The sequence below is a fragment of the Chionomys nivalis genome, chromosome 10, assembly GCF_950005125.1.
Source record: "Chionomys nivalis chromosome 10, mChiNiv1.1, whole genome shotgun sequence".
NCBI lineage: Eukaryota > Metazoa > Chordata > Mammalia > Rodentia > Cricetidae > Chionomys > Chionomys nivalis.
In genome coordinates, this window is record NC_080095.1 from 20,858,340 (window position 1) to 21,002,518 (window position 144,179).

Below are 144,179 nucleotides of genomic sequence, written 5' to 3' on the forward strand. Positions count from 1 at the left end.
CTTGTAGAGAGGAGGGGTGGATGTGGGGAGATGCCAGCACAGCGATCTTGACTTTATTCTCTCACACACCTCCAGAACCTGGATCAGTGCCCAGCACACAGTTGGCACCCAGTAGATGTTTTTGGTTGAGTATGCAAGTGATCACCTTTTCCATTTAAATAATTTTAAGAAGCAATGTCCATGAGTATAGATGGGGACTAGTCCCCCTAAGGCAGTGTGGGAAAGAGTTCCTTGGAAGGCAAACAAACAGCAGAATCCCAAATAATCAACCAACCAAACAGGTAGGAAATTATATTTTTCTCTTTAAACTTTCTAAGTGTAGTTGGTACCATGGCTGAACACCCCCTGGAAAATGCCAGTTAATCATCGGGTCCCTTGAGTCTTTATGCCCATACTTACCAGTGTGTCAATAACTGCGGTGATTATGAAGTTGGTCCCTTAGAACCAACCATCACATCTGCATTTGTAGTGAAAAGAAAGAGACTATAGGGGGATTGTCACAACTGGCCCTGTATCAAGAGCCAGCACCTTCCTCAGTCATTTCTAGCAGTGAGAAGTAACTGCCTGCCATTCCCTGATGGAGGAGGATCATTTGTCTATCTGTTGCTTTCATTGGTTAATTAATAAAGAAACTGCTTGGCCTTTGACGGCACATAAAATTAGATAGGCAGAGTAGACAGAACAGAATGCTGAGAAGAAGGGAAGTGAGGCAGTAGCCATGACTCTCCTCTCCGAGACAGACGCAGGTTAAGATCTTTCCTGGTAAGCTACCACCTCGTGGTGCTATACAGATTATTAGAAATGTGTTAATCAAGATGTGAAAGTTAACCAATAAGAGGATAGAGATAATGGGCCAAGGAGTGTTTAAAAGAATACAATTTGTGTGTTCTTATTTCAGGTGTAAAGCTAGCCAGGAGCCAGGGTGGAGGAATGCAGCCCCCGACTCCTCACCTACTACAGTTCCCATAGCATCAGAGACACACAGTATGTGTAGCATGTAACTGGCTGTGCTATCCCTAAGTTCTAGGCTACAGTCTTATCAGAAGTGACACACTGGGGAGGGGTGCCCAAAATTACAGAGATTTCAGGGTGAAGCCCTTTGTGACGGTTATTCTTGGCTTGATTGGATCTTGACTGGATCAACTAAGAAACATGCATCTGAATGGGCTTGTGACAGTACTTCCTGGGAGCACTGTCTGAGAAAGAAGATGCTCCTCCAAAACAAACAGCACATGCTGGAGGCAGTCCAGATGGCAAAAATCCTGCTTTTGAAGGCCGGCCTCTGCTCTTTGCTGGTTAGGGCATCTACTCTGCTGTTGCTGCTACTGCTACTATATCCTTTGCTGGCAACAGATACCCGTTCCTGTGGCCTTTCCTTGTAAACTGGGGATCAGCAGCCCACAGGAATAGTGAGGCCTCAGCCCCATGCTGGCACTGCAGAGGCGTTCAGCTGCATGGACCGAACAGCGACGATGCTCACCTTCTCCAGTGGGTAGATGGCAGGGGACAGAGGTTGTAGGATTACACATTCCCCATCGTGTAAGCCAATCAGAAATTTCTCCTTACATATGTTCTCATTCTCCTGATTCTGTTCCTCTGGAGAACTCTGACTGACCCGAATCCAAAGCCTACAGGATACCAAGGATCAGTTGTAATCTCATAAAGGTGTCACTCTAAGCTACAGAGTGATGGACTGCGCCATTTCATCACTTACCACCATTTTGTGGCTTCTCTTTGCCACTGTGAGTTACAGCCACGGGCATCTGTGCAACCAACAACCTTCAAATCTCAGCAAGATGCAACAGGTACAAGTTTAACTTCTGGCTGTGCATGCACATCAGTGGGAAGCTAACCTGGTCTGGATGGAGCTTGTTTCTCTATCTGAGAGAATTACGTGGGTGGTGAGGGCGGAGTTCAGCTTGGTGTAGCTCTGCTTCATGGGTCTCTAGCCATCCTTTGGGAGTCAGAAATTGCTCCAGGCTTTGCTTTCCTGAGTAACAGCAAAGAGAAGCTCAAGGAAGCCTGTCCTCTCTGTTTATGTCTTACCCGCTGACCAGCCGCTAGACAAACAATAACGTTGGCAAATCCACCACCAGGAAGTGGAGGAGTGCCCCCCATGCTTGTGGGCACAGGGCACAGAGACAGGGAGGGTAAGTGATTAGGAACACATACTACCACAATCCTGGTCCCCCCTCCCCCTGCCCACACAGGTAAGCACAATACAGGTGGAAAGTCAAAGACTGAAATTCCTAAGTGAAGAGATGTAGAGATGAGTCCAATGCTGGCCAAGAAGAAAAGTGGTTCGTACCTTGACAAGATCTATCCTCATCCGCTCCCCTTCTGCTTATTGAGGTATTTAGGCTAAATAATCTTTAACAATCAAAGGTGGTGTTTGACATTGAAAGTAATTAAAAAATAGCTCAAAAGCTTATTCTGGAGTAAATCAGATTGTGTCTATCAAGATAAGTGCTCAATGAATAGACTACAAAGTGACATTATGAAATTTTAATAATGCAGCCCACCACCAGTCCCGAGAGTCACCTCTTCCTCTAGGCAGGACACCATGCATAAAGTTAAGTTGGGGACTGAAGAGGTGACTTGGTGTGGCAGGCATGAGGACCTGAGTTCAAATCCCAAGGTCCCACTTAAACGTCAGATGTGATGGTAGCCTGTATCTATAACCCATGTTGTGGGGGACCAGTCTAAGCAGGAGGGGCAGGCCGATCACTGGGCTTCCTGATTAGACAGTCTAGCCTGAACAGTGAATTCCAAGTTCAGGGAGAGATTGTGTAATAAGGGGGAAAAGGGGGGTGAAGCATGACTGAGGAAGTTATCTAAATGTAAACCTCTGTCTTACGCAGGATGTTAGAAAGGGGAGAGCACACCTGTATACATACATTCACACAGGCACACGTGCACATGCCTGCACACACACACACGTGGCGCATGCATGATAGCTCCTATGTCCTTCAGCAGCGGTAGAGGCTTAGAAGACAAATAACTGAGGAAAGTGAGCATGAGAGTCGATGTCCAGTTCGGACTGAAGGCTCCACTCTTTCTCATCCCAGTCTGTGACTTGAGTGGATGCCGCAGAGTCAGTGCTTAAGAAGGAAAGAAGAAAGAGGAGGGAAAGGAAAGAGGAGCATTGGGCTGGGCTTCTTAGAAAGAATTGGGCTACAGAACCTTAGCTACCTACAGTCCAGAGATCCATTTTCTGTATCCTTGACTTGGCTACTCACGGACCGTTTGCTCCAGATGCTATGGTTGAGTGAATGTCCAGTTCACTCAGCTAATTTTCCCACCATTTGGTAGTTTGTTTTTTCTAAACACATTCTGTAATCATTTGAGTACTAGGAAGGGCAGCAGCGATGCTATGGTGTTTGCAGCTTGCAATGCTTTCCTTGAGTGTGCTTTAGGACAGGCCTCTCAGAGCTGGGACTAAGGGAACTCTTGACTTAGAGAGAGAAAAACTGGGTCTGAAAAAGAGCATGCCTGTTGAAGTTTGGGCAAGCCTGAGCTCGGTGGTAGCTACACTTCTTGACATGCGTGCTTACAGGTAGCAGACATGTTTCCATATTGTTCGTCCTCTAATCTTCACAACGGACTTGAAGCTGGCTCAGACCACCTCACATCTGTACAGATGAAAATGCAAGATTCAGAGAAGCTCCTCTTCCAGTCCATGTCAAAGCCCAAACCTACAGGCATAAGAGTGCATAAAGGATGCTTGTGCCCTGGTATTTCTTCCACTTGTTTTCCTGCTTGTCTTCTGTCTGCCTATCTTTCTCTCACACCCTCGCATCTATCTATTATGTATTTGTTTAGCTATCGGTCTGTGCATGGATTTAGCTATTACCTATTTATCAATTAATCTATCTATGTCTCTATATATCTATCTTCTTTCTAATTGCATACTATCTATCATCTATTTAACTATCTATCTGTCTATCTATCATCTATCTAACATCTTACCTATCTCAATCCATCCAGCTTTGACTCATTCATTAACCAATATTTCTCAGGTTCTATGTTCACAGTTCTTAGGGTTCAGAAGTATCTGAAGTACAGAGCTTTCTTTGCTGCCTATAGATCTCATTAAAATAGAGGATACAAGTAACCAGGTTCAATCACATATACGATAGCAGCGAGTACTAAGAAAAAATTAAGCAGGGAACAAAGGAGGAACAAAGCATAAACACATACACATTAAGTGAAAACGTCATTAAAAACTCCATATAAAACATCCCCATTGCCTCAGTGTGTGGGTGCACCCCTCGCAGTCCTGAGTTCCTTGCTCGTGCTCACTCTCCTTCTGCTCCTCCTTTGGATCGTGAGACTTCAGTCCAGTGCTCCAATGTTGGTCTCTGTCTCTGTCTTCTTTCATCGCCTGATGAAGGTTAATATTCAGGGGGATGCTTATATGTTTTTCTTTGGGTTCACCTCCAAGGCCAGCTGGCCGGGGACTGAAAAAGCATGGGACAAAACCGGTCTCGCTGAACATAATGGACAATGAGGACTACTGAGAACTGAAGAACAATGGCAATGGGTTCTTGATCCTATTGCACGTAATGGCTTTGTGGGAGCCCAGGTAGTTTGGATGCTCACCTTAATAGACCTGGATGGAGGTGGGTGGTCCTTGGACCTCCCACAGGGCAGAGAAACCTGCTTGCTCTTTGGGCTGAGGAGGAAGGAAGACTTGATTGGGGGAGGGGGAGGGAATGGGAGGTGGTGGTGGGGAAGAGGCAGAAATCTTTAATAATTAAATAAATTAATTAATAAAAAAAAGAATAAAATAAATTTAAAAAAACTCCATATAAAGCACTATACTCAGCTGGGGCTATAACTGAGTAGTAGAGTACTTGTTCAGCATACATAAAGTACTATAAAATAATAGAAGTTCTTTTAACTGTATCTATTATCTATAAATCTATATATCTATCTACTCATCTATCATCTATCTATCTATCTATCTATCTATCTATCTATCTATCTATCTATCTGTTATCCCTAGCACTACAAATATAGTAGACATGTTGCCAAACTTACCTACCAAGCCAGTTATCCATTAGGTATTTCTTTATACATCTGTCCATCAGACCTATCAGTGCATCCAGCCATTCTTCCATTTGCCCACCCATTCTGCAAAAGTGTACACATTCAATATTTTATTTACCTACACTCTGGGCTTAGGCTCATTTAATCCCTCATTTATTCTTCAGTTTATTCTTTCATTTCCACTCAATTTCTGCATTTATTTGGTCAAACACTCATTCATAACAAACACTGACTAATTTTTTTTCATTATGGTCCAATGCAGAGAAGGGAAAAATGAGGTAGGAATGAGATCATCGGGAAGGAAATGTCCAGGCTGTCCCCTGATTGAAATTTCCAGATGTGTTCTGGTCAGGTGCTTGCACCAAGCTCCTGGGACTTCAGAGAACAGAGCAGCTGTGTTGGGGCCTTGTCACAGCCTAGCCCTGCTTAACAGCTGCTGCCAGGACAACCCGCCACCTTGAGCCAGTGGTGAGTGATGAATACACTTCATAGTTAATATTTATGCAAACCACTCCCTCTGTATTGGTTAAAGAAAGGCCCAGTTTCTCTACGGCTCCAGCAGCTCTGGGGCAGCAGTGAGGATCATATGGATGAATGCAGGGCAATACGGTGGTGAGAATTCACCTCTCGCAGCTGAGCTGGTACCACTGGGTTTTAAAGCATGTAAAGGTAGATGTATGTAAAAGAGAAAATAGAAATCCATGTGGTAGTGGAGAGTAAAATGATCCCTCACACTAAATGGAAACTCAATGTACAAATGAAGCCCTTGCCACAGGCTTCTGGGGTCTGGAATCCAGCAGCCAATGAGGGGGCCTCACATCCTAATGGATAATATTTTTCTTTAAGCTAATATAGCCACAATATAATCATTTGGACATGTAATCAATATAAAGCCTCACGGATGAAGTCATTCATATCTTTTCCTTTTATACCACATCTCGTAGCTCCCATGGGGGTGTTGTGACATTCATATCACAGCTCAGTTTTGACAGAACATGTTCAAAGCTTGGTTGGCTACATAGTCACTACTGAACTTGGACATAACAGGTAGTGGGGTGTTAGAAAGATTGGACTAAGGAGAGTGTGGCAGCAAAGAACGGAATGCATGCCTATTGCTTAGAATAAGGAACACTGTTCTTTAACATAGGATTTGTCCTTCCCTCAACCTTTAAAGCAGGTCTGTTTTTCCTTTTGCTCCTGAAATACCCTCTAATTAGCCCAGGCTGGCATTAATGCACTGCATCCATGGCAAAGGATGACCTTGAACTGCTGACTTTCCCATCTCCACTTCCTAGGTACTAGGGTCACTCTCATGCACCAGCTTTTGCAGTGCTAGGGATCAAGCCCTATGTCTTCCAGACAAACACTCTGTCTACTGAACTATATCTCCAGCCCCCACGGCAGGTAATTCTTTCAAATCTCTTCGGTAAGTCAGCTTCAGGACTTGATCAACCTCAGAAGTGGCTTGGGATGTTGAAAGCCAGGGTCCTGCCAGGGCACCTGGAACAGCATGACGATACACACGCCTACAGCACTTGTCCCAAAGTGATTCCCCCCTCTAATGACTTCCTGAATGGTCTGCTGGCATAAACATTTCCCTGGCATATTGCTCTGCCTTAGCACAAATAACAGCGGTGTCTTCGCCTCTACTCACCTTTGTGTCCCTGAATCCTGGGCTCCAGGAGCTATGAGCTTGGCATCTTCAGTCCTCTGACTCCTCCCCCTGGAGCCCTGGATGGAGGGGGCACCGCTCCTGCAATATTTATTGCACATGACAGACAAATGGACCCTTAGAGCTGCCACCAGACAACCAAGACCCAGACATTAAAATGAATTACGAAAAAGTACCCTGTCATTTTCCTTGTTTGCTTCATCAACTCTTCAGTAAATAACCAGAAAGCTCTTAACAAGGGTGCGGGCTGAGTGTAAATAATCATACCGCTCTATCACTGACAAAGCTCGGAGAGGGGCTCAGAAGTCGCTGAGGAGTCAGGACGTAAGCTTGAAGCCTGCAGTGCCTCTGCCCAGCTTCCCCTCACCTGCTCCTCCCATGCTAACCTCAACCCTCCCCAAACCCCGGCCCCTCCTCTGCAAGTGGGGCCGAGTCTTCCTGCAGATTGCATACGGAGCCAATGCAGCAGTTTCAGTGAAGCAAATGGCTTCGTGCACATATTATTTCCTTTATTCATTTGCTCATCAGAAAAGCTTCTCTCAGTCCCTGGCAATGGGTCAGGCATCCCGCTACACCCTGAGTGCTAGTTGCCAGGGACCTCAATTTGTTGTCTCTAGGTCATGAAGATTGTGGGAGTAGGACCTTGTCATCTTGACCCTTCAGAGTTGAATCACGAACGGTCCCCCTCAAAGTTCATGTACTAAGGACCTGATCTCCACATTCTGTAGAAGCGGTGTGGCCCTGTGAGGGGTCTTCAGGTAACAAGGAGGATGTTCTTGAAGGGGTCTGTGGGGTTGCTCATTTTCCTCATTCTTTTTTTCACTTGTGACCTTGATCGGCATGACTTTTCTTTACCTAGATATGCAGCCTTACTTGAAAACATCAAGAACGATGGTCACAGAATGGAACCTTGGAAACTGTAAGCTAAAATCTATTCTTTTTTTATTTTAAATTTTTCCTAGGGTTTGTATTACAGGAACTGCAAGCTAGCTAGCACAGGTGCCTACCACAACAGGCTCTGGATGCTTACCAAAAACCTTTAAGAGAACAATATCCCAAGTCGAAATTGTCCATACATCAAATGGGAAGATGATAAAATCAAAAGATGGGAAAGAGAGGTGTGGAGAGAGGAGAGATTAAAGTTCTAATGGGGCCATAAGCAAGGGAACCAAATTCAGATTTGGGGTGCCAGACAGCAACCATGGAGAACTAGAATGCTTGAGAATAGGTGTGACCAGGTGCAAAGGGAAGTGGGGAGAGTTCCAGGAAGGTAGAAACAGGGAGAATGGGCAGCTAGTGGCTCACAGGGCTCAGCCTCGGTGGAATTGAGGTTCTGTCTATGATCAGTGGTCTCAACACAGACAATTACAAAATAGAAAAGGAGGATGTTGGGGTGTACACCGGCCTATCCATGTGCATCTCTATAGACCATTAGGTTCAGTGCTCTTGCAAATCTTACCACCACTTCACTGAACTCAGATTTTCCCATAAAGCATTGAAGAATCCACACCAGGGCTGAGGGGATGACTTGGGGTAAAATCACTTGCTGCACAGTGTAAGAATATAAGTGTGGATACCCAGAGCCCATGCACGCACCTGTAAATCCAGAATTCCTGCAGAAAGATGGGAGCAAAGGCAGAAAAAGCCTTAAATGTTTGCCAGCCAGTCCTCCTGGCACACATGTCAGAAAACAGCAGCTATCATGTCCCAAGATGAGGACAGACAACAGACACATGTCCTCTGATCACCTTTCTCTGTATCGTGTGTCCTCATACTGACACACGATAATTCGCATGCACACACACAAACACACAAAGGATCCACACTGCTGAAGGGGTTCTGTTTTTGAGATAAAGGGTATATGCTTTGGAATAATGCCCTTGTAGAATGTAAAAGATTTGTCCCTTGTATTGGTTTAATAAAACACTGATTGTTCAGTAGCCAGGCAGGAAGTATAGGTGGGGTGACCAGACTAGGAGAATTCTGGGAAGAGGAAAAGATCCGTCTGTAGTCACCACCTAGAAGCAGAGGAAGCAAGATGAAAATGCTGCACTGAGGAAAGGTACCAAGCCACATGGCTAAACATAGATAAGAAGTATGGGTTAATTTAAGTTGTAAGAGCTAGTTAATAATAAACGTGAGTTAATAGGCCAAACCGGTTATAGTTAATATAAACCTGTGTGTTTGGGGGGACTGAATGGCTGTAGGACCGGGCTGGACAGAAACTTCTGTCTACAGGTGTTACCTGTGCCATCTTGACTGTGGTGTGTAATGGATGCCACCATTTCCAAATGGACTGTCTCTCTGCTTGGGTTCTGGGAGAGATTATCTGAATCACTGGATGTAAGCCTGCTTCCTTAGAGAGCCAGCAGGGAAGTGGATGCACAGGCACAGAAAAAAGTTTAAAGGGAACCTCTTGGCCTATGGCGAAGCCAGCAGACAGTAGTTGTTTGAGGTGTATTGAGGTCAAAGCATGTTGAAGAGTCTCCCCTAAGCTGCTCTGGAGTCTCTTTCACTCCAGACACTGGTATGGAATCTAATGGCTGGTATACTGAAGGCTTTTCTTCCAGGACATGTTCTAACCAGCCTGGCGGTTGAGTAGCAATCTGTATGTGTGAATCAGTCAGAAGCATCAATAGTTCAGCTTCTGTCGTCCCGGCTTGGTTGGTCCAGGTCTCACCTGCTGTGAGATAATGCTCTTTTATCCTGTCACTTGCATTATTTTTAATAAAACGCTGATTGGCCAGTAGCCAGGCAGGAAGTATAGGCAGTGTGACCAGGCAGGAAGTAGAGGTGGGACGATGAGAATTCTTGGAAGAAGGAAGTCTCAGTCTGGAGTTGTGCAGCCACAAAGAAAGCAAGATGTGACTGCCTCGCCCAAAAACGTACCAAGCCTCGTGACTAATGCAGACAAGAATTACAGGCTAATATAAGTTATAAGAGTTAATAAGAAGCCTGAACTAATAAGCCAATCAGTTTGTGATTAATGTAGACCTCTGTGGGACTGAAAGGCTGAAGGACGGGGCAGGACAGAAACCCTGGTCGACACTCACCTTCCTGACTATTGCCTCCAAAAGCTTGGAAATGAAGGAAGGGGAGGCACAAAAGTCAACCAGAGGGAAGGATCAGAGTGGGGAATACAGGAGAGAGGGGAAGGAAGGAGAGAAAGAGACAAAAGGGGAGGAGAGAGGGAGAGAAGAAAAAAGGAGGAAAGAATACAGGACAGAATAGAGACTCTATAGATTGAGATAGGCAGTTGAAGGAAGGGAAACAAGGTGGGGGGAAGGGGAGGAGAAAGGAGGGAGGGAGAGGGGAAAAGAAAAAAGAGGAGAGAATACAGGAAAAAATACAGACTCTATAGAAAAAGAGGGGAGTAGAAGGAAGGGAAACAAGGTAGATAGAAAGAGAAAGAGAGAGAGAGAAAGAGAGAGAGAGACAGAGACAGAGAGAGACAGAGAGAGACAGAGAGAGAGAGAGAGAGAGAGAGAGAGAGAGAAATGGAGGGTGGAAGATACAGACACGAAATGAAAGAGTCCAATAAGTGGTAGGTTGTTCATCTGTATCTAAAAGGAATTTCTTTACAGATTAAATTGTATGTGTAAGAGTATGTGGGGGGAACTTGTGTGTGCACTGGTGTGCACCTATGCACGACGAGGCCAGAGGACTTGGGTTGTGCTGCTCTATCTCCACTTCTGAAGTGGGTGCCAGTGATTCACACTCACACACGGAAACCCAGTGTGACAGCCACAGAATCACCACCTGCCCTGCTTCAAAAAAAAAATGCAACTGCCTGCATGTTAGCTCTACAACGTGCTGTCGTAAGATAAATACATGCAGTGAAATGGCCACGCAGTGGAGCATTTCACCATGGCTAGGCTCTCAGACTCTCACCCAGGGCCCAAGCATTTATCAGACAAGCAGGATAAAATCTTGTGGATGCATTGTACCCTTTGCCTCTGCACCTCACCGTCCTATGTACTAGCTCCTTTGTGTCCACCCACCTACCTGCCTCTCCCACAATGACCCTGAGAACCCTAACTCCTTTATCCTTCAAAACTAAGTTTAGTTATCTTGTGGTTTCTGATTTGTTGGAAATTTAGCAGACTGACGACACTCACTTTCATTTGAGGAAAAATAAAACGTATCCCAGGTCATCGAGAAAACAGACAAGGCTCAGGAGCTGTGACAAATTGTGACAAAACCCAGGCAGTTCCATTCCCTCGAGAGAGTCGCTCTTTCACTGACAACCCTTTTTGGTAGCTTGTGCAGTTTTATTTCTGTTTTCTGTGATATGTGAGTAGGCACACATGCATTAGCGGAGTACACATGAGCACACCGTGTGCAGACACACATGCATTAGCAGAGTACACATGAGCACACAAAGGGGCACAGAGGACTGCTGGGAGTCTCTATTTTGACAGCTTGGCAGGCTCTACCTTTCAGGCATCACCCAGATCCTGCAGCAAATGCACCTCCACTCCTAAAGCAACCTACCTTCTAGCTATACTTTTAGGCCTTAAAGTTGGGCAATGACCAGGAATGCTGCTTCCTCACCATCAAGTTCTGTCAACTCACTTCTTAAATCAGGTCATCCGTGTGCCTTTACTTCACTGGTGGCATATGCCAGTTGCCTTTTCTCTCGCTTACAAAATAGAAAGGTAAATGTTGATAGATGGATAGATAGATAGATAGATAGATAGATAGATAGATAGATAGATAGATCTAAATCTGCACTCTTATGGTTCATATCTTTTCAAGCAAAAAATGCCCATGTCAATAGCATGTTTGATGAATGCTGTTCATCTGCAAAGCTTCCCCACTGTGTCCACATACCCAAGCTGTGGGTAGAAGCCTGTATTCCTTCATAATGTCTAGGACTGGTTCTTTTAGCTTCTGCTCCTACCCACCAAAAGCTGTTTGTTCCCACCAGGGCCGATCACAACCCCCTCTCCTTTCTGAGGCCTCCCTGGTCCCACGCTCTATAACAGTGACCTTTCAACAGGGCTGCATGTTCAGGAGGGGGGGTGGGTCCAGGACAAGGATGACAAAGAAGTACATATTCAAGGGACGAGCCCCAGTGAAGCTGGGCAGATGGAACGGCGATCTAAGCTCTTAATTAGGGCCGCGAGGCTGCCTGACCTCTCAAGAGACAAAAGGTGTGTGCTCGGCTCCCACAGCTCACCTGCTCCAACACCCCTTGCCTATTAGTCAGGCGCCTCTCAGGCCCCACCTGGAGCATGCCGAGCTAAAGAGGCGCCTTTCTTCCCAGGGCAAAATCCGCAGTTTAGCGTGACATGTTCTCAGCTGGCAGATGGGAGAGGGCGGGCTGTCACCTCAATAGAATCTGATCTGGTGCTTAGGTGAGGCCAGGACAAAGATGGATTTGTTCCAATAGCACAAGGACAGTCACCTCTCACACTGGGGGTGAAGAGGAGGGCTGCACTATGAGGAAGCCACCCTGCCAAGCGTGTGATCGCTTCAGTATTTACACTTGTCACGGTCTCCCAAACCCTCAACTGTGCAGACAGATGGGTACATTCTGTTTGTTTCCCAGATTAGGAGCCCAAGGCTCAAGGAATGAAGTTACAGCAGCCCTGGTGCAGAGCCAGGGACCACTGCTGCCCCCCTGCAGAACCCACTCCAACTGCAACCTCAGAACACTGAACCTGACCCCCACCCCCACTTCCACAGCACCGAGTCATAGTTCAAATGCTATTGGTTGAACGATTCCAATACCAGCATGCAGGATCTCTGCCTCCTCTACCCAGATGTAGACACTGAGGCTCAGAAACCAAGCCTGATTTTTTTTCCATAGCTACACAGTCAGCTTCTAACCACAGAGTAGAGTCTTGCTGCCTCAGGCTATCCTAGAGGAGCTCTCTGTGGCATAAAAGATTGTCACAGCACCCTAAGTTATCCTGAACCCACAAGCAGCCTATAGACTTCATGCAGCATGCCACAAGCTGATGTCCGGGCCTGACCACAGGCAAAACCAGGACACTCAAGACACTGAGATGCTTAAGGGCCCAGTCTGCTCCTCCAGATTCTCAGCAGTTAGGCTGGGGCCAGATGCCTAGACTCTTAACTCCCACCCAGCTCACCACTGTTCCTCAGACCTAGTCTGCACCTCTAAACAGGGAGATGCAGGGACTGAGCAGGGCACCATCTCTGAGCCCACGGCTCCTTCGGATGTCCTTGTTACCAGTCTCAGAGCAGGGTCCTGCATGAAAAGTTCTCGTCATTTATAGCCTGTTGTTTCTCTCTCCCTACTTTCTCTCCCTTTTCTATCTCCCCTTTTCTTGGTTCCATCCCTCCTTTCATTCTTCCTTTTTTGAATTATTTTAAAATGTTCAAACTTATAAGATATTTGCAAGAATAGCACAACAAATCTCTCTGGACCTTTATTCGTATTCTTTAACAACACATAGCACCTCTGCTGTAAGCAGCTCTGGAGAGATTCGTGATGGATGAACGGAGAGACAGGTGAAGACAGACATCCATAAAGGGATACAGATGCATACGTGAGCTCCTTTTTTATCCCAAGTATCTCAATGTGTGTTTCTTAAAACATTGCTTTAATCCTCACACAGTGAACAGTGGTAGAAGGCAGTAGAATAGACGACCTCAGTGCACTATAATGACCTAATTCAAGGGAACGTGCGGGCTCTGGCCAGGTCTAAGATTCAAGGTCTCTTTCAGTCACTTGGCTGCCCTGGTCCTTCCACAGCCTCTCTCTACCTTTCGTGAACTTGACTTTGATAGAGACTCTGGCCAGCCTTAGTGTACTGTGGGAGTATCTGCTGTCTCCCAAGATTAGATTCAAGCTGAGCCTTTCAGGGGACCCCCAGAGAGGAGACTAGAGCCCTCCTGGTGCACTGAGGCCTGTGACGGCAATTAGTCCCGATACTGTCTGGCTCTCCTTTGATCACCAAGGAAGGTGGCATCCGCCAGATTCTTCCGCTGTGAAGTTACTCTCTCTCTCTCTCTTTTCCTTTTTAATGAGTTAGTATCTTTCGGTGAGAGATTGAGGGCACAGCAAACGCAGGCTTCAGCCAGTCCCCGTGCACTGTTGTTTCTCGTCTGGATCGATTCCTGCTCTCGAAGTTGTCAAGCATTGGTTTCCTAAGTCTTTCTTCCTCGTGCATCTCTCAGCCGGTGTTCTCCCTGTCCGTGTGTTTTATCAGCATATACTAATGACACATGATCTCAGATTGCCTTGTGACATGTTCAAACAGTGCTTAATACGCTTTGATGACCCCCTCCCTTGTCCCTTCTTCATACTCACAAGTCCCCTTCCTCCCCTTTCCACTTCCAGTGGCTATGTGTTTCTGTCTAAACCAACGCGACCACTGTGTTTCATTAGAGTTACTTACAGGAGCATGGGCTGCTCACAAGTGGCTGAAGAAAATGTCTCCTGACTCCTAGTAACCATTATCTGCTTAAAGATCCTCAGAGAGTTGTGTGTGTGTGTGTGTGTGTGTGTGTGTATGTGTATGTGTGACGGGAGGTCATGAGCCCCTCTCCTTAGCTGGTGTGAACTTTATCATCTTCTGCTTTTAAAGACTTCTTCATTTGTCTATAAATTTACGTGGGCCTACATTCTCAGGGATTCAGGCCCAACCAACAGCTTTAATTTACTTTGGGTCCCCCTCCCTGCCGCCGCACTCACACACAAAGAAAACTGGTATCTAAGATATAGCACAAATGGCCTGAGCTTGCAAGGCTGACCTCTAGAAGCGGCTCCGCTGAGAGGGTGTGGGAAGGCAGGAAGGCTCTGGAAGTCTCTGGGCTAGGGTTAGCTATCTCCCCTGCCCTCGGCAGCGAGGCTTCGATATCTCCTTCTTGGACAAACAGATCAATACGAGCTTTTTAACATCTTCAATGAGAGCTCATTAATGCTCCCTGGGCGTCCTCCTGCAGCCGCGCTGACCTGGGAGGAGCCGGGAAGCTGAACTGCAGACGGATAATTATCCCAGGCATACCACTTCGGATCAGCTCTTGGCACAATGTGAATTGTTTCCCTAATTACCCAGGACAACAGCTAGGGAGAGTGCAAACTAATTGAAAATACACAATGATGTATTTGTGCTGGTGTGGGGCAGCCTGTGTGCTGGGTTAAATGCTCGCAAAGGGGAATGGGGACACAAGGTCCTCTCTTCCAAGCCACGCACGCCTCCGTCTCTCTGTCCATCACTGAGGCTCTCTGGGACTGACGGTCTAGGATGCTTTTGAGAACACTTCTATGAAGGTCACATGACAGAGACAAGAGAGTGCAAGAGGAATTTTCACACGGTCCTGAGTCATTTGTCTTTCCAGATTTTCCATCCATCACAGAGACGGATTGGGAGTGGAAAGTTCAGCCACAGGACCTGACCCAGCTCACAGAACTGCATTTCCCAAATATGCTTGGACCTTTTGGCTTCAGCTTTCCCTAAGGGTAAGGTAACCTGTTCTGTTGCCTGAGCTGATGGCTGGGGACCCGTGTTGGCATTGTGTGAGAGGCAGTATTGCGTAATCGGTTTCAAACTGTTCAAACTGCAGTAGTTTGTTTTACCCAAAGAGCTTTCTGTTTAGTGATCTGCGAGCATCTCACCCTTTTTGACCTCACTCCTAGGAAGCTTGGAACTTACAATAACGTTTTGAAGCGCTGCTGTTTGACTTCAGGCTGTAGATGCCATTGCCTTTGTCCTGTTAATCAGAAGTGACTAAAGAGTCCAGCCTTGTGCTCTCATGGTACTGGATCCTGAATCTCTGTCCTGCTTGAGTGTGAAATGTTGCCCATAGGTTCACATGTTTTCACACGTGGGTCCCTGCTGGTGGTGCTATTCTGGAAAGCAGCACTGGAATTTTAAGGAGGTAGTGTCTTACTGAAAGAAGTGGGCTGGGGGGGACCAGCCAAGGTTTTATAGTCTTACCCACTTCCTGTGCTCTCTCTGCTTCCTGACTGCAGATGTGATGTAATCTCAGGCTCCTGTGGCCACATCTTCTCTCTGAGATGAACTGTATCCCTTCTTAAACTATGAACCAAAACTGCACAGAGTTTGTGGACTTGACACAAGCCAGAGTCACCTCGGAAGGGGAACCCTCAGCTGAGGAACAGCCTCCATCAGATTGCCCTGTGGGTTTGTCTCTGGGGGAGGGGGGGTGTTTTCTTGATTAATGATCAATGTAGGAGGACTCAGCCCACTCTGGGCAGTGCCTTCCCTGGGCTTATGGTCCCGGATGCTATATATAAGAAAGTAGGCTGAGCAAGCCTTGGGGAGCAAGTCAGTTAGCAGTACCCCTGCCCCATGACCTTGCTTCAGTTCCTGTCTCTAGGTTCCTGCTTTGAGTTCCTGCTCTGGCATCTCTGAATGAAGGACCATGAGAGGTAGGATGAAGTAAACCCTTCTTCCCCCAGTGTCTGTTGACTGTGGTGTTTGTCTCTGCAGCAGGAAGTGACTGTCACACCCTTCCAAGCTGCCTTAGTCAGATAATCTGTCACAGGATGGGAAGGGACTGACAGGGTCTGAGGGGTTCCTTTGCTCTAGGTCTGGTCTCCTGCCAGGCATGACAGACTCTCTCTGTAAGGGACAACCAGGTAACAAAATCTAGGAGGCTCTGGAGACTGCAGTGCCTGCTGAAGCCACTCAAGTCTGACAGGACGGTACAAAGGTAACCACAGAGAAAGATAAATGCCGGAAGTGTGACTGTGTTCCTAAAGCTACTTCTCTGTGGGTATTAAAACTTGGATTTCACCTCATGTTCATGAATCACAAAACACACTTCCTTTGATTTTCTGAATTAACCCTTTGAAGTGAATACCACTTCTCAACCTGCAGGTGTATGAAACAGGGCATTGCCACTGGCTGGATTTACTTCTAAGGCCATAGTTTGTCAATCCCAGAGAGACAGAATTAAGATCATAAATGGAGGAAATCCAGACCCCCCCCCCCAGGGACCTTTGCAGGGGATAGTAAAAATGATTAGTTTGGATCACTGTGTCATGGTAAGATGGAACTAAATCTTTCACCCTGCAGAACATGTCAGTACACATGCACAGTGTGGCCGAGGCTAGCCCAGGTGACTAAGGAAGAACTCTGTTTTCTCTCAGGTCCCCATGCTACATTGACTTCCATGTCATTATTGGACCGCCAGGAAAATCAAGGCCCTTCCCTTGCAATGTAGCATAGCCATGGCTTGGATCCAAAATGGTTTACAAAGTTCTGAGTGTTAAAGACTTGGTCCTCACTGGAAGACAATGACTCAAAGTGAACCCAATGTAAGGTATAAAGTCAGTGGAGACAGTCCCTAGGGTGTTGGGAGTGGAAATCTGGACCCTGTTCCTCATCCCTGTCCCCAGCTCCTCCCCTCTGACAAGTGCTCTCACTTTGATGCATTGGGCCACCACAGACCCAAAGAAACGGGGCCAAGACACCCTAGCTTGTGACTTATAAAACTGTGAGCTTGAGTAACCCTTTTCTTTATTAAGTTGATTTCCTCAAGTGATTTTTCACAGTCGTATGGCTAACAGAAGTCCCCTAACAAAATTGACATGTGATGCTCATGAGACGTCAAAGAGGGTCTCTTTTCTGACCCTACTCCTTGTCACATCTCCAAGGGGAAAATAAGGACAGATTTCCCTATCAGTATCAGTACCAGCACAAGCACTCCTGCCTACCCTGCCACCATCACCATCTGTCTTGACTGACTATCATCACCATTACCACAATCATCCTGTCACCGTCATCAGGACCTGAACAGCCAGGATGGCAGCCATGATCACATGATGACTGCTGATGTTATCACCATGGAAGTGACTGCTACCCCACCCTGATTGCCATGAGCCTCGCTGGCTCCATTGCCACTGTTAATACAATCACGGCTACCTCTGCCAATGCTGTCATCTCTACCACAACCACAGCATCGTGGTCATGGACACCATTACCCCTACAACCAACACTATGGCAATAGCTACTGTGACCATCACTGCTGTCAAACCAGCCGGCCCCATCACTCCTACCAATCCATGTCCACTCTGACCAAGTTACCACGAAACACCACCATCACTCCTTTGCTGCCCTTGCTGTGACAGCAAACACCACCACCAATCATGTCTTGACTCAAGATGCTCAGAACAATATGATTCTGAAGTCCTCTGATCAAACCACTTTCTAAGACTGCGGTCCTTCCTGCCACATTAAATGTGGAAAAGCAGATAGTCGTTTGATTGACTGATTCAATTTTCTACTTGTCATTGGAAGGAAATAATCCAAATCTGAATAAGACTCTCCAAGAAAGATCGCTCCCAAATCATTGTTTACAATAATGAAATTTGTATCAACATAAACAGCAAATGATATAAAGGGGATTGTATACATTATGGAACACCATGGAAAGGAACATATATGGATATTAAAATTATTTACCAAGCTTTAGATATGGAGCCACGCATATTATATAGCACTAATTGCTCAGTGTATGTGTATCTGCTATCACTGGAAGAGGTGTACACAGCACACGCTGATGCCAATAGCGCCTCCGTTTGAGTGACGTAGTGCGGGAAACTAAAACATGCCCTCTTTGGTTTGCCTCTGTAGTAGGAGCTGCGGGCCTGCTTTTTGTCCCGCCCGGCTCCCACATGGTTAGCTTTATACCCGAAATAACAACACACAAACTGTATTCTTTTAAACACTGCCTGGCCCATTATATCTAGCCTCTTCTTGGCTAATTCTCACGTATTAATTTAGCCCATTTCTAATAATCTGTGTAGCACCCCAAGGTGCCCTTACTGGGAAGATTCTATCCTACGTCCATCCTGGGTCGGAGCTTAATCGCATCTGCCCTGGCGATGAGCTGCTTTGCGTCTGTCTCTGAGAGGAGCTGCCCTGCATCTGAGCTCACTAATTAGAAAACATCATACTAATGACTAAAAGGAATATTTTGAGGAAAAATATATGGGCTCATCTTCTAATTCTCACAATACAGTTTTCAAACTGTCATCTCCTCCCAGGAGCCTTTGGTTTGGAGATCTCTTTGGAATCCATTTGACCACTGGAATATTCTTGACCCATCCTGTAGCCTCCTATATACTGCAGACACCAGTACAACTTCCTGCATCCACTTATGTGGATACCTCCTGAACACTGAAATGTTTTAAGTGTTCCCATTCTTTCCTTCCTTCCACTCCCACCCTCTCCCATCCTATCTCATCCCCTCCTCTCTGTTCCTTCTTCCACGTTTTCTTCTCTGCTTCCCTTCCTCCCCATCCCTCCCTCTCCACAAAGGTTTGTTGATCATCTTCTATCCATCAGCTGCTCAGACAGGGCCCCTTCCCAGCCCAGAGGGGACACAGAAGACAAGCAAACAGGAGAGGAAGCAAACATCACCAGAAGTTTGCTTCTGTTTGTGGTACCCTTGCACCTGACCGTTAGCCGCCACCCAGTTCCCAGCTCAGAGCTTGGGTTTCACACAGCACCCAGGAGAACATCTGATCCCTTACCTCGCTAGCTCCCCTAGGAACAGGAGTGCAGGGTTGAGGCATGAACACCTGTCCACCAGCAGCTGGGCCAGTCTCAGGCCCCGGGGTCAGACAGGCCACTTCCCTGCCTGCAGATGGCTTAGGATGTAAATGCTTCTTGAATCTATTGACTTTTTTTTTTATCATCTCTCCCTCTGGGGACCAATCATGATGATTTTGAAAATCAAGGGTCTTCTCTGGTCACTTTCTGGAAATACCTTTGCTCTGATCTGAATCCACTGGCTGCCTTCTCAATCACAGAAACATCAAAGGCTAATGTACGGAAACCTCTTCTCTGCCTTGGCTAAGCAGAATGAGCTGGAAAGCAGGGTCCTGACTTCCAGACAGTGTTAGTGAGTCCTATTAGTTAGAATCATTCTACCTTGCTTATAAAATGATGTATGTGGGACGGATGGGGTTGGAGAGACAGCTCAGTTGGGGAAGTACTTACTTTACAGACAACAGTATCTGAGTTAGAGTTCAAAAACCACATCAAAATGCCAGGCATGGTGGCACGTGTCTGGTCTGAGGAAGCAAATGCAGGAAGATTCTTGGGGCTTCCTGGCCAACTAGTCTACCCTATTTGGGGAGTTGCAGGCCAAGAATAGGAGACCCTGTCTGAAGTTTGAAGAGGGAATGTCATACAAACAAGGCAGCTGAAGTGTCCTACCATAGCATGAAGAAGGCACTGCCTGTGTCCTGATTTGCCAGGTGAGACAGCTGGGCTGAGGAAGTGAAATGTTTTGCCTGAGCTGTTACACAGTAAATCAAGGGCTGAGTTGGGACAGGCTGGCTCCAGTGTCCTTTGGAAAACAAATCACCGGGTGTCTACATGTTGGAATTGAGAGGACACACGAACTATTTCAGAAATGTCTGATGTCTAGAGACTTACCTTTATCATAGACACTACTCTACCCCAGGTGTGTGTGTGTGTGAATTCATTTTCTAAAACGGAGTGCTTTTTATACTGGGAACATCCCTTGAATTAGCTTACTGGTTTTGAGAGCAGGAAGAATTCCATGCAAGGAAGATATTAACTCCCCTGTGCAGGGCCTGGAAAGGTGGATCAGTGTGTGAAGATCATATGCAAACATGAGGACTTGAATTTGAACCCCCAGCACCCACCTAAAAGTCAGACATAGCTGCAAGCGTTATGGGGGAAGGAAGACAGGCAGATTCTCAGTGCTGACCAGCTAGAGAGTCTAACCAAAAATGGTGAACTTCGGGTTCAGTGAGAGACCTTCTCTCAAGGGGGATAAGATAGCCAGCAGTAGAGAAAGATACTCAGAGTCCTCCTCTGGCCTCCACATGTATATGAGCAGCTGTACACACACGAGAGAGAGAGAGACAGAGAGACAGAGAGACAGAGAGAGAGAGAGATCTGTTTCCTTCTTCTCCCTCTTCTTTTGTCTCTCCTTCCTTGCCTTCTCTCATCCCCCTGTCCCTCCCTCCCTCTTTCTTTCCTTCCTTCTTAGCACTTGAATGCACAGCATGCCCCATCTCTGCTTCCTTGGAGAATGTACAACTACTCACAGACAGTGGCTCCTTGAGCCATAGGTTCAAAGATTATCCAAAAGGAATAAGTTCTAGGGCTGGAGAGATGGCTCAGTAGTTAAGAGCATTGCCTGCTCTTCCAAAGGTCCTGAGTTCAATTCCCGGCAACCACATGGTTGCTCACAACCATCTGTAATGAGGTCTGGTGCCCTCTTCTGGCCTGCAGACATACACACAGACAGAATATTGTATACATAATAAATAAATAAATAAATAAATAAATAAATAAATAAATAAATAAGTCCCAGGTGTGAGAAAGGGATGAGCCTTGCAGCAGGGACAGGACCAAGAACAGTGTGTTGGAAGATATGTGGGTGGAGGGTCCATTTCCTCCATGGCTTGATGCAATGGCTAATGTTCAGCTGTAAGTGGCCCTTTCCTGGAAAGTCTTTCTGCTCATGGTCATTCTGGGATCTCATCTGGCTCATGATTTTAACCACACTTGGGTCACCAGGTTAGGATGCGTTTTGGAAATAGTTGCCTGTGGGATGGGATCAGGTACTGTCTACTCGGGGGCTTCCTGATCGATCACATCCACAGCCCTGGGAAGCAGGGAAGACCGTTTTCACTCCATAAGTCGGGGAATTGAGTTCTCTTCTGAAACATGTCTGGGGCCACCCAGAGAGTAGGAGGCCAAAGCAGGGCTTAACTGTTGCGTTATCTGCAGGTCACACATCTGACCAGGTACTCCCATGCCCTTGTACTTGACTGCCTTTGAAAGCTGCTGATCCTAAAAGCCACGCATTTAGGGACTCTGGCGTGCTTCCAACAATCAAGAATCAGCTTCTTCCTGTGAACTCCAGCTATTCCAGTGGCCTCTCTGCCCTTCTCAGGGGGGTGGTGGAGGGGAGACGTCACCCTTCATGGCAAATCCCAGAACAACATCCTAAATACCCAACTCCTTCCCCAGACACACCAACAAATCTGTCTCGTTACATCCTGCCCCTGAGTTCCAGGGAGCTCCCTTCACCAGCAGAGAAAACACCTGTGCCCCTGGGTCTGGGTCCCTTGTTGGTCTGAGAAAATCCTCTACTAATCCCACCTGAGAAAAACAGGTATGTGTGTCCCCAAAACTTTCTGGAGCTGGCACAATTAAACCCAGAGGAGCCAAGTCTCACTCTGAATTGGGAGAAGACCAGCAAGTGCATTCCCAGTAAATCTAAGTTCTTTCGGCCACCTTCAGCATCATAGCCAGCGACATCTTTGTGCCTCATTGAAAGCCTAAATAATAAATATCTAAGGAAGCAACTCCTCCTCCACCTGCCCTGTGCACTCTAATCATATTTCCCCAGGATGCTGGCTTCTCCGAGCACCTGTTTCCCACAGCCTTATCGCGGCGTGAGCCCGTGTAGGAAGCAACATGTCCAGCTGTCACGGTGCCGAGTCTGCAATATCCCCACAAAAATAAGGCAGGCAGCACCTGATAGGGGGAGGGCTTTCATGTCAATGATTTGTGTCTAATTTTGGGGGTGACCAGCCTGTCAGCTCCAACAGCCCGATGATTGGTCTTTGAGGTCGACGGCAGGCAGCAGCTGCCGTCGTCTTGACACCTCTGTTTTTATTAGTATTATTATTATTCTTTCGGGAGCAAGAGCATCAGAGAAGGAGGGGGGAGGAACAGAAATAAAGAGGGGAAGCCGTGCTTCTATTTTGGTTGCATTTTCAAACCCTGTTTTAGTGCAAGAATTTAATTATACATATTTTCATCATTTCTTGTGTGCTGACATATTAATTAAGGGAGCTCTAAGTCAGGTTCTGTAGCACCGTCGGCTTCCCCTGTAAAAACATTTTACCATTTTGGTACAAATAAAAAAAAATGAAAAGTTAAAGGCAGAGGTACTCTTGATTGTTGATACACGCTCACTCCCTTCCTTTGCCTGCCCCCTCGGTATCATCACAAAGTTGGACGCCACGTTATTTTATTAGCAAATACACGGCGCCTGCTCAGCTCCCTGCTCCGTCCTGCTAGGTCTTGCAATGGAAATGGACTCCCCAAAGCTGTTTCTCTTGCAGCTTTCAGTCCATTCTCAGATGGCAGGGAGATATGTCACAGGGTGGGGAGAACTGGAGAGGAGTCACCTGGGAAATAGGCTCACCAGGCCAGATCCGTCTTCTTGAGTTGGCCCTCAGCATCTCCATGTCTGAAGGATGCCCAGAAGTCAGTGCTACACTGACTTCACTGCTAAGGGAGACAGTGCTCCAGGGAGTCAGGTCATCTGGAAGGCCTGGAGCTGGGAAGGGAGGCCAAGCTGAGTTCTCAGGTTCCAAATACTGATCCTTCCCCTGCGTTCAGCCTTCTGTGAGAGAATGTCCACACACAAACGGGAGTGCTGCACCATCCACAGGGCTTGGAGCACGATGGTGGGTGGTGATGGAAGAGGCATGGTGCCCTCTGTGTGTGTCTTACAGGGACAGTCCCAAAAGTGATTTGGAACCCCATGTCAAGAGGTGCCAGGAAGGGAACATTCTAAATGAGTTGGTGGGTTTGGGTGCAGTAGAGGGTCAGACAGGTCTGAGGAGGGGTAATACTTCCATGCAGGGGGGAGGTTCCAGAAGGACCCTTCAGCACCCTGGGTAGAAGCTCAGCTGACAGTGAGTTCAGGGAGAGGATGAAGGCAGAGGACTCTTTGGAGATGATGGCATGGGAAGACAATGTCTCTGGGGTTCATAGAGTTCTAGAGGCCATAGGAGATATCTGCCTGTCCCAACAGCAATGACGAGCCACCCTGATGCTGAAGCTGTGATGTCAGCAAATAATTGGTTCAAAACCAACGTCCTGCCTCCCGTTTGGAACCGTGTGAGTGCATGTGTGTGTGTGTATGTGTATGTGTGTGCGTGTGCATGAACATGTGTGTGCACGCACATGTGCACACACACACATCTTTATAAATAGAACCTTCTGAGTGAGACTTTGCTGTTGATGTATGTGGTTTCAAGTTTGACCACTCTGTAATGTTGCAAAAACCACACAGCTTGGGCATAAAGAGCAACCTGAAATACACACATGGTCTTGGAGCTTATGGTAGGCGCTCTGACTGAGGACCTGACACAGTCTGGTGCTCTAATCCCTCAGTGGTCTTGTGTCCCCTTAACCTTCAGGTGACAGCAAGCTCATCCCATGTCCCTGACTCCTCTCCGTATCCTTCCTCGTTATTTCTAAGGTCAGGCTGTCAGGAGCAGCACGCTGATGGGTGGGGAAGTCCCCATGGAAGCTGACCTGAGCACAGTCTGTGTTGGAACAATAACACCCTGATGTCCACCCACTGATGTCACCAGTTCTCCACCTAAATGCCCCAAGGTCCGAAGAGCCTGTCTATGCATGCATTCTTTCTGCTTCCTCTTTTCCTGGAGTCCCCCATGTTGTAAGAAGAAACTTCACGGGGGACTGGGGAGATGGCTCACTCAGTGAAGTGTTTGCCCTGCGAGTATGAGGAACCGAGTTCAGATCCTAGGCAATCGTGTAAAAGTCGGACATGGCCACTGGGTCACTGGAACCTTTGACCCCAGAGCTGGAGGGAGAGGAGACAGGACTGATGGATCTTACGGGGCAGCTTTGCTGAAAATGACAGGATACAATTTCAGTGAGAGATTCTGTCTCAAGGGGATGAGGCTGAGCAACAGACCAGGATAGCACATATCCCCTGGCCTCTAAGAGCATACATGCATGCAGTCTCATATAGATTCACATCCATATAAAATGAAATCTAGCTAGGGACAGTGATGTACTGGAGAACGGTAGACAAGCTGACCCCTGGAATTCCTTAGCCAGACAGCTTAGACTCGGTGAGCTTCAGACCAGTGAATGACTCTGTTTCAAACAAAACAAAACAAAATAAAAAGCCAGGGGTTGGCTCCTGAGGTGCAGCACACTGAGTCCTCTGGCAAATGCACATGTGCCCTAACATGCCTGACCTCGCATGCACCTCTGCACTAAAACATACACGATCATGTGCTCACATCCGTTCCTGTACACGTACATGCACAAGAGAAAGAAACTTCACTGAGTAGCACACCGGTGTTTTCTTTCTTGAAACCCAAACACAGCTAGAAATCCCACCCCCAGGAGGAGCCAGAGCAAAGGGCCAGTGAAGAAAGCAGAGGATTAGGCCAGATTCCAGTCCACTGTTGAGAAAAGAAAAGTCCATCTCCGCCTTCCTTATCAACCCAGACCTCAGGGAGAGAGACAGAGCCTACTCCACCTTGCCTCTTGACAGCCTTGCCTGTTGACACAGGTTAGGACCCCACCTTCCTCCCTCCAGAGGAGGCTGCAGGCCTTTGGGCTCCTTTCAAATCTGCCCTGTGCTTTGCATCCACGCCCAGCCTGAGGCTTAAGTTGCCTGTGGCATGTCTTGGCCACTCTGGAAAGCCAGGCCGGGTTCTGGTGGCAGAGTGCAGGCTGAAGGGGATTAGGAAGTCTCGCCTGAGCTCCCACGGCAGCCTGGGGTTGCCATTAAGAGGGCTGGATTAATATCAGGTTGCTGGGATCTGGTTCCTGGCTGATATTACTTAATTATTCACAGAAGTGATTGGCATCCAAGCTTGTGTGGCAGCATAAATCCCGGGGCCAGAATTTTCCTTCTTTTCTTTTCTTTCTTTTTTCTTCTTTCTTATTCTTCCTGACTGGAGAAAAGGCTTGTATTTATTTGTCATTCGTCACCATGATACAGATTTTAAGGTGCTCATCAAGCTTCCAATACCAACTCTAACTTTGACCTGGTGGATTTTAGCTGCTGATGTTGAAGGCCTGTCTCCAGAATAAAGGGCAAGCAGCCTCATTCTCTTATGCTGTGAGTTCTAGACTTTTCCTTTGCATTCCATAGACCCCATACACAGGCCTGGCATGCAGGGGTGGTGTCTCCAGTCTCAGATCTTTGACTGCCTCCTCTTCTTACAGTCCCGGGAGGAGGCTGAGGTGGCCAGGGCAGACTCCTGGGTGTGGCCACCACAGCTGCCTTGCCCACTTCTGTCGGTCCTGGTAATTTTATCCCACAGAGACTCCCTTTCCCAGTGTCTAAAGCTCTTTCTTCCCACCCTGCCCCACTTAGCCTCCCACACTGTTCCTATAACATCTACAGCCCCGATTAGCGCTGTCTGGCTCAGAGCATTCACCTGAAGCCGGATCAAAGACCAAAGGCAGGCCATGCACGCTGCCTGGTCTTACTATGCCTTTCCCTAAACACCAATCAGGTTGCCTCTGCTCTTCCCCCGCCACTGACTTTCCTTTTCACTTCCTGGGACCCGGTCTCTTAATCAAGCAATAACTGTCCACCCAGCACCTAGCTAGACACTCAGACCCTGGGACTGTTGCCCCTTGTCCTCAGAGGACACTCTGGGGCCTCCTCAGCCTCATATTGTCTTCCTGTTACGCAGACAGCCACCTCCTCCAATCGCTTAGGACAGCACTGGTGGGCTTCTAGGACTCAACAAGCCACATAATCCCAGAGAGTGTCTGATAAGCAAAGGTCTATTCACTCTGTGAATATTCACTTGTCTCCCCTTCGCCATGATGCTGGCTTGTCACTGGACCATCCACAGCAATGGTCAGCTTCCTCCCCAGGGGCTCACTTACATCATTCAAGGTGAAACCTAGCTGTCGTGTGTCACTATGCAGCACCCCAGATATTTTAGGCAGAAACCCCTGAGCCAGGGCTATCCTTCCTCAAGGTCATATCAAATTCTTCCATAGTTTCCATCAGAATTCGGGGCACATTAAAAACGGTAAGAACAAACCAACCAACATCAGAGCCAGTCTGTGGGCGAAAGTCAGAGCTCTATGGAAATTGCCTTTTCTGTCACAGCTTATGTAAGATGCTTGGAGACGTGAACCTGTGTGCTACGGAAGTTCAGAGAGAAGACGTGAGAGCTACCTGTCCATATGGGTGTTAGCTGCCCACCCCAACCTCTCGGTCCTCAGTCCCTGTCCCAGACCAGGATGTTCCAGCGAGCGCTAAAAATGTCTCTAGGATTTTGGAGAATGTGGCCTTATTTGGAAGGTTTTCACATACAGTTAAGGACGTCCATGTGAGTCCATGAGGGCCTGGGTTGGGTGCCAAACCAATAACAAGGGCTTGTTAGAGAAGAGACAAGCTGGGCTGCCACTCAGTTGGTAGAGCACTGACCTATCCTGTGTGGAGTCTTGGCTTCCGTGGCTCTCAGGGTTGATTTTCCTCTAGTTTCTTGGAATCTGACTCAGGTCAAGCCAAAGGATATGGGAAAAACAGTTCTTACACAATTTGGGGGACAGTGTTATGATTACGAGATCCTCCTGGTAGCGTGACAGCTTCTGGGAATCACTCTCACGTGCAAGGAAGGAGCACCAGAGAGAGACACATGACTGGCAGGCTTCAGGGGCTCCTGTTGTGTTTAGGGTAATAGCACTGGGACCAGAGTCACGGCCTCCTCCACCTCCCCTCCCACATATCTCTTCCACTTCACTGTTCTTATCTCTTTCTGGAATCTGCTGGGTGTAACTGGAGGTTTCTCTCCCACCTACCAGTTTCCAAATAATCACTCTGAGCTTAATATTAATTACAAACTGTTTGAGCGATTAGCTCAGACTTATTATTAACTAGCTCTTACAGCTTAAATTAACTCATTTTTTATTATTCTGTATTTTACCACAAGGTTTGCTTCTCCAGCGGCTACTGGGGTCTTCCTGACTCCGCCTTCTTTTTCCCTTTATCTTTGCTTGGATTTCTTGCCTGGCTCTATTCTGCCTGGCTATTGGCTAAATTAGCTTTTTAATTAACCAGTGGCAATCATATTCACAGTATACAGAAGGGCATCCTACATCAGCTGGGCCTTTGTCCACACAGAACTTCTGCTGTCAATGGAAGGCTCCCATTTCAGCTAAGAGCCCTCTTGTTCTCTGACCTACCTCAGCTTGATCTTCACAGGCCTAAGTCTACTACATGGTCCCTCAGGGTAGACCAGCCCTCCTGAGAGGTGTCTTCTGTCCCTGACAGATGCAAGACAGAGTTTTCTGTGAGATGACACGGTCTGTTAATGCTGCGTTTTTGCAACTATTTAAACAGTATCTTTAAAAATAATCATTTTCTAGGCATGACTTTGTAAAAATACAGTTGAATAATTTGGATTTGTATCTGTAAACTTACAGGAAGCCTCATTAATTTCATTAATATAACAATTTGTCCTCTTTCCTTAAAATCTCTGCCTTTATTTAGTCAATTTGCTTCCTGTCCTAGCTAGCTCAGCACTGTTTGATTAAACAGCAACATGAAACTCAATTGGTTTTATTTAATAGTTTCTACCAATAATCATGATATTGTATGAATTAATATATTGTTGGATTTTGAAAGTTAAAATTAATTTTAGCTTCACATTTATGGAGAGATTATTTTGAAAAGTATAAGTTTGAATTTTACCAGTTGTCCCATACTGATAATACTATATATATATGTGTGTGTGTGTATGTACTATGTATGTATATGTATATCATTTATAATGTATACATAACATATGTTATAGCACAAATACTGAATGTATGATATTATAATATGTAAATATAGATTACATTTCATATGCAAACACATGAAATAATTATATACTTATAGATTATGGATGAATTTAAATTTCATCATGTGTTCTATTTTGGTTGGATGAGATATATATCGTATAAATTATAACAAATGTAGTTTTATTCCCTTATTCTGTTTATATGGTAAAGCACATTAACTTGTCTTCTACTTTTAAATTACCCATAGATCTATAGTGTTATTTGGAGCTGATTTTTTCATATATTGCTTACTATAATTTTTGGTGTTTTATTTCAGATTATTTGATCTGTGCTTTTTTGTATCCATGAATGAAATTTCTGGTGGTCTCCTTTGATCGCATCTCCCTTCAACTTCGGTGTCAATGTTACTCCATACTGAAAACTCTCAGTTTGAGCTCTTCTATTTTTCTCTGTGACCAACCAACTGGGAGGGATCCCAGAACCTGTCTTCCTATTTCTTTGAACTTGTAGTTAAAATCACCAGGACATTGGCCTCCTCCCTTTGACATCTTGTAGACAGTAGTTATAATAGCCAAGGGTCTCATTGCTTTGTTTCTGTTGGGGTTTTCATTGATCGTGAAGGGATGTTCAACAAGTTTCTTTTCCCCAGAAACTTCTCCATGTATGTGTTGTTAGTCAAATTTGGCCCAAAGTTGTCCCTAGCCCCTGGTAAACTCCCAGCCCCTTCTCTGTGTTGTCTCCTGTGCTGTCTGTCACGAGTCCTCTATGTCTAGTGTTTCTCTTCTAGAGGAATGACTACACAGGATGGCCCCATCAAGCGCTGCTCCTTCATTGCTTCTGTGACTTTGTTATGTTATTTTTCTTCTGTTTTTATTATTTCTCCCTTTCTGAGTTTTAATGATTTTTTTCATAAATAGTTTTCTTTGTGTTATTTTAAGAATTCTTTATTTGTATTCCTAGTTATTGAGCTTTATCTTTCTTGTTTTCTAATGTGAGCCATTAGCTATTGACTTAAAAGTTGTGTTATCTACGTCTCGTGACTTTTGATTATAATCTGTTCATTACAGAGTATTTTAATGTTTTCATGCTTTTATGAAACTTAGCCTGTTGTAGGTATTGTTTATACTTTATTATTTTTAATGTGAATTTTATTAGTTCTTTGAGAACTGCATGTGTTGTGTTTTCATTACATCCATCCCTTCCCCCAACTCTTTCCGGATATACTCACTCTTCTGTAGCCACCCAGCCAACATTGTCTCTTCTTCTCCCTCCTCCTCCTCTCCCTTCCTAGCTCACCATGTCCAATTCCTGCTGTCCACATGCTCTTGGGCATAAAGCTTATCTGCATGCTTTGTATTCCTGAGTGCTGCCATGTGAATGCTGCCTGGAGCTGATAAGAGTCCATAGCAGGAGGTAGGGCTTGCTTTCAGAGTTCAGAAGAAGCTAGAGGAACAGGAGGACAGACAGGAATTCCTACCCTTCATCCTCCTGAGAACCTTCTGTTGGTCAGGTAGATGTAAGACAGCAGAAGAACAAAAAACTAACAGGGGTGAGGGGAAGTGAAGGAGACTGGACAGTGTGGGAAAGAATTGTGTTCAAAGATTCTTGCACGTGCATGAAAATCTCATTATTAAATCAGTATCATATGCAAAGGATATAAACCAAGGCCCCAGAGGTGGCTCAGCTTTTAAGAGCTCTCTCTGCTCTTACAGAGGACGAAGCATCCATCCCCAGAACCCCATGGCAACATCAACTTTCTGTAACTTCAATTCCAGGAACCCAGGACTCTTTTCTGGCATACATATACACTATAAAATATAAGAGTATTTGCCAATAAAATAATTGTCCCAGCAGAGATGGTGGTTGGTGACTCTAATCCTAATATTTGGTATTTGGGAGACTGAGATAGATCAATGATCTTGAGCTCCAGATCAGCCTGAAATACATAGTGAGACCTGGTCTCAAAAAAAAAATCATGATACACACATATGTATGTACAACCATATATAAAATGTTTCATGGAGTCGAATGATTGGGGAATTAGCAATCAGGTTTTTTAAACTGCAAACTCTGCCCTCACAGATCTGACTACAACGGGTGAATCTGAGACAAGGCAGGAACTATCTCTCCAGATGTGTTTCAGGATTGTCCTTGCTGCTAATACCTAGATCCATTATCTTTCTCATTTATTTAGTGGCTTAAAACTGGGATTTCTGCAGGATGAGTTTATACTGTGCTGATTACAACTGTTCAACCAGAATAGACCAGGTCTGGCCCTGCCCTGTGCTCAATAAGATTACCCTGTGAAGAAAAAATGCAAAGTAAACCACACAGAGAGTTTACAGGTTCCTAGTGGTCACAAAAAGTAAAAGAAAGCATGCAAGATTAATCTTATGATACAGCTTATGTAACTCAATGAATCTGAAATATGAACTGTGTAGCATCCAGTTAATATATACATTAACAAGTTAATAAAATGTCTTATGATTTAGCACTATGTCTTCAAAGTCCAATGTGTATTTTCTAATTTTAGCACACTGAAATTTTGGTACTAAATCTTTATGACAAATATCTAGTTGGTCTTTCAGAGTACATAAAATTTGGAACTTAAAAAAGTCAACTGACTGGCATACGTTGTTTCAAAATGTAAAACTTCAACTAAGTAAGTTACTGATTGAATTTAGATAACAATTCTGCTTGATTCCTGGTGTCCTGAAGGCTGTTGTCCCTCTGTAGAGCGTGGCACTCAAGGACTAGTCTGCTTCAATGTCCCATGAGGAAATGTAGGAATGGAACCCACCGAACACACACAGAAGACCCTCAGCATCGCTCTCACTGATTCCTAGCCCTTCCTCTTTCACTAATCATCAGATCTCTTTCAAAGAGCCCAGATGCCACTGAATACTCCCAGCGCACACGTGCGGGACATCTACCATGTTCCAGTTACTAAGACAAAAGTCTTAACCAGGTGAGCCTAGTTCTTGAGAGAAACGCTTGTGGATTCTTGAAGATAGGAGGGTGGAATGATTAGCCAGACATGAATTCAAGTTTTTGCTTTTTCTAGGGTCATGTTTTCTGAAACGCATTTTTAAAGGGTGTTTTAATTTCATGGAGCTCTAACTTAAAAATGGACAAAGTTCTGCTTTAATTTGTGGTATTATTTGTAACTGTGTTATTGCAGACATAAATTTGAGAGACAAGACTCCTCGGAGAATGGCATCTCTGTGCACAGGACCCATCTGAAAACTTCTATTACAGAACTCAGCAGTAGCTAAGATGCTTCTTCCCCTTCCTCTGCACTTGCTCCTGGAGATGGTAAATTCTGGAAATCAGGGACCCAGTAGGAACAGATTATGAGGGCGATGTCCCTCTACAGGCTATGCATTTGTCTCAGAGGGCTGAGCTGACCTCTGCAACATGCCAGCACATCAGAGCACTGGAGTGACCTCCACCACAAGAGACATGACTGTAGTCAAGGCTGTAGTGTCCTCTCCCATCACCTGGACAGCTTCCATCAGGCTGTGACATGACCTTACTGAGGCAACATGGAGCCCCCACTGCCTGCAATGATAATCTCCGCATCTGTATGCTCTTCTTTCTTCCCTGCCTCACCATGTGTCCCCATGCCTATGGGCCACAAATGAACACCTGAACACCCCTGTCTCATATCTTCATCCCTTGCTGTCACCACCTGCACTGGGCTCCATCTGCTTTGTGTGGCTTCTACATGTCCTACTGGAAGCCATCTTAGTGAGCAAATTCAGGGATCTTGGGGTAGGGCTTTGCATGTGTTTATCTTAAGGAGATGAAAGGTATGTTTAGTTGAACATTCTGCATCCCCTGAAGCCCACAGCCAGAACTCATGCGATAAATGTGGATTTCATCTTGAATTTACTCCATGCAGAGTGAGGAAATACAGACTCCTGATGAAGAGGGTCCATATGCTATGACTCACAGGCCCAGAGTCTCAGCATGAGTCCTAAAACCAGGAACAGACTTGTCCCAACTGTAAAATAAATCTTAAAAAATGATGAAAACTAGAGAAAGCCTGACTGGGAACCATAGACTCTGTACAAATTTATGCAGTAATATTTAGGCCATGTGGATATAGGACTATATACATGTGTGCACAGGTATCCTTAGTCTCTGACCAGTGGGTATGTGCACATCTATACTCACACACACACACACACATATGTGTATGTATATATATATATGTATGTATATATATGTATATATATGTATGTATATATATATGTATATATACAGTATTTAACAATGCTACAATGCGATTGGACTTATTTGCATAAGCACATAACTCCTCGGATGTTCAGCTTTGATGTTCTCAACAGAAATAGCAGGTGTCTCAAGAGACAGAGTCCCAAGCAAAGGGTTGGTTCTCTTTCTACAGGGTAGCCATCCCACTTAGGAACATGAAGATGCTAAAATTGGCTCTCCAGCTCCTTCCTCCTACAGCCTGTCCAACCTATAATCTCACCCATGTGGACATACCTTTTGTGGTTCTGCCTGTGCAGTTCATGTGTTTCTCCACTGACCAGACTACTTTCTTCTGATGCTACATTTTCTCAGTTCTTTGTGTATTCTGTATATTAATACACTGCCAGATAAAAGTTTATAAAAGCACATGGTCTATTCTATGGCTTTCTTTTCAACTTGTTCATTGTCTCTTTCAGACTTAAAGGTATTATGTCATAAGATTTTTGCTCAATGTTATGAACTCAGAGTTTCATTTTTTAACTGTATTTATTATTGCAAGTATGCATGGGTGTGAGCGTGTGTGGGTGTGAGCATGTGTGGGTATGAGCATGCGTGGGTGTGAGCATACATGGGTATGAGAATGCATGGGTATCTGCATGCGTGAGTGTGAGCATGCATGGGTGTGTGCATGTGATGTGTGGGTGTGAGCATATGTGAGTGTGTGCATGCATGGTTGTGACATGCATGGGTGTGAGAATGTGTGGGTGTGAGCATGCGTGGATGTGAGCATACATGGGTGTGTGCATGCATGGGTGTGAGAATGTGTAGGTATGAGCATACAAGGGTATGAGAATGCGTGGGTGTGAGCATGAGCATATGCAGGGTGCTTTAGCTCTCTCTGAACTTGGTATCAGGCTTGAGCAACAAATACTTTTACCCCCTAAGCCAGGCAGAGTCTGACTGTGGTTGACTCAGTGATGCTAGGGTGGAGACCCTAGAGGTAGCATCCTGGGCTATGGTCTTGTGTGCATCCTCAGGATTCTGGGGCTTGAACCCGACCCATTGTTCACACCACTGAAATCTTACTCAGTCACAGGTATGGATTGGTTCTCTGGAGTGCACTCAGTTATGATCTAGAACAATCTAAAGTCAAACAGACTATCTGCCTCCCCAAATCCTCTATCACTGTCACCTAAAAAATCTTCAGGGACCTTCTGAGGCCCATACCTATCACCTGACTCCATAGCGATGTCTGGTAGCAGGTACACTGGTCCAGGATGTACTCACGGCCTGTCATTCACATGAACCTGCCATCTCTCCCTCGTTAGTTACAGTAGTTAAGGTTCCTGGAAGTCTTGAAGAACTGCTAAATAAACCGCACATCTCAGGAGACAACAGTTAATCCAAGGAGGGCTTGATCGCATGTGGAAATGCAAGGTTAGATTCGAACTCGCCACCCTCTCCCATCACCATGTACCTCTGCCTTTGGAAACAAAGTCTGTTCCCTCATCAGAAACAAAACCGTGCCTGAAGGCCTGCAGTACATTCCATTGGAAACTGGAGCCGTCTCTTTCCACCACCTCAGGCTGATAATACATGTATATTTGTTTTCAAATCCAGAAGGGTTGGCACCGGGAGGACAGGTGCCAGAAAGCAGCTCTGGCCACACCCATTTTCATACAGAAAGGAGAAGGAAGTAAGTCACAGAAAATTATGGAATGTAACTTTTCATTCTTTTCGTCTCATATTTTATATGAAGCCTGCTTCCGGGTACACATTTATTCAGGGCTTTTTTTTTGTTTTTAATCTAAAACAGATCATCTTTGCTTTTCAAGTTTAGTTTCTGCGAAAGTATCTTTTAAATGAAACATTATCCCGCAGAGTTTCCAAAGCACGTGCAAAACACTGGCCAAGACTCCAGAGAGCAGGTAGAAGAACGACTAACACTGCATCCAAAGTGGGTGGGAACAGCTCAGCTCCACAGTGCTTGGTGTCCCCGGCCATCCTCGCCGAGCCCATTCACTCTGGTTTGCGCAAAAGCCTGCGGCCCTCGCAGGTGGCCACTAGATCCGGTTCCAAGATTCCAAAACTGACAAGCTGGATGGGGAACTACTCTACGGGATGGACACACACACACACACAGATGTACATTCACACACATACAGCCGCTGGCAGACAGACAGACACAGACACACAGTCACACACAGACATACATACAGACACAGTCACACACACATACATAATATAGACACACAAAGAGAGATACACAGACACAAAGCCATTGACAGACAGGCAAAAGATACACAGCTACACACACAAGTGTACATGCACACACACAGCCACTGGCAGACAGACAGACAGAGACACACAGTCACACAGACATACATACAGACATACACAGAGATACACACACACAAAGCAAAGCCACTGACAGGCAAACAGATACACAACCATACACACAAAAAAACCATACAGACACACATACACAACACACACACATACACACACAGAGATGCATAACACACAGACATGCAACACACACAAACACACAGTCACACACACAGAGTTGTATCAGTTGTTCTCTGAGCCCCAACAGAGTAAATTCATCTTTGAGTTTATCTCCATAACTCCAAGTGTCTAATTTGAGCGCTTGGCCTCTGAAATCAATCTCAGATGTCTCTGAGGAGCTGCAACGAACAGTTCGCCTGCACTGTATTAAGTCTGAGCCGGGGAGGGGAGAGACTTTGTCTCCACACACTCCCAGGAAGACGAGCATGACAGCACAGACAGAGGCAAGCTGACATGTTCACAGGAGCCTCGGCACCGCTGAACTATTAATATTACTTAGAATTCATTATTCACAGAACGGGACAACCTGACTTTGACCTCACATTTCAGAAAACATATTGATTGGAATGAGGATGGCTCTGCAATTAGCTGGAGACAGGTTGGATTTGCCCCTTGGAAGCCTAGAGGTTTGGCACCAGCATCCTTCCGTGGAAAGCCCTGTTGTTAGGTGGTCTAGGACCAAACTGATGAGCTTCAGGAACTGGGAGCTTTAGGTAGTGGTTGCTCCTGCCAAGGACAAAACAAAACCCGGTGCTCTTGTGAAAGTGAGGAAGACGGGAAGGGCTGGTCTGGAGATTTAGTGGCAAACCCCTCTGTGGCACCTTAATTTACTGCTGTTGTCAAGGTTTGCAGTCTGAAAAGCCAAACTGGGGTAAAAGACAGGAGACAGTCGTCCTTCTCAGGGGCCTGGAACCAGAGAGCTTGGGCTTCACTTTGCTTTCCACTGCTGTGAGAAACTCCACAACCAAAGGCAACCTGGGCAGGGAAGGGTTTATTTCATCTGGCAGCTTTCTGACTGTGGTGAAGGGAAGCCAGGGCAGAACATGAAGGCAGGAACTGAAACAACAGAGGTTGTGGAGAGATGCTGCTTAGCCTTGCTCCTCAGCATGCTCAGCCTGCTTTCCTTTACAATCCAGGACCACCCTACACAGGGGTGTCACACCCCACAGTGGGCTGGCCCTCCCACATCAATTATGAATCAAGGAAGTGCCCCCCAAGCTTTCCCACAGGCCAGTCTTATGAAAGCATTTTCTCAATTGCCATTCCTCTCCTCAGAGGACCCCTGCGTGTGTCGAGTTGACAGAAACTGACCACCACAAGTGTGCTGTCTTTCAGTCTCAGGGAGCCAGGAGCTTCACTGACTGTGAAGCCTTTGATCAGGGAAAAGCAGCCAACTGTAGTAGCAGAAAGTTTCCAGTGGGGGTGCACAGAGAAAGCTCCGTCCCTACAGTGCCTGTGGCTCTGCAAAGAGGAGACCAGCTTCACCCTCAGAACCCACAGAAAATAGGTGCATATGTATGTGCTTGTTGTTGTGAGCTGGTAGCCCCAGCTTTGGGAGGTGGAGACAGGAGAATTCTTGGATTGATGGGCAGCACAGCCAGCCAAATGGGTGAATTCTAGGTCAGGGAGAGACTGCCTGAAAGCAGGGAGGAAGGATCCTGAGGATCTGTTCAGTGGGAGGCAGCTGGAATCCTGGGACCCAACAGAGGCTAGAGTGAAATCTCTCCCTCTCATGTATAAATAAATAAAATAAAGACTTTCAATCGCCATTGTGTGTGTGTGGGGGGGGGGAGGTGCACACATGCATGTGCACATGCAAGTATGTGATAATAATAATTAAAGAAAAAAGGCTATGAATTTGAAAGGTAGCGGGGAAATGATGTAATTGTATTTTAATTAAAAATAAGACAAAATTAAAAGAAAGACACATGGTCCCGCAAGTTCCACTCCATTGCTGCTATTGTCTGTTTTATAATCTACAAATTGGCAGCAGTTACTCTTGCCTGGCATCTCTTGGTGTTATCTTCCAAAGGGAGTGCCGGAGCCCAGCTCCCTAAGTGACTGGTACCCTCTGTGATTCTAGAAATTTGCACCAGGAGTCCAGCTTTTACTTGTGTTCCTGGAATTTGAACTCAGGGCTTTACACTTGTAAATCAAGAGCTTTTATCTTCCAGGCCCTCTCCATAGCCTTTGGCTTCTTTACATAGAATGACACGTGGGGATTAGTGCTTGGTTATTTGTGTGTGATCCCTGTCCAGGGCGGAATCCTCCCTGTTATCTGACAGTATAACCCCAACACCTGCCATGTGGTCAGGGCCCAATTAACACTCCTTGAATAATTCAGTGAATGAATAACTGAGTGAGTTACCTTCATTTACTATCGGAATCATAAACATATCCCCTTTCCTTCAAACTCTTTTTCCCTTTTTACAATTTTTATTTTGTTTTTAAGTGTTTGAGTATGCAGGTACATGCACTCGTGAGTGTACTACACCAGGAGGCCAAAAGAGGGCACCAGATCCCTAGGAACTGGAACTACAAATGGTTGTGAGCTGTCATGTGGATGCTGAAACTAAACCCAGGTCCTCTGAAAGAGCAGCCAGTGCTCTTAACTGCTGAGCCATATCTCTAGTCAATCTTCGTTTCTCAAAAATTATTTTTTGGCAGGGTCTGTCTTCAGCCCTAGGCTGCCATGACACATGTTCGAATCTGGTGTTTCATAGTTCAGAGAAAGAGGAGATAGAGAAATATAAGCTGCAACAGAGAGGATGAGAGTTGGGGGAAGAGGAAGATGCAAAGCGAAAGGAGTGGGCAAAAGGAGTTTGAAAGCTGAGATGCTTGCCACAGAGGGGAGGCCGATATGCCACATGGAGGAGGCTGCAATCATCTCCTCCCTTGGGAAAGAGGAGGGGGTCCAGTCAAGCAGGGCAAATGAAGAGAAACTGGGGGAATAGAAATTTAGGCTGAGAAATCTTCAGACTTGCACTTCAGAACGTCTATTTTCCAGTTATGATGTCAAACTTTCAGAAAAGTCTGCGTTTTTATGCTGGGTGTCCCATGGAATCATCAAAGCTTCTGGAAGATTGACTCAGAATGCTGTTACTTTGTAACTTTTCATTAACTCGCCAACCTCGAGAATATCTCACTTTCTTCCACTGTCAACTCAGCAGAGTTCCTGCCCCAGAGCATTATAAGGACAGTTGGTTATTTTAACCACAGTCGTTAAACTGCCCTATGGAGGTGTACAGCATATGCCTGCTTTAGCTGTTAACTTTTTGCAGCAAAGACCCACATGTCCCTCTTTCTGGAGATAAAGACTTGGACAAATTTGGTTTCTGTCATCCTGAGCTGGGTCAGGATGTCACTTCAGGGGGAGCCTTGGAGGGTGGAAAAATGTATCAAAAAGCCTGTCTCAGAGCAGGCCCTCAGTATGGGTCCATTCCTTTGCATTGATAAGCCTCCATGTGAACATTTCTTTTCTCATCATGTCCTAATTATTCATGTTTGTCACACGGTGTCATTTCTCATTGCTACTTGTGTGATTGTTCTTAAAATAGAAGGGCACCTCAGAAGTTGTCTGATTTAAAGTACAGTGATGTAGGTAGCAGAGGATCCAGAAAACTGATGCCACAGACCCAGGAAGTCCCCAAGCCTACGATGTTCCCTTTTGGACCCACATTTTCACCACAGTGAGGAGTTGCATGCCCTCCTCTAGAAACAGCAAGCCCTATACCAACTTGTTGGGAAGCATTGGCAAGCTTGATTCTCTATGTCAATCAAGCATTCTGTTCTGTTTCAGAACAAGGGGTGAGTCCTCAGATCCAATCACAAGGCACTGCCTTGCTCTCTGAATGCAGGGTCTGTTTGCCATCTCAGACTCCAGGAGCCTGGCTGGTTTCTGCTGCTGCAAATCCCCCACCCCCACTGGATGAATGGAAGCCCAACCGTCTTTGGTTAATACAAAATGAGCAGTCACCTGGACAACGGGCGACTATGATGTTCCCCATCATTGTTAGTTCACAAAAGCACCAGGGTTGACCTACTTGTGTGCACCCTTCCTACCCTGCACCGCAACAGGACTCTGGCTGGATTTACAAGCACTGCAGAAAACCTGGATTTAGATAGGACATCCCTGGGGAGAAATTATTACCACTAATCCTTGTCTTCCAACAAAAGCTGCTGGGCAATGGGTGATGGAATCCTGGCTCCCTGTGCCAGATCTGCCTTCCAGGTTCATTGCAGCCCAGTGCCTACAGTGAAATCCACACTGCTCACCTGGCCAGGGTCACAGTATTAGTGCACTAACCACAGGAAAGCTGGCCAAATATGCTGTTTTTTATAAGGTTCCAATTAATAATGGAATGATAAAGTGTCATTTTTGTCAGATCTCCTGTCATTTGCCCAACTCTGAGCCCACAATGGAATAGCAGACAGCTCCAGATTCTGCATGGCCTCTGAGGCGTTCCATCAACTAGTCCTGACTTAATCCCTTTTTCTTTAGCTGAGACCCTAATGGTTCATACTACTGAGAGTTATCTCAGAAGCCAGACAGATCCAGGATAGAAGGAAGCAAGCAATACCACCTCAAACGTGTCTCTATTTCTCGTACCAAAGCCTGTCAAAGACAAGTGAGACGCAAAGCAATGGCCCACCTGTCTGGAACCCCATCCATCATTTTTGTCTAAAGTTTTTAAGGACCCAGGAACCAACACTGAGGAAACCATTAGTGAAACCCACACAGGTCTGCGTGGGACATCCATAAGTTATTTATAAATAGAAGTCACCCATGTAGCCACCCAAATAACTCAATGTACTTTGTCAAATTAGCTACCGATGCTTCTATCTTCGGGGACAGAAAATGTCCAAAATAACTCTAAAAGTCAGGTAACCAGAGACCAGGTATGTCAATGGACTCCACCGCTGTGACATTCTCAAATCTCTTTTCGCATGGTTCTGTCTGTCCAGCTGAAAGCAACTGCTGTGGCTTTTTGTTTCCTCTGAGGAAGAATGGTGACACACCCATTGTTCAAACGACTCGGTGGTGTAGGTAGCATACTTCTGGTCATTTCTAAAGTCTACAATTCATTGCCCTTTCAAACATCAGAAAAGGGATGCAGACATCATTGCCAACTCCAGAACATGTCCCATCTCCAGAAAGAGGCCTTCTAGATGGTGACCTGCAACTCCCATGGGTTTCATGGCAATGGGTATCTGCTTGATGTTTCTGTGGCTTTGCTGTTCTAGAAAATTCATATGAATGGGATTGCATAAACCCAAGGCCCTGCATGCCAGTTATCTTAGTTAGAGTTTCTATTGCTGTGAAGAGACACCATGACCATGGTAACTCTTATAAAGGAAAACATTTAATTGTGGTGGCTCACTTATGGTTCAAAGGCTTAGTCCATTATTGTCATGGCAGGAAGCAAGGCAGCAGGTGGACAGACATGGTGCTAGAGAAGGAGCTAAGAACTCTTACATCTTGACTCTCAGGCAACAGGAAGTGGTCTGAGACGCTGGGCATGTCTTGAGAGTATCTCGGACCTCAAAACCCATCTCTGTACTCCACAGTGAAACACTTCCTCCAAGGTCATAACTCCAACAAAGTCACTGTAGGGTGAAAGGAGCCAAGGAACAAAACACCCTGCCCCTGACTAGACACCAGGACCAAGACTTGAAATCTCACTAATCCCTGAGTTTGCAAAATCCCACCAATCCCTGAGCACGGAATCCCACCAATCCCTGAGCACAGAATCCCACCAATTCCTGAGGTCCCTGAGCATGAAAATCCACCAAACCCAAGTCATCCTGGAAAGCTCCACCCCTTCCCCAAGAAATCCTATATTTGCTCTGTACCCTGTTCAGCTGGCTTCTGTTTCTCACCGAAGGTAGCCACCCTCCTAGATCCTTTCTTCCCAATAAATCTCTTGAGTTAGTTTTTTTGTGTGGTGTGACATTTTCTCCAGATTGTTGCCCAGCTGTAACAACTTTTGTGGGAGCCAGAGAAGAGTGGAACCGTAACACTTTCACTGGGGAAATTTTCCCCTAGTGGAGCAGAGTTGTTACACTCCAGGGAACTTGAGCAGAGCTGTACCAATTTCATTGGGAAACCCCTCCCCTGCCAGAGCAGAGTTGTTACACTTGCATTGGGGAAACCATTCCCTGGAGCAGGGCTGTAAGCCCCTATGCTTACAGTGACTTTGTGGCATTCCTTGGCTCCCCACTGCTAACATACCTCCCCATCCAAGCTGCAATACTTATAGTCACACCTAATAATGCCACTTTCTTTGGAAGGCGTTTTATTTCAAACCGCACCAGCCTTATGTAGTTCAGCATCACAACATCTTTGAGAACCAGCCAAGGTTTAGCAGGAACCCTCATTTATTCCCTTTGCAACTGTGTTCTTGGCTTTTGCGCACATGCCTCTTTCTGATTACTGGTCACCTACCGGAGAGCACTGGGCATTTTTCACTTTCTAGTAAAAATCACATGCTGATTTTGAGCAACCACATTCAATTTGTTATGTAGACATACATTTTCAATTTCCATCAGCACACTCAGGAGTGAGACTGTGGACTCCCATGGCAGTGGCTTGCTTGATTTTATTGATTAACTAATGTGATGGTCAATGTTGATGGTCAACTTAACCCAGGCTAGGCTTACCTGGAAAATGAGTCTCTGGAGATAATCACAATTATGTTAATTGAGGTGTGATACCCACCCACTGTGCATGGCACCATTCCCTGGCTGGGATCCTGTGCTGTGTAAGTGGAGAGAGGGGAGTGAGCAGTGGCAGACATTCATAGCTCTGTTCCTAACTAGGTTGTGCTGGTTTGCTATAAACGGCTTCCATCTTGTCTCCCCAGCACTATAGATGGTACCCATGAACTGTGAGTCAGAATAAACCCTTTCTCCCTTAAGTTGTTCCTGCCAAGGTCTTTCACCACAGCCGCAGAAAAAAAGAAACTAAGACTATTTTAATAATTTGTTTTTAGGTTTGGGAGATGAAAACAGGGCTTCATACATGCTCCATAAGCACACTACCACTGAGCCACATTCCCAGGTCATTTAACTTTTCAGAGTCACTTCAACCCCTTCCCAGTGACACACAGAATCCTCTACATCTCCAGTGTCTGTAGCTGCCTATCTTCTATTATAAACGTGTTCACAGATGAACTGACTCTTGGGGACTACAGTTACATGACCTGGCTGGTCACTGTTCTACCTGTTATGAAGCTGTGACTTTCAACTCTCTTTGTCATCTCTAATTCTTGTGGTGGAATCCCGAGCATTCTCACTCTCTCGTACATTTTTATCAGGATTTACTTGGGGTAGCAGTCTTGGGTTCACAGGGAAATTGAGACTAAGTTATGGAAATCATTTATCTGCTTTCTGCCATGCATGCATAGCCTCCTCATAGCACCTATTAGTGTGGGCGTTTGCTATGATCAATGAGTCTTGGTGGTGGGTCTTTACCCTCTGCGTTCCATAGTTTTGTCAGGGGCTCACTCGTAGCATCAACTTGTGAATTTATAACATGTATCCATCCTGCAGTGTCCTGCAGCCTGTGTCTCCAGCCTTAAGATGACCTTTAAGTAATGCTTCAATGTTTGTCTTTGCTTATCGATATCATTTTAGATTCCACATGTATGTAAGATGTTGTAGACATTTAAAGTCTGGATTATTTCACTTACAATAGCCATTAGATTCCCCTGTGCTGTAGCAAAAAGGCAGGCTTTCTTTTATTTTGGCTGAATGATACTTCATAATATATATCTGCATGTATGTATACACATATGTGCATATGTCTATCTATCTGTCTTTAATGGCTTACCATTATTCCCACATATTAATATACCTCTTAACCTTCATCACAGAAGCTTCTATTTGCAGTAGATGGTGACTAGTACAGTTATCAATTGATGATACTGCGTGGTTATTTCTTCAGAATTAGACAATTCCCTCCAGGAGGAAGAGCAGGGGCTCATGAGCCTCATATGGCCATAGCAACATTATATAAGCAGTAGCCACTTTCTGGGGTAAAGTCAAGTAGAGCTGGCTCCAAGCTGTCAGGGAAGCTGCAGGGATGCTGGCACAGGTCTTTTAGAGACAGTCACCTCTGAGTCACCCATGTTCCTCTAAGTTGCCCCCATTCATGTTCCTTTAAGAAACTCCAATATTCCCATTGGTTCTCCAAGTTGAAACTGTGTGCACCATTTCTTTAGTTAGCTCTCACTGCCTCACCTGGAACTTACAGGTGCTTGTTCTTGTCTTGCCCAAAGTTATATAATAGGGGGTGTTTTGCTCTTGATGGTTTCCCTATTTTGTCTGCAATGACCATAGGACTGTAGATGTGTTTGGGAGTATCAATTCATTTCTTTGGGACACATTCTTCTCTGCATATATACTCAAAGTTTAGAATTAAATTATGGCTTCCCATCACCATGAAACACCTTCTTATAGACTCCAACCTTTGGATGTAGCTGACTTCCCTATTTTCTTATAGACCACGACATTTGGATGTAGCTGACCTTCCCACCTTATTAAGGGACCACAACCTTCAGATGTAGATGACCTCCCCATCTTCTTCTTATGGACCTCAGTCTTCAGACATAGCTGGACCACAGCCTTCAAATGTAGCTGGCCTCCCACCTCCTTATAGACCACAACATTCTGATGTAGCTGACCTCCCCACCTTCTTATAGACTACAACATTCGAATGTATCTGACCTCCCCACATTCTTATGGTACCACAACCTTCAGACATAGCTGGACCACAGAATTTGGATGTAGTTGACCTCCCCAGGTCTTTTTAGCCATCTCTCTCTCTGCCCACATACCTCAATTGGTCTTTGATTCATAGAATGCTCTAAACACATTGCCATCCCAGTTCTCATTCTTCTCCACTCTGTCCCACTTTCCATACTTTCCTGTTTCTTGACAACCCTTAAATTTTCAAAAGTAGTTCATCAGAAAGGTCTTCTCTATCCCCGAACTCATCTATACAAGTGCTCATGTTACTGATATCAACAATACCTACAATTCCTGATGCAAGCCTTAAATGTTCTTACTAAAACAAGCTTGTGCAGCCCTAACCTGAGAAATGCAGCCAAGTCCACAAAGCTGTTGAGAGGTGACCCTGGGAGCAGGCTGTCTGGCAGAGTGCTTGCTCTTCACCACAGTGTGTGCCTCATTACCACTGGCATCTTCCTCCTCTTGATGGTATGCATCAGGAAGTAAGATAGCTAGAACTGCTAATGTGTGTTAACTTACATTCATTCACTGGTCTTCCTAGCCATTCACCGTTTCACTCATTGATCCAGCTATCCCCATCCATCTATCTCTCCATCCATTAGTCTTTCATCTATCTCACCTATCCATCCATGTATCCATCTATCTGTCCGTACATGTGCTCATCAGTCTATCCATCCATTCATCCATCATCTATCTCTTCTGGTATGTCTATATAGCTGACTGTCATTATCACCCATCCCTCCTGCCTATTTCTATCTCTTTTATCTATAGTCTATTATACATCTCTCCATTCTGTTTATTTATCAAACACCCATCTCTTATCTATCTAATTTCGAAAACACCAAAAAGCAATTAGCCAGGAAAAGCTCCCACATCATCCTATTATTCTGATACCAGGTTTAGAAACTTTCCATGGCCGGGTGGTGGTGGCACACGCCTTTAATCCCAGCACTTGGGAGGCAGAGGCAGGCAGATCTTTGTGAGTTCGAGACCAGCCTGGTCTACAAGAGCTAGTTCCAGGACCGGCTCCAAAACCACAGAGAAACCCTGTCTCGAAAAAAAAAAACAAAAAAAAAAAACAAAAAAAAAAAACAAAAAAAAAAGAAAGAAACTTTCCATGTGTTTTACTCTGGTCTTAATATCTATAGCCATATATATTTGAATTTTATCTACATTTTTACCCTTCAAAAATACTGAAGAGATGTTCTATGTCATAAGGTAGCCTCCAGAATATGTAATTTTTAAAAAGTAACTTTATACTATTATGGTTTTCGGCTATCCTGTAAAGTCCCTCATGCTTCAGTATGGGTGAAAACTCACCTTGTGTTTCTAGAATTCCAGCTTGATAAACAGCAGATGGAGTTGTTTATGTAGAGATCCTGCATACAATAATTTCTTTAAGGAGACTATAGCTATTTCCTGAAGAAATATCTTTGGAATTTGAAACACTACAGGAAAGGGAAAGGGCATCTTTATGTATTCAATACGAATTACTAAATTGTCCCATGGTGGGGGGAATCCCATGGATGTATTTTTCCAGAAGCCCTCACTAGGCAAAGATTCCTTCAATCCTCCTGGAAAGCATGTCCCGAGAGTTGATCTCCATCTGCACCAAGGAGCAGGAGGCCCAGCCCACACAGGGAGTCAGACCATGGTGCTCAGAAGAGAGGTCCCAAATTTGGAAATAGGTTCAGGATCAAGCTGTGCTCTGCTGCCACTCAGCCCAGTGAGAAGCACCTTTGCCATCTGGAAAGTACCATAAGGTCCGACAAAGAGTCCCAGGTTGGTGCTGGTCAAAGGCTGGCTTCTTCCATGGAGAGCCCTTAGGAGAGAAAAGGTTCTCTGGCTTGAGGGAAGAATAGCGAATGTGTACTCAGCCAAAGGATGCAAAGAGAATGAGGAATCTAGTATCTCCAGAACTAGTGTTCTTATCTGTCATAGAAATTCAATAAGCCAGTGTCTGTGATGTCTTCAAGCCAGCACCTAGTGTTTAAACCCAGTATGAATGTTTAAAGAAATGAATTAAACCCTGCATGCGGCATGCCCCCCACCCCCTAGTTTATAGTAAATAATTGGTTCCTTGCAGCTCCCACCTGTCAACATCAATATTGTGTTTCTATTTCCTGAATGGGGAACTTTCAGAACTTGAAGCAAGTTGTCCCAATTTGAAAACCTAGAGAGAAGAGGCAGAGCTAAAGTTGAGCAGGGGTCGTTCTGCTATGTATTGGGAAGTGATTTTTTTTCCCTGTATCTCAGGGCTCCATGACAGTTCTGGTGTTTATCTTATCACTGAGCTGTGGCATGAACTGAATTGATTCTCTGCTTGAAAGCATACTATTCTTAAGTTTAGCAAAAATACCCAGTCTTGGGCCACCATCACCATCAGGACCGAGGTCAGCACCACCAGCCATTTTTCTCACCCGCAGACCGATGCAACCGCTCTTCTGATGTCACTGTCAAATGTTCCCATTGCCTTTGACAGGAGGGAGTGCGCATTCCATTAAGAGATGGGTGAACCCACAGACATCAAGGTGAGACAGGGTCAAGAGGGCTGACATGTGGAATCATAGCACAGAAGAGGCCTGTTCAGAGAAGCTCTGGGAACATTTGAGGTGCAGCCAGCATTGAGAAAACTCTCTGCTGCTAATGGCAAAGTGTGGACACATCTTAAGGGCAGCCCAAAGGAACCTGCTAGAAAGAAGCAGCAGGTTAGACTTGGGTTGTCATGGGACAACCCAAGCCTGCTCTTAGGACAACTCTGGTTTTCGTAGACATCCGGGTTGTGTTGTACTCTGCACAACTGACTCCAAATACCCACTTTGAGATCCAGAGAAAATGCTGTCCATGAACCACGAGGATCTGAAGGAAGAGATGAAGGTGGACTAGGAGTCTGCAGTAGAAGCCGCACAGAAGCTGGACAAGAGAGAGCAAAGGGAGGGGGACCTGAAGCCCAGCACAGACAAGACTTGACCGTTCTTCTCAGGGCTGTGGAAATGAGAGGTGGGCATCAAAGAGGCTGAGGCTTCAGGGAGGCACAGGTGTTAGTTGGCCCCGGGTGCACGACCTCGCTCACTCTGAGTGAGCAGCCAATACTTTCCACTCTAGGCAGGAAGGGGCCTGTATTTAGATTTCTGTTTTAGTCTTAAAAGAGAAGAAGACGGTAGCAAAGGCTTCCTTGTCCAATCCTAATTTGAGTTGAATTCAAGGAAAATAGAGTTGATGTGTATGATACCAAAGCATGAAGGTAAAAAACTGGGGTGTGACCCCCCCTCTTTTCTCTTCACACTCATAGCCCCCAGCCCAGAGTTCCTGCATTTGGTTGCTGGGTAGTATGCAGAACATTCTATGATGAGAACCACCCTTTCTTACAAGGCTGGAGCTAGGGTTTCCCTTCAGTCTGAGGTCTGTCTCTCCTTGTGTTCATGCCTTCACATTTGTAGGAGAAAACAACTGACAAATTCAGCTTAGGGAAATAAACCTTTAAGATTTTGGACTTGGGGAATATTCTAGATTCAAGTCAACATATCCCTTTGGTTACAGTCATACTCAGATGAAAGACCAGAGCCAGAAGTCAGGAAAAGTGTGTTCACCCACAAAGCATCATACACTCAGAAGGCAAAGCTGCCTCAGCTTACCCCAGGTTAATATGTTCCTACTCCAGATGATATAGTATGTGTTGCTCCTGTCCCAGAAAGAAGAAAACAGACCAGCAGTCCATTTTCTGGGCCTTAGCTACATTCAAGCAGAAGCTTAGACGAAGGGTTAGATTTTGTCCTCCGACACTTATGAAATAGTTCCAAAGCCAGGCTCACTCTGCAGAGGCTGAACTTGGCGTGCCTTTCTCTTCTGGCCCCTTGCTGTCTCCATCCATGCTGGCTGATGACAGAGGCTCTGCAGTGGGCTGGAAGGACGTGGAACAGGCTGGCCTTCACACCTGCCAAATGAAACATCTTGAGTGACATTAGAATGAAAAGTGCTTTGGTTTCCTAAACCCAGCGGAGAGAGGATGGTCTGAAGCTCAAATCCCCTCTGGGGCCAAATCCTGGAAAAACTGGTGATGACAGACATGGAAATTTAGATCTTTCCAAGTTAAAGGCTCAGAACTCCCAGAACACTTATGTGTCTGTGCTGGTTGATTGTGCTCCTCGGTCTGGTCTTGGAGAGCCCTTCGTTCCTGGAGCCTTTGGAGTCTGGAGGCAGCCCTGGTTTCCCTTCACTGTGATGCTGTGGTCTCCTGGAAGAGGAGTCACCCCAGGTCTTGGCCATTATCTTACAAGATTCTTATTACTTAAAGAGGTGAAAGAAATAATAAACTAAACCAGGTTGACTAGTACAAGTCTGCTATAGTTCCCCAAAGCAGTAAGGGTTGAAAGCATCCCAACATCTAACCCATATTTTTAGTTTATTACAGTTATTTATTGTGGTGGTTTGAATAAAAAGTTCTTGGGAGTGTCACTATTAGGAGGCGTGGCCTTGTTGGGGTAAGTTGTGGCTTTGTGGAAAGAAGCAAATCACTAATGGGTGGTGCTTTGAGATTTCAGAAGCTCAAACCAGGCCCAGTGCCACTTTCTTCCTGCTCCCTGGCCATCCAGATGTAGAACTCCCAGCTCCTCCTCCAGCACCATGTTTGCCTGCACACTGCTATGCTTCAAACCGTGAATATAATTGACTTAACCTCTGAAACTGTAAGCCACACCAGATAAACGGTTTCCTTTATAAGCATTTCTGTGGTCATGGTGTCTCTTTACAGGAATAGAAACCCTAACTAAGACACTCATTGTGTGTATGGAGAGGAGAGGTCCCATGCTTACTGGCTATCCCTTGTCTGTTTCTCTTTATCGCCAAGATAAGCAACAGGCCCAATCCCGTGTGACAAGGCTTTGTTCCAATCTTTCCTTCTGCTGGGCCTGTTCAGGAACAGCGGGGCCTATGCCTGCATCCAGAAGAACTGAGCCCCCGTACCTGCGTGCATGAATAGCCTAGGAACCATATAGACCCTCGCTCCTGCACCTGAATTTATTTGGAGCCTCTGCACCACAGACCCTAGCCCCTGGCCTGCATGCTTCCAGAGCCTCTTCATCCATGGACCAAGTTCCTGAATTTGCGTATGTCCTGCGTCCCTGTACCTGAGGGCTTCTTTTAACTTCCTGGAAGATTATGCCTCCTGGACATAAGTACTTCAAGGTCATGGTGCCTCCAAAGCCGCCTGTGACCGCCAAGTGCTCATACCCTCAAACCATATCTGTAGCCAACATGACTGGCATTGCATGCCAGGTCCCATGTGGTTGACATCTGCTCAGGTCACCTACAGTGACCACGTGCCCTTCGCGGGGTTCTCAAGTGCCTAGTTTTCTTTACTTCTAGCTAGTCATATGACCCATGGGCCCCTTTGCAGCAAAAGATGTGTCATTTGCTGCTATAGAAAGTCCCTCTTCTGTGGGCAATGATTTCATAAGCTGCGGTCAACCACAAAGTAGAAGGGCATCCTACTCTAAGACCCACGATCTCTCTCCCAGCTCCAAAGTTAAAATCCACTCTAAAGCTAGTAAGATCCACCTGACCTGTCTAGCTGTATGAAATCGCCAAGGTAAAACAGTTCACCCAATGCAAAGCAGGGTCTACCCTCCTGGCCCTACCTTGTACCAGGTGTGTACAAGACCAGAGATGTCCCAACCATCCAAGCAACCTCAAAGTCTTTAATGTCACCGTTGTTGTCTGTGATCTAAACTGATGGAGAAATAACAAAGGAAAGATGGGTAGAGGCTGGAATGGGCTATCATTACTGAGAGTAGAGATGTTGGAAGAGAGGTATGTGAAGAGGGAACTGGATAAACCAACCCTTATGTTAGCAGTGATCACCCAGCCGTGAGCAATCACCTCCTTTTCAAAGGCCAAGACAAGGGAGGGAAGAGAGAAATAGGAACTCACCCTGTCCAAAGGGACAGACAGTGGCTAGATTTCTCCAGATGTTTCTAGTTATTTTTCCCCAAGGATGAGGCTTCAATAGAAGGACAGAGACTGGGGTTCAGGAGATGAATCAGTGGGCACAGTGTTTGCTGCATAAGCAAGAATCCCCAACACTCACATAAAAGACAGTTATAGTAGTGTGTGTCTGTAACTCTAATGTTGGGGAGAAGGGGCAAGATTCCTGGGATTTGCTGACCAGCCAGTCAAGAATATCTTAGTCAGCAAAGATACCCTGTCTCAAAAACTAAAGTAAAAAATGACAGAGGAGCACATCTGGTGTCCCCCTTGTCTCACCACGTGTGCAGACATAGGTAAGTACAGCCCCTTGCTTGCACATGTACACTCAGACATTCCCTAGAGAGAGAGAGACCACCAAACCACCATGATTAAGATGAAGTCTTCCCTCTGCAATGACATGAAGGAGAATGTCCCAGAAAAACCTCTTGATCAGTGAAGGTGTCCAAAGCAAATGGGACTGTCCTGACATCCCTGATAACATCACTGATAGTCTGCCAGGAAGATGCTCAGCCTTTAAAGTTTGAACCTGCAGTTGAACACCTGGGTTCATCCCTGCCACCCTGGCGACCTCTCTGGATTCAAGAGTAAACACAGATGCAGAAAAGGTTCTGAACCATCTGTGGACATTTCAGCCTCCTGTCTTGTACTGAGCCTGTGCTTGATGATGAACTGCTGGAGGAACAGGGCATTGAGAGATGCTTTATGTGCCCAGAGGAGTTCCTGATGGAACAGATAAGGTAGGCATTTTCTTATCAATTATCCAAAAAAGTAACTGGATTAACAACCATTAGCGTTTGCAATGAAGCTGGTAGATAAGACATGATGGCATTGCTCTGTCTGTGGAGGCGACAGCATGAAGTGGAGGCCTGTTAGAGGCAGGAAACATGGACCAGGGTTGGGTGTCACCTCAAAAGGCTCTCCCAAGTGATCTCCTCCTGCCAGCCAGGCACCAGGTGAACGCAACCAACAGCCATGGCCTATAAACTCCCAGGACAGTTATGAATGCCTCCCACAGAGGGAGCAAAATTTACTTAGAGCATTATGATTTATTTTATTTATTTTTTTTCATCTTGGGGTAAGGAACTTAATTGCATGGTTCTCGGTGTGAACTTTGTAGATGAGTGTCAGTTGTAATACCAAAAGGTGAGACACGCCCACAAGGTTCACAGCTTCTTCCAAAATAACACAGACATCTACATCATGAGCCAGGGGAGGACATTTAAGATTCAAACCATAGCAAAGAGTTCAAGCATGGCCTCGTGAGGAAAACACCCCAATCCCTGAGAGTGTGCAAGGTGGACAGATGAGAGCGAAATTGGGATTATCTGAGGGTGCTCCGTGTGAGGGTAAGAGGAGAGACCCCTGGGTGCTCTGGGTTTCTTGTGTTAGCTTTGAGATGAAGCATAGCGCCTTCCCTCGGAACACGTGTAAGCAGCACAGACAGCTTCCCACAGAGCCCCATGCCCTCCAGTGGCATCTGGTTTGGAGACTGCCGTGCCTCTTCAGGTCTGCCTGAGCCCTGGTGAGCTCATCAGATTCGAAGTGTGATGTATTCAGCAAAGCTAGAAGGGTAATGCCATCTAAGCCCTTTGAAATCAGGCAGGGATCTACAGGATTTGGAGTTTGCCCTGCTGGGTTTCAGTCTTGCTTTGGTCCAGTATTTCCTCATTATGCCACATTTCCTCCCTTTTGGAATACTAATGTGTACTCAGTGCCGTTGTATATTGGAAGTATACAATTTGGTTTTTATTTTACAGGAGGTTACAGTTGATAGATTGCCTTGAGTCTTAGAAGAGACTTTGGGCTTTGAAATAGTGTTGAATAGTGTTGAATCTGAAAGACTATGGGGACTTTTAAAGTTGGACAGAACATATTTTGTCCTATGATATGGCTAACAAGCCTACGGAGCCAAGGAATGGTATATGCTTTGAATAATAAATGCCCCATATTCTGGGGCACTTGACTGATCAATCCTAAGTAAGTGGAACTGTTCATGAAAGATTAGGGGGAGGTTTTCAAAAGACTCTCACACCATCTCAAGTTTGCTCTCTGTCTCTTGCTTAGGGTTTGAGATGTGAACTCTCCTTTACTGCTCCCGTTGACTGCTGCCTGTTACCTCTGCTCATCCATCAGGGCTATTATCCCTCTGGTACCTTAAACCGCATAAACCTCTTCTTCCAGACATTGTCTTGGTCATGGCATTTTATCACAGCAATTGAAAAGTAACTAAGATGGATGTTGTGTCTTCATCCATTAGTGTCTTCATGAGGAGAGAAGGGCTAGTGATAGGATATCCCTAATCAGTTTGTTACAGGAAGTGAAGATGTCTATGCAGGCAGAATTCAGATCACCAAAGTAATTATTATTCAACAAACCTGCACCATTTTAAAAACTGCCAATTCTTTGATAATTTCATACAACACGTTTTGATCATATTCACCCACAAGTCCTCATCATATCTCCCTTCAGATCCACATTCACCTCCTGACCCTCACTCACAACTTTATGTCCAATTCATACATCCTGCATATCCCTGTAAGTGGGGACATCCACCAGAGTGTGTAATCCACACCCTTGAAGAAAACTGCCTCTGCTTTACATGGAAGCCATCGACTATTCATAGGTCCTCAATAGAGGTGGGTTCTCATGGACCCTCTCTCCTTCATGCTGAAACATTGGCTGGCTTGGTCTTACTTTGATCTTGTTCTGACGACCAAAGCTGCTGTGATTCATGAGTGCAGCATCCTCTCCTGTCCACATATTGTTTCCTTCCAGTCATCCTTGGCCTCTGGCTCCTAAAGTCTGTCCATCTCTCTCCTGAGATGGTCCTTGAGCCTTGGGGAGGGAGTGTGGTACAGACATCCCGTTTGTGACTAAGCACTTCATTGGCATTCATTCTCTGAACTTTGACCAGTGTGCTTCTGTTTTAGCGCTGCCCACTTCACAGAGAAACTTCTCTGATGAGATTGGAGAGGCACAATGATCTGTGAAACCTCAGCTCATCGAGTGCTTCATAAATAGATGCAAAAGGAATCGATCAAGAAATCTGAGGGCAGAGCAACCCACGTGAAAACACGTGATGGACTCAAAACCCTGATTGGGCCTTGGTTCTGAGAAGCTGTCCTGACACCAGACTCTGGACTGAAATTTTCAAGACAGAGAGAGGGGCATTTCTACAGGCCTTGGGGACAGAATATAAAAATACTCTCAGAACACACAGTAGTAGGAGTTGAAATTTGAGGTCCAAATGGGAGAACAGAGACAGAACCATGAGGTATAGGACCTCGAGTCTATCTTACCAAGGGCTCCAGATGCTTTCTGAGGCTGTAGAAATTTGGAGTTTACTCTTTACTGTGCCCGAGCCTAGTGCCCTTCTTCTAGCACACATAACTTGTCTTCACAGCATGCCCTTGAGCTCTGTGATGTTTTTATGTCTCCCCTCCTTAATCCCAACACATTCAAGTTAGGAATGGCCACAGAATATTAAGTTCTAGATCAATGCATTCATGGGGACCCTGCTCCCCATCACATCTGAGAAAACCGAATGAGAAAATAAAAAGATAGCAGCATTGTGGAGCTTCTCAAGAGAATTCTTTGAGCAGAGCGAAGTGAGGGAGAAGCAGGTGGGGCCCTGTAAACCATCAAAGTCCCTGATTCAGGACAGCCCTTCAGAAACACTCGAATACATATTAACCCTGCATGTCAGATAAAACCCAGTCTCGGTATGAATAAGCATGGGCAGTCTGGCCCTGGATCCCACACTCAGTTAATCTAGACCCCAGGAGAGTCTAACAATACCTCGAAGAGTGGACACTACCTGCAAAATTTTTGGATTTGCTGTCCTGATGGACGCCAGGCTGTAGAAGCAGAGGTAATGGACACCAGGCTATAGAAGCAGAGGTGATGGACGCCAGGCTGTAGAAGCAGAGGTGATGGACACCGGGCTATAGAAGCAGAGGTGATGGATGCCAGGCTGTAGAAGCAGAGGTGATGGACGCCAGGCTATAGAAGCAGAGGTGATGGATAACAGGCTATAGAAGCAGAGGTGATGGACGCCAGGCTATAGAAGCAGAGGTGATGGACGCCAGGCTATAGAAGCAGAGGTGATGGACGCCAGGCTATAGAAGCAGAGATGATGAACGCCAGGCAATAGAAGCAGAGGTGATGGACACCAGGCAATAGAAGCAGAGGTGTTTTCCTTTTTTCAAATTTATTTACTTATTTATTTATTAAAGATTTTTGCCTTCTCCCCGCCACCACCTCCCATTTCCCTCCCCCTCCCCCATCATCCCTAAGAGTAATCCGGGTTCCCTGCCCTGTGGTAAGTCCAAGAACCACCCACCTCCATCCAGGTCTAGTAAGGTGGGCATCCAAACTGCCTAGGCTCCCACAAAGCCAGTACGTGCAGTAGGATCAAAAACCCATTGCCATTGTTCTTGAGTTCTCAGAAGTCCTCATTGTCCATTATGTTCCGCAAGTCTGGTTTTATCCCATGCTTTTTCAGACCCAGGCCAGCTGGCCTTGGTGAGTTCCTGATAGAACATCCCCATTATCTCAGTGTGTGGGTGCACCCCTCGCGGTCCTGAGTTCCTTGCTCGTGTTCTGTCTCCTGCTCTTGATTTGGACCTTGAGATTTCAGTCTGGTGCTCCAATGTGGGTCTTTGTCTCTGTCTCCTTTCATCGCCTAAATGTTTTCCTTTGGGTTCACCTTCTTAATTAGCTTCTCTAGGATCACGCATAATAAGCTCAACTTCCCCTATTCATGGCTAGAAACCAAATATGAGTGAGTACATCCCATGTTCCTCTTTTTGTGTCTGGCTCACCTCACTCAGGATAGTGTTTTCTATTTCCGTCCATTTGCCTGCAAAATTCAGGAAGTCATTGTTTTTTACTGCTGAGTAGTACTCTAATATGTATATATTCCATACTTTCTTCATCCATTCTTCCATTGAAGGGCATCTAGGTTGTTTCCAGGTTCTGGCTATTACAAACAATGCTGCTATGAACATAGTTGAGCATATACTTTTGTTGTATGATAGGGCATTTCTTGGGTATATTCCCAAGAGTGGTATTGCTGGGTCCAGGGGTAGGTGGATCCCTAAATTCCTGAGAAACTGCCACACTGTTTTCCAAAGTGGCTGCACAAGTTTGCATTCCCACCAGCAATGGATGAGTGTACCCCTTTCTCCACAACCTCTCCAGCAAAGGCTATCATTAGTGTTTTTGATTTTAGCCATTCTGACAGATGTAAGATGGTATCTTAAAGTTGTCTTGATTTGCATTTCCCTGATCGCTAAGGAAGTTGAGCATGACCTTAAATGTCTTTTGGCCATTTGAACTTCTTCTGTTAAGAATTCTCTGTTCAGCTCAGTGCCTCATTTTTTAATTGGGTTGATTAGCCCTTTACGGTCTACTTTCTTGAGTTCTCTATATATTTTGGAGATCAGACCTTTGTCATTTGCAGGGTTGGTGAAGATCTTCTCCCAGTCAGTGGGTTGCCTTTTTGCCTTATTGACAGTGTCCTTTGCTTTACAGAAGCTTCTCAGTCTCAGGAGGTCCCATTTATTCAATGATGCCCTTAATGTCTGTGCTGCTGGGGTTGTACGCAGGAAGTTTCTCCTGTGCCCATGTGTTGTAGAGTACTTCCCACTTTCTCTTCTATCAGGTTCAGTGTGTTCGGACTGATATTGAGGTCTTTGATCCATTTGGACTTGAGTTTTGAGCATGGTGATAGATATGGATCTATTTTCATTCTTCTACAGGCTGACATCCAGTTTTGCCAGCACCATTTGTTAAAAATGCTTTCTTTCTTCCATTGAATACTTTTAGCTCCTTTATCAAAAATCAGGTGTTTATAGGTTTGTGGGTTAAAGCTAGGGTCTTCTATTCGATTCCATTGGTCGACTTCTCTGTTTCTATGCCAATACCAAGCTGTTTTCAATACTGTAGCTCTGTAATAGAGTTTGAAGTCAGGGATGGTAATGCCCCCAGACAATCCTTTATTGTATAAGATTGTTTTGGTTATCCTGGGTTTTTTGTTTTTCCATATAAAGTTGATTATTGTCTTTTCCAGATCTGTGAAGAATTTTGATGGGATTTTGATGGGGATTGTGTTGAATCTATAGATTGCTTTTGGTAGAATTGCCATTTTTACTATGTTGATCCTCTCAATCCAAGAGCAAGGGAGATCCTTCCATTTTCTGGTGTCCTCATCGATTTCTTTCTTCAAAGACTTAAAGTTCTTGTCAAATAGATCTTTCACTTCCTTGGTTAGAGTTACCCCAAGATATTTTATGCTATTTGTGGCTATCGTGTTCACCTTCACAGCCACAGATTCCAACATCTCAGATGCCCTTTGAAACCAAGGGAGCAGGGAATCAGCCCTGGCAGTGGATCTGTAGGCTGCCTTTCTTCTCAGTTACTCCTAATATTTTCTCCTCATGGGCATGTCTGCTTTCTCTCTCTCAGGGTCCCCAAAGAGCTGTCTCCACTGACCTCTCTCCTCGTCTTTCCTCTGTGCCTTCCAGGTTTTATTCACCCCACATTCCCCATCAGCTAATCCCTTTTGTGTCTCTCCAGTAGCTCAGTAGAGAAGAAGTTGCTTAACACATTATCCATGGAGAAATTTCCTCCAACATCCTGGCTCCTGCATTTTCTGGTCAAAGGCCACCGTCCTGCCCTCCCAGGATATCGCTTATCAGTTCAGTGAGTCTTTATTAGGCCCAAGATGCACATTTACCAGGCCCAAGATCTCTGATGACACTCACTCCTTGGTTTCCACATTTATTAGCTGTCTCAGGCTCTGTGTGCTCAGACCCCTCCAGGCTCTGTGGCACATGCTACTCATATTGTTCTCGCCATGTGTATCTGCGTGAGCATGTGCCCCACAGAAATCAGAAAAGAGAGTCTGACACGCTGGAACTGCAGTTACAGAGAGTTGTGGACTGACATGGGTGCTGGGCACCAAATTCAGGTCCCTTGGTAGTGTAGCAAGCCTTCATGAGCACTGAGCGATCTCGATTTTACTCCCATCTTTTTGATAGACTTATCTTTGAAGCTCACAGTCCCGATCTCAGGACCACGTCTAACCCACACAATTAGGTGGGCTCATCTGGAAGGATGCTCGGTGCAGTATTCACTCTGAGTGATGTTTGGAAGCATCAAAAAGTCTGGGTGCTAGGCAATTGTTCAAAATTATATACTGCAACTCTGTAACAGAAGAGCTTATAGCTATGAAATATCACAACTTAGGACACTATTGGTTAGGGAAATAAATATTCACAAAACAGGCTACAATATAGCTAGCATAGATTATGTAATTCAAATTCTTAAAAAACAAAAACACAAAACCTCATGTTTCTGTCAGCAGCCAGAGCTGTACCAAAATGTAGTTGTGATTATTTCTGGGGGAATCAAAACATACTTTGTTTCAGAATTCACCTTCCTATCTTTGCTTTTCAAATTTCGCTCATGAATATATTTTTCTATTAGCTCTCAGAAAAGAGATAATAAATACTGTCGAAAACATGCTAAAATGTAAAAGGAATAAACAAGCTGGCAAATAATGCCTGGAACATAAAGACAAGATATTAATATCTTTAATCTAGAAAGAGAGCTTATAAATTAAAGGAAAATAATTCCAGTATGTTTCCAGGTAAAGACAGCAAAGAGAAAACACATTCATAACAAAACCCCACAACTAGAAAGGATGCTCAAGTAGCTAATAAACATGAAAAGTATTTATTTCTCGAATAAGCCAACAAGGGCAGTGAAACAAAAGATCTGTGGGACTTTGTGCAGGTCCCACAGTGCCACAGGCACAGACAGGGGTGCACTCAAAAGCGGCCGCATCCTCTCCCGCATCATGTCATCTTCTGCTCTTTAGATGTCATTTTCTCCACTAATGGAGACACTACAAAGTTGCCCAAACTCAGGTAAATAACACCCCCTTTCTGATCAATCAAGTAACCCTGATTAAACTCAAGGAAACACGTGCATGCACGCAGGCACAACACATATGCATATGATGTTGGGAAGAGGGGTTTCAGTGAGAGCAGGAGAGGGCGTAGAGTCAGTAAGGTGGACTAAAATGACACAAATTTATTATCCACACGCAGGAAACTGTCAAGGAATTAAAAATAAGGTAGTCACTCTTACACTGTGAAGCTGTCAATTTTGAATGACATTAGTCAATATTGCTGGGGACAAATGACTCAGTTCTCGGTGTCAAGGTGTTGGGAGTTTATATTTGATTATCCCTTTTTTTAGAAAGTCACTCCAATCCTCCTGACACATGATGTCACCAAGCCCAGCATGGTCCTAATAATCTCTTCTGTAGATTCGTGTCCTAAGCAAGTGGTACTTAGGACTGATGAGTGGGGTGTTTTACTTTCCAGTTCTTTCAGTGGAGTTTGGGAAGTATAGGCAGAGTTTTCTGTCCTGTTAGCCAGTTCCCAAATAACCACACAGAGAGTTAATATTAATTCTAAATCCTGGGTTGATAACGTAGGCTTGTTTTGAGCTCGCTCTTGCAACTTAAGTTAACCCATTTCTGTTCATTTATATGCTGCCCCAAGGTTTTACCTCATCTACTTACTTGATGGCTCCTCTGACTCTACCCTTCTTCTTCCCAGCATTCTCTCTGTCCCCCAAATCCTGGCTAGTCATCAGCCAATCAGATCTTTAATAACCAAGGGGAGCAATACATATTGACAGTGTACAAAAGATTATTGCACGGCAATGAGGGCATTTTGGTTGTTGCTGCTGCTGCTGCGATAGAACACTGACCAAAGCCACTGGGGAAGGGAAGGGCTGATTTCATCATACAGCTCTCGGTCACACTGTGTCAGTGAGTGTAGTGGGAGCTGTGGGCTGTGTTCCTGCCGCGCCAGCTCATGGTTGCCTGGCTAGCTTATGCCCCAAAATAACGACACACAAACTGTATTCTTTTAAACACTGCTTGGCCCATTAGCTACAGTCCTTACTGGCTAATTCTCATATCCCGATCAACCCATCTCTAATAATCTGTGTAGCATCAGTCTTACCAAGAAAGATTCAGCATGTCTGGCCTGGCGGCTTGCTTCATCGTTTCTGGCTCTGAGAGGAGCTGCCCTGCATCTGAGCTCACTTCTTCTTCCTCCCAGCATTCTGTTCTGTTTACTCCACCCACCTAAAGGCTGGCCTATCAAATGGGCCAAAGCAGTTTCTTTATTAGCCAATGACCTTCCTCCATCAAGTGAGGGCAGTAAGAGCAGAAACTCAAGAGAGAAGCCTGGAAGTAAGAACAGGAGTATTGCATACTGGCTTGCCCCTCATGGTTTCTTCAGCCTGCTTTTCTTAGACAACCCAGGGCCACCTGCCCAGAGGTGGCACCACTCATAATGGGCTGAGCTCTCCCACATCCATCCCGAGTCATGACAATGTCTTACAGATATGCACACAGGTCAGTATGATAGAAGTCATTTCTCGGTTATGTTTTCCTCTTCCCAGACGACTCTAGCTTGTGTGCACATTGACAAAAGATGACAAAAATAACAGATACAGATATATGTAGATATAGGAGAGAGTCTAAAGCCATCAGAATGGCATTTCCTATAGATATTTAATCATGGGAGCCATGGTTTGTGACCAATGAGGACATCATAGTACCACAGTCTCTTTGACATGTTCCAGGTGAATAACACATCAGAGAGGCTGCATTCAGAGATTGCAGAAGGATCTGCAGCAGGCAAGACTATTATCCGATGATAACAGCAGCTTTCCTCTGGGTGCGGCTCTTCGTGCTGGAGAATAAGGAGTTCAAGGCCAGCCCAAGATACATGAGACTTGGTTTCAAAAACCAAAATAAGGGCTGGGTAGGTGACTCGGTGGTTTAAGTATGTGACACATGAGAGTGGCAACCTGAGTTTGGATCCCTGGGAACACTTAAAGCTGCCTGTGTCAGTGTGACTGTGATGCCAGCACTCCTACCAGAGAGACAGAGAGATGGGGAAACTCTCAGAAGCTCGTGGGCCAGTTACCTTGAGAATGCAGTGGGAACAAGAGACCCTACCTCAAATAACAGGGAATGGGGAGAAAATTAAAACCCAAGGTTGTTTTCCAGACTGGCATTGTGGCATGTGCATGCACCTGTACTTATATAAACACACACACACACACACACACACACAGTTTTGATGAGGAGGCTGAAAGAGGACAGGAGGAAAGAAGCCTCCAGTCTCAGTGAGGCAGGGGCATGACTTCTCCCTCCTTCTTCAAAATTGGAATTATATACTATCTGTGACGTCATAACTGCTCAGTATAGCTATCACAGTATCCCTGAGCTAGATAATTATAAAAAAAGAAGATAGTTCACTTGCTCCATAGTTCGGGGGACTGTGCTGTTCAGTTCTGTGAGTGTGTTGTGAGGAGTGACATCATTAGAACAGCATCGTGATTGGCATCTGTGGAAGGAGGGTTCAGGGCAGACAGAGGGTTCACTTATAAAACCACCATGAAAAGAACTAACTTAGTCCCACAAGACCTGACTCTTTCCCAAGAGGCAGCATCCATCCATTCATGCGGGTGGAGGTCCCATGACCTCCCCACCTCCCAGCCGTCTTCATACAAGCTCTCCACGTTCCCATCTCCACACTGGGAACCAAGTTCTCGTAACCCAAAATCTTGAGTGGCAAACTCCATCCAAACCCTGTTTCTTTTAAGGACATGTATGCAGAATTTAAATTTATTTTATACTTGGCCTAAGGCTGTGACCTCATCTCTTCCCATGGATCTTTGAGTCCTTCATTATCCATCCATGAAAGGCCTGGTACATATTCTACATCTATTCTTACAAGTGTTAAGGAAAGAACCAGGTAGCTGGAGGCCTTGTAGGTGTCACCTCTGCAACTTCTCTCTGTGTGGGCTCTCATCAGCGACGTGTCAGTCGGTCAGCTTTCCTCTACTGTAACAAATGCCTGAAGCAGTCAGCTTCCAGACAAAAATGGTTTACTTTGGGTACAGGTTTGGGGGTTGTCATTGTGCTTGCCTGGCCCTGTTGCTTTGGAGCTGTGGTCAGGAAGCATCTCATGACAAAGCAAAAATCACTAGCTCTGTGACCAGGAAGTGTAGAGAGAAGAGACTAGGGTTCTACACACCCCTCATAAGGCAGGCCACCAAGTAATGACCGAGAACTGTCTGTTGGGCTTCACCCTTAAAGTCCCTATCTCCTCCCCACAGTGCCACTTTGGGGATTGAGCCCTTGCCAGGGCAACCTTGGGACCCAGTTCGGGTCCACTCCATTGCAAGGATGCCTGGGATAGATAGGCTTTCTGCTGCCTGAGAGCTGAGTTTGTGCTTTCCTCCCTAGAACATGAACCAGATAGGATCTGGGCAAGAGCACACATCCGTGTTCAGAAAGGATTCGGAGATTGACAATCCTGGCTGAGTACTGTGATCATCTGGGGAGTGCTAAACTCCTGTTGTTGCCAGCACTCAAGATCCCCTAAGCCAAAGCTTGTTGCCATGAGACCGGGGCATCTTGGACCCTCAGCATTGCCCGGCAAGCACGTTCACAGGCAAGGCTGAGGATGCCTGTCCTCTCATGGGCACAGGGCTGCTCAAGAGAACCAGTCTGTTACAAGGAAAGAATCTACCATAAACATGCCCTTTACCTTTTAACAATGGTTAATAGCATTCTATTTCATTACTGAGATTGACTCTCAGACACAAAACTCTGACGCCACGCAGAGTTAAGGAATGAACTTGGACATCCCAGATTTCCTGGACTCCAGCAATGTGAAAGACATGAATCACCAAATGGTCCACTTGTCTCAGTGATGAGACGGCAGGTGCATCCCTCAGTATTGAGTTCAGAAGCTGTGGATGTGATGCCCTTCATGTAGGGCACAGGGGTTCACAATGAGGAGTGGGCAATTGTGCTTCCCAGGGGAGGTCTTCATTGCTGTTTCATATCTTACAGTACATAACTCAGGACTCCTCAGCAAAGAGCAACCACAAAGCCATTCAAGACAAGACTGAGCCCCACTTTGCTGCAAGCTGTGATACTGTGATGGACATTAAGAGACTCTTCTTCCCCCATGTGTTTAGTCAAGCTCTTGACAGAGACCAGAGAAATATAAAAATGAGCTCAAGTTCCCTCGCTGCCCCCACCCAGGACAATGGGTCACACATCAGGCAGGATAGTCATACCTAGGCCAAGCTTGACTGTGTGAAAAGGAAGCTGTCATGGAGCAAAGCTCGTTCTTTTTTTTTTTTTTTTTTTTCTTGCTGATTTTTTTATTAATTAATTAATTTAATTATTAAAGATTTCTGCCTCTTCCCCGCCACCACCTCCCATTCCCTCCCCCTCCCCCAATCAAGTCTTCCTTCCTCCTCAGCCCAAAGAGCAAGCAGGTTTCTCTGCCCTGTGGGAGGTCCAAGGACCACCCACCTCCATCCAAGTCTATTAAGGTGAGCATCCAAACTACCTGGGCTCCCACAAAGCCATTACATGCAATAGGATCAAGAACCCATTGCCATTGTTCTTCAGTTCTCAGTATTCCTCATTGTCCATTATGTTCAGCGAGACCGGTTTTGTCCCATGCTTTTTCAGTCCCCGGCCAGCTGGCCTTGGTGAGTTCCCGATAGATCGTCCCCATTGCCTCAGTGTGTGGGTGCACCCCTCGCCGTCCTGAGTTCCTTGCTCGTGCTCACTCTCCTTCTGCTCCTCCTTTGGATCGTGAGACTTCAGTCCAGTGCTCCAATGTTGGAAACAACCTAGATGTCCTTCAATGGAAGAATGGATGAAGAAAGTATGGAATATATACATATTAGAGTACTACTCAGCAGTAAAAAACAATGACTTCTTGAATTTTGCATACAAATGGACGGAAATTGAAAACACTATCCTGAGTGAGGTAAGCCAGACCCAAAAAGAGGAACATGGGATGTACTCACTCATATTTGGTTTCTAGCCATAAATAAAGGACATTGAGACTATAATTCGTGACTCTAGAGAAGCTAAATAAGAAGGTGAACCCAAAGAAAAACATATAAGCATCCCCCTGAATATTAACCTTCATCAGGCGATGAAAGAAGACAGAGACAGAGGCAAAGCTCGTTCTTGCACCCTGAGAGCACCAAAGTTCTCCTGAAAAGCCAGGTCGGGCTAAACCAGTCCTTACTGGCTCTCTGCCTTATCTGTCAACATTATCTCCTGTTCAACTGTAGAGAGGTGAGCCACGCTGCAGCCAGGGCCTAACTACAGGGTAGAAGCCTCTGCCCCACCTACCGGGGCCAGGGTGGGGCACCGTGAGAACCTCATGTCCCCACATGAGGAAGCCTCAGGCCCAGGAGACAGCCCTGCTTATGTCTGCCTCCCATCACCAGGCCAGTTGGGTTGCTAATCTTCAAAGTAGGTCAAATTGCCCTGGTAGATAAGGATGGAGAGCCAGAAGCCAACGGTCAGGAAAACATAGTTCATCTAGTTTAGATAGAGGTTGGACGTCCCAGCATGCCCTAGAACCCCGAAGATAGGAGCCATCCGCGTAGCTGACACTGGATTTGCAGAGCACCTGGAGGCAGCAGAGGCATAGCCATAAAGACTGCCAGTCTGCCTTGGGTATCCTAGACGTTTGTAAGATGTCTTCTGTCTTCTCCTGAGCCTTCTGCGAAGAGAGACTTAAAGAAGACTTTCGTTTGTAAGATGTCTTCTGTCTTCTCCTGAGCCTTCTGCGAAGAGAGACTTAAAGAAGACTTTGAGGCACCGCAGCTCCTGATGGATCCCACAACAACTGAGAGCTTTTTTCACAGGCAAAAGCACTTACAGACCATGCCCACAGGTACACGGTCTGCTGCAATGGAAATTTCCACAAGAAAGAGAATTAGGGCTCTGCCATGATTACAGCACAAACATGCAAGAATTGATGGCTAGGTGGAAGTCAATGGGTGGAAAGTAAGTAGGACACATCCAGTCAGGCGTTGGAGACTCTGAATAGAAGGGCATGACAGGATTTTCTTTGATGGTAGGCTAGGATAAGAGAATCTTAAATCTGGTGGGGCCTGAGGAGAGAACCTGGGGTTAGGACTTCATAGGACGGCCATTTGCTCCTGGACTGGTGTATGGTGTGGTAGAGAGGGCCTAGGTAGACAGCTCAAGGCAAGTCTGCCTCGGCAGAGATTCCAAGATGAAACCTTGCCATAAAGGGTGCTGGCAACTCGTTCCTTGGAGTTTCCAAGAGGCCTCAGAGACCAATCTGAGGGAGGAAGGCTCTTCTCAGTTCTGCTTTGCCCACAAGATAGTCCCATCTGACAACTGGGCACAGCCTTAGGAAGCGGCAGGGACTTAGGAGTGAGCTCAGAATGACAGCTTTGCCATCTCCCCTAAATCTGACTGATTCTTGGATTTTCCCACTGTTGAAATTGATCCCCAGTCCTGCATGCAGCCTTAGGAACAGCACACTGTGGAGAAGCTCACTCTTCACTCACCGTGTTCTTCTGGGATCCTTGCAGGCCTCTCATTGGTGTGATCCCTGGAAGTCCCCTGATTTCTGGCAGTTTCTATCTCAGAGCTGATCTTCACCCTTGCCTCCCCTATCCCATTTCCTGGTTCATTCGGCAACCCCTTCCCAAGGGCCAAAAGCTATAGTTCGACTGATGTCCCTAGAACAAAATCCCTAGACCCCATCACCACCGGATCCATTGTCCTATCTTTTTAGAGGTCTGAACTCCTAACTACGCCTTTGTGAGTAAACTGGAGCTGTCCGCATCTCTGTGCATACTTTAACAGCTGACACATGCATAGGGTGAGGATTACATTAGTGGGTGAGGTGGGCAATTCATGGCTCAGTGGAGGCCATTTTATCCTGAAGGCACTGTCTGGCTTGTGTGCAGGCCAACCCTGCCCTACTCGGTGTTTAGATTTCTGTGGCTACCACCCTCCCCTACTGTGTGCCTGCTTCCTCCATGGCTCACAGTGCCCATCAGATGCTGTCTGGTTTGACTCTCCATCACAGCTCTGTCTCACTGTTGTTCATCTGAACATGTGGATCACTAGAGAATGTTCAGTACGTTAAAAGTCACATCTGTGGTGTTAGGAAGCAGCTCAGTCAGCTAAACACTTGTTGCACAAGCACAAGGAACTGGGTTTAGATTCCCAGAGTCCATAGAAATGGTAGCAAGTCAGGTAGAAGACAGATAAATCCAAGGGGTTTCCTGGCAATGAGTCTAAGTAGTGGCAAGTTCCAGGTCCAGTGAGAGAGCCCACCTCAAAAAATAAGGTAGAGAGGAATAGAGGAAAATACCTATGCAAACCTGCGGCCCCTGAAAGTGCATGTAGGGGTGAGCACAAACACATACCACACATGCACCCCCCACAGATACACACACACACACAGTCTCTCTTATACACACACTCTTTCTCTCTTTCTTTCTCTCTCTCATAAACACAAACTCTCTCTCTCTTTTCTCTCTCTCCCTCTCTCTCTCATACATGCACAGATGCTCTGTTTCTCTCTCTCTCTCTCTCTCTCTCTCTCTCTCTCTCTCTCTCATACATACACAACACTGTCTGTTTCTCTCTCTCTCTCATATACATATATATACACAGTTTCTCTCTCTCTCTAATACACACATATAAACAGTTTCTTCTTTTTCTTTCCTTAGCTTTCATACACACATACATACACTGTCTCTTTCTCTCTGTGTGTGTCTCTCTTTCTCCAACTGTCTCTCATATACACATGCACATGTGTGTGCACACACACATACACACACACACATGTACATGCATGCATACTCACCCATTCACTCACTCACATAGTGGCCAAGCAATGGAGCTGCAGAGTAGAGAACTCAGGTTGAGTTCTGAGTTCAGCTCTGTGACTCACGAGGTTTATGTCTTTTGAGAAAGTATTAAAGACACTCTCTAACAACAGCTCTGACTCACTCCAGGCCACCGCAGTGACCAGAGTCACCACCACTGAATGTCTCACTGGGCATTACATGAGATATAACAGGCTCAAACAATTTGACATAATCCACAAATGCAAACTTGCATGAAACACACAGATGTACCTTCATTCCTGTCTATGCTCATGCACATTAATTTCATAGCTTGACAATGATAACAGTGCAATCAATGAGCGATTGGTTGGTCTGTCTCCAATCTTCCCGTGTTCAAACCACATCCCCACCTTACAGCAGTAACATGACCTGTGAATATCACATAATCCTTTTTTTCCCTGAAAACCCTTTTTTTATTGATTTATTGATTTATTGATTTCTTAAAGATTTCTGCCTCTTCCCTGCCACCGCCTCCTATTTCCCTCCCCCTCCCCCAATCAAGTCTCCCTCCCTCGTCAGCCCAAAGAGCAATCAGGGTTCCCTGTCCTGTGGGAAGTCCAAGGACCACCCATCTCCTGCTCACCTTACTAGACGTAATCCTAAATACAAAATCTCACCTTATGCTCACTGTGACGAACATTCACTCCTGGGTCACGGTTTCCATATTTTAAATCTCAGATTTGCAAACTGTGGCATGATGGGAGCAAGTGCTCCCTTATTCTTTACTGTATGATGCATCCCTGTGTATAGTCATGTGCAGATATAATTTTAAAACGTGAATTCAATGGTCACCTATTCAGCTTTTATTATGGAATGCATTGTGCACATGTACACACTCTCAGCAGGTACTAGGCAGACTTGCACAATCCTGGTGTGCTGATGTAGGCTTATAAAGCAAGTTCATAGTCCACTTGGGCTGCATGAGACCCTGTCTCAATCTCAATAAACAAAACAAAAAGCTTAGAACATGGTGGCACATACCTGTAATTCCATCGCTTTGAAGGCGTAGGCAGAAGGTTCAGGAATTCAAAGCCACCCTCACCTACACAGGAAGCTTGAGGTCAGCATGTTATGTAAGAGGCTGTCTCAAACAATAAGAACAAACAGAGATTGGATGTGAGGACCACAGGCTGGAAGACAGAACCCTGTGTCTTCTTCTGTGCTTGAAACCATACTGTTTGGAGTCTGCTGCTCCTATTCGACAGCTTCATTAGACTCCAGCAGTTGAGTCATGAATACATGGTGTGCAGACATGTCTTAGTCAGGGTGTCTACTGCTGTGAAGACACCATGACCATGGCAACTCTCATAAAGGAAAACATCTAACTGAAGAAGCGGGTTACAGTTTCAGAGGTTTAATCCATTATCATAATGGCGGGGTGCATGGCGGCAAGCAAGCAGAGACAGTGCTGGCTACAACTTGATCAGAAAGCAACAGGAAGCGGACTGACTGTAACACAAAGTGAAGTGTAGGCCAAAGATCCCTCAAATCTTCCTCCACAGATGCCCACTTCCTTCAACAAGGTCACATCCTCAATAGTGCCACTCCCTATGAGCCTATGAGCCAATTGCACTCAAACTACCACAAGGCAACACTCACTCAGTCAGCCAGCTGGTGCTGTCGGTAGACATGGGAGACCAAGGTCCCATGAGACTTGAGGACTGGGTGTTCTTAGACGCCCTGGCCTCTGATACTACAGGAATCAGAATCAGCTAGAATAGGATTCACCTTCACCAAGCCTTTCCCTTGCCTTCCACAGCTCTACAGAGACACACCACATGTGATTGGTTCCCACTTCATGTCAGCTTCCTGAGTATGCTCTCTCACTCTCCTTCAAGGCTACAGGATCTCACCTCCTTTGGAGTCCATGTTTTCTAACCCCCACTCCCGTGTCTGATGGCCTTTCCCGAAATGAGTCCAGGCATGTAGCGTGGGCTGGGGTGTTTAGCATTCTTCTCTCTTGTTACCTGATACTTATTTGTGAAAGGAGCATGGCAAGTGGGTGGCATGGGTATGTGTGTACAGAAGGGAGTCTCCAGCCATCCCTAGCATGAGAAGAAAAAACGGAGACCCAATGGCTGCAGAGATTGCTCTCCGTGTCAAACATTCCTTGTGTGATTCACCGCTCCTGGCACAAAAACAGTGGCTAAATATGTCCATGGAGAGAACTCTGCAAAAGGGGGCCATAGAGAACATGAAAGCGCTATTGTTGAGTTGCGGTCCAGCACGGTGCTAGGCAGAGGATACACGTTAGGCCCTCTAAGGACATGGAGGTCTTGCCTATTGTAGATAGGAAAACTGAGGCCCAGAGGATTTAACAGCCCAGATCAAAGACACAAAACAGTACTGGAAGAGTTTAAGCAGATCCAGATCTGCCCAGTTTCCTGTACTGACTACTGATGGACTTGTTAAGTATTTAACTAACCAAGTAGTATATATCACACCTGAGGGAGATCATAACGTTTCTACTGTGGCCAACAGACCTGTTCCCTGATGGACTTGCAGGCTAACTGGACAGTCAAATAAGAAAGTCAAGGACCACAACAAGAATGGAACAGTATAGAAGACAAACAACCCAATATGGACAGCCCACATGAGCACCAAAGACACCAATTTATCAGCTAGCAGTGCTGTGTAACAAATAACCCCAAATCTTGCAGGTCTAAGGCAATGGCTATTTAGCAAATTCCTGTTGGGTAGCTTGGATCAAATGACAAATTCTCTCTCGAATTGATCTGTGCTCTCTAGCAGGTTGGTCTAAGGTCTTCTGCACCTGTCACAGACTCCTCATGAGGCAAGTGGCACCATGTAAGCCTTTCGCAAGTTTCACTTTTAAGCTTTTGTTTCTTATCACACTGGCTGTGGTTTTTGTCATCAAAGCAGGCTTCAGGGCCATCTCCGCAGTCAACACGGGACAGAACATTGCAGAGGCCTGTGCACACAAGGTTCAATAAACCAAGGGTGTTGTTACCAGTTGTCCTTTGTGTGTTAGGTGAGTTTTTGACTCTGTGACAAATACCTGAGAGGAACCATTTTCAAAAGAGAAAGGGTTTCAGAGACTTCAGCCCACAGTGAGCTGAATCCATTGCTTCTGGCTTGAGACGAGGCAGCAGGAGTATGTGGCAGAGGCTACTTACCTCGTGGTGGCCAAGAAGGAAAGAGGGAGGGAAAGAAGAGGGTAGAACCATAAAGAGGAAGTGGAGGAGGAGGAGCTATGATAGGTACATCTCTCCAGGGCACACTTCTGCTGTGACCTCTTTCCTCCCACTAGGCGACACCGCCCCACGCCATCAAATAAATCCACTGATGCACTCACCGTCTGTCGAGCCCTCATTAGCTCCGCCAGCTATGGTCCAAGTCTTCACACATGAGCGGTGTGGATGATCCCCCATATCCCAGCCATATCTCATAGCAACAGAGGTATTGACATCGTATGAAGAGCTATCATCTAGTCAGAGAGGAATGGCAGGGCAGCCAGAGTAATGTCTCACCGGGGAGGTGAACTGTGACATTCAGGGCACACTACAGAAGTCTTCACTTTTATAATATTCCCGCTTCCCACTAGGTGATACATGGGACTTCCAGAAGAAAAGGGACTAGACAGAAGCAGGCAAGCCACCAAGGATGAGCAAGGACAGCCTGGGGAACACATCAAACCCAGTGGGGATCCGGAGTCCGTACAAGACAGGTCTCTGGTGTCAGCCCAAGCCATGTGGTGGCCTAAGTCTGAAGCTATACAACACTGACTGGTGTTTTGTAGATTACAAATAAAAATTAAGTTAAGGTTAAAGGTGAGTAGGAAAGGCAACTAGAAAAGGGGGGGGGCTCTTGATTTTTCTCATTCACTCGGGAAATGTGAAACAAAAGTGATTATTTTTTAAAGTTAAAACAGCCATACCCTTCCCCCTCCCACCACCCTAAACCTGGATCTGGTTATTAGCTCAAGTTCTGCTCATGGCAGGGTATTTCTACTCGGGCAGCTGGGAACAATGACCCCTTTGTTCGGTGAGGAAAAGCTTAGTCTGGTTTCTCAACCTCCTGGCTCATGGGTATAGGGTCACGGCCATGGGCAAACACATTCTTTTTCCAAGGCCAGGGCCCCACCGCTCCCGTTTTGAGTGAGCTTTCCAAGACAGGGAAAACCAAACCGCAGGAGCAATCCTGGGAGCCTGGAGCCAGATGTTGGGTCCTGAGTAGGGTAAGCACAACAGCTGTCCCCAGATACTGGCCAGGCTATGTCAGTGCTGTCAGGATTGGCCAGGCTGAAGGGAGAAGGGACATCTCAGATGTCAGGGAAAAGAGATGTCCTGTAGAAAAGAGGTGGGGTGAGGGTTCCGTACCTGAGATTTGAAGCCTTTTGGACTCCTGGTTTGTCATGAAGCCCCAAATTTCTTACAGTACTTTGAGCATTGCAGACTAGAGAGATCAACGGTAATCAGCATCCATTCCCCAATTCCTCACAGACCTACAAAGGAAGTATCACCAACGGGCAGTAGTACCAGGAAGACCTGGGCATAGTCACTGCCTATGCTTCTCCAAAGTCCCTGGTACACAGTGTCCTCCTGGACCTGACAGTGTCACCGCAGGGCAGGAAAGTGGCTGCATCACATTCCCCTTCATAGCATAGGGCAGCACATCCGGGGAGCCTTCCCCTCCATAGCCTAGGGCAGCACATCTGGGGAGCCCTCATAACCACACAGCCTGACCTCAGCAAGACCATGGGCAGAAAATCAGAAAAGGTAGACCTTCAGGAGTTCTACATTCCCAAAGTGAGGTCAATTTGAATCTGTTCCTTGGCATCTGGGGCTGTTGGCAGAGTCTCTGACCACGGACGCACTTCACTGGCTTCCTCCGGTTGCTCCCAGGCAGAATGGCAGAGCTTTAGTGGCGCTCTGAAGCCGCTATGCCCATCCCTCCAGGGCACATCTCTCCTTCTTATGGACCTCCTATGCGAAGGAAGATGACAGCTCTGGGCTTCCCAAGGTCAGAGTCATTGAAATTCTCTCTCCGATTCCTAATTTTCCAGCTGAGGACTTTTACAGCTGTCAAGACATAACGACCCAAAATGGGCACTTTTCAAGATGACCAGAGGTGTATAATTAGTCCATTAGAATTGTCAAGATGTTACTTTTGGTTAGTTAAAAGATGCATCAAAATCATTCTGTTGCTGAAGGGCAGGGGTGTGTGTCGTGTGTGTGTGTGTGTGTGTGTGTGTGTTGCTGAAAGAATCCAACAGACAGAGGCTAAGCAAGATCTCTCTATGCAGCAGCTTCCTGGGACATGCCCTGGGATAAAAGGAGCTACAAGGCTGCCCACTGCCCCAAGGTGCCCCTGCTCATCCTGCACCATCCTCTGAGGCCCCCACCTCCTACAAAAAGCAATGTGTTCTGTCCTGAGCTGGCCCAGGGTCTTCCTGCTGTCCCAAACCCCAACAGATAAGTGCGGTGTCTCTCTGCTTCCTAATCAGGGACACAGGGGAGGGTCTTAGCCAGCTTTGCTTGCCCGTGAGTAGAAGTTATGAAGAAGACAGCCCTGGATTGTGAAAATCAACAGACACCAGTGAGTGAGGCAGTATCTCCAGGTTATTGGTCTGGATTCACGATCCAGAGCAACTGCTTGGATTTCCACATTCTTGCATGTGTGTTTGAGAATGTGGGCATGTGGATAGCGACAGAAACAGTTTACTGAGGGAAAAGCTCTTCTGACAATGGCAGTGGGGTAGAGATCAGAAAGGTCAGAAACTCAGAGGTGCTGTCCGAGGAGAGTCACAGCCCTCTTGAGTTCCTCAGATAGCACCTGCCTTTGTATATGTGTCTTTGTATATGGCTGGCTTTTCCAGCACTGTTCCTGGATTGTAGCCCTTGTCTAATTTCCAGCCTTCCTAAGGCCCAGGCTTCCTTCACATAGTAGTCCTGATGGTTCCCTTCTCCACTCTTCTGCCACAATCACGCTGAAGTCACATGACATTCTCGTGGAACAGAAAGCTCACCCTCACTCTATTGCTGGCCTCCTCATTTCCTGTTGCTCAACCTTGTTCTGTGAGCACTGCTGAGGAGGTGAGGAAGTTAATCCTGGGGTCTTGGGACACTTCAAGCACCACCACTATCACCGTATCAGGGGGACTGAAATGACAAGGAACCTTCAGTGGTCCCATAAATCTGGGTTTGAATGTCACCTCTCTCTTAGCAGATGTAAGATCCTAAGCACATGGTTCTTTGAACTCCATTTACTCATCTACAAAATTCAGCTAAAACACAATTGTGTGTGGCTGTCATGAGGCCTGACTGCTAAAGGAGAAAGTTCAGGTGAGGTGACTCAGTGGCTTGACCATAGCTCCTGGACCTTTCCCCACCCATCCTCCCTCTCAGGAAGCCAGCACACAGAAGCCAGGAGGTGCATTCCAAGGAGTCGTTCTAACTTCAAGGAGCAGAGCAAAGAATGTGTTCCCGGAGTGGAGCGCCCAAGGAAGCCACCATCACAAGTGTGGACTGAGTTTCCCTCCGGATTGAGGTCCCAGATCAACCCATAGTCACTGCTGCGCCTTCTCCTGAGCTGAGGGATGCCTCATGTATTGAGTACTGAAGTTGAAGGGAGAAGCGGGTGGCAAAGGCAAGTAACTGGTCAACATAGATGTCCCCTAACCAGAGACATCGTCTCGCGACCAGTCAGGTGACCTCTAACGTCCCAAGGCATCTCTGAGTTGCCTCCACTTCTATAATAAGACATCTAATTCTGTCTCTCACACGTGTCCTGTGAGAACATAAAGAGCTCACTTACATAATTTTAGCTTTTAACAGACTAGAAAGCCGGGCCCCTCGAAGGATTTTTAAATGACATTCAGAATTAATGTGGAATGACTGACCTGCTTAGTGGGTGGTATAAGCATAAGTGGTCAGACATGCGTGGTGACAACCTAAGTCATTCTTTGTAGCAAGTGGGCTCGTGAGCAGTCACAGGAAAACAAGGGGGTGTCCTGAGAACAATCTCTGTAGTGTTTCCCCTGAAAGCAGGGGACCATGGGGAATATACAACATCAGGGTTTCCTCGGGGACTGTGTCAGACCTGCCTGGCTGGCCACATGAAGCCATGCACTCCGAGGCAGGGACACGGTTGGGTGATCGAGAAGTCCCAGGGTTTCAGCGGGACCAGCTGAGGTCTTCAGACATGTCGTTGACATGTGGAGTACATTACTCCACAACAGGCCGAGAGGCAGGCACCGCCTTTGATTCCTGAGATTTCAGAAGATAAAATAGCATCCAACAGCAACAGATAATTCTTGCTGAATGAGACAGCTGGGTATTTTTATGGCTTGCACAGTAAACTGAAATCTATCACAAACGTGCCATTGAATGCCACTATTTCTGCAGGATGGAAGTGAAAAGCCAAGACTCTGAAATAAAACAAAGAAGTATCGGGAACGGTGCCCAGGATCACACTATCACCTTTATGCATGTACTGGGTTAGATTTAGTTATTTTATTTTATGTGAGTGCGTGCTTGTCTGAACGTACGAATATGAACCACATGCTTACCTGGTGCCAGATGAGGTCAGAAGAGGATGTTGGATCCCCTGGAAGGGCAGTTTCTGATGGCTGTGAGCCACCGTGTGTGTGCTGGGACCTGAACGCATTCCCTCTGCATGAGCAGAGTGATCTTAACTTCTGAGCCATCAGCCATCTGTCCAGCCCTTAGGTATATTCTTAAAATTTTTACTTAGGACTTAACAACAGCCTATAGCCTCAATACTTTGACTCCCACTTTTCACAGAACAGAGATTTAAAGAGAAAAACTATTTCTCCTGTCCCCCAATTTCCATCACCACTTTAAGAACCTGATTCCATAGAAAACTTCAAAGAGCGTCTTGTTTGTTTGCTTGTTTGTTCGTTGTTTGATTTGTTTGTTTTGTTTTTCTAGTTTGGTCCTGCAAAATGAAACATGCAAACCCATGAACATCCTGAGTTCTTGGACCTTTGCCCCATCGAAAGAGGTGACCTCTAACCACATTGCCAATTCAACAAGCCTAAGAGTCTGTGCTGGTTACTGCCAATCTAATGGAGGCCTAGAGAAAGAAAGAAATGGACAGGGGTGTGGTCACAGCTAGTCCAGCCAATGTGCAGCCCCTTGCTACTATTTCTCCTCTTTGCCAATTGTAGAAAGCCTGCATATGGTTGTCTTTATTTTAATGTGCATGAATAAAAGATAGCCCTGCGAACTGATGTTGTCTGCAAGCTTTGGAGATCAAACAGTTCCTACTCCAGGTGAAATGTGGGGACGACAGATAATGTTGTCAATATGCTGTATTTTTGTTAGGTTGAACCAACACGGCCATAGCGACTATTTTCATTGTGTGTGTACGTCGCTGTGTGTGTGTGTGTGTGTGTGTATGTGCGGGTGTGTGGTGCGTGTGTGTGCATGCACAAACATGTGTGTGTATATGGGGGTGTATTTAAGATTTAAGAGGGAAATCAATAAATGCAAAATTTTCCATAAAACCTTCAGTGAGAAATATCCATCCGACTTCCTCATGTATATTAAAGTGAGTGGGTTTGCTGAGTTGCATAATGCAATTCAGAGTGATTACTGGGAGGGCTCTGGGGTGATTAAATAACCACCGCTTTTGGAGGCACCTGGAAATAAATATCCTTATTCCAAAGCTGTGCCGAGGCAGTAGCGCGCGGTGGGAGGGTTTGCTGGGGACAACCATTCCTTTCTTCATTCAGAGACTCGTTGGTAATAAACAATGGGATCTGCCTTGGGTGTGAGTCATATCGAGCACGCGATGTGTTTCTGTATGACTGAGCAGCTGGAGCAAAGCAGTGAAGATTCCGGAAACAGGTAGAGACTGCATTTGCAATCGGTCTTTGCTTTGAGTAAATAACCCAACTCTTATCAATCTAGATATTTTCATCTACGTAGCGGGAATAAGCGTCATGAGCAGAACGTCTCCACTTAAATCATAGCTAGTATTAATAAGTTATTGTGATGATAATAACAGTATGTCATTTATTGAGTGCCCATCCTAGGAAATCCACTAAATCCATTAATTACTGTAATCCTCAACCATGGCATGTTAGCAATTTTTCCATTTTCAGAGATGGAAATTGAAATGCAGAAGGGGTAGCGCCTGGATTTCATCAAATGTGAGCTGCATCCATTGTAATAGGCGTTATTGCTTTATGTAACACAGGGAGAAAAATAGGCTGACAGTTGTAATTGGAAGACGCCATCAATTGTGAGGTGCATCCCATTTCTGCTGTTAAAATATTTCTTAAAATATTGCCTTAGAATCAATAAACAATGGTGGATTGCTCAACATCACACGTCTAATAATAGATGGGGCCAGGATGCCAGCATCAGACTCTCAGAACAAAAAGACGGGGCTTGTTCCCAAGGCAGCATCCTACATAGAATGGAATGCTGGCCCTATAAATCTGTAGGCTTAACAGAAAGTTCTTATGTACACTTTGTGCTTCCCCTTATATGAAATCTTGAATTCCGTATCTCATATGTGCATAATAATTTGCTTCTCAGAACACTGCCCACTGTCATATTTTGATAAAAAAATCTGAAATAAGAAATAACTTCTTTTTAGTTTTCTTTTTCCTGCGACAAGGTCTCATTATATAGCCCTGGCTGGCTCTGAACTCAGAAACCTGCCTGTCTTTGCCTCCCAGGTGCTGGAACTAATGGTGTGCCTCCACACTTGGCTAAGAGTTATTTTTATTTATTGTTTGTTTCTGTGTATTTGTGTACATCTGTGTGAGTGTATACTACATGGTTTCCCACAGAATCCAGAAGGTGTAGTTGCTCTTCTGGAACTGGAGTTACAGACATGGGTGCTGGGAATCAAACTCAGGTCCTCTGGAAGAGCAATAAGTGTTCCTAACCTCTGAGCCACCTCCCCAACCCTGGGTGGGGAAAGGATTTAATTATATATAATTTCTAGACAGACTTGGGTGGTACTCAGCCTGACAGAGAAGCCTCTTTGGGCAGCAAGTGATGCTCAGAGTGTGGACTCATCACAGGTCAAACTGTTTAGAACAAGGGACTGTTGGGTGCTCAGTGCTATGAGGAGCTTGAATGTTACTGCCCCCATTAGCCCAGGCCATGGGAGACAGGCTGGGGAGGTGTTCTGTGAAGCAGTCTATTGGACATGACATGGGCATTGCAATCAGACCATACAGCAGCCATGAGTGCCTATATAAGACCTGCTTTAGCTGGGCGGTGGTGGCACACGCCTTTAATGCCATCATTTGGGAGGCTGAGGCAGGCAGATCTCTGTGAGTTTGAGGCCAGTCTAGTTTCAGGATAGACCCTAAAGCTACAGAGAAGTCCTGTCTCAACCTGCCCCCCAAAAGACCTACTCTGTATCACCCCCCAAAAAAGATAAAGAATAAGAAAGGAAAGCAGGGATGTGAAGGGAGGAGCAAAGAAGAGAGCTAGTGGGAGAGAAAGGATGGATGCAGTCAACAGTGTGTTGTTTACAAGGGTGAAACTGGAAGAAATAAAACAAATTAAAAGAAACAAATGCAATTTATGTTAATAGACAGACGCTCCATCCAAAGTTAAAAAATAACAATTAAAAATACCACAGAGAAGTAAAACTTTCCCCCAGATGTGCACATAAAATGGAAATACTGACAACTACCTTAAAAGTGGAAGGTTGAGATAAAAGCAACTCGGCGCTATTGCTGTTGCCAGGAGGAAGGCACTGGCTCTGCCTCCAAAGAGCTTTGGAGTTCAGTGTGTCTGAGCCTGGTGTGGAGTCCCCAGCTCTCAGTTGCGGGGTTCCCAGTCACCATGCCCCTTGTGCGGTAGTGACCCTCAGGATTTACCATTTCCCTGAAGAGGATCTTGCTCTTGACCTCTTCCTTTTATTTGACAGAGCTCTGCCAACAGGGACAGAGAGGCTGGGACCACTTCCCCATCCCATTATCTTCACTAAGCACCCATCCTTGGATTGACCCCAAGACACTTCTGTGAGACAGCTGTCATGACGTCTTTATTTGACAAGTGACATCAAAGCTCCATATAGGCCACTGGTTCTCCCTGATTCACAGAAAGTCAGAGCAAACATAGAGGTGAAGTGTTTTCAGCCAGACTCCAGAAAATAAATATAAAGAAAAATGGCCATGAAATCCCTCTGAAATTACCAAGAGTTGCCAGTACAGTCTGAGCACCAAAATCTCAGCAGGATATAGACGCTGCAGAAGGCAACCTGCAAGATGGATAGAGCAGGAATCCCCAAAATCCCACCTCCATTTTAAGAAGAGATACTGAGGCCTGGGAGGACATCTGACTTACCAGGAGGCATCAAGAAGCAGGCTGGGTCTTTGTTACCTCACCATGCTAACACCATGCTCACACCATGCTCATACAAGAGAGAGGTTCCCCCACAGCCTGAGCCATCCCATGATCCATCTTTAGACCTCGGTGTGAGAAGAGGAACCTGGAGATTTGGCCATCTCTGTTTCACTCCAGCTAAGCAGAAGAACATGGACAACAAAAAGTATCAAGTCAAGGGCAGGTGGTACTTAGCCTGAACCTGTGAGTTGAGAGTGCCCAGGAGCAGAGGAACCAAAGAGCAAGTATGGAGAAGCTACTATACCAGGACCCGTGGCAGATGCCCAGTGTCCACTCCTCCCAGAGACAGCACTGGCCAGAGAATGCATGAATCTGACCTGACACCACAGATAGGAGGGACAGAACTGCTCTTGAAGAACTGCCCTTTCCCCACTGATTTCACTAAGGTCCTGTTTCTGCTTGGGGGAGGGGGAGGCTTGCTCTTTCATACAGTGTATTAGTCTGATGCTTGGTTGCCATGATAAACATTATGAACAAAAGTAGCTTGAGGAGGGGAATTGTAAATGGAAATTTCTGTCCTGCCAGGTCCCACAGCCATTCAGTACCAAAGAAACACACAGAGGCTTTATATAAATTGTAAACTGTTTGGCCTATTTGCTCAGGCTTATTATTAACTAACTCTTAAACTTAAATTAACCTATAATTCTCATTCATGTATGTTTAGCTTCCTGGTTTGCTACCTTTTCTCAGTAAGTCGTTCTCATCTTGCTTCCTCTGCATTTGGGTGGTGACTGCATCTTTCCTCTTCCCAGAATTCTATTTGTCTGGTTGTCCTGCCTATACTTCCTGCCTGGCTACTGGCCAATCAGTGTTTTAGTAAACCAATATGAGTGACTAATCTTTACAGCATACAAAAGCATTCTCCCACAGCAAGAGTTGATTATGTTTTACATTACCTCGTCATAGTCCATGACTGAGGGAAGACAGGGCCTCAAGGCAGGAACCTGGACACAGGAACTGCACCAAAGGCTGTGGAGGAGGGTTGTTTACTGGTTTATTCCCTTGATTTGCTCAGCCTGTTTTCCAATAGCATCCAGGACTACCAACCCAGGGGATGATACCACCACAGTGGGCTGGGCCCTTCTGTATCAATAATCAAGAAAGGAGGTGGACTAATTCTCCTAAGTCTCTCCCTCCACTTTGAGAGAGCTCTTTATAAAAATAGATAGATAGATAGATTGATAGATAGATAGATAGATAGATAGATAGATAGATAGATAGATAGATAAGCACACACACATTTTCATTGGACTCTCTCTCCTCCCTCCCACCTTCTCTGTAGTTTGACTTGGACAACACAAGGAAGGTCTCCACCTTTCCCACCAACTTGTGAATGGATCCATGGCAGTGATGAGCAACTTTTTCCCCACAATCTCTCTCTCTCTCTCTCTCTCTCTCTCTCTCTCTCTCTCTCTCTCTCTCTCTCTCTCTCACACACACACACACACACACACACACACACACACACAAGACTTTCCTGCCCAGCTTCATCCTGGTGAACCTGACCAGATACCACCACAAGGAACAGCAAGGCAGCTCCAACAACAGAGACACTCCCATCATCCATCCCCCCATCCCCAAATTTCTCTGCCTTTTTCTGTGTTCTTTGCTTTCTCTCTTAAAACTCCCTAACTGGCACAGACTTGATTTCAAGGTTACAGCCATCTGTCAGAATCCGTGGGACTACTCTTAGGACCCACACTAATTCCAAACTGTGTGGATACTCATGTCCCTTCTGCGGGATGTTTTATAGTATCTGCAGATAGTCTGCTCGTATCCTCTGGTACTGTGTGACAGCAGTGGGAGGCAGCACTGCAATGCGTTGTTTAGGGAGCACAGAAGGGGGAGGTCCTTATCTTATCAGCAGCAATGCCTTTTCTTTTCAGAATTCTTTGCTCTGTGACTAGTTGAATCTGAGGGTGGGAAAACCCATGGTTATGGGGGACCAGTATCCACCAAACTGCAGGGCACCCATTCAGAAGCCTTGTTCCTTCAATAAATCTGAATCTCTACAAAGCTTACAGGTCCATCTCTTCCCTCTATTTAATCAATTGCCTTTTTCTGATACAGCCCAGCTACACACACACACACACACACACACACACCAGAATGTCACGTTAGAGCCCTCTCAAAAATGATTACTGTCCAAATGCCTACTAAAACAGCCCCAAGAGCACTTTTTAAATTGTTTATTTATTTACATTTTTAGCACTGTCTATCCTCAAACTTTCTATGCTATTGATGCTGATCTTTAACCTTGGCCCTCCAGTCTCTGCCTCCCAAGTGTTGGGACTATAGATTAAATGAGAGACATTCCCAGGCATTGAACTCTGGGTTCCTGCATGTTAGACAAATGCCCTACTGGCTGATTTACATCCCCAGCACCCCCAAATGTAATCCTTTTACTTCGTGATACAGCCCAGCTTGGATTTTACCTCTCAAATACAGAAAGAGATGTTTGTCTCATCAAGGTCAAGGGTAAATACAACAGGATAATAAATGTGGTCAGCTCACTCTAATTTTCCTCCAAGTTTGCGTTGAGGATGCTCAGCACACGGAAGATGTGGAGGGAAATGAGCCGGCCTCAAGACTGGGAGCAGTCAGTCTGACGCACCAGCTCATCTGTTTCTTGGAACACTCGTCCATCCACTTGTTATTCGTGAAATAGCTATTTCAGCCACTGAAAAATGCATGTTTATTTATTTTGAAGGTAATGAATACTTGGGAAAGAAATTGGTGAAAGTGGAGAAAACTATATGAAGAAACTGCCCAGCTCTTTACCAGGTCAACCACGTAGCTAACCGTACTGCACCCTCATCTTCTGATACTCACGCTTCTTGTCAGTGTTTGAGCAGGAATGGCTTTGCCTCAGTGGGCCAGCTCAACAAAAACTTGAGTTTTCAAGGTAGAATTTCTCCATGTCCATCAGCTATGAGCGCTCCTGGCTGGGCCGTTCCTGTCTCACCATAGAATAGAAATGTGGTCATCCTCATTAGGGGTCAACCCACAATGCACTGAGCGCATTGTCTGTGAGTATGTATGCTGTTTGACAGCCTTTTCATGGGATGCTCACATCTCTGCTGCAAAGAAGTCTTTGGAAAACTTCCTGAAGATTCTTACAGTCTTTTCCTGAGTTGAGGGCACAACCTTTGATGCTCTCAACAGCTCCAGCAGGCCTCTAAGAGGTTTATAAACTTTCCCAACCTCTAGTGGATATTTGGGCAATCTGTGCACACACTGTTCCTGCCTCTCCAAAGACGACAGTGTTTTGAGAGGTGGATACCCAAATGAAAGTGAGATCTTGATATCAGGAAGCATGGAATATAAAGCTACTGATACACATTGACTGACTTCCCTGAAATATGGCATATTTTTCTGTTCCATAGCAATAAGAAAGGGACTTGTTTTCTGTAGTACCTTTCTCCTATCCATGACCACCCCACCCCCTCAACCTGGAGATTCATTTGTTTTGAATCCAGAAACAGGTCTCGCAGGAGTTTCTGGAGTGACTGATTTTACCCAGTAATGGCCAATCTCTTTGTTTAGCTTAACCAACCACATTAATCAAAGGAACTGCTCCGGTTTCACAATTGGGCCTCCTCTGAGGTACTTCAGCCTCCTTGCACTCGGGACAATCATGGATCCACAATGGTGAGTCAACTAGAAGAAGGATGTTTGCCTGAAACACAATCTGCTGAAAAGTCACTTCTTTGAAGGACTCACCATAAGCTGGCCAAGGCACTAAGGATGGACTTTAAATTCTTACATAACCTCCCTGCAATGTCAGTAGGCAGGACAGTCACATTGCTCTCTCTGTGTTGGTTGCTAAGCCCACACTGCTAGAAATGTGAGCAAAGATTGTGCCTCTCATGGTCTGAGGAGCTTAGGGGAAAGGATTCACGTTCTGTCTCTTTGTCTCTGCCTCTCTGTCTGTTACTCTCTCACACACACAGAGAGAGAGAGAGAGAAGAGAGAGAGAGAGAGAGAGAGAGAGAGAGAGAGAGAGAGAGAGAGAGAGAAGATTTGACAAGATGTGGAGATGTGGCCAGGTGACCAGAGGGTTGTTTGTTTATGGCGGCTTTAGGTGTGCCTTTCCTTTTGACATCACGACAAGAAGCTGTCATCTGTAGAGCTCACACTCGAGAACCAAACTTTGGAGTTCCAGCAAAATTCCCTGCCATGTTCCAGTAAGCTTCTGTTTTTGTTGGGCTGCACTCATGGCTGTCTGGGATCTCATGTGGATCTGCTTGTAACGTATGCGCAGACACTTCTCGGCTGACATCCCTACAGAGCAGGACAGAGCTCTAGAAGCTTCCACACAGGCACTGCAACTGATGCTTCGTGCAGGTGAGAGACTGCTCACCAACTCACCCTGCCGCCTGCTGGATCCCGACATAATTTTGGAATGGCAGCAAGGGACTAAACCTCTGAGGAGACTCTAGGAACAATGACCTCATTCACAGTGCTCTTGGGCACAGCAGTTGGCTACCAACGGTGAGGACATCTCAGGACATCCGCAGATCCACCCCCTCCATCCAGTCAGGGGCAGCGGTGGAGGCCAAGGTGACCATGAGAATATCCTGTAGACCTGGGGCTCCAAACCCAGGCTTCTCTTTCTCTGCACCTCTCAGGCTTGGAGATGTGGGAGTAACTTCACACGGGGAAAAGAAGACACCGAAGACTAAAAAAGAGAAAACCTGACTTCAAGGGGCTGATGTTTAACAGAGAGTACATTTGAATCTGGAATGCTAGGGCGTGTGTGGAGGGTGGATTCCATGCTGTGGAGGCAGCGTGGGCATTTTCTTCAGTAGTGTAACCACTGGTGAGTTGATCATTGTCCAGCAAGTGTTCCCCAAGCCACAATCATGCAAGAACCCCTAACTAGGCTGATCTGACCAAAAAAAAAAGAAGAAAATTAAAAAGCCATCGAAATAAGACAGGGAATAGTGGAGAAGAAAGGGAGGTTTCAAAGGGAGAGGGGGCATAAAAGAAGGTAATGGAGGACAGATGATGCCATAATACATTCTACATGTGTATAAAACTGTCAAAAAATTAAAACAGAAAGGTGTTCAATGTGCAAAGCCACAGCATGAGGCAATGCCATTTGTAACACTGTGGAACACACTGGGCTATCTCCATTATACCCACAAAACAAAGAAGCCCATGCACACTGCATGATGCTCACATGCACAGTACAGGCTAGACAGACACTTGTGTGCACCCAGATACTTTATTCCCAAGGTTATGGGGGAGTCACCCCGACTGGGTCCTCATGAGGAAGAATGCTGAGGCTCGAAGGTGGGGTTCTCAACCTGTGGGTCGTGATCTCCCCCAAAGACTATCTGAAAGTACAGAAATTTGCATTACAACTCACAACAATAGCCAATAATAGCTATGGAGTAGCAATGAAAATAATTTTATGGTTGGAGGTCACAATAGGAGGACTGTGTTAAAGGGCCACAGCATTAGGTAGGTTGAGAACCACTGCTCTAAGGCATCAGAACAACAGAGAAATGCCATCCATCTTCACTTAGTCTATGTTTGAACTGAAATTTCATTTACAGCATCACCGAAACATTGGAAAATTTGAAATCACTCAGACAAAAACTGAAGCAGGCTGCCAAGGTGGATCACCGAGCATCAAGCGCTGGCTCCTGGCCCACCTCGCTCTGCTCCATCATCTCTGCGGACCTCAGTTTAACTCTCTGTGATATAAAGGACACCAAGCAGTCAGACGCAGGGAAAGGGACGATGGATAAGTAGAACGCTCGGCAGAAATCCAGGGTGTTGGTGGAGATGAAGGTGGGCGCTTTGGGGATTCAAGTTAGGTCCTCAGAGCATCTTGGTTGGCTCTACTCGGAGGTGAGGCCAGGGGAAGGTGTTTACTGAGATGCTGTGTCAGAGAGTGCTAGAGAGAGAGCATGCTTGACCATGCTCTGTGTCTCCCCTCTTCACACCCCACTCTCCCATAAGTCGCTAGACATGGTTCTCAGGCTAAGGTCTCAGTGACAGGGCCATCTCTCAGTAGGCCTGGCTGGCTCTAGTGTGTGGTTCTCAAACTAGAGAACTTAACAGAATTATTCAAGGGGTTCACAGATGAGCAAGCCAAGCCCAGTGTTTCTGACTGAGCATGTCTGGAAGATGATAAAGAATATGCTTTACCCAGGGTGTGTGTGTGCCCTTCCCTAGGTTGGGAAGCTCATTTCAAGGGCCCAGGCACAAGGCACAAGGGAATTGGGGTGAGCAGCAGACTTCCCTTGATCTTTGAGATTGAGCTGTGTGCTGCACTCACCATGGGGCTGGCAGATGTGTCAAACCAGCATATGCCAACACAGTCTGTCCCCCAGTGTGACCACTAGGGACATGGCAATGGCATCAGAGGTTTGGAACCATGGTGTCAGCATTCCTCCTGAACCTAGACTATGTAGGCATCCTTTCTCAGCTCAGGTTCCTGGCTAGAGAATGGCCATGGTAATGACAGCAGACCCTTCCAGAATGTGCTAGAAATTGAGTGGGGACATGGAAAGTGGTGAGACAATGGCTTTGGGAAAAAACAGAGACAGCTCAGTGTTTAGAAGCACTTGTTATTCTTGCAGAGAACTAGAGTTTATTTCCAAGGATGCACGTGGCCCATAGCTCACAACCTTTTGTAACTCCAGTTGTCAGGAAGGGGATCCAGTGCCCTCTCTGGGCCCTCTTAGGCACATCATGCCCATGGTGTGCATATATACATTCAGGTTAAACACTCACACATAAAATTAAAAAAATAAAATATTTTAAAATGAATATGGCTTCATTCCTTGTAGGTACCAGATCATAGGGACATTAAGGACACTGTTAATAGCGTCATTTTTTTTTAACCACTATCAGAAGTCACATATTTTGCCATGGCCTCCGTGTTTGGTTTCAGAGCCTGATTTGCTTTATTGAGAATTCTTTCACCTTGGTTTTGGTCAGTCCCACCCAACCATGCCCCTGTGGTTGGGCCGTCTGGGTCAGATTCCCTCATCCTCACCCTCAGCATCCTTGGCTTCCGCTTTCCGTAGCCTCCATCCTTCCTTGCTTGCAATCACAAGCCCACAGAACTCTCATGTCTTTTCTAAAGTCCTCCTCAGTGTTCCCCTCTATTCCTGTGCTCCCAGAACTCTCTATTCAGCACATTTTTAAATCATAATTATTGGTTACATGTCTGGCTCTTGCTTAGGCACAAAACCTGTAATTTATTTTTCCTGTAGAATGAGACAGTGCCATGATGGACGTAATAGGTGCTCAATAAATGATGCCCTCGCCAGCAAATGTCTGCTCTGCCCTTCGGAGTCCGGTTTCAGACATGTAGGGAATACTCCAGCTTGGACCCTTTCTCTGGGGACACGATGCTAACCCCCTTCTTACCACAATCCCCATTTGTTCTCCTGCCTCCAGTTCTCATGCGAAATGAGAAGTGAGCACAGAATGTGGCATGGAATGAAAGCCAAGCCAAAGCTTGAACACCATGGCTGAACTTCAAACAAGGACTTAAAACATCCAAAATCAGAACCAGCTTCGCCAGGACAGAGCAGGAGCAGTGAGGCACTTGGTGGCTTGCTCAGATGTTCTGGAAGCACCCTTTGATTTCATCTATTTTGAATTAACTTGATTGAAATTCAAAGCCCAAGCCAACATACCACATTTCCTTTGGTCAGAAGTGAAGTGTGAAAATAGTGTTTTGCATTCTCGGGTGGATGCCCAGCTCGGGGTTTGAAGTGTGACAGGCTGTGGAGGTTTTGGGTTACTGGAAATTTCAACATTCCTTTGGCCCAATCCTTCAGAGGAATTAGAGAAATTGAAAACAAGGAATTTGTAAGGGCCCAAATTATCAGAAGGGCTTCCATGAGGATTCCCCTAGACTCTGCAAATTGCCTCAGAGCTGGAGGCATCCAAGTGTGGCTGCGGCAGGCCATGCTGGTGGTACCGCAACAGGATCAGGAGGAGAGAGTGAAGTCATAGAAAGTCCTGTGCCTGCCCGGGGAGATCCAGTCAGTAGAGAGGCCCTCACACCCTTCCTTCTGCAGGTAGAAAAGCAAGAGAGGAAGCCCAAGTGTGCTCACAGTACAACTGAGTTGGGTTTAACATCAGAAGAGAGACTCTTTAGACCAAGCAAATTATCTACCTCTTAACAATCAACTTCAAAAAAAACTCTCTCTCTCTCTCTCTCTCTCTCTCTCTCTGTGTGTGTGTGTGTGTGTGATCGTGTACATTAGTATGTTAGTATGTGTGTGTGTGGACATGTCACAACATGTGTGAAGGTAAGAGGACTTTATTGTGGCATTAATTTAGTCCTTTCATCTTTAGGTTCTCAAATTCAGGTCGCTGGCTTGAGCAGCAAGCACCTTTACCCCCTGAGCCACCTCTCCTGCCCAATCAGTCTATGTTGTAAACTCATTAAGAACTTTCTAAACAAGTCTGTGTGGGCATCAATCACTGTATTAAGGTCTAATTGTTTATCAGCAGTATCCTTGGACTTGATCAACTACTGAGGTAAGGGTTCACTTCTTTTCTCCTCTGAAGAAGTCAAATCCCAGGAGCTTGTATAAGACAATGGTGCAGGGCTTAGGCCAAGAAAAAAACAAAAAACTTCTAGACTTCACAAATAGAGGGAAACTGAAGCTGACTTGCCAGTGCTGAAGGGCTGGTGGTCCATACGTGTTAGCGCTGCATGGAGGTGTAGAGGCTCCAGATCACACAGGGGCCAGAGACAAGGCCATAGCTGTAGGCCCTTCTGGATGAACCCCAAAATACCCTTAAAGTAAGTGTTCTTGAAATAGAGATAACATAAGATCCTGGAATCATAAGCCGCCCAAAGGGGATTTATTAGAATAACTTACAGGCTGTGGCCCAGCTAATCAAACAATGGCTGCTATAGACAGAAGGTCCAGAAATCCAGTAGTTCTTCAGTTGATGAGGTTAGGTGTCTCAACTGGTCTTTAGCATATGCTAAGATCCTGAAGAATAGACTCTAATACAAGGAAAGGAATGGGGTTGCCAGAGAGGGGAGAGAAAGCAGGCAAAGAGAACAAGTTTCCTTATCCCCTGTCCTTATATAGGCTTCCATGAGAAGGCATGGCTCAGGTTAGAGGAGGGTTTTCGCACTTCAAAGATTCAGATTAGCCGTAGTTCTCACTTAAAATTAGGCCCACTCCCTCACAGGAATGCCCCCTCATTTTTTGGTTTTATTTCATTCCAGATATACTTAAGTTGCGAATAAAGAATAGCCATCACACATGCCAATAAGAACGGGGAAAATTTTCCCATTCCTAGATGTGGAGCTAGAGACAATCAATGGCTGTGGAGAGAGGTGGAATTGGTCTTTTCTAGGGATGAGCCCCTGTCAGGTTATCTAATCACAAGTTTTCAGCCCTAAACCTAAGAGCATCACTAACTGGATTAGGGGTGTGTGTGTGTGTGTGTGTCTGTGTCTGTGTGTCTGTATGTGCACATGCATAGCAATAATAATTTTAGAGGTCATAAAATTGGGAGGGAGGCACACAGGAGGAGTGGGAAGTGGGAGGGCAAGGGAGAAACGATGTAAATACTGTACTCATGCATAAAATTCTCAAAATAATAAAATTATTTAAAATCAAAGCAAGGATGCATAAGTACCTGATAAAGAAAACTAAAATACAAAACTTTACATAATAATTAGATTTAAATATCAGTAAGGATATTGAAGATTTTAAACATAATGGAGGCAATAATGTTTACAAAATATTATCCTCCAAGCTGCAGCAATCTTATTCCGTTAAAAAATACTTAGACAATTTACCAAAAGACACCATGTCATGGGTTCCCTGAAAATAACCAACAAATGTCAAAATAATAGAATCTACAGAACACATGATCTGATCCTTCTAAAACTACATTAGAGATTAGTTATCATGAGACATCTAGAAAATATACAACTATTTAGAATTGAAACATGCTAATATCTTATCAAAGAAGAAATCACAGAAAAATTAGAAAATAGTTGGGACTGAGCTCTATTGGATTCACAGTTCTGCAAAGTTAATGGGAGGCAACTAGATATGTACAGATCGAAACGTCACTTGTAGGCATACAATATCAGTGAAGAAAGGTCTAAACGTTATCCTGCGATCTCTAGCTTAATAAATTTAAAATAAGAACAATTTTGATGCCCCCAGCAACAACAACAAAAAAACTGAGAGGATAAGTTAAAGACACCAAATAAAATTAATAAGACAAAAATCCTCTTTTTAAAATTATTTCTGAGATAAGTGTGGTACAGGTAAAGTTGATAGAAGATAGAAGATCATTACTGATGTCAAGAATGAATAGGTGCTGATAGGCACTCTACAAACTGCCGAGGCAGAAGGATCAGTACCTGACTGTGTACCCTGTGAGCCACATTGCATGACTAACTCACCGGCAAAATGTGCCCAGTGGTGCAATAGCAGCATGGCTATTCTGGGGTTACCAGCGGCTCTCTGATCAGGTTTAAGGTCTGACCCACAGGAAGGAGATGACCCGGCCATTACAACATGAACTCACAGCAGCCCCGTGTCTGCACTGAGCTTGCACAGGATCAGCTGCCCGCAATCACCGGTAGGAAAGAGGCTTCTTTTGTTCTGCCCTTCCTTGGACAGCTATCAGTTACTGAGGGTCAGGCAGGGTGGGGTCACCGTCTTCAGCGGTGTACCCACTGGCGGCTCTAGCAGGTTCCAGTGGGTATTTCTGCACCTGTGGTCATGAAGACAGCCCTGATTAAACTCAGTGGGTTCAAAACTAAACAAAACGACATAGTCATGGGAAAGGCACTTGGGTGGAGGAGTAGGAGTGACTTGACGGAATGGAAGGAAGGAACAAGGGGGTGTACAGAAAGGATGAGCAGGAGTCTATCTTCATGTGTGAAGTTATCACAGAATATAATAAAAAAAATTCTGCTTACCTAAAGGCAACCTATGAAGGTAAACAGGGGCATACGGAAAGCATAGGTGTAAAACATATCTAACTGAAAACTTTTACCAAAATCGTTAAAGAGTTTAAAGAGTCCCTACAGTTTAAGCTAAAAAAGAATGGGGAGTTAATTTTAAAACAAATGGCCAAAGAGTGGCTGATTTTTTTCTTTTTTTTTTCCATGTTGAAAATTTTTTTTATTAATTTATTTAATTATTAAAGATTTCTGCCTCTTCCCCGCCACCACCTCCCATTCCCTCCCCCTCCCCCAATCAAGTCTTCCTCCCTCCTCAGCCCAAAGAGCAAGCAGGTTTCTCTGCCCTGTGGGAGGTCCAAGGACCACCCACCTCCATCCAGGTCTATTAAGGTGAGCATCCAATCTACCTGCGCTCCCACAAAGCCATTACGTGCAATAGGATCAAGAACCCATTGCCATTGTTCTTCAGTTCTCAGTAGTCCTCATTGTCCGTTATGTTCAGCGAGACCGGTTTTGTCCCATGCTTTTTCAGACCCCGGCCAGCTGGCCTTGGTGAGTTCCTGATAGAACACTTTATCAGATATCAGGACATGCAGTTAAGATCAGAAGCCTCCACTTTGCACCTGGGAAAAATGACAAGACAATAATGTCTGTGACCGTCAGCTCATGTGGAGACGGGAGCCTCCGCTGTTCCCTATGCCGGAGCATGTGGAGCCTTGAGGAGCGCCTTTCAAAACAATCCGTCCTTGTTCCTTTTTAAAATCTGTCTTATTTTACAGAGTGTCTCACCTGCAAGGGTGTATCTCAGATCCTCCGGAACCGGAGCTATGGAGAGTTGTGAGCCATGATGAGGGTCCTGGAATCGGAACCCAGGCCCTTTGTAAGAGCAACAATTGCTCTTTAACACTGAGATAGCCCTGCATTCTCAATCATAGATTGGCCCTTTATCTTCATAAATTTCAACCTAGGAATTTATGTGGCAGAAACAAAGATTTGTTCTCTCAGACAAACTCACACGGAACTACTAATGGTGACTTTAACCTTGATGGCCTGGAGCTAACCAACTCAAATGTCCATCACAGGAAACTGCAGGATCTCAGAGGGACCTGGGAAGGGAGAGAATATGACCAAAATGTGTTGCATGAAAAATTTAAATAAAAAAAGAAAAATGATGGCAAAATCACAATGTAGCAAAGCCTTCCCCAGCAATAAAATTGATTATCAGCGCAGGCACACAATATATGAGGGCAACCGTTTTCAACTTGAAATGTACATTACAACCCCATTTATACAAAAGCTACAGAGCAGACAGGAGGAAGGGAGGAAAATCTGCATAGTTTTGGCTCCTGTGGGAGGGAGGAAAGGTGATCTCTCAAGGACGGGCTAGGGCTTTACAGAGAGAAAGGGGCCTTCCACACCTTAGCAACGGTGTGTGCTTCACAGGGAAACAGTTTTGGTTTGGGTTTTGGCTTTTAACTTGTCAGATTTTACGTTGAAGACTTGTCCATTGCAAACTCTGCAAATCAAATGTAAAAAAATATTAGCTTCTAGACTCAGAAAAGAATCAAGACATTCTCAAAACTAGTCACTGTGTGTGTGTTTGTGTGTGTGTGTGTATGCATGCACGTGTGTGCTGGACTCCAGCAAACATGTGTGCATGTGTAGGACAATGGGATACCGACTGCTCACATTGCAGGATTTTTAGCGAGGAAAAAGGAAAGGAAACTCTAGCCTGAAGGGTTTGGTTGCAGCGAGTAGTTCAGTGACTCTCAAAATAGAAAGTAAGGAGTAACCGAGATATTTATTTGTTGTATATGTTGCAAGTTTCAGTGGTTGTCGTGTGTGCATGAACATTTTCATACTTTCTAAACACTTCTTATTTATGACAATCAAAACAAAAGATTATCTGGGTATGGTGGCTCGTGCCTTTAAACCAGGCACTTGGGTAGCAGAGACAGGAGGATCTTGATGTGTTTGAGACCAACATGACTGGTCTACACAGCAAGTTCCTGTGGAGCCTGCAAAAAGCCTATCTCAAAATAACAACAAACCAGACTAGAAAGAGTCAAGGCAGAGTGACAGGCCTTCATAGTCAAACTGTTCATGGTTGTAAACCTGTAGTCCTCTCCCTACCGTACGGCATGGTCTTCTGGGTCCCTATTGTCATAGCCTTAGTTTCTGAGCTCACGCTACTTCCGGTTCAGCCCTCTTCCATGGTGTCTGAAAGAGTTGCCTACTCTCCTCTCCACTCTTGCCCACCCTGGATGGACCCTTGTCATCAAAGGCGATTCCGCATCTGATCACACAAGGCTCAGAGACACCCCAAAACCAAGCGGCACATGAACGTACCCTGTGACCTCCTGATAGCTCCACTTAATTCTCCTTAGGCCAACAGGGAGATCTGGCAGCTCTCAGAACCATACTGAATGTGTGCTGAGGGTTTCAACATTGTGGAAACCCCGCAGCCTGTGGTTTCCTTCCTTAGATTGAGCTCTGGGGCCTCCAGCAATTTTTTTTTTCTTAACAAAATTGCTGCCTTATTTAGGAGGGATCTAATTTTTATTATTTAAAGTGCTGTTGGCAGCTGCCACATTGAGAAAGTTATCAAAATATAATTTAACTGGCATTTTGGTAGTGAGTAAAGAAAGCCTTCACTCTGTAAGGATAACACACAAAGAACTTGTCTTTTCTTTCCTTTTTTCCCTTTTAAAAGATTAGGAGCTGTGTTTGGCATCCACACCTCCATTCCACACAAAGGGTAGAACGGTCCTACTTACCAACTTCATTAGGGAAGAATCATGAGAGTCCAGGCATTTCTGACGTTCTAATAAGCTTCTCCCGGTATGTGAGCGGGTGTCGGTGTACTTTGCTCTGTGAGATGACAGAAGCGCGGTCACCCCCATCACACGCTGCATCCTAGACATTTCTCGTGCAGCATCATCCTGGCTCCTCCCGTCCCAGTCTTTATTACCTGCCTTCCCAGAACCAACACCGACATCCCCACAGCCCCACTTAACTTTTGCCTGCCCTCCAGTCTCCAAGGCTCTGAGCTAGAAATAATAGTATTTCTTGGTTGCTTCCTCTACACCCGAGCGGGAGGCCCTGAGATAGACAAACCAGAACAGAAAGGGGCTCATTCTGTTTTTTCTACTCATTCACAGGGCTCCCTTGCAGGGCCTCAGCCATCAAAGTGTGAAACCTGCTCATGACTATATTAACACTGACCTTACGTCATCATGGATGGAATGAAAGTATGTGAGCAGAGTTAGAGACTGGGATGTGATAGGACCCGACGGAGTTGGCAGGAGTGCTTGAGGAGCCTTGGACACGGACTTGGTTAAGCTGGTGGGACAGGATGAGATGTGATCGGAGGTACAGGCATACAGGCAATCAACAAACAAGAGCTCACTGCTGTGCACTAAGACAATACGGATTAAAGCACTCTTATATTCTGAATATGGACTCAATCTTAGCTGGTTTTGTGCCGTTAAAAAATACCTGATGCTAGATACGTTATGAAGAAAAGAGGTTCCAGTGGCTCATAATCCAGGGAGCTAGAAACTCAAATGTTTTGTATCTCTGCTGAGATCCTCTTGGCTACATTATAATCCTTGAATGCAAGTGGGAAGATGGCTTCACGCAGAGCACACACGAGGAGAAGCCAAGAAGCAAGAGAAAATGGAGAGGGTTCAGAGTAACTTCTTTGTAACAATCCACGACTTTAGGGGGGCAGACTTACCAGTCCCGCGAGGGGGTCATTAATCCTTTTTCATCAGCAGTTCATTTTCTATTACCTCCCCCCTCTCAAAGGTTTGCATTTCTAAATATTACTGAACTGAAGGCTCGCTTTCCCGTCTGCAAGCCTTTGTAGGATAGACTTAACCCTGGTGGGCACCAACTAGTGCAAAATGCGACGAGGAGACAGAGAGCAGAGCCACGCACTGTAAGTCAAGGTGCCCGCTTGCTGGCACTCTCCAGAAGATAGGGAGGGTTCAAGAATACAATCTGTCTCTCTCTGCTCACAATGAAGCAACCTCCCAACATCTCCGTATTGGACGCCTGGCCTCCTGAGCAGCAACAGAAATGTACCGTACTTGTTTCTGCTGTTTGTGCCACATAGTGGGTGGCCCTGCTAGCTGGTCAGAGCGTGGGAAGAGGTCACATGAAGTGACAAAAAGGAAGAGTATGAGAGGACATCCTGTGCCTCAGTGGTCCCTGCTGCTTCTCTGTTAGTTTTACTCATCTGTGGATTGAGTCCCATAGAACCTATACAGTGATGCACACACACACACACACACACACACACACACACACACACAAGCCACAGGTACTTCATAGAAGATCAGCCAGTCTAACTTCAAAACAGGTCACCTGGTGTCCCCAAGCAGAGAAGTTTACTATTGGAGTGCTGATGTCACCGGTGTGAACCAGGCTTTGCCAGAGCAGTGGGAGGTCTACAAGAAGGTTGTTTCCTTCTGGAATCCTATCTACAAAGCAAGGGTGATGCTTGACCGTGTGTATTCCCATTAAGGATGCCATGCAGGTTAAATATTCTTCTCAGCCAAACCCCACGTGCCAGCTACACTCAGGGCGACACTGCTGGATGGGACCCAGGGCTATCATTCTTGGCCGGCATATGGTGTACCTGCCAACTGGCGGGAGGGATGGCTGTGCACTCGGCACGGCATCTCCTGTTTGCAGTCTCCCCGTCTCTCCCTCTTCTTCCCACCCTTGCACTCTACCCTCCATATTGCTGACCTTCCTGGGAGGACAACACAGCCAGCCAACCATGTTCGTCTATTCCTTTTTTTTTTTTTTTTTTTTTTTTGGTTTTTCGAGACAGGGTTTCTCTGTGGCTTTGGAGCCTGTCCTGGAACTAGCTCTTGTAGACCAGGCTGGTCTCGAACTCACAGAGATTCACCTGCCTCTGCCTCCCAAGTGCTGGGATTAAAGGCGTGCGCCACCACTGCCCGGCTTGTTCCTCTATTCCTAATTCAGAGATCATACCCACTCCCAGCCTCACACCCAACTGCTCCATCTTCCACAGACCATTTCAGTCACACTGCCCCAACCTCCCTTGCCTTCTCATGCCCTCAGTATGGTGGGGGTGACTGCTACCCTCCTGTCTAAAAACAGTGTGGCCCCTTCTATTTCTATTCCCCACCAGACACCTCAGCTTGCTTTCCTAGCTCCAGACATTTAATCTCATGCTCATCTAAAAGTGAGGGGCTTCTTACTTTCAGATGGGGAACAAACCATTCCAGGGAGAGTTTGTTTAAGTCATGTGTGAGACAGGACAGGACTGCCATCTAAGTTCACATTTTACTGCATCCAAGGCTCACCTGCTGCCATCCCATGGCATCCCTGGGGCAGGAGATTATAGCTTCCATTTTACTAGGCCGGTGAAGGTTTGGGTTCCTCTAGGCATGGCATGGGAAAGTATAGTAGGTGTCAGAAAGGTCTACTGTCCTGTCACCTTGGCCTTTGGGCTATGCTACACTGTTCTGCCCTATCAGAGGGTCTCAAAGCTCAGGCAGTCCAGGTGGGATAAGGACAGAAGCTGATATCGCTCTTTTTCCCTTACTCTCCTCCATACCCCCCACCCGCTGCCGAGAGCAAAGGCTTATATGTGCAACAAGACTAACATGAGAAGCAAAATCAAAACTCAACAATAGGACCTGTGTATGCATTTTATCAGACCAAAGAAATCGTAACTATAGACAGCCCATTGACAGTGCAGTTCTGGACTTCTTTTAAGTCTGATGCCTGTTTTTTTTTTCTTTTTTATGTGTCTATATTTTTAAAGAAAAAGAAAGGAAGGAGGGAGAGAAGGAGGAAGAGAGAGAAAGAAAGAGAGAAAGGAAGGAAGAAAGAGGGGGACAGGGAGGGAGTGAGAAACGAAAGAAAAAAGGTTGGAAGAAAGAAATGGAGAGAGGGAGGAAAAGAGAGAAAGAGGAAGGAAGGAAGGAAGGAAGGAAGGAAGGAAGGAAGGAAGGGAGGGAGGGAGGGAGGGAGGGAGGGTAGGGAGGGGGGAGAGGGAGGGAGGGAGGGAAGGAAGGAAGGAAGGAAGGAAGAAAGGAAGGAAGGAAGGAAGGAAGGAAGGAAGGAAGGGAGGGAGGGAGGGAGGGTAGGGGGGGAGGGAGGGAGGGAGGAAGGAAGGAAGGAAGGAAGGAAGGAAGGAAGGAAGGAAGGAAGGAGAGGGAGGGAGGAAAGAAGGAAGGATGGAAGGAGAGGGAGGGAGGGAGGAAGGAAGGAAGGAAGGAAGGAAGGAAGGAAGGAAGGAAGGAGGGAAGGAAGGAGAGGAGGGAGGGAGGGAGGGAGGGAGGGAGGGAGGGAGGGAGGGAGGGAGGGAGGAAGAAGGAAGGAAGGAAGGAAGGAAGGAAGGAAGGAAGGAAGGAAGGAAGGAAGGAAGGAAGGAGAGGGAGGGAGGGAGGGAGGGAGGGAGGGAGGGAGGGAGGGAGGGAGGGAGGGAGGGAGGGAGGGAGGGAGGGAGGAAAGGAAGGAAAAAGAGAAAGACAGACCTGGGCCAGTCTTCCATCTATCTAGTTTGAAAGGAGAGAATAGGGGAGGGAGCAAGGACTGAATCCTAGAAATGAAAGGTGAGTGGGGCTTAGGTACTGGATCAGCACATTGATTAAAAGCAAGTTCCCCAGTCTTGAGGACCCACACCCACCCCAGTCCCATCAACCACCAACAGTTATTTCATGCGGTTGCTCTTCATCTTACTTATTGATACACTCAGCCTCAACTGTTGTGGTTCAAACATTTCGTTTGGGGGCCTGGGGTGGGGTGGAAAAGAAGGCATGTGCAATCAGCTGCTGACATGTGAAAAGCACCCCAGCTTTAACCATCTCTGTGATAAGCCCCACCTGCCCCACAGGGAGCATTGAGGAGGACTCTGTGGCTGGGACCCTCAGGCCTTCTCACCCCAGGCCTACTTTCTCTTTCCTGTCATTATGGGGTCTCCTCCTTGCACCCTGAGCAATCTTAACCCAGCCTTCATCTTCTCTTTGCACCAGCAACACCAAAGCCAAGAAGCGTCTTGCTTTGATTAATCTGTCTTGACCTCCAATCGCACGCCCAGTGCCTTAACAGGCTGCTGGTCTCTTGCATTTCTTTAAAGGAGGTGGGGTTAGGAGCAAACCTGGAAACTTCATTCAGAGGATACGCTTCCCAACCATAACAAGATGACAGACAGCCTTCTGGGAATGCTCACAGACTTCCCTCAAGTTAAGCCCACTCTTGAGTTTGCACCCATGCGTCTTCTAACCCTCCATCAGTATTCCTGATGCAGGCAAATTGAGTCACTCCAAAAATCCACTTGGCTCTATTTCGTGTGTCTCATAATGCCAACGATGTATTTTAACTTTCAAGCTATGGAAAGAGGAAAACGTGAAATGCATTACCTCCCAGCAAATAAGATTCAAATTGTCACCTGGCTTTGACAGCCTGGGAGGGTCCCAGTGCTCCAGGGAGCAAAAGCTGCTAAGTTTTGCAGAGCAATTGTTTAACATGAGGAATTTCACCCCTGCCCAAGTGACCTGTGAGAGTATGCAGTGCGGTTTTCATGTGCTTTGTGTTTTTCTTTGCTTTTCAAAAACTCAAAAATCAGTCTGCCTACACTGTCCCCATCTGTATTTCTGAAAGACGCGTCCCAGTCAGTAGGATACTGAGAAAAACACGGGTGGGAGATTCATCAGCCCATGGTGTCTGGAAAGAAAACACGCAGTAAGCCTGTTCTCTGTGTAAATGCTGGGGAATGGGAGCCTCTCGGGACTGGATGTAAGCTGCTCTGTCACGACACAAGACTGTTGGTGAATCAATGCATGCGAATCCAGTGAAGCTGAAGTAGGAAAGAGATGAGCGAGATGACAGAAGACAGACCCAAGACAGACCCGTGTGACTTGCAGGGGTGAGACAAGATGATCACGTCACTGACTGAAAAAAAAGGGCAGAGATGAAGTGAGGGAAGGGTTGGTAAGAAAGGAGAGGGGCAACATAAACCAACTGTTATTCTGGAATTGAAGTGGCACCATTTCTCCTGAAGCTAATGGACAATTATAGCAAAATTGGAAAATACAAAGTTAATAAACAGACACTAATTGATTTCTTGAGTGGCAGCAATGAACAATTAGAAGTTGAAATTGAAAACACACATCTTTTATATTAGCGCCCCCAAAATGAGGCAGTCAGGTACAAATCTAATAAAATATGTAGATGGTGTATGGAGAGATCTATAAAATCTGATCAAAGAACTCAACGAGGAAAGAGATAAATGGAAGGCAGTCCGGGTTCACAGATATCAAGACTCTGGCATCTTGATGTCAGTTCCCCCAGCTTGATCTGTGGATTTCAATAATTCCTATCAAGTTTCCAAAAACACACTTTGAGGATGGATGCCAACAAGATGATTGCCAACTTTATTTGGACTAGCCAAAGACTCAGAATTTCAGTTCAGTATGGATGGAGAAGCAAATGGAAGGTTGGCCTTCGTAATACACTGTAAAGACGCCCATTCCTGAGGAGTGATGGAGGGTTGGGGAAGGGGAAGGTTGGGACAGAGTGGGAAGAGAGGTTGGAGGGGGAACTGTGGTTGGTATGTGATGGGGAACTTCAGCCAATCACATTCTGTTTAGGGTGTGTCCCCATGGGGCCACAGAAAAACACATACAACATCCAGGTGTGCTTGCCTCTTCCTCTTTTGTTCCCTGTGCTCCTGAATCGCTGGAACCCTGGGTTTGTAAGTTCTCTTTCTTCTGTTTCTTAAAAGCTGAATCTAATATATTAAACTGGTCTGGTTAATTCTAAATACCGTTCGACCATACCTCTTCAGGTATGCTAAACAAAAGACATAGCAATTAAAACATACAGGGTTAAGGAAGTAGAGTAGAGTTCACAGATTTACACAGGTGTGATCAAACAATTCTACCACAAAAGAAGAAAGATAACGTGACGGAACAAAGGTTATCTTTCAACAAGTGGTGCTGGAACAACCAGTAACCCTCATAGAAAATAACAACAACAACAACAACAACAGACACACACTTTATACCTCACAGGAATCAACTCAAAATACACAAGCCTTGATGGTCAATTTTATTGTCTACTTGCCACCATCTGGAGTCACCTTGGAGAAGAGTCTTTTTGAGGAATTGTCTGGATCAGGTTGGTCTTGATAATTATTTTGATTACTAATTGATATAGGAAGACCCAGCCCATTGTGGGAGGCCCCATTCCCTAGGAAGGTTCTTAAACTATACAGGACAGGAGATGGGTAGGTAGAGATGAGCAGGCAGTAGGGGTACATTAGCGTCTCTCTCGGCTCTGAACTGTGGGTGCGATGTGACTAGCCACTTGAGCTCCTGCCTTTAGCTTCTCTCAGTATAGGCTAGAATTGTAAGCCAAATTAACTCTTTCCTCCCTCACGTTGCTTTTCTGTCAGGTAAGTTTATCAGAGCAACAGAAATAAAATTATAAGAGACTCAAACTGAAAACATCTTTAAAATCAAAAATTAAAGGGTATCTGCATGAGCTTAGGATTCTTAGCAACTTTTCCGCTATGCCACCAAAGGCACGCTCCATGAAAGAATATTAGTAAATCAAACTTCATTACATGAAAATCTGCTCTACAAAAGACTGTCGGCTTAATGAAGAGACAGCCCACAAATAGGGTGTGAACATGGGGAGGTATCCAGATAAAAAGAGACGGTGCAAATTAGCCAACGAACTCTTACAACCGATGAATAGAACAGTGAGTGAGCCACTCCATTGGGAAGCAGGTAAAGACCTCCACCAGTGAGTCATCAGGAAAGGGGACACGGGGGCTGGAGAGATGGTCAGTGGTTAACAGCGCTGGCTGCTGTTACAGAGGACCTGGGCTCAGTTCCCAACACCTACATGGCTTCTCGCAGCTCCAGTTCCAGGAGATCTGACACCCTTGTCTGGCCTCCAGAGGGACCAAGCACATACATGGCACACAGACATACATGCAGGCCAAACACTAAAGACACCAAGAACATGTATGGTGCACAGACATATATGCAGGCCAAACATTTATGTACAGGAATGAAGTTAGATATATCTTAAACAAACAGTTAAATCATTTAAAGGGTAAAGGCAGCACACATATTACATGAGCACATGATACTCTGTATCCATTATACCTTACTAATAAATGATAAACTACAGGCTGCATCTACTAAAGTGGGCAAACTGCAAGTGGGAGGAGTCTATGAGCTCTCAAAACCCAACTCCAGTGATGTCCTTCCTCCAGCAAGGTCACACATCCTTAACTTCTCCAAACATCACCACCAACTCTAAAACAAGTGATCACGTAACCTGAGCCTATGGAGGACATTTCTCATTTAAGCCCCTACAGTGCATGAGACAATGATTACAGTCCATAGTATCTACACAGTATTTACTACAGACGGTGAACATTATATTTGCTTAAAAGCCTTCATGGGAACATTTATAGAAAGACGCTTTATTCATAATAATAGTTTCCAAGACTTGGAAAAATTCAAGAAGCCCTTCAGGAGGTAAAGGGGTTAATAAACTGTCCATGCAGCCAGTGGACTATTATTCAAAACAAACAGGAGATGGGCTGTCAAAGCACTAAGGTGTAGGATGTGTATCCCAAAGGGAAGAAAGTCAATCTGGAGAGATTAGACAGTGCCTGACTCCTGCTACCTGACGTTCTGGAAGCTGGGAAGCTATTGTGATCACGAAGCAAGCCAGTGGCTGTCAAGCGGCAGAAGGGAGTGACAGAGTAACACTGCTCCATTAGGACATTGTCATGCTGCTGTGACAGAATATAGGACAAAGGCAACGTGAGGAAGAAAGGTCGTAACTTGGTTTGTAAGGATAGGTACAGTTCGTTGTGATAGGGAAGGCATGGTGGCAGGAGCATGCGCAGCTGTTCACATTGCTTCCACAGTCAGGAAGCAGATGATTATGGTAGATAGAGAGATAATAGATAGATAGATGTTAGGTAGGTAAGTAGATAGGTAGACAGATGATAGATAGATAAATGATAGATAGATAGATAGATAGATAGATAGATAGATAGATAGATAGATAGATAGATAGGTAGGTAGGTAGGTAGGTAGATAGATAGATAGATAGATAGATAGATAGATAGATAGATAGATAGATAGACAGATGATAGATAGATAATAGATAGGTAGATAATAGGTAGGTAGATAGATGATAGGTAGACAGATGATAGATAGATAGATAGATAGATAGATAGATAGATAGGTAGATAATAGGTAGGTAGTAGATAGATAGATAGATAGATAGATAGATGATAGATAGATAGATAGATAGATAGATAGATAGATAGATAGATAGATAGATAACAAGCAGACTGGTGATAGGTGGATATTTAAATTGTGATAACAGATGGACAGACAGATAAAATGTGAATGTGTCAGCTAGTAAGCTAGTACTCAACTTGTTTTCTCCTGCTCTGTTTCTTTCTTTCTTTCTTTCTTTCTTTCTTTCTTTCTTTCTTTCTTTCTTTCTTTCTTTCTTTCTTTCTTTTTTGTGGTCAGAGTTTCCTGAGCTTCAGCCATCGATTCCCCCTTCTGTTAAAGTCACAGTGTCATGCTTTTCTGCTTAGGGACTGAGAATGGAACTGCCTAGTTCCTTCCTTTTGGAATTGTCCAAAATGACTGAATTTCAAAATGTTGAATGAGGGCCAGGTGGTGGTGGTGCATGCTCTTAATCTCAGCAATTGGGAAGCAGAGACAGGAGGATCTCTGTGACTTTGAGGCCAGCCTGGTCTACAGAGCAAGTTCCAGGACAGGCTCCAAATCTACACAGAGAAACCCTGTCCCAAATAACCGAAAAACAAAACAAAAACAAAAAAATGAAGGATGCAGAGAAAACAGTCTCATCATGACCACATGACCATGAGCCCTTCAGGAAGCCATAGCCCCTTGGAGCGTTCACTTCCCTTCCGCTGAGGATTAAGCATCATCCTGGGTGTTTGTCCTCAGAACTTTCCATTGCTTACGTATTCATCAAGGTTTTCTCCGCATGTTTAGTGATATTACAGCCACAGTGCAACCCTCCTTGGCATTTAGTTTTAGGCCCTTGCAAACATCAAAATATGTACATGTGAATTTCTCAGATGGCGATGGTATATAATATTACGTAGACCTGCATACAATATTCCATATGCTTTTAATCTCAATGACGTTAATGACTTGTACTGTGTAAATAATATGGAAACACTTGCAGCACTGTTGCTCAGGGGATGGTGACAAGGACAAACTCTGCCCGTGCTCAGTTTAGATGTAAATATTTCTGAATACTTTCACTAGAGCTTGGCAGATGTGAAGTTGGCAGGTATGAAGACTGGCAGTCACTTCCCGCTGTCGAGTGGTTCTAGAAGAAGCATCATTCTGAAGGTCTCCGAGCATCCCATCAGCATCTCAGCCAATGCTCTTTGAGGGCAGCACATAGAAACAATGACGGCTTAGCTGCAGACTGCAAATTCCAATGTAGGCTTTCCACACAGCACCTTGCATCTGTGGGCAGCCTGCTCCCATCCTGTGCTGTGACTCACCTGCCTCGGGGATGTAGTGGGGATAGTTATCCCCTCCTCAGCCCAGGGTTAGGTAAGGATTCGATGAGTCAATGAGTACACACAACATTTAGACTGCGTTGGTGCTTCACAGGCAATCGGACATAATGATGATACTGTCCTGATTTTATAGGTGGGGATTGAGTCATATATAGGGCTCATGGTGATGCTGGAGGGTCTGACTCATTCTAAGTTTCTCCTCCATGGAGCCTTGAGCTAATGTGGGACTTATATACGCCTTGTTTCACTAACTAGGTGGAAGACAGGGCTTTGCATTGAGTCTGAATATGACAACTCTGTGAACCCAGCCACCTGCCCTTCCTTTAAGTTCTGTGGCTTTAGTTAAGGTTTTATCTTCTCTGGTTATGTTTCCTCATTAGTAGGGTATTAAACTCTTTGTTGGGAGGTGGAGAGGATTAGCAAAGTCAACATGTGGGAAGTTTCCAGAACCTCATTAAAAGGCAGTCATGAGGGCTGGGAAGATAGCCCAGACAGTAAAATGCTTGCTGTCAAAGAAGAAGGACCTGAGTGTGAGCCTAGAACCCAAGCAAAGAAATCCAAGCATGGTGGTGTGTGCTTGAGATCCCTGGCCTAAGGAGATGGAGATTGGCAGCTGTCTGGCGCCCACTGGCCACTCAGCCAATTGAACCAGAGGGTTCTAGGAAAACCTGAAAATCCCTATCTCAGGAATGAGGTGAATGATAGCCATTTTGAGAAACAGCTCCAAACAGTAACCTCTGGCCTCCATGTGTGCATACACATGAGAGAGAGGGGTGGGGAGGGAGGGAGGGAGGGAAGGAGGGAGACACACACACACACACAGAGATTCTTTTAAAGCAGTCTCAAAAGACACTGAATATTTACCATTTCCAATGAGCGGTGTCCCAGGATGCATCTGCCCTGGATAGCTTTGTCCTGCGACAGAGAGGGTATGGTAACTGCTGTGTCAGTTTTCCTTGCTGTGACCTAAACACCTGCTTCATCCTGACAGAGCATCAGCTTACTTCAAATGGCGCATACCTTCGAAGCCGCACACACGGGCCATTCCTCCGGGCGCTGAAGTGAGACTTGAGCAAGGTTCTCTGATTGACCCTCCATGGATGAAGGTTCTTCTCTGTGGCAAAGCAGCCATTCCTTCCCTTGTTTGTGAACGCCTGACTCCATCTCTCTCCAGTCGGTGAGCTCGCACTTCTGAGAGCACTCCACCACCTCAGCTTTCACCAACAGCACAGGGCAGTTCTTGGGGCTGGAAAGACTTGATTTAGAGTTGTCATGAGAAATCTACCCACAGAGCCAGCCTGAGCAGCAGAGTCTCCTCAGTAGCGAGGTGAGAGAGGCCCCAGAACTGGTGTTTGTAGATGAGGAGACTGAGATGGCTCCCTAGCAGCAGCTGGCATCATCCTCCATTTCAAGAACCCTGGCGGTGGTGGCGCACGCCTTTAATCCTAGCACTCGGGAGGCAGAGGCAGGCGGATCGCTGTGAGTTCGAGACCAGCCTGGTCTACAAGAGCTAGTTCCAGGACAGGCTCCAAAACCACAGAGAAACCCTGTCTCGAAAAACCAAAAAAAAAAAAAAAAAAAAGAACCCTGGAGTGTGTCCCACAGAGGCTGAGAAATGTCTCACAAAGATACTCGTTTCCAGAAAGTCCTGCAGCCACCTGTGGAAGGTGACGAAATATGGGCCGATTGCACTATTCAGAAACGTGCTCATAGGCTGCTACGAAGACTAAATTACTTTCCGAGAGGGAAAAACGATCATATTGATTTCAGTCACACCCAGAACTGTGAGAAGATACAAACAAGCAGCCAGCTGTCATGATGCTGGTCAGCAACTTGGTTGCTGATTCTGCCCTTAGGTCTGGCAAGAGTGAAGTATCCAGAGTTGCACTTGGGGACCCTGCTTATGCATGATGTAAGAAGAGAGAAGCAAAGGAATCTGCTTCTGTGGGCAGAAAACACTTCCAACCCTGCTGTCTTTACAGTTTTATTAGTGATAATCTCCTGCTTCCGCAAAATGGACTCTCGGGAATACATAGCCTTCCCTGGCCCTTGATGCGATGGGGCAGGGCTAATTCGAAAGCCACCCACCCCCAACATCAAACGGTGGTCCTGACAACTGTAATCAGCACCAGTGAGATTCACCTTCCTGGAAATAGGAGTTTTCTATGCAGCCACAAGTCTGTTTTGGGTAAACATCATTGACCACCCACGTGTAGAGACGCTTTGTTGGGAAAACCACTGCCCCCCCCCTTTGTAATTTCATTGCAGTGCGCAGGGCCAGGGCTTTCCACTGAGAAATCCGATTGGACTTATTTTATTCAAGTCACTGGAGTCTGTGGTGGTTTTGCTCGAGAGATGTCACAGTTTCCATAAATGGGATTATGTTCGAGTGGAAAGTTTTTCAATCGCACCACATTACCGGACAGAAACAACAAATCTTGTGCTTTTCCTAGACGACGTAATGATTGTTAAATTTGTCCAGAGTTTCCTAGTCAAGGCTTTGCATTCATTGTTCAATAACTGCTTCTTATTTAGTGGCTGTGCGGATTGGTGTTAACTGTCAACTTGACGCAACCAAGAATGAACTGGAAATATAGTTTCACCGAGGAACCATGTCCATCAGGTTGGCCTGAGGACACTGTCTGTCAGTGATAGTCTCAAATTGTCAGTTGACACACGAACACGCAGCCCATGGTGGGCAGTACTGTTCCTGGGTTTGGGACCCTGGAGTGCACAAGAGTGGAGTGACCAGCTGACTAGAAAGTGAGTGCCACACATGTGCCACAGCATACACACATCTTCCATGCACAGACATCTTCCATGCACACACATGCAATATACATATAATAATAATTAAGGGGTAAAATTTAGTATATTTTTTCTCATTCAGTATGATATTCCTTTTTGGCTTACTATACATGAAATAGAGCATATGTATATATGTGCATATTATATATATATACCTACATATATATAATATTTATATTCCTAAATTTAGTGTATTTTGCCTGGAGAAGGTGTTTGATATGAATTCATTAATAATAAAAATCGTTCTGACTTACTTTGAGGGTGACCATGTAATCTACTTGTTGAGGAAATGTCTATGCTGCAGAGACAGACGATGGGTCTAACGCTGTGTTTCTTCCGTTGGTTTCCAGGGTTGAGGCTGCACTCATTGCAGACAGTGAGGTGTTGAGGCATTGTACCATTGTACAGAGCCATTTCTCTCCTTTTAATCTAATACTTCCTTATCCTCTCTTGGGTGCTTGAAGACTGGGGCATGTATTGGCTAGTTTTGTATTGAAAAGCTAGAATCATCCAAAGAGGAAACCTCAATTGAGAAACTGTATCCATAAGATGAGGTTGTAGGCAAGCCTATAGGGCATATTCTTATCAGTGATTCATTGGAGAGGGTCCAGCCCATTGTGGATAATATTACCTCTGGGCTGATGGCCCTGAATTCTGTAAGAGAACAGACTGAGCAAGCCATGGAGAGCAAACCAGTAAACAGCACTCCACTATGGCCTCTGTATCAGCTCCTATCTCCAGGTTCCTGCCCTGTGTTGAGTTCCTGTCCTAACTTCCTTCAGTGATGGGCTACAATGTAGAAATGTAAGCCAGATAATCCCTTTCCCCTCCAACTTACTTATAGTGTTACTTACTTATGGTGTTTCATTGCAGCAATAGAAACCCTAGCTAAGACAGGTTACAGGTAGTCAAAAATCATTATTTTCTCTTACTGAACCTACCCTTTACCATAAAATAAGGAGATTTTTTGCCTCTCTATTACATTTTGATTTAGAAACTATTTTTTCTAATATACATATAAATTCAGTTTGCATGGAATACTCTTTAAACGTATTTATTATTTATTTATTTATTATTTATGTGTGCTCAGTAGGTGGGTAAGCATGTGCACCTGTGTACGGGTGTTCACAGGGGTCAGAAGAGGACATCTGATCTCGCGGAGTTACAGGCAGCTGCGAGACTCCCAGTAAGGGTGCTGGGAACTGTGGTCCTGTGGAAGAGCAGGAAGTGTGGTTTGGTTAAGAAGGTGTGAGAGCATTTAAAACCTAGGACTAAGCAGATGTGGACAAAGAGGTCTAGAATTTTTGAGAAACTGATTTCATTAAAGAGAGTTGATTAAGTTGTTCTGGCACAGTGGAAGAGGTACTTTGAGTTCAAGACTGCATACACAGACTGCTCCTGGGAGTAAAAGCCTTTCCTTTAAAACAGAGTGCTTGAGAAGACCTTGCATATGTGGTCTCAAACAGGACTATCTGGGGAAGAGTTTTCCCAGCTCATTCACCCAGTGATCAGAAGCTCGTGGAGCCATGGACCCAGTGTAACAGGCTGTATCTCAGGCTGGTATCAGAAACTGGGGTCTGGTGGCCACACACTTTTGATTTTGCTGAACCTAAGAGTTATGGGGACATAGACTTATAATAAAGTTCTGAGAAAATACAAGGCCAGAACAATGTGTATTGTTGCAGAATTCCCAACATGAAGCTCCTGAGTTGGCTAGGTGTGAAGCTGTGAAGATGAAGCCCAAGTTGGCATAGAGACACAAGGAATTCTGGAGATGCTGGAACTATAGGATGCTTGTCACAGAGAGAGGGTACTTCATGGAACTAAACTAGTGAGAGACCACATATACTGCAGATGACAGTGATGTAGACAGGTGGTTTTACAAACCATCAGACCTTGGATGAGACTCTCATGAACCTAGAATGCTGGCATAAAACTGCATAGTTTGCTGTAGAAGATGCCAAGTTTAGTCTTGCTTTGATGCTGCGTTTCCTGTCTTCCTATCACTCCCTTTCTAACGCTAATGGGTACTCTACCATAGGATGTTAGTCAATAGTAAAGGGCTCAGAGCTAAGTTTTTCATGGGTCTCAAAAGAGACTTTATGTATTTTAAATGGTTTTGAGATAGTTATTTTTTTTTAATGAGGACTTTTGAAGTTAGGTTGAATGCAAATTTCCTTATAAAATGCCCATTTGTCTATGGGGGGTCAAGAGTGTAAAGTTATATTTCGGATATAGAATATTCCCTGTAAGTCCATGTGTTTGAATACTTGATCTCCAGATGTTGGTGCCTTTGAGCAGAATGTGCTGCCTTTGGGATGGGAGGCATAACTCATAGAGATGGTCAAAAGTCAAAGCCACTTCCAGTTCCATTCTAAAATTCTTTCAGGTCTACCCTCCAAAATCACTTCACCACCACAATGCACTGAAATCCCCCGATACCATGAGCCAAAGAATATCCTTCCTACTTGCTTCTGTGCAGTGTGTCAGGTCACAGCAATGGAAGCCCCATCACTAGCACAACAGCCATAGCCACTTCATCTATTTTGTTTTCTATTTTAATTCATTGATATTTATATTTATTATTCTATCTACCTATATTTATAGTTGCCTATCTATCATGTTTTCTAATTGTGTTCTAATCATCTATCTCATGCTTACATAGTCTTGCTTTATGATTAAGTCATTCCTTCACTATCAGTGTGTTTTCATTCTTTGCATATTATCTTTGAAGCTCCCATTATAGGTTTTTGCTTCATAGTTATGATGATGTGAAAAATCTCCTTTTATTATAAAAAATCTTCAAAATTACAGAAAATGAATACTAATTATAAAGAAGAGAATGAAAACTGATAAAATAAAAACAATTATGCATGGATATATTTAAATCTTTGCACTTATACTTCTTCCCTCTCTCTAATTGAAATTTGTGGTTTCCCATTTTCTTAAGAGATCGTACATCTCTTAATATTATTGTTATCCTGCTTTTATATGTCCATATTAAAGTACAAATGATATATGCCATGTGTTCACACCTTTAGTGTATTCTGAATCTGGATTGCTACTCTATGAGGCCTCCCTTCAGTTCTTTGTGTTTTACTACTTTTATGCTAAGTCGGGGCCACCGCCTCTCATCTGATTTGCTTCACTAATGTGAAGCCTGTTTGATGTGTGGGTAACTCTTCAAAGTGATGTTTCTGTGGGGAGAGGAACACAGGGTGGTCTTAGCTGCCATTCTGTTTGGTTTCCCCTTTGTATTATTAATGACATTAAGGCATATCTACGCAAATTCATTATTATTCTGAAGCCACAGAAATGTCCAACCCAGTGCAGTGGTTGAGTAAATTATTTATCAGCAATATGAAAGCACAATAAGCAGATACTTAAAACACTGTTAGAAAAAGTCAAATAGAACTTTAAAATAGTTGTTAGATAATAAAAATGGAAGTGGAAGCCATAAAAACGTGCATATTATGTATTTGTATCTGTTCATAACAGTCTGTGAAATGCCTGCACGAAATGAGAAGGAAAATAGCTCAAATCGTAACAAGGGGCATAGGCTTTAGAACTCATGTTTTTTTCCAAATGTTTTACAACACAAATTTCAATTCAAATGCAAACCATTTTATCAAATCCATCTATCTATTGAGAATAACCAGAAAATCATGGCAAGTTTCGACAAAAGGTCTGTCAGGAAGAGTCACTGTCTACTTTTTTGCCTTTGGTTTTCACAGTGACCTGATTTGGTTCAGAACTGGTATTTCAGAATATGCAAAACGCAGTAGGCTTTGCAATGAAAGAAACACGAACACTGACACTGAATTGCCTTGGAATATGGCTCAGAGATTGTCTTTGTGTACTCTCTTGTTGCCTTGTATATATCTCTACCAAACAACTCAAGGGAGAAAGGATTTACTTTAGCTCATAGTTCCGGAGAGATCCAGTCCATCGTAGCAGGGAAGGCAGGATGAAGGAATGATGGCTAGTCAGTCACATTGCATCTCCAGTAAGAAGGCAAAGAGCGAACGAGAAGGCTCACCCATCAAGACTTGCTTCCTCTAGCAAGGCTCTGTTGTAGGAGCCCGCTTCTTTGTTCCTGGCTGCTCAGCCCAAAAATAACCACACAAAAACTATATTATTTGCAATACTGTTTGGCCAATATCTTAAGTGTATTGCTAGCTAGCTCTTACATCTAGAATTAACCCATCTCCATTATTTTATATTTTACCATGAGGCTTGTGGCCTACCAGCAAGGTTCTGGCTGGCAGCTTGTGGCTTGTGTCTGTCTCTGGGTGCAGCCCTGTGGCTTCTCTTCGCTCCGCCTTCTTTCTCCAGCATTCAGTTTAGTTTTCCCCACCTAGCTCTACTCTTTTGCCCTATCACAGGCCAAGACAGCTTCTTTATTAACCAATGGTATTCACAGCATACAGAGGGGAATCCCATGTCAAGGCTCTACCTCAGAAAAGATATTTTACAATTTTCCCAAAGGACACCACCAGCTGGGGACCATGTGTTCAATCACATGAGGCTACGGAGACACTTCACGTTGAAACCATAATAGACACACACCTCAAATACATCAATACCATTCCTTTGCTGTATCTGTCTACCTATCATCACCAACTTCTGCTTCTTGATGATCAGGAGAAAATAGTTCACAGTTCTTGAGTGTTAACTGTGTTCCTGACACTTTTGAATTACTGCATTAAATCTTTATGACAGCTTATGAAGAAAAATCAGTCAATACTTTCCGTGGAATGAAGGAGCTGTGATGGGGCCAGGGTACCTCTGTCCACTGTCCTCTTTTACCTCGTGTTTTCTGTTACCTCATCTGTCTCACACACAGCCCCTGGCACTGCCCCCACTATCTGGGTGTTACCGTCATCATTACTATACCAACTTAATTTGGATTTTTGTACACAGTACTTTTCTCCTGGTTTTATGTTTAGGAACTATGAGGAGTTTCTAAGTTTGATTATTTTGAAGGTTTATTCATCAAATGCAGGAGTGGGGAGCATATTTATTGTAGGATTTTTAAGAATTTTTTTAAATTCTCACAGTTGGGAGAGTAAGAAGCACAGTAACCCTGCTCTCCTCTGGGTTCCCTTCCCCGTGGAGACACCTGCTATGGGTCTCTGGGGAAAACAACATTGTCAGTTTCGTCTTTCAGCAGGGTCAAAGCCATGCTCTTTGAAATGGCCTATGGGATGTCCTGCTCCATCAGCATTTTCCCTTCTAGCCTCTTCTCCAGCTGTGACCCATTTCTAATTCATCTTGTCACCCAACAGTCAGCTCAAGTCGGGCACTCTGGACTAGGTCAGGCTCATTCACATACCAGAGTCTGTACATCCAGCAGAAGCACGGCTTTCTGTGGATGCCTAGCCCCCAGACACGTGGGTGATGAGACCCCAGACCTACCTTCCTCTAAAGGCCTCACCTCTTCCTCCAGGTCTCTTAGTGGCAGTGGTGTCTCCTCTAACCTGGGGAATTTTGGGAGCATGACCTAGACCTTGGCCTCTCAGCATCGAGCCTTGGGGAAGTCAGGCTCAGTGAGCATGTGTGCTAGTGAATAGTCTTGTTTAACCAACTCAAGTGCATGGAGAAAAATGTATTTACCATAAAGACCAGGAGGAGGAAGGTGAGAGTTTAAAGGAAGGAGTAATGGGTGCCAGTCACAGCTGGGGAGGGAGGCCTCACACAGGAAGCGCATGATCCGTTCTTCCCCTCCTCCTCCACACTCCGCTTGCCCTCTCCCTCATACCACTGGTTCTCATTTTCTCCTTAACAGGAATATATTACAGTCATCATTTCAGCACCAAAATCCACACACGCTGTGTTCTTCTAAACTTCTGGAACAAAATATGGCCCTGTTTCTCGGTTTCTGTCCTCTGAACTCCTACATCATCCTTAATGTTTTCTGTTTGTTTTTGTTTTGTTTCTTGAAGTCAGATGACCAAATCTAAACCAATAACATAGCCGAGACATAGTGAGAATCTTGCACTGTGGGGAGACTCAAGGTCAAGGAATCAGCTACTGGTAATATTATCATTGAGAAGCCACAAAGGTATCTGACCATATCCACAGAGACTGCGTGCACATATGCACACATGAACACATACACATATACACACACACGCCACAAGTGCACACCTACCATATGCATACTAACGCACAAACACAGAAACACACAGATGCCCACAACACAGATGCACAAATACACAAGTGTACACATACCACATTCACATACATCGTCTGTCCTAAAGACACTTAGTTGTTCTGCAAGCTTATTTGTAAAATCATAACTGCATTACATTTGGGGGCACAGTCATCAATATAAACTTTTGTTGTTGCTGTTATTTTTCGAGACAGGGTTTCTCTGTGTAGCTTTGGAGCCTGTCCTGGAACTTGATCTGTAGACCAGGCTGGCCTCAAACTCACAGAGATTCACCTGCCTCTGCATCCTGAGTGCTGGGATTAAAGGCATGTACACCACACCCACCCAGCCAATATATACTTTATTAGTGAGAAAATCCACATTAACAACAGTTGCTTCTGGCTTAAGTAAAGAATTTCATGCCTCCTTTACCCTCAGAAAACAAAATGCATTTCAGTTCCCGTGGTTCAAACACTTGCTGCGTTAACGCACTCCATCATCTTGACCACGTGTTCAACTGTATTTGCTTTAATGAGGAGCCCTGGCTCACCTTCTCCGCAGCTCTTGATCCTCTTGATCCTGCATTTTGGGAGCAGGAGGTCACACAGCATGTCTATGCCCTCAGATTTGCTCCACACTCCCAGTGGCAGGCCAGAGAGGAAAGATAAACGATGAACCGTCTGTTAATGGTTTGCCTGGGTTTGCTCACTGCCCTCTCTCAGCCTGTGGCTTTGTTGTGCGTTTCACTCAAGCAAAAGAGATGGCAGGAGCATCTTCCCAAACATCCGGGACACTGTGATCCGCCCATAGAAATGTGTGGTGAAGAACTGGGGAGAGAGGTAAAGCCACACAGCCTTGAGACTACAGTGACCAAATGTCAAGCAGATCTCTCTGTACCTCGCTGCTTTCTGAGAACCAGTTCAGACCAGCTCTTCTCTGTGCTCCTCTTGCTATAAAGGAAGCATAGGAAAGTGCCTGAGGCTCACCCAGAGGCTGAGAGGCTGCCATGAGAACCCATGTCAGATGTGTGCAGGCTCAAGTGACTTCCCCCAGCATCCCCAGCGACCCTACTTTAACATCCCAATGCTAGTAACATCAACTGGGAGCTTCTGGCATTCCCACCTTTGTTCCCCTGTGTCTTGATCTCCATCCCTCTCCTCTGACTTCACTGGGACCCCTTCTCTATGCCGCCCTATGACTCCTTCTCTTCCTCTTTGTATAATCCCTCATTCCATTTTGCTATCTCGAACTCAGAACTTTATGACCACGCCTTCCCCTCAGAACCTCACACTCTCACAAGGAGTCTCCACCATCTTCCTCCATTTCCAGCCAACCATGGCCTGGAAGAATGGCCACCATGTTCTGATGAGCTATTTTGGCTCTGATGCCAGTCTTCGGATAGGCCCCAGGGGACTCTAGAAGGCAGTTTTCCCTTCCCTTAACAATCTTTCAGCATCCTGATGGGAAACTCTAGCTTGTGGACAGTTCACAGAATCTGGACTATTTCTTAAATGACATCTCTTTGTACCCATACACAACTTTAATTGGAAGGCATATGTGTGGCTCACTCACTTTCCATCTTGCTCCTATGTGCTTCACTGTACCCCAAACAAGCTCCTGTTTCTATAAAGTTTTACCCCAAGCAAACTACTGTTTCTATAAAATTTTACCCCAAGCAAACTCTGGTTTCTATAAAATTTTACCCCAAGCATGTTCTTGTTTCTATAAAAATTTACCCCAAGCAAGTTCCTGTTTCTATAATACTGTGAGGGACCCCAAAATTCAGAAATATTGGGTCCCTGCATCAGAGTACCCAATAAACACCAATTTGAGAGCAGAGTATCATAATGAGAAAGTAATAGGACCCATTGATCTCATGGTGATAGACAGAGTCTTGGTATGTGGGTATACATGTTTGTATGTGGGTATACATGTGTGCATGTGTGTATACTCCTAGTTGCATGAGTATGAGCATGTGTTTGGGGCCAGAGATCTACCCTGGGTGTTACTCATTGTCACTGTCCATGTTATATTTTTGATATAGGGTCTCTCTGGCTGGCCTAGAGTTTGCTGAGCAAGTATGGGATGGCCAACAAGCCTCAGGGATGTGTTTGTCTTTACCTTCTTAACACGGAGATCACATGCATGTACCACCAGGCCTTGCTTTTAATGTGGGCTCTGGGGAAGGAATCCAGGTCCTTGCATTTCTTGCCATGTGCTCTATTGACAGATGTCTTCAGTCCCCCTGGTCAGAGTCTCTCGGTCCAAACATAGTACTCATGCTGCTCAGCTGGCATTGCACAAATGAGGTCTAAGGCTCTGTGGACAATGGATTCAAGCAGGTGGACCCTCAGTTCTCCAGCATGGCAGAGCATGGCAGAGCCTCCCACTCTCCTCAAATAGATAATCCTCCTCTATTACCCACCATGCCCACCACTGCCTCTGCCTGAGAAAATTCCTCCTGAACAAGAAACAGGACATGGAGATCCAACTCTACAAATGCAATGTTCGCCTGCAAGAGCAAGTGCAGGGGAAGCTCTGACCTCTGTGTGCTGGGCAGGGGCTCCTGACTCAGGCACTATATCTATGTTTCCACACTGTGGTCATGAGACACTGGTGGCCCAGGATGTCAACCAGGAACACTTGGTAATTGTTTTTAAATAAAGCAGAAAATGACCTAAAAGGGGGCAGACTAATCTGATCATGGTACCCATATCTTAGTCTCCTTTCCCATAGATCCAGGATTCATAGATTCATGCAAGTAACTCAAGTATCACATGATTGTCACCAGATACTGGACTTAGGTTCAACTAATTTTTCAGGTTTGAAAGGTGAATGTGAATTGTTTTACTACCAATATTTTTTCCTTAGCATTAAAAAAGTCCTGAGAAGGACAGAGATCACTCACCAAAAAATAGCCATCTTGAAAGGGAAACTAAAATCTATGAAAGAAAAGAGCAATCTAGATTAGAACCCTTATTCTCTGAACATGAACATGAGAGTGCCCACAACAACTCTCTGTGCTGGAGCAAAGGAGCCCTGGGAGTCAGGAGGGTGTGTCTTCATTCTAGGTCCTCCAGGGGCATAAACAATCCTGACGAAGCTGCTCTCACAAGCAGAGCTCTACTGGGGAGTTTGCGGTGGTCCAAACACAAGGTAGAGAGGGGAGAACTAGAGGCAGAATAGAAGTCAAGAACATTTTCTTGGTCAATGTTTGCTGGAAGGGAGCAGCTGTGCTCTGGCAGGGGCAATCCTCTGGGGACAAGAGAGGCTCCTTGTAGCCTGTGACTCCACAGCTCCTTGTAGCCTGTGATGCCACAGACATGTTTTAAATACCATCTTTTTTTTTCTAGCAGAGGTTTATGTCTTTATGGGAATAAATTTTGGACCTTCATTTCTCATCTCAGTATATGTAAAAACACATGGGAATACTCTCTCAAGTCTCATATTGGAAGCCTGAAAGCTAGTGCCCTGAAGCCTGGGATCTGGTGGCAGAAAGGGTCAGAAGACTCAGCCCCAATAACTCTCAACCTTTCCCACATCAACAAAAGAAGTTCCCACAGTTTATCTGATGTGGAATTCCCCTCTATATGCTGTGAATATGCATTTTTACCATTGGTTAATAAGAAAACTGCTTTGGCCTATGTCAGAGCAGAATATAACCAGACTGGAAGAGATATATAGAGAGAATAAGCAGAGTCAGGGAGACACCATGTAGCTGCTAGAGGAGAAAGACACCAGAATGCCAGAAACTTACCAGAAGACCACAGCCTTGTGGTGATACACAGGTTAATAGAAATGGGTTAATTTAAGATGCTAGAGCTAGCTACTAATAGGCCTGAGTTATTGGCCAAACAGCATTGTAATGACTATAGTTTCTATGTGATTATTTGGGTCTGGACTGCCAGGAAATAAAAGAACAGTCTCTGCTTATGTAATGGTGCCCACCATTTGCAATGGCACCAGCGTGGGCCAACTACATCCACATAAAACCTGAGAGAACTTGGGAAGGGATTCTAGACACAAAATAACAGAGTTAAGCACAGCTTCTTGGTAGCAGCATTTTCTCAGATAAGCTCCTTTTGCAAGAGGCAAGCAGAGGCATGACTCTTTTAAGAGAAGGCTTCCTGACTCAGCATTATCAGCAAAAACTGCATGGATTTGTGAAGGGATGGCGGCTCTAGTTCTTTCTCGAGGTCCTGCACTTGAATGGGGTTTGTGAGCTGAGTGCTACAAGTTGCTTAATGGTAATATACATCTGTTTTGTCCTTGGAGCTGGGGTAATGAGCAGGATCACAGAGATGCCAGTAAACATACCTCTGCCGTATTAAAAGGCCAGCAGAGGAGAAGCCAGTGTCCAGGGCCACTGAAATCAATATCTTTACCAATTTAAAAGTGTTTCTAGTCATGAAATGATTGCAGATACACAATAAGATAGATTCAGACAGAAAAGACCTCTGAGTGGGTCACAATGGTGGAGAGATGCACATGGGCTTATGAGAGAGAAGAAAGAGTAAAGAAAATCATATATTAAAGAGTAAAGATAATTAAATATTAAAAAGTATTAGAGTAAAAAGAATAAGCCAAGTAAAGATGGAAAATGCACAGAGAGTCTAGATTATGTATTATTATTGTGGGGTTTTTTTTTGAGTTTTTTGACAGTTAATGAGATAACTGCAGAGAGACATTTGGTTGTGGGGGCTGCTAAATTAAGCAACAGAAAGGTGTCTTGACTTCAAAATTTGAATCTAATAATATGTTACTTTGGAAAATAGGGTCTGCTTTTGTTTCCACAGAAGATGAGAACCTGTGGATTCCTTCCAGTCTAATGTGGTTTGATGGAACAAGACCCCTGCATAAGGTCTCTGCAAACCTTAAAAATACTTTGGCAAACAAAGAGCAGGAGGCAGTTTGGAGAAAACTATACCTAAATTCCCAAAATGATTGTTTATAAATGTTTGTTTTTCTTTAAAGGGGATATGATATAGAAGTGAATACTTTGCATTGGTATGGATCTTGGTCTATTGATACATACTTCAGGTCAATTTTGTTATATGCATGTTTATACTCTTGTTTAAGGTATTGTGTTTTTGAAACTCATTTAATAATGTAATGTATAGGGCTGACGAGATGGGTCAGTGGTTAAGAGCACTGACTGCTCTTCCAGAGGATCGGGGTTCAATTCCCAGCACCCACATGGCAGCTCGCAGCTGTCTATAACTCCAGTTCCAGACAGAATCTGACATTATTATACCAATGTACATGAAATAAGGTTAAATAAAGTTTTTTTGGTTTAAAAATGTAATGTATAATTAAAAATACAGATTAATAGATAGCCATCTATAATAGTCAAACTGTAGTCATGTTAGGTTTTCTAGATTTCAGATGGAAAGGTTTTTCTCAAACTTTTCAAAGACCTACAGAATATGACATTTAAAATGTTTTGTTACTGTAGGGCTTTTCTTGACAGTGAGACACATCTGATCCAGGCAGCATCAATCTACTTCAAGAGGATGATGGGCATCAAAGAAGGTCCTTATGGAGTTTGGTAGGCATTTGGGCAAGAAACTGCTCTTGCCTGAACTGCTTGATGGTATACTATACAAACATGACATGCAAGACCCATAGAAAAACTTGTCAAAAGAAGGTGAGACAGTCCTTTGAGGTTCCTGCTACATGGAAGAATCTGCCAGACATTCTGCAGGACATGGAAGAAAGTGACTGACAAACTGCCAATATAGGCAAAACAGTCTTTCAAACTGCTTGCTTCATGAAAAGTCTTTCAGATACTAAGGGCCTGTAGGCCGAAGATGAGTTCCCCAATGTTACTGAAGAACTTTGGGTGACTGTCCAGGTAGTGAAATGTCTCTGCCAATTCTAAAGTTTTGGAAGTTGCATACAATGCACTTCCTGTTTACTTAGGTAATATTATATCTTTCTGGTGTCTTTGATAGAGTTGAAGACATATAGTTAAAGTTACAGTTTTCCTTAGTCATAATAAAGGATAAATTAGACATAAAACTTAAGACTCACAAAGAAATATTGTAACTTTAATTCTTTTTTATATTTTTCCTTTATTATTACTATTTTTATTGAGCTCTACATTTTCCTGTAACTGTAATTCTTGTTTGATACTGGTTTTGTTATATGTAATTTTACTATGTTGAAGTTAAAATCTTCCTTCTTATTTAGACAGAAAAGGGGAGCTTCCCCTTTGTATGCTAAGAATATGTTTTATTATCATAGTTAATGAAGAAACTGATTTGGTCAATGGCTTAGCAGAGTAAAGCCAGATGGGAAATCTGAACAGAGATATAGAAAGACAGCGAGCAGAGTCAGGGAGATGCCGTATAGCTTCCAAAGAAGAAAGATGCCCACCAGAAGTTTATCAGTAGGCCACAGCCTCATGGTGACACACAGAATAATAGAAATGGGTAAATTTAAGATGTAAGAACTAAATAGGAATATGCCTAAGTTATTGGCAAAACAGTGTAATTAATATTGTTTCTGTTTGATTATTTGGGTCTGGGTGGCAGGAAAACAAACAGTCTCCGATTACAGGTATCTTTTAAGTCATACGCATGTAGATGTCTTTAACATCTGTTCTTAAATACTCAGATGCCTTTCCCATCTCCAGAGGGAATCAAACTCAAAAGTACCCTAGAAATCCACTCATTGTGCTCATTTTTGCAATGTCACCAACAAGTGTCCCAAGCAAAAATGACCACAATCCTCTGGAGTGACTCCCAATTTCCCCTCACATACACAACACCTGCAAAGCAGACTTTGAATCCCCTGCCCTGTGGTCTGGTAATCTACAGAACTATGAACGAAATAAATGGCTTTTGTTTCAAGCCATTGAATACTAGGATGCTTTGTTACACAGCCAAAGCTCACCAATACACTCTCAATCCCACTTCATCTTTTTCTCTCTGAGTTTTACAGGGGCCATTCCTTCTTAGAAGGCTTTCTCCAATCCTTTCCTCTTTCAGTTCACCCTGCTAAATCCTCCTTGTTGCTGTGCTCCTGTGAAAGTCACACTCACCTGAGTGCCTGTTGCTCTGCTCCCCCCACCTTCCTCCTTACCATTACCTTGGCTGCCCACTACTTTACCTATGTTTACTCAGAATCTGTCTTCTCTTACACAGACAGAGGAGCATGCCAAGAACATCACCACTGCACACTTGGGTTTTTGCTTGGTGCTGGGAACTATAGAACTTCAGATATGTCCTGAAGGACCATGACCTCATGAGAAAGATGGAACTGATACATGGAATACAAGTATCCTTCAAGTACGTGATCATATTTGAAAATTCTCAGGTCAAGGCAAACAAGAAAATTGGTTCTTGTATGATGGACCAAAGAAACGTGTGGGTCAGGTGCTGTTATAGGACACATAGTATGCTTGGCACTACTGTTTTCATGATGTCACCCAAACCACTTTTGTCCTTTAACAATTTCATTTTTTTGGTGTTTGTTCTTTGGACAATCATTCCAAAAACCCCTACCTAATCCAGTAGGGCTCGGAACCCAAAAAGTAGACTATGTGTTCCTGGTCCTCGGCCTCCTTCCCTCACACTCAGGCTGAGATTGCCTTTCCAGATGAATACGGCAAGAACAGAGGCACAGTCCAGAGGCATTTGAGACCAGGCTCGCAGAAACCAGCTCTCTGACATTCTACATTTCCTCCAGCATCTGCTGGAGAACTGGCTCCTCTCCAGGTGGTACCAATAATGGGATAAAAGCCCAGAGACATGAAAGCTGCCTGGAGGGAAAAGAGAGGAAGGGGCTGGGGGATACCCTCATCCAGTGTTAACCATACCCGCTTCAATCAGACCAAAGCATCTCAAATTGGTCTTGCCTGCTCTTCCAGGGGCATGAAGGGGAGCTGCAAGCTGTAGATCTTTAAAGCAGGACAAGCCCCTTTAATCAAGTGTCATGGCCTGGCTGGGGTAGGGGGCATGTGGGATTTCAACAGGGTTGTGCCTTCGGTGACACACTGAGCCTGCGTGGAGTTCTGTTTGCTTTCCTCTGTTAGACTATAAGGTATTTGAAGGCCTGGGCATGTCTGTCTGCTCTACCTTTCCAGGAAGTGTTTCTGCATGCTAAATCAGTGGTCTAGATTGTGAATCAATAATAAATAAGAAGTCAACCTACAGGGTGAGATCACGAGGGACAAGGAAGGATGATATGATGGTGACAAGAAGTACACGATGCGCTGAAGGGGTTGGGCAGGGTAAGTCAAGGCTGACAAAGGGGAAGACACCTCTAAGTTTTACCAGGAAAGGAGAACACTAACAGTATATCTGAGGTATGATGAATTCTGAGCTGACCTAGGGGAGCTGGAGCCAAAACAGGAAACAAAACCAGGAAGAATTGACTTTTGAGAGGTAAGCTGAGTAGGTATACCAGATGGATAAAATGATCCAAGCCCAAAAGACCAGTTTGAAGTTGGTACCTGGATGGTTTGGGTTCAAGATCAGAACCACATTGTCTGATTTGGGAAGCCCAAACTGTTCAGACCACATACAAACACCAGTGTCTGCCTGCAGTTTTCCTGAGCTAACAAGGTCATATGAGTTCTAATGTTCCTCCAAGGTCCCTCATTCCAAGAAGACCCAGCCCAGCTCAATCAATTACAATGTACCTTACTATACCCAGCATCTTCCATGGGTTCGTAAGAGTTTACATCCTTGTGTTCACAAAGCAAACACTATGAGCTGAGGCATTTTCATAACTTCTGTTGGCTTTGTTTAACACAAACCATTTTCCAGAGACCCCACATTTAACGATTGAATTTTGACATTGCCATTTTCTTCATGTTTCACAATGGAGATACATTTTAAGCCATAAACACTGAGGAAGGTTAAATCATATCCAGACAGGGAACACCAATGTCTCACTGGGATCCTGCCATATGTACAAGGTCTCATGGTCATTGTCTCTTCTGTATCCACCCTTAATATATCTCCATCCTCAGAAGAACTGGCCACTCCCCAGAGGGAGGGAGAAAGGGAAGGGGAGAAGGAGTTTAGAGTAAAGTAGATAGTAAAGGGTCCATGTTGCCTCTGCCTGTCCATCAACTCAGCTAATGCCACCCAAGCTAGGGAAGCAAGTGAACTTGAACTAGGAGGAAAGCTTCATGAAGTCAGAGAAGATATTCCATCAATTCAAAGAGAAGGATGGATAAGGAAGAGTTGGTGCAACAGAGAGGCAAGGAAGTGTGCCAATGAATAAAGTTCCTTCCTGCTCATACACAGCCAAATTCACCTCACTTGTCAATCTAAGAAAATCAAGTAGACACTGCCACCTCCATGGTCCAGAGGAGAAAGCTATGGTTTAAATAGGACCAGGAACTCTCCCAAGGCCTCACAGATCTACGAATCAGACTGCAGCTCTGCTCCAGACCAATGAGCTTCCAGGGGACCTACTGATGAACATCCTGCGCCATCTCTGCCGGGATCATATGGAATAAATACAGCACACTTTATGAGGTTGCACCAGTCCGCTTCTGTTTTGTAATACACAGTACATACAACCTGGGTGTTCGCATGTCTCCTCCTGAGCGAGCACTGCCCTAGTGGTTGTGAATTGACGTGCAGGAGCCGCCCTGCTTTAATGACTCTCTATTTCCACTGAGTGTATTATTTATAGAAGCAGAGACAGCAGCATTGCAAAGCCATTAGAAGGTGGTGACAGCAAGAGAGCACCCTCTGCTCTCCAGTGAAGATGAGACTCTAATTACTCAGGAACTTACCACCATCCTCACCATGGAAGCAAGCTTGATAAATAACACCCGTAGGAAAATGGGACCTGGTATAAATTGTAGCTTCCTCTGTACCAATAGATGGTTGGCCAATGGAGAGCTGCTGGCATTTGGCAAGACATTAGCAGTCTGGGAGTTTGGAGATCTCATTCCCCAACAATGGCCACCCTCATTCCTCACTGCACACTTCTGAGAAACAATGAACATTTTTTACTTAAGTCATCAGTGCTAAAGAAGAGATGTCACTGAGGGAATAACAGCCTTGTGAAACCCCATGGGAGTTGGGGGGTGAATCAATGGGCACTTAGCATAATTATGGGCATATCATTGGGTGCTAATTCCTGGACTAATTTCTTCCCCAAGAAATAAATCTGAGAGCCCAAGATAGAAGCTGAACTTCAAAGGTAAAATTGAACAAGTAACTCTTGAATTCATGAACTCAAAAGAAAGGCAACCATTGGGTTTGTTAGGAAAATACAATTTGCAGGATTTTGAAGGCAGGCTAGGCGGTCCTGATGGTGCAGGGTTTCGATCTAGGAGATCTGTCCTTGTTTCTGGGAAAGCCAAAGGGGAAGGTGATGATTCAACACCCAATCCTATTGCTCACATGACAACCGGGCTGGTCCAAAACAGTGATGGGAGAATTCCAGGAAGCTGTACTAGAGGGCAAAGGGAAGTCCCCTGAATGTAAAAACAAACACATACAAGCTAAAACCCACATGTGTTTTGAAGTACAGGCTTTGGGGACTCCTGAAGTTGTCATCAGCAGCTCTGCCCAGAGGGGACAGGCTGAGTCAGAGAGAGATTAGCAGTGTTTCCTTCTGCAGAATACTGGGCTAAACTTTCAGACCTGTGTTTTGTGGCTCTATGCAGATGTGCTCATTCGTTTTTTATTTCATTCATTTGATTCACAATCCCATTTGGGGTATAAGTACCACTACTATCCTCTGTCATAGTTCACTGTGCCCAGACCTGTGACACGGTGTACATGACGTCACCTGAACCTCCTCAGCACTCTTCTCTCCCTGTTTCAAAGAGCACCTGAGAGACTTCACCACTGCTACAGACCTGAGATGTAATTACTCAAGTTATATGAACTAAGATGAAGGCTTCTGTGACCTTTCTTTGCCTTACTCTTCTCCATTTAAAAGTGAAAACCTTCCAGTTCTGCCAAGTGGTTTTCAGGTCAGATGTGTGAATTAAGAACCTCTTGTTAGGTCTGTGTTCTAATGTTTCAACCTTGTGACTTTAAAATCTCACCAAGATGCAACTTCTGATCTTTCCAATGGAAACTCTAAAGTCTCTGACTGGAAGGCTGGTTGTTAGCATTGGGTGGTAATGACCTGAACACATGTGGACCCTCTTCTTGGTCCTTGTAGCTGGAAACATTATAAGGCACTTTCCTAGTTAATCTCAGCTACCAAGCTGGCCCAGCCCAGAGGCATTTGAGGAAGTCTCAATTGGTGAACTGTCCAGCATAGATTTGTCCACAGTCATATCATAAGAGATTGTCTTATCTGTTGTTTGATATAGAAGGGCCCAACCCACTGTGTACAGCGCCATCTTCCAGCAGGCAGTCTGAGCATATGAGAAAGACAGCTAAATACGAGTGGGAGAGAAAGCCTAGGAACTAGCAAGCAAGCAGTCATCCTCCATCGGCTCTGCCTCAGTTCAGCCTCCAGTTTCCAGCCTTGAATTACTGCTGGTTTCCCATAGTGATGGACTGTGACCTGGAAGTGTAAGCTGAAATCATTGCTTTCCTCCCCAGGTTGTTTTCCCTTCAGAATATTTTACACAGCAGCAGAAAAGAAAACTAGAACATTGGCAAATAAACATAGGAGGCTGTCACTCAACAGAATTCAAGTGACGCTGGTATACCATGTAACTTCTTGTTCAGGGCAGGCCTCAAACCACGCAAGTGATCAGGGCTGTGCCTGTGACTCTCTTATCACAGTGAAAGCGTGGAGACCTGGTGACATCATGGTGGGAAGTCTGACTGGGGAGTTTCAGAAGACATTTGGGATTTCGGGTCCTGAACACTTCATTGCTGATAGTGGTCACCCTATACAGATTGTCATCTGCTTACTCAAGTCCCAGGATCTAGACACTGAAATGTCATCACGGCATTTCACAGAATGTCCTCAAGTCCTGAGAGTCACCATGACAGATATTTCCTTCTAGCCATCCCCACTGTCCCTTGTTTGGACACAGGATCCGGGTATGAAGCACACCCTCTACTGGCTGCCACACGAGTGCCTGTTCAGTTCTGCCTGGGAATCTCAGTGGGGAGATTTGTCCAGGTGGCTCTTGCTCCCTGGGGAGATCCAGCCTTCCTGTTTTCTCTTCATCTTCCCTGGCTCTCCTCTGACTCACTTCTGTCACAGCCAAGAGGGCAAGTGTTGAGGGACTATTTAAAGCATATATCCAATACAGGAAACCTTTTAATTATCTCAAGTGGTCACTTGATCTACGTGGGAAAGCATGGCTTCCCCTTGGCTCCCAGGCACCAGGAAACAGTAAATGAGGCTGACCCACCACAAATAGGAATAACTGCCATATGGCATACGATGCCTGCTGGTCACCAGGCATTTCCCACACACCATGTCATTAGTCTCTGGGGCAGCACTTGAGGGAGGCCTCATGTGCTCTGTGTCCCAGATGAAGGAATCGGGAAACTCAAGGGATTTGCTGGAATCCTCAAGAGCTAAGAGGTGGGATACATCTAGGCAAACATGTTTGGCTTGGAATCATGAGCTCTGTCCACTCAGCTGCATTGGAAAAATCATGATAGGTAGAGAGTAATCATGGTCTGTCTGCAACATTGGAAGTCAAGAGCGTCAGTTCCGTAGAGACTCTTTGCAGAGCTTCACAAATGCTCTAGATGTTGTTTCTATCAGACCTTTCTCTTCTTCTGGCAAAATCCAACATGGCTTCACTGGCTGCTAGCATGTCACAAGAAATGCATGTCTACCTAACATGCCATGGTCAATGTCTTTGTTTAAAAGGCCGAGTCTATCTTAATCACTTTGCTGCTGTTATGATAAAGCACCCTGACAAAAGCAACCTGAGGGGGAAAGAAACTTGGCTTGGCTAACAGTTCCAGAGAGACACAGTCCATCACAACAGGGAAGGCAAGGGCGGGGGTGGCATGGTGGCAGGATTGGCGGACTGACAATGCACATTGTATCCGTACTCAAGAAGCAGACATGGGAGTGGAGTGGACTATAAAACCTCAAGGTCCCTCCCCCAGGGTTCACTTCTATCAGTAAGGCTCTGCCTATACCAGTTCCACAAGCATCCCAAATGGCACCACCAAAAGAGGACCAAGTTTTCAAGCACAAAAGTCCACAGGGGACAGTTTACACGCAAACCACAGCAAAGTCTTAGCCATTCTCAATGTTGACTATAGGAACCTAGGTGTCTAAATTTGATTTCCTCTGAATGAAATAAAATACTATGTCCAAAAGCAATTTTTGGAAGAAAATATATATTTGCCTTACTGGTTATGTTTATCATTGAGGGAAAACCACAGAGACCACGGAAGAGCTCTGTTTTGGATCACTCCCTCTGGCTTCCTCAATTTCCTTCCTCAAGCAACCCAGTCTCAGCTGCCTAGGGATGGTATCACCCACAGAGGACTGGGCCTTCCTATAACAGCTAGTGAGTAAGAAAATGCCCTATAGATATGCACAAAGGCCAATCCAATGGAGGCGGTGCCTCAGTTGAGATCCCCTCTTCCCAGGTGTGTCAAGTTGACAAGTGGCATGAGGAAGGAGACTGATGCTAGTTAGCCTGTCTCACGGCCCTCTTTCTTATCTGCATTATAAAATCGAAGGCATCCGAGTGTAGAACCTGGTGGTTCCCACATGTCCTCACACATGAGCAGCAGAGGCAGGAGCATCACTGCAGGTTCCAAGCCAGCTGTGCTACATGGCAAGGCGTTATTCCAAGAACAAACAAAGAAACCAAACAGCAAGCCCACCAGAAAGACCTGAGGTGAACGCAGAGCATTAGCCCCGTGTGTGGCCTAGAAGAGCGATGGACAGCTGGTTTGGTAGTTGCTGTAGCTCTCTTGATGTTGTTTTTGGTTGATGCCCAGGACCCCACCACCACCATGGCCTTGTCTTCCTTTCACACCAGTTTGAGGGTTCATCTATCTTGCTTCTTCTCGCCCCTTAAGCTGTTGTAAGTCTCCTTGGGCTTCTTTCATTCTCTCTGTCTCCTCGTTCCTCTCTCTATTCCTCTGCTGGTTAAACCAAACAGCCTCTGATTTTAAGGATTCCCCGGACAGCTTAACTGAGGGCGAAAGAAGAAGCTGAGGATGTTTCCAAGAGGAGGTTCGACATCGGTGTGTGACTTCTGAGTCTGTCCCTGTGGCGGCCCAGGGCGTTCATTCCTCCCCCCATACCAACTGTATTGTTCTTACATCATCAGACCTTTCATTTTTCTGATAATTTTAGAACTTAGAGGCACATAAGTTTATTTTTTAATCATGCTAGACTCTAGCCATCCTCACCATAGAACACTAAAAAACTTTTAGGGTTCTGTATTTTTAGATCCTTACTTAGGTCTGACAAGTCCCTCTAAATGTTTCTGGGGAAATTCATATTCATGTTTCAAAAAAATTCATGGCATGTCAGGAATAGAATAAAAAAAATTGAGGTATCATGAGTCAAAAGTTAGTTGCCAAGGTGCCTGGGAATCTAAGAAAAGTCCACCATTTCTCTTCAACAGATTGTGTTAGAATAGCTGGTTCTAACAGGTCAGAAGTCAGATCCTTACCTCAACTTTGTACATAGAAAGAAATGCTCCTGTCTTAGAATAAAAAACAACATCCAATGATTATATTCATTACTTTAGTGAGAGATTCCAAAAGCCAGAAACAAACAGAAAGCCAACAATAGAAAGAAACCCCATATCTGAAATTATACTGATAAATATGTATGAAAAAGACCCCAGCATCTAACAACTCCACATAGAGATTCTGGAGATGCTGCCCATTCTAACCTCCATACTCTATACTGAAAAAAACTGGTTGGCCGCAGTTAGCTTCAGAAGACAAGGATATTCTGTACTCTTCATGAAGGAAATGCCTTTTCAAGTACCCGCTGCCGTGTGTAAGCACACCCTGTGCACAACTGTGGCAGAGACACAGACATGAGCCACTGGTAGCTCACACATCATGGCGGCAGGTGGCTCGGACAGAAGAATGGAAAATTAGTCTGTTAACCTCAAGAAATGTGGAAAGGGAGGCCCTGGGGAGACTTGTAGATGGTGCCAGAATGAGTCCCTGTCCTTAGAGAATGAGCAGAGGTTTGCTGGGTAGACACTGGGGAAAGAGGCAGAAAAGATGACCATTCTTCTGAACGCAATAAAATGGTCCAGCTTTACATTTGGGGGTGAAAGGTTAATGACAATACATTCTAAGAGGAAAATATATTGGCTCTGTTTCAGCAGCCACTACAATTTTCCATCATACTATAATTACAATGAGTTGATTCTACACCTCCCCAATACATAGAGAAACCCCAACCTCTAGTAGTTTATTTTCTCAAAATTGCTGCGACTTGCCTGACATAAGCGACTTGGAGGAGGGACGTTTTATGTGGTGCATGGTTTCCAGGAAAGTTGTTGATCGTGGCAGGAAGCCATGGTGGAGGGCTTGGCTGCAAGTGGCAAGGACACACGGCTACTGTTTCTCAACCTTGGTTGGATCAGGGAACCTGGTCAGATACAGAACGGATGCACCCTTCAAGGCTTACCTACAGTGACACACATCCGCTAGTTAGATTCCATATCCCTGACGTTGGACAATCCAAAAACATTATCATATGCTGGGTACCAAGTGTTCAAACACATGAACCCACAGAGAACATTTTGGTTGAAATCACAGAATCCCCAGTACCTCAAAATATGATCTTGAAAATAGGGTCAGATAGAGGCAAATCTAGTTGTGTCATTAGGAGGGATACTCATTTAGTGCTATTGAGGATATTCTCTTAGATGTTTTTATACTTTTATGATTTTATGTGTATGGATAGTTTGTAAAAATGTATAAAAATACTCTGCATGTAAGCCTGGTACCCTCAGATATCAGAAGAGGGTGTTGATCCCCTCGGATTAGAGTCACAAATAGTTGTGAGCCACCAGAAGACATGGGTCATCTGAAAAAGCAGCCAGTCCCCTTAACATGGGGATGTTTAGACACAGGAACTGACATCCAGAGGGAATCCAATGGAGGACACAAGATGCAGGTGACACAGGCACAATCCAAGGTGTACAAAATCACCAGAAGCTGGGAAGCAATCCTGGAGCCAAGGTTCCCGCTAGATACTGCAGAGGGAGCTGAGCCCTGCCCGACCTCCATCTGTGGCCTTGGCAGCTGTGAGGACACACATTTCTCCATCTGTGCAGACCTCACAAGTAAATGTGGGTCTATGCTGACCCTCTAGGAAGGTCTCCATTGGATTGGCATGGCCAATGTGAATTAGATTATACTGGCTCCCTCCTCAAAAGAAATGAGCTGGGACCCTGGAAGATGGCTCAGTTGGTAAAGTGCAAGCAGACCTGAATTTGGTCCTCAAAACCTGTGCAATAATCTAGGTATAGTGGCATAAGCTTGTCATTGTAGCTCAAGGTAGGCAGAGACAGGTAGATCTGTAGAGTTTCCTGGCCAGCTAGCTTCCTCTACTCCCCGAGCCTCAGGCTCATGATAGATTCTGACTCCAAATAAAGTGGATCATGCCTGAGCCACAGCACTTGAGCTTGTCCTCTGGCCTACACATATACATGCATATACACATATATACACTCACCAACAATGTTATAATGCACACTCATGCATCCCTATGGAGAGGGGGCGAGGGAGGAATAGAGAGCGCAAGCGCACTGGACTGGAGGAGGAAGGTCTAGGAGTTATGAGTCCAACCCCCTGATGTTAGAACACTTCTCTAAACTCCTTTTCTGGCTATACTGAGATACTTGATAGATGCCTCAATTTCCTCATCCATGAAGCTGGGAGACCCCAACCTTGAAGGAACCATCCACAGGACATCTCATCGATGCCCAGCACACAGTGTCTGGCATGGTCAGGAGTCAGTCAATGCTATCTGTCTTTCTTGTGCCTCTTTCCACTAGTCCTGTCCTAAGCCTACTCTCCACTTGACAGAATTTGCCCATAGGACAGGGACTCTGAGAAAAGTGCAAGATTACATGCCTTGAATTACCAACATTTTCTCAATAGAGGGTTCTCTTTTACTTGGGTGTCTCCTTGCAAAACCCAGTCCCAGCCCATGGAAAAGTTGATGCTCTGGCTAGTGAACCACTTGTTGACCCTAAACCTCTTCCTTGTAATTCTTCCCAGCGTTTCTATAACACATCCCAAAGTAATCAAAACAGCAAGCAAGCATGCACAGAGAAATGTATGGTTTGGGGATAGAATCTAAGACTAGTCCCACTGTGTGGCTTCAGTCCCACTATGAGGCCTTAGACCTGTGACCAGGTCTTTGCACTTCAATGTCTTCACATGGAAAACAAAGTCTCTGCTTGTGTGGTCACCCACGGGTTTAATGTGGCCAAGTCAATGGTGCCTGTGGGCAGATATGAAACCTTCAGTGTCAGATGACCTTTCTCTTCTGTCCCCTCCTGGGGAGGAAGGTCCATGCCACTGCAATGAGAGAAGCCTGAGAAGTGAAATATCTCAACAGCCCCTGGAGTCTGGGAGATCTCTTGTTGCTAGGCTACAACTATTTACCTCTGAAAGTCTTACAACTTTTGTATATTAAAGAATGCACACTGCTCACCAATCTTATTTTTTAACATTTGAAGCTAAATCCCACACAAGAGTGTTCAGGATCCTCCCTTTATTCTAGACATGTTTGGTGAACCAGGGCTGGGAAGGGGTCGTGGTGGCAAGAGGAGATTCACAGATCCAGGGGTGATCCCCAGACTGGGGAGACTGTGAGAAGAGACGTAGGGGAGGGCTGCCGCTCTGGAAGGGAAAATGAAAGGCTAGTTTTTGCATTGCTGTTGTTCAGACAGGCATAGCAAGTATTTTTCCCAAATCAACAAACTTTCAGGACTCAAGAAGTGTTACTACTAAGTGACGTGGTTTGGGAAGTAGAAGTGCCGTGTATTAGCCATGTTTCTGTTTCTGTGATAGAACACCATGGCCAAGACAGTTTCAGAGGCTTACGGTCTATCATGGCTGACAGTGGCCAGCATGGAAGCAGGAACAGGATGTGGAGAACTCACATCTTGAATGGCAAACATGAGGCAGCAGAGTGAACTCAAGTGGTAGGAGAACTCCCAAAACCTGACACCAATGGCATACTTTAGGCAACTAGGCCACACATCCTAAGCCTCCCAAACAGTGTCACCAACTGGGGACCATACGTTCAAATGCCCCCAATTATGAGAGACATCTCTGCTTCAAACAAATGTACCTTACCACATGAAGTTCACAGTTCTAAAACACAGACTGGCTCAGGCTTGCAAATGTGTGTGTGTATACATATATACATACATACATACATACATACAGGCAGACACACAGACAGACAGACAGACAGATAAATGGATAAATGTGCTCTAACAGTAACCTTAAATATCACAGTGCATGAAGATGTTTCCCACCCTAATGTATACACATTTATATATGTGTGTATGTATGCATATAAGCATATATATGGAATTTATCAGAGTGGCTGGCAGGCTATGGATCAGCTAGTCCAACAATGGCTATCTACCAATGGAATATCCAAGAACTCAGAAGTAGTTGTTCATTCCATAAGGCCAGATTTTCAACTGGTCCTCAGTATATGACAGATTCCAGAAGCAGACTCTAAGGACAATGAAAAGATGGACTTGCTAGTGAGAGTGAAGGCAAGTAGCCGAAGGTCAAGATCTTCCTTCTTCCATGTCCATATTGGCTGTAACAAGAAGGTATGGCTCAGGTTTAAGGTAGATCATCACACCTCGAAGATCCAGATCAAAAGTGGGTCTTCCCATTTCAAATGATTTAATTAAGGAAAATCCCTCACAGGAGTATGAAGCTACTTGGATTTTAGTTAATTTAGATGTAGTCAAGATGACAACCAAGAATTGTTCTTGCAATATTATTAGACATAAACATTCATACCTACTATATAGAAATGTTTTTCCTAAACTACCTCATTAAGATAACCCAAGAGAAAGAACTAAAATTGTCTAGTTTGGTGTATAGAGGTGCATACAGCATGCAGGTGTAAGAAAATAATGAATCTGGTATTAGGCCCTACAGTAATATAGGTCTGAGTTCCATGTGCAGAAAGCTGGGTTACAGAATCCAGAAAACTGTTGTGGGATGCCCTGTACACATCCTCTTCCTGTGGACTTGTGCTCAGGAAGCAGGCTAAAAGTCATAATGTTGCTGAAGATAGTCATGTGAAGTCAAACCCCTGGCTTTTAAATCCAGAAACATGACCTTAGGAAAGGAGGGGCAAGGAGCAGAAACTAAGTGAACATTGTGTTCTGAGAAAGGTCTAGCATCTTACACCAGTTCACACACTGAAGATATTAATACATCAGCATCTTATCTCAAGAGTCTGTCTCCCAGAGCCTCATTCCCACCAAAGTTCCACTGACTGGGTATCTTGGGGCTCAGGAGACACTGTCTGGAGATAAGAAGTCATCTTGCTGATGGGAGAAGTGAGCAGAGTGTGTGGTGAGGTGATGTCTGAGTTAGGGTTCTGTTGCTGTGAAGAGTCGCCATGACCATGACAATGCTTATAAACAAAGCTTTGATTAAGATGGCTAGCTTCCAGCTTCAGAAGTTTAGTCCATTATCCTTTTATGGCAAGGAGCATGGTAACATGCAGACCAACATGGTGCTGGAGGAATAACTGGGAGTCCTACATCTTGCAGGCAACAGGAAGTTGACTGTCATACTGAAGGAAGCTTGAGCAAAAGAGTCCTCAAAGCCCACCCCCACAGTAACACACTTCCTCCAACAAGGCCACATCCACTGCAACAAAGCCACACCTCCTAATAGTGCCACTTCCTATGAGATTATGGGGGCCAATAACATTTAAACTACCGCAGGTACCTATGAGGACTTTCAAAGGAAGTGGGGGACTTGGGGGAGACCCATTGCTGAGAGATGGCAAGCATGGAGGCCCACTCAATGGTCCTGATGATGCAGTTCTTGAGTAAGGCAGAGAGAAGAGTGGAGAGAGGCATGGGAACCCATCACATGAGTGTAACGACATGGTCTAGGATACAGAGAATTCATCTGTGATAATCCTGGGAAAGAGGGATATAGGAGCAGACAAAACATTAGATCACTGTGAAAGAAAGTAAGATCAGTGTTCCTCTGGGTCATTCAGTCTCCTAGGTAGGCAGCTTGAGATTATGAGTGTCATTCATGACACTAGGAATAATGAAGTGATGCTGTGTGTTTTGAGGAAAGTTTCATATTGATACAAGTTCTCAGCTGCTGTGGGACAATGATTTTTTATCCTGTCACTTGTATTATTTTTAATAAAATGCTGATTGGCCAGTAGCCAGGCAGGAAGTATAGGCAGGGCAACTAGGCAGGAAGTAGAGGTAGGGCAATGAGAATAGGAGAATTCTAGGAAGAGGAAAACTCAGTCTTCAGTCGTGACCCAACCTCAGAGGAAGCAAGATGTGACTGCCTTGCTGAAAAAGGTACCAAGCCACGTGGCTAACTCAGACAAGAACTATGGGATAATATAAGTTATAAGAATTAGTTAATAAGAAGCCTGAGCTAATGGGACAATCAGTTTATAATTAATATAAACCTCTATGTGATTTCTTTGGGACTTAACAAAGATGGGAACCTGGTAGGACAGAAACCTCAGACAACAGAATGGTGCCCACAGGGACAACTGCATCCACACAAAACCTGAGAGAGCTTAGGAAGTAATTCTAGACACAAAATAACAGTGTTAAGCATGGTTTATTGATAGCAGCACTTTCTTGGATGGGCTCTGCTTGCTAGAGGCAAGCACTCTCATTTAAGAGAGGCATCCTAACTCAGTTTTAGCTGCAAAACCTTGTAGCTCTTTTAAGAAGTACTTCCATGGAACACTCAAATAGTGTTGATGAAAAGCTGACTGCATGCTTTTTGGTGGTGGCAGGGACCTTGAAATGCCATAGAGTTGTGGCAATAAACGTGGCTCTGACCTGTACCTTTGCCATGAGGTTAGACTCTTAGAAATCTAAAGAATGGGCTGGGTCCAGCCATCAAAGCCACAGCTTTAATCCTAGCCATAATGCTTAGCAAATTAAAGACTCATGTGGTCAGAAAAAGAGAGCTATACAATAAAGACAGATTCAGATGAAGAAAACCTCTAAATGGTTTAGAGTGTGTTTAAAAATATATGTAGGCTTGGGAGCTCAAAGAAAAAGGATAAATGTCCTTAAAGGAAAAAAGGAAAAATAAGAGTAGTTGGGTGTGATGGAAAACACCTTTAATCCCAACACAGGAGGCAGAGGCAGAGGCAGAGGCAGAATGATCTCTGTGAGTTCAAGGTGTGGTGGCACACACATTTAATCCAAGAATGTTAGAGGCAGAGGCAGATGGATCTCTGCGAGTTCAAGGACAACCTGGCCTACAGAGTTAATTCCAGGACAGCCAAAGATATACAGAGAAACCCTGTCTCAAAAAGGCAAAAATTATTATAAAAGAAATAGAGTTTAAAATAAAGCCATGTAAAGATGGGAAACACACAGAGAATCTTGATACTGTATGTTATTATGCTCTCTTTGAATTGTTTGAATGCTAAGGAAGGAGCAACAGCTGCTAAGAGATATTTATTTATAAATGCTGTTGAATTAAACCAAGAGAGGTATTTTGAAAATACCTTGACTTCAAAATTGAAGTCAAAAGATATGTTACTTTGAAGAAGAGGTTTTGCTTTTGTTTCCACAGGAAATGAGAGGCTGTGGATTCATTCCAGGTTAAGAAAACTCAGGTTTGATCAAGAAGATCCCCTGAGAAATCTCTGATAGGAGCAGATGGCCCAGATGCCAGATTTCTACATCCAGAATAGATTCAAGACTGCTGCCTGAGATGATTAAGCCTCATAGGATACTCCAGTCATAACTTGATCATAATTCTAAATTTTCTTAAGTACCCATAAGATTATCAGTACCCCTCAATTAGCAGGAAGTAGCCTGGAAAACTATAACCACATTCCCAAAAAATGGACTATGGATATTTTTCTTTGTTTAGAATGTTGGTTACAAGTTGTTATGGATAATGGTCAGGAGAAAAGCTAAAGAAAGTATATCCAGAGTTCTTGATTTAAAAAAAAAAAAGGTGGGGATGCTGTGGGACAATGGTTTTTCATCCTGTCACTTGTATTATTTTTAATAAAATGCTGATTGGCCAGTAGCCAGGCAGGAAGTATAGGTGGAACAACCTGGCAGGAAGTAGAGGCAGGGCAATGAGAATTCCAGGAAGAGGGAAGTTTCAATCTGCAGTTGTCACTTAGACACAGAAGAAGCAAGATGTGACTACATAGCCTAATAAGGTACCGAGCCACGTGGCTAACATAGACAAGAATAATGGGCTAATACAAGTTATAAGAGTTAGTAAGAAGTCTGAGCTACTAGGTCAATTAGTTTATAATTAATGTAGACCTCTGTGTGTTTTTTGGGGACTTAACGACTGTGGGAACTGGGCTGTACAGAAACCTCTATCAACACTCAGTCAGGGCTGCTGGTCTCCTGAGTACAAAATCTCCACACAACAGAGTCCGGGACCATAGGAGGCACAGTGCGAACCCACCCAGGAAACAGACAGGGAGTCAGGTAGGCTGGTACCCCCAACAGTAGGTAATGCCAAGAGACAGCAACTCCACTATCCCCTATCCCACCTGGCAAAGGGTAGCTCTGTCTTCCTCAGTTCAGCAAAGGATGTGTGGACTGATGTCAGAGTTAAAGCCCCCAAGCATTGGTTGGGAAGTCCAGGATTCCCTGAAGGGCCAAGAGAAGGCTGTCATGATGGAGGTTTTGGGAGATGATGACCCCACAGACTCGGTGTTGCAGAGGAGTTGGTGAGATGAAAACTGAGAAAGACTACCATGATTGTTCATGGAGAAATCTCCTATAAAATACTCACTCTCCCTTTCCCACTAGTCAGATCAAGGGGCTGGCAGCCCAGGGGAAAAGACCCTGGTGAAAACTTTTTTTTTACATGAAGACACAGTGATTTTTACTGAGGTTTGGCCCGTGGGAGATTGCTATGTGGAACTTCTTCAGTGGATGCTGCAAGCAAAGGATTAGATCATGTCTATCTGAAATTGCAGCAATATGCTATAACTGTAACCCACAATACCTGCTTCTTTGGGTTGTCTCTAGCATGCAGTGGCAGGGTGAGGTAGTATGAGGGATGGGACCATATTATTGGAGGAAGTCAGACCAATGGGGATGTACCTTTCAGGGAGACAGAAAGACTGCTCTTTCCTGTATCTCTGTTTGCTTTCAGGCCACCACACAGTAAACAGCCCTCCTCTGCCACATGCTGTCACCATGGCTTACTATGACACCAGTGACCCAAAGCAATCAAGTCAAGGGGCTACCCACTAAACTCTTGGAAATCATGGTGCAGAATAAGATGCCCCTCCTCAGTATTTGATTGCCTTGGATATTTTTCACAGTGATGGAAAGCTGGCTTGTGCTTTGGAAGGTGGCAGTATTTGGAGATGGCTATAGTGGACTCTAATTCTAAAACAGATTATGGAAAAGCAGATAAAATGGGCACAGACACACATAGAAAAGACTACACATCATAAGATGAAGCAAGATTCGGTATATGCAAAAGCAGATAAGAAATGCCAAGGATGGCTGGCAGTACAAGAAGGAGAGAGAGAGAGAGAGAGAGAGAGAGAGAGAGAGAGAGAGAGAGAGAGAGAGAGAGAGAGAGAGAGAGAGAACATGACACTGTCTCTGTCACTGTCACCATCTGGGTTGCAGACTCCACATCTTCTAACCAGGACAGAAGTTTCTGTTGTAAGGAGGTGCCCTCCTTACACTGTGCTGTCTGTTTTGCGATGTCATCTCTCCTCTTGAGGGAGGGCGTCCCTCCACCTTTATATCCAGAACTTTCCACAGGTCTAACTTGGTGTGCATGCATTTTTGAAAGTATGAGTGATCAATTAACTGAATAGCAATAAACAGACGCTTATGAAATGAGACAATAGAAATCTCCAAAGTGGCATGGGGACTTGGGAGACTCAGAAGTCTTTGTTCATGGGGTGAAACTAGAGCAGGCCCTGATGGTCATGAGCTGTTTCTTGGTGAGGGTGGTGAAGGCAGTGTGGGAACCAGGAGGAGCATATTCTGCCCGAAGACAGGGGAAATCAGGGTCCTGAGATGGAGGAGGAAGCCATGTGTTTACTTGAGTTGAGCCTGAAGATCCACTCTGAAGTAAGCAAGGAAGACCTTCCATGCCCAAGACAGAATCTCTCTGTCCAAGATGCCAGAGCACCACTCAGATTTGAGAGTTGCACAGTGGTGACAATAACTGGTCTGAATTTTAGAACGGCCACTCCAGCAAATGATAGCAAGCATGGAAACTAGGAAACCAGGCTGAAAATGGCTAAGTCCTGACCAAGAGAGTGGGTGGTCGGCAGAGAGAAAGGAAAGCTTGAAGAGGGCATGTCTTGGCTGGTGAGACCTGGCAATTGGCAAAGTGAGGGAAAGAAACTGGTTTAACCTCCAAGTGGGGGCTGATGGTGTCGTCATTAATAAGATGGGAAGTGGAAACGTCACAGAGCTGAGCGGGGAGGCAATTGGGACTGTCACGTTCAAACCTTCTGGGTGGCACCCAGGTGGGAACATCCTGTTCTTGGGCTTTAAATATCAGGGTGGATGATCAGTATTCAGACAGAACAGGGAGGATGCAGTGCAGGCTGCTAGGGATGGCATCAGAGGATCTGATCGCCTTTCAGCATTTCTTGAAACATGAAAAAGCTGGTACCTATCTCAGAGTTCTTGATGCAAAAACTGGTCCTGCCCATGCTCAGGTTCACAGCACACATTCGCACATTTTCCCTCATAGAAACCCATCGCCCCTCCACTGCCGCTGCCTATGGCACAGTCTGGTAAGGCCACAAACACTTAACCTCATATGAGAATCACTAATGAGGAGACCATTCAGGATGATGCAATTCTGAACGGGCCATGCTGGACCCAAGTTCAATCTCAACTCGTTCTCTCATCCCAGTGGTGGGGCCTCTGAGTCCACCATATCCTGGGCTACAGAAACACCATGAGGTTTGCTGTAGAAGTCCATAACTACAAACGCCTGAGCCAGAGATAGTCCAGGAGAGAAACTAAAGTCCCAGGGTAGGTCGCCCCTCTGCTGAGAGCAGAATGACTTTGAGCAATGACAGAAGCAACTCATCGTTTCCTTGAATATAGAGGTAGGGGAATGCCACGGTCAACTGACAGGCCAGGGTGTGTGCTTCCGAATCCTAGCGTCAGTACCTCTGTGAGCGTGACACCAAAGTCCATTCATCTTTGAAGACTTGCTGGGGTCTTTCCGCAGAGCAATTCGCAAGCCCCTAATAATATCGGGTGAATGTTCCCACAATGCCCCGCTCATGCAAGCTCTCAGTGAATCTGCTTGGGCAGATAGGTATCATCATAGGATCCAGGCTCTATGTGGTAGGATTACTTGCTCCTCAGAGTCGCTCCTTATCCGTGCTCTTAAAGGCGCAGGCCTCTGCAGCAGATGCCTGACAGCTAGTAAATGTTTAAGAAAAGAAAGAGCTATCCCGGGCGGCAAATCAAAGCACGCCATCTAATGAAACAACAGAACAAAGAATACAGGAAACATTTGAAAGATCCAGAATCATAGCATAAAATAATAGTGTGTCTGGAAACATAAATAATAACATGTGCTAGAGGGAGCAACCGTTCCCTCCTAATAGGTTTCTAAAACCAAATGAAGAGAGCCGAGGATCGCTGCAGCTCCCAGCTCTTGAAATTGGAACTAGCCAAAGCAGGGCAGAGGAGAGTAGTTGCCAGATGATGACGTGTGGCAGAAAGTCGCCTGCACGTGGTGAAACTGCTCCTGCCTACTACTTGTCGAGGGGGTTGGTGGCTGAGGTGCAGAGTAGGAAGGCTCTGGTGAGATGCTGCAGCATCGTTCCTAAATGGGTAGCAGCTTCACTAAGTTGGCCAAGGCTATCCTAAATCATATTGCTTGGGAACACGATCAAAGTGAGAGGCTGTGGACAGGAAACTCAACAGAGCTGAGGTGATCAGTCAAAAAGGAGAGATGTCTTAGGAAGACACAAGAGAAACTGGCTGGAGAAAAATGATCAGAAACAGCAGAAGAGTGTGAGATGGAACCCCAGCAAGAGACGCCATGGAGAGGGAACCCTAGCAGGAGACGCCATGCGCAGGGTGGCCCATGTGGAGAGCGCAAACTGGGAAGGTCAAAATAACGTATATGCTGCTGCTAAAACTATGTATCAGCTTTCCTGGTCAAACATAGCTCAGAAAAAGACATGTGTGATAGTTTGGACTATAGAAAGTTCCTGAAACTGTGGAGTGACTTATCTTCACCTCAATGTTGTTGAACTTACTCCCAGAACACTTGAGGCTATGGTGTCATCATCAGTAAATATCACACAGAGTAAAGGATGTGGGACAACAGAAAGTGCTTGCCTCAAGGGCGTGAGGACCTGAGTACAATATAAAAATCCATGTTAAAAGGTAGCGGCAGTCATAGCAGTGTGTCCTTGAAACTCCAGTGCTGAGGAGGTGGTGAAGCTTGCAGGCTAGTGATTCCAGGCTCATTGAGAAGTTCTTGACCAATGAGAACCTCTGTCTCAAAGGAAGAGAGTGGCATTTCTGAAGATGGCACCTGAGACTGTCCTCTGATCTCTACACACATGCACACACATGCACAAAAACATGCATGCATATTTTTAAATGATAATGAAAATGTCCCCACACCGTGGGTTTGTTTGATGACTAAGCAAAAGGAAAACTCTGAAAGCCATCAAATGCTTTGCAAATATCAAACAGTGATATTGTGTGTTCAAACAAACCAAATTGGTCAGAAAATTCTGTAGCTCTATTGGGTTACCATAAAACAGATATATATATACAGATATATGTATACATATATACATACACGCATATATATTTTTTGACAACTTCATTCAATGTATTTTAAACATATTCACACCCTTCCCCAAGATTTCCCAGACCCACCTCACTTCCATACCTATCATACTTGGTCTCTATTTTTTTCTAAATACATCAAGTCCAGTTTGTACTGACCATACACTCTTGGGTATATGGGCATCCAGTGGAGAATGGCCTTCCTACCAGGAGACATGCCATCAAAGAAGATGAACTCTCCCTCTTCCAGTAGACATCAGCTACCGATATCTCTTCGGCTAAAGGTGGGACTTCCTGCCCAACTCCTCCATGCTGGGATTTTGTGTGACTTGAATGCACAGTCTCTGTGCTTGCCACCACAGCTCCCGTGAGGTCATGTGTGCAGCTGCCCTGCTGTGTCCAGACACCATCTTCCCTGGAGTCCTCCACTGCCTCTGCTTCTTCCAACTTTTCCTCCCCCCTTCTTCAGGGACCTTTGGTGTGTTATATGAGGACTAAATAGTTGATAGATATTTACTTATGACATAGATATGTAACATATATTTTTTTAAGTGCTCGGAGGATGACAAGCATTCAAAACATTAGTAATTTGGCGGCACACTGTGATGAGATTTGTCAATGACACCCCACAATGTCTGTGTACCTCAGTTTACCTCTGTAGAACTTGAACTCCTAGAGACCAGAACTGCCTCCTCTGCATTTTATCTTCTACTACAGAAACTATGACACATGAAGCTGTCCCTGGTTGTCACATATGGCTGATATTTATTGCTGTTTACTTTGCATGAGTGATTATGTTGCCTTGCCCACCCTTAATCTCGCATGAGTGTTTGAACTAGGACATCCCATGAGTCTTATGGGTGATGAGACAGCTACACTGCAAGCCACACAGCAAGACCTGGAGCGGAATTCAAACCGAGTCCAGTCTTTGGAATACTCCACAGTCTGGACTTCTAAGTTCTGCAAATATGACATGGAAGAATCTAAGATGCTGCGTAGGTGGCTGGGCTCCTTGGGCGCCAGGCCCACTCACCATCTCCTTTCCTCTAGAAAACAATCACCTGCATGCAGCCAGCAGTGCATCATGCAATCCCTCCCCCATCGCTTGCTCCAGTGTGAGAATCTGGGTTACACATGTTTTCCTTGGGAACTGCCCACCAGATGTTAAATTTGGTGAAATCAAATTGTTACAGAAAGGTTTATGAACAGGATAGCAAGAATCACTCCACACACCATAGGGTTCAACTGCTCTGAGCCCCTCCAATATGAGACCTCTGCAATGCTACTGATCTCAGAATGGTACTGTCTTCCTGCCCACCCTAAGCACTGGCCCTCACCCCCACCCTGGCCCAGCTTTGTCCCATTTGTTTTCACTTACTTTCCCCCCTCTGGCCATTAAACTAAACTTTCAGGCAGAGGAGCTGAAGCTATGTATTTCACCAGCTCATGGACCATTCTAAAATCCATGTCCAATCTCTCTCTTTCTCGGGTATCCCTGCAGGCCCTATCCTTGCTCTAAGCAAGCAACCTTTACATCCGTCACTTATCATCTGTTTCAGATTAGAAGTTTTGGCTACTGCTATTTCTGGCTGGGAAATGTTAGCACCTCTGAAATGGCACCTCGTTAAACTTTTAATACCCTGCATGGCCGCCCTTTGGAGCTGGTATCTAGCTCTGAGAGGCACACATGTATTTACATTTATATACATAAACAAGGACACATATACAGTCTTACCACCTTGGAAATGATGAAGGAGTCAATGTGACTTATTTTTTTCCCCTTACTTCTTTCTGTTTATTTTTGGCCGTGTCTTTCTATTACACCACATGATTTATTATATGGCTGGGTTTGCAATAGGCCATCATGAACCTCAGAAGACAGTATAAGCATAGTATGTCACTTCCCATTCTTCCTTCCATTCACCATGCAGAGATCTTAGGGGCTACATGGGATGGATGGATGCGGAAGCCTCTGTGTTGCTCAAACCTATGCTCTTTGACTTTCATCTTTCCATTAGGTCTTGATGGTATAAAATGTATCTGATGGTATAGAATATATCTGATGATGTAGAATATATCTGATGATGCAGAATATATCTGATGATGCAGAATATATCTGATGATATAGAATGTATTTGATGATGTGGAATATGTCTGATGATTAGAATATATCTGATGATATAAAATATATCTGATGATGTAGAATATATCTGATGGTGTAGAATATTTCTGATGATGCAGAATATATCTGAGGGTGTAGAATATGTCTGATGATATAGAATGTATCTGATGATATAGAATATCATCACCTGATGATGTGCAATGATCTGCTGATGCAGAATAATCTGATGATTCTAAACAGAATCTCCAGAGACCCAGGCCTGTGAGGGTCAATGGATCTGGGATCACTGAAGAGTCAAGTCCCTGGGGATGTTTGCGAAGGACTTTCTAGATTGAGTTCCTTGAAGACGGAAGACTCTTCCTGAATGTGGTCAGCACTATCCCATGTACTGGGATTCCAGGCTGAATAAGAAGACAGTGATCTGGGCACCAAGGTTTCCTCACTCCCAGCTTCCTGAACATTTTCACATTCCCAGAGTCATCACTTCCTCTCTGATAGACAGCATCCTCGAACTGCGAGCCAAGCTGCATCTCTCCTTCCCTATGTTGGGTATTTCATCACAGGAAGGAGAAAAGTGACTGAGACTCTGAAGCTGTCCAAGATGATGACCCCCCATGTGCTTCCTAAGCACCCTTTTCTATTGCCCCAGATTACAAATCCTATACCTGCCTTTGTCTGCCATTTAGCCCGTGAGCCTCCTCCACTTTGGTGAGTGACAGTCGGGAACCAGACTTGGTCAATCAATGGGGTCTTGGGCTATGAGTGGTAGAGTACTTCCACCCCAGGGTTCTTTGTAATTAAATTCTGCATTCCTACTGGCCCCACACTATCATCTGCTTGAGGGGGTCTGGACCCCTCTTGCCAGGCTATCTTCTGTAAACAGCTGGTCCCTGGCTCACTCAGGGTTCCCATCTTCAGCGCCTGCTCCAGATCCTAGTCCCATCCATGGGCCTCCCTCTCATTAAGTAGCCACACCTCTCATCACACCATAACACACAGGTACCCTCCCTTGAAAACACTAAATAGTCTCTAAATGGCTTTGCCTTTAAGCACCACCTCCCACGGATGTAGCATGTATCCTCTCCTTCCTGACCCCCAAGAAGCCTTTCTGGATCCTGTCTGAATTTCTACACAAGAAAGGTGCCAAGCTGAAGAGATGGCTCAGCGATTACAGGCTGACTCACAACCAAAAAATATAAGAAAGATGCTCTCTGAAAGTCAAGTAGTACCAGGGCTTTCTTTGTGTGGTGAAGAATCTAAAATTAAGGTTCATCCCTTACGTGACTTGGAGTTTGATCTGCATAATGCAAAGGTATCCAATCCAGAAACCTCCACTACTGGTAAATTTGGGGGAGATACAGATAACCCAAAGCCTACAAAGGGGCAACATGTTGAATTTCTCATGTGCACCTTTTCTTATAATCAGAGTCTTCAGGGAGTTTGCAAAACACACAGTAGTAGGGAAAGTAGAAATCCCATGTCGGTGTTGTCTAGTTCATTGTCCTAAGACCTCAGGTTCAGAATTCTGCAACCAATAAAGAGAAGTGTCATCTCTTTGGCCTCATGTCAGATTGGTTTACCTGAGCCCACACACAAATTTCCTGATGGCAGCTTTACCTCCAGCATGCCAGGTAACATGGATGAGAAGGGATCACATCTGGGGACCAGGAAGGAAAGGGGAGAAGACAGGAGAGACCAATCGAGGCTAGCTGTTGAGACTGGCAACTAAAGGAAAAGAGGGTATGCCTGGCTCCTCCCAGGAACAAGAACAAAGTGTCCCAGGCTTCTGATCCTAGAGAACCAGGAAACAAAGTGAGATTACCTGGAGATGACCAGGAGTCACCTCTAGGTATGGAAACCCATCCAATCCAGAATCCATATTAATTTCTGGCCTTAATCAGTGACCACACTGTGGGTAACTGCAAACAACGTTAGTCTAAAATCAAGATGTGAATGGAGGTGGAGCATCCTGGGGGCTGAGGAAGAGCCTGTCCTACCCCATCTGCTAGCTCCTCTGTACATGCCTCTTCCATGTCAGTTCTCCATCACCATCCCTCTGTGCATGCCTGTCATATGTCAGGTCTCCATTACCATCCCTCTGTGCATGCCTGTCGCATGTCAGGTCTCCATCACCATCCCTCTGTGCATGCCTGCTCCATGTTGGTTCTCTATCACCATCCCTCTGTGCATGCCTGCTCCATGTCAGATCTCCATCACCATCCCTCTGTGCATGCCTGTTCCATGTCAGGTCTCCATCACCATCCCTCTGTGCATGCCTGCTCCATGTTGGTTCTCCATCACCATCCCTCTGTGCATGCCTGCTCCATGTCAGGTCTCCATCACCATCCCTCTGTGCATGCCTGGTCCATTTCAGTTCTCCATCACCATCCCTCTGTACATGCCTGCTCCATGTCAGATCTCCATCACCATCCCTCTGTGCATGCCTGGTCCATGTCTGTTGTCCATCACCATCCCTCTGTGCATGTCTGCTCCATGTCAGGTCTCCATCACCATCCCTCTGCGCATGCCTGTCCCATGTCAGATCTCCATCACCATCCCTCTGTGCATGCCTGCTCCATGTTGGTTCACCATCACCATCCCTTTGTGCATGCCTGCTCCATGTCAGATCTCCATCCCTGTCCCTCTGTGTAAGACTACTTCATGTGTTCCTCTCTTGTAGGGATAGCCATCAGTGAATGAAGGTCCTGCCAACCTAATTCAGCATGACTGTATCTTAATTTGATTACTCTTCAGAGAATCTGTTTCCAAACAAAACTGCACTTTGAGGTTCTGAGTAGACAGAAATATTGAAAATGTCCATTTAGCTCAGAGCACAGATCCTTTGGCAGATAGAGAGAGGATGAGAGGATGAGCCATTGTCTCTGATCCATGGTTAGAAGTTCAAGTCAGACAGATGGAGCACATTAGAATCTAAAACTGCACATTCTACAATATGGCACCCACATTTCACTATTTGTCTCTGTATGCACTGAAATGGAATAACCCTTTTAGATCCTGGGAGCATCCTGAACAACACATAGGCCCTAAAGGGCCTTGGAGTCACAGTGACCATGGTAAGGAGATTTGACAAAGACACTCACCAAGATGCCAATTCTATTATTTTCTAACCCTAAATAATGGGTATACATGCCAACGAAACCAAAGGGAGATGAGAGGCCCTGCCCTAAATCGTAAAGCTCCAACTGCATTACTGCAATGTGCCTGTCCCCTCTCAGCTGGGTCTTGGAGGTGAGAGACCCCTGATTGCAGGCTAGGAATCCAAAGGAATGCTACATGTTATACACCTAAAACTGATTCCAAGGCTCTATTCTTGGACTTACAAAAGTTAAAACTCTGGACATGGAAATGCACACCCTTAACCTCAGAGCGCATGAGGCTCAGTCATGTAGATCTCTGTGAGTTCTGGATGAGCCTGATCTACAGAGAAAGTTCCAGACCAGTAGAGTAACATGATGAGAGCCTGTCTCAAAAAAAAAAATCAAGACTAGTGATTGTGGCACCAGGCTCTTTTAGAGCCACCTTGATAGATTCCAGAGGCTTCCCACAGCTCTGCCTTCACACAGGCCTGCAGAAACCTGATGGTTGACCAGAGATGTGTAGGAGGGTGGGAACTGTTTCCCTCAGGTGTACAGGAGTCAGTTGTATGCCCCATGTAATTCTAAGCAGACTCCTCCAACCACACAGGGACACCCCACATCTTCACCTCACATGTCCCTTGGGGTCTGCTTTCTGAGGTCCCTGTCCCCGCTGAAGGAGTTCGGGCTAGTTTTTCCACTAGCAGACCACTGAAAACAACCCAGTGTTCAGACATTTACCTTCCAGTGACTGGTGACTGTGACCCTCTGACCTAATTTTCTGTGTATGCCAAGTACAGGAGGAGAGGTTGTTTGTACTTAGACACTCACATTCCCTTAAAGGAAGACAATCCCATAGCTCCCATCTCTAGAATGAAAGATTTGGGATGAATGAATGAAGTCCAAATAAAGTGCTGGCAGTTTGTGTCCTCATCCGACTTCTTTCCTGGTCACCATTGTCTCAGGACTCCCAAGACTTCCTCTCAGGTTCACACTCTGTTTATAACTGTGTCTCTCAGTGTGCCAGGTCTCCTGTGAGGACACCAGCCCGACTGTCTCCCGTTGTCTGAGCTCACGCAAACATGATTACCTCCTTCCAGGTTTTACCTCCATGACCCTTCACAGCTTGAGGTAATGGGGGCCTTAGGGCTTCAACATAGACATTTTAAGAGGTGAGAAGGAAACAGGACGTACTGCTTGGTCTATAGCAATGGGTAAGTGTAAAATTACTTTGGGATCTGGAGAAATGGCTCAGCCATCAAAGATTGGGCTCACAACAAAAATAAAATTGCTTTGGGTTCTCATAGGTTGAGCATCAATGGTGGAGCCTTGTCACCTGGATTTGGAGGTCTGCTATGCCACATATCACTTGAAGAATTTTGGGTTTCAGTCTTTAAAATGGCTATAGTATATAGAAAATCCATTTCCTTGGGTAGTTGAAAGAGTAAATAAAGAGGTACTACCTTTTTTTTTTTTTCCAAGACAGGGTTTCTCTGTTTAATAGTCAAAGCTGTCCTGGAGCTCACTCTGTAGACCAGACTGGCATCAAACCCTTAGAGATCCACCTACCTCTGCCTCCCGAGTGCTGGGATTAAAGACACCATCACCACCCAGCCAGAGATTCTGCTTTTGTTAAACCAAGTCTGAACAGTTGCAGTCACTCACAGATAGCTGTCATTTGATTAACCATCTTCATCCACTCATACCGGCTATGTGCACGTATTTCTTGAGTAAAGTAAAAACAAACACACATCGGTGCCCACTTGAAAGGTGTATTTTATTATGTTGGAGGGACATTGTGCCATTTATCCTTGATTCAACTACATGAGATAATATCCTGTTCCAGAGGCCCTTTGGGGACCCATGAACAGTCATCTTTGGATTTCTGGAATCCCCAAAGTCCCTTAGCATCTAGGGGAGATATTGTGCTGTAGAGATTCAGCAATCTGTATGGCCCAGACAGACCTGTGGGCTTGCGGCTATGGGATAGTCTGAGAAACCTCTCTGGGTGGAGTAGTTTTATGTAAGAGAAATGAGTAACTTTCTATTTCTTTAATCCAAAGCCTTTCTTTACTAAATGCACATTGCAGAGGATCAAAGGAAGCCTGGACAGCTTTCAGGGGTCCCAAAGGAGTCCTAGAGGAGCGGGAATAGACTTCCTGAGTGTTCACCCCAGATCCAGGAACCCTGGGACCTCAGCAACACCATATCTGCTGAAAAGGAGCTCAAGGTCCTGCTGAGGAGACACCTGCAAGAAAGAGGGGAGGGCAGACGGAGAGACATCGGAGCATGGGGTGGAGCCGCAGGAACACATGGTAGGATGTTTAGAAGGCGAACCCAGCACTGACGGACAAGGGAAGCACACGGTAAGGAGAGCGGAGTTGGACTTCCGGCTCTGGGGCCTCATTTAGTCCTGATTCACAGGCCAGGGTGGGGAATCCCTGAGATGAGAAAGGTGTGAGAGAAGAGAGATGACCATGGTAAAGCTCAAGAATTCTGATTTGGCCGTGTTGAGTTTCAGACAAGCCACCAGCTAGAAACAAGACCACATTGGGTCTCAAAGCAAAGGTACAACTGTGTGCCAACCTGCCTACTATGCCATCTCTGGTAGTGGTGGCCAAAAATTTTGTTTTGCTAACATTCTGTCATCTTCTCCTTTTTCCTCCTCTTTCTCCTTCCTCATCCTCCTTCTTCTTCCTGGCTTCTGAACAGGCCCTGCATTCTGCAGGTTAACAGGTCTCCGATGGGCTTCGTTTCCTCAATGCAAACTTCTCTGATGTCCCGGACTGCGTTTCCTTTCTTGGTGGCTGCATAGCACCCATGCT